The 133,481-nt window shown below is 41.7% G+C and overlaps 5 protein-coding genes across 9 annotated transcripts; 1 reads left to right on the top strand and 4 right to left on the bottom strand.

Annotated features, from left to right (window-relative positions):
• Positions 1-44,553: 44,553 nt before the first annotated feature.
• org (oogenesis-related gene) lies at positions 44,554-46,574 on the bottom strand. The gene is made up of 6 exons (XM_012864774.3): positions 46,438-46,574; positions 46,291-46,362; positions 46,002-46,221; positions 45,059-45,204; positions 44,745-44,849; positions 44,554-44,668 (listed from the first exon to the last, which is right to left on the bottom strand). The coding sequence occupies exons 1-6, from the start codon at positions 46,486-46,488 to the stop codon at positions 44,621-44,623; spliced, it is 642 nt and encodes a 213-aa protein (XP_012720228.2). The 5' UTR covers positions 46,489-46,574; the 3' UTR covers positions 44,554-44,620.
• Positions 46,575-57,471: 10,897 nt separating this feature from the next.
• Positions 57,472-65,017, top strand: peak3 (PEAK family member 3). Of its 2 annotated transcripts, XM_021317636.2 has the most exons (5): positions 57,472-57,758; positions 57,838-57,882; positions 58,131-58,261; positions 62,433-62,983; positions 63,267-65,017. In XM_021317636.2, exons 4-5 carry the CDS (start codon positions 62,450-62,452, stop codon positions 64,221-64,223), a joined length of 1,491 nt encoding a protein of 496 aa, XP_021173311.2. In that variant the 5' UTR covers positions 57,472-57,758; positions 57,838-57,882; positions 58,131-58,261; positions 62,433-62,449; the 3' UTR covers positions 64,224-65,017. The 2 variants fall into 2 exon arrangements, with proteins under 2 accessions (XP_021173311.2, XP_021173310.2); XM_021317635.2 differs by having other exon boundaries at positions 57,472-57,882; positions 63,267-65,016.
• An 816-nt stretch (positions 65,018-65,833) lies between these two features.
• Positions 65,834-71,804, bottom strand: oaz1a (ornithine decarboxylase antizyme 1a). Its single transcript, XM_012864830.3, is given in 6 exon segments — positions 65,834-66,436; positions 66,894-66,979; positions 67,796-67,971; positions 68,053-68,139; positions 68,141-68,207; positions 71,622-71,804. Coding segments are annotated over 6 exon segments (660 nt in total). The 5' UTR covers positions 71,735-71,804; the 3' UTR covers positions 65,834-66,305.
• A 4,707-nt stretch (positions 71,805-76,511) lies between these two features.
• Positions 76,512-80,018, bottom strand: amh (anti-Mullerian hormone). Its single transcript, XM_036141335.1, has 7 exons — positions 79,824-80,018; positions 79,502-79,720; positions 79,239-79,408; positions 77,987-78,098; positions 77,813-77,912; positions 77,288-77,715; positions 76,512-77,201 (listed from the first exon to the last, which is right to left on the bottom strand). The coding sequence occupies exons 1-7, from the start codon at positions 79,870-79,872 to the stop codon at positions 76,801-76,803; spliced, it is 1,479 nt and encodes a 492-aa protein (XP_035997228.1). The 5' UTR covers positions 79,873-80,018; the 3' UTR covers positions 76,512-76,800.
• A 2,925-nt stretch (positions 80,019-82,943) lies between these two features.
• Positions 82,944-126,770, bottom strand: dot1l (DOT1-like histone H3K79 methyltransferase). Of its 4 annotated transcripts, XM_036141333.1 has the most exons (30): positions 126,401-126,770; positions 117,073-117,116; positions 116,849-116,923; positions 116,658-116,721; positions 113,800-114,028; positions 113,616-113,710; positions 111,689-111,751; positions 111,543-111,598; positions 110,845-110,924; positions 109,227-109,295; positions 109,009-109,115; positions 107,462-107,503; positions 107,267-107,361; positions 105,531-105,763; positions 105,303-105,416; positions 104,473-104,564; positions 104,245-104,346; positions 103,091-103,228; positions 102,855-102,980; positions 101,285-101,709; positions 101,109-101,205; positions 99,725-99,871; positions 99,501-99,543; positions 93,751-93,960; positions 93,350-93,654; positions 92,323-92,528; positions 91,030-91,103; positions 90,259-90,930; positions 88,908-89,681; positions 82,944-86,846 (listed from the first exon to the last, which is right to left on the bottom strand). In XM_036141333.1, the coding sequence occupies exons 1-29, from the start codon at positions 126,479-126,481 to the stop codon at positions 89,056-89,058; spliced, it is 4,710 nt and encodes a 1,569-aa protein (XP_035997226.1). In that variant the 5' UTR covers positions 126,482-126,770; the 3' UTR covers positions 82,944-86,846; positions 88,908-89,055. The 4 variants fall into 4 exon arrangements, with proteins under 4 accessions (XP_035997226.1, XP_035997225.1, XP_035997224.1 ...); XM_036141332.1 differs by having other exon boundaries at positions 93,350-93,960; positions 105,531-105,759; positions 107,266-107,361; XM_036141331.1 differs by having other exon boundaries at positions 93,350-93,960.
• Between the last annotated feature and the right edge of the window lie 6,711 nt (positions 126,771-133,481).

Below are 133,481 nucleotides of genomic sequence, written 5' to 3'. Positions count from 1 at the left end.
TGTCAAACAGCTCAAGTTCAGTCAGACTGGATGGAGAGTGTCTGAACAGCAATTTTCAAATATTTCAGCAGATCCCTAATTAGAAAAAGGTCTGAATTTTGTCCTCTGGGGAAAAGCATCCCACAGCATGATGCTGCCACCATCATGTTGACTGTGGGGATGGTGTGCTCAGGATGATGTGCATTGTACATTTTTCACAACACCTAGAAATGTGATGGGGCCGCAAAAAAGCTCAGTTTTGGTCTTTTCTGACCAGGGTGACTTCTTCCATATCCTTGCTACATGACTTACAGATTCCCAATTAAATTTCAGTCTGATGTTTGATAGAGTAAACGGGGCAGGGACACGAACGATGAGGCAGAACGGAAGAAACCAGTGATGAGCGGTGAAAACCAGGGAGCTTATATACGGAGGGATGAGTGTGGAAATGGGTAAGGCAGAAACAAGTGATGCTGATGAAGGCAGAGTAGCTGAGGGGAGGAAAGAAATGACCAGGAGCTGAACAGAGAGAAAAAGGGAAGAAATCTTATCAAATAAATGTGCATATACCATCCAGAATGAACTAATAAACTAAAATGGCAGAAACTAGAGAATATATACAACTGGGAAGAAACAGAGAACCCAAAAATAAATCAGTTACATTAACAAAATAATCCAGTCCAGCTTCACACTTATGTGCTTTGTGTTTGTATATCACAGAAAATTACCAAAACATACATTGCACTTTGTGGATGTAAAGTGACAAAATGGGAAGAGTAGCAGCATCAATACTTTCCAAGGGCAATGAAACAGCCCAGATCCAATATTCTGTTTCATATCATCCATCATCAGGGTTTATGCATAGAGCATACATTTCTATTGGTGTGTTGACTGATGCTGAAATGTTATTCCATTCTCTTGGCGGACTTATAAAAATCCCTTGATTCAGTATCTGAGATCCATATGAAACTAGCATCTACAGCCAACCTCCAGCCTATAACAGCTACCGAACAGCATCTGCTGCACCCTTGTACCACAGTGAGACTGCAGAGAGAGGGGGATGGTGCACCAGGTGGCGTACATACAATAAAGCATTAAGGTCGGAGCTGTATTTTATTTCCTGAATAGTGCAGGATCAAGCTTTTTTTTTTTTTTTTTTAAATCTCAGAAGGACTGAAGCCAAAACATGATGACATTAAGCTTCATGTGCAACATTATCCAACCTCATGCAACATCGTGTAACACAGATTTCTAAATACTGGATTGAAAAGGAGGACTATTTTAAAATATGTCGATAATTTTCCAAATATAAAAACAAAAACCCTGATCCTTGTATAAAAGAAGCTATTCTAAATAAACAAGAAAGGTGTATTTTTAGGACTTTAGTTAATCAAGACACTTTCCATCACCACTCATTCCTAACTGAAATACTCACACTTAATGGGCCCAGATGGTGACAAGCAAGTCAGGTAGATTTGCATTAGTGCCACAGTAAAGCACACGGATTTTTCACGCCGCTAGCTTTTAAAAGAGCGTGGAATGGAGGCAGCGCAGCAGTGTCATATCCTGTTAAAAATGGAAAGCTGTGCCATGTTTCTTTCCGTCGGCAGTCTGCGCCACGGTCCTCGGCAGACACAACGGGTTCTTCCTGAGCCGCATTCCCCTCCTGAGCTGCAGCCTCTCTGCATGCCACACTGTTGCTGTCTTTACTGTAAAGTGAATAATAAAGAGTGTCATGATTCCTGCTGGTGGCTGCACTTTTAAGACCTAACCACCGTTCTGCAGCAGGATGTAATGTGTTGACCTTCAGGAGAGTAATTTCCACGGGAGGCTCAGACGCTTTGATGTGAAGTTGGGAATCTGTTACCATGAACACGGTACACTAATAGTCACTGCATCCTCTATATACCTCATAGCTGCGGTCAGGCCAAATCCTCTCTGAGTTCCTGGAGCTCTTACGGCTGAATATTCTTCATACTTTCTGCCGCACTGATGTGAATATATTATACATAAAACATGAAGCCGCTATACCTGCCGACTCAGAAGAACAACAGACTTTACGCTCATTTGTCAAACTGAAAGGTCTGCTTACCCCCTCATCGTCCTAGGATCCAAACTGTGTCATTCCCAAAGACACATCTAAAGCATTTTGGTGCAGTGAACGCAGCGCTCAGATTGGGTTTTGAAGTACAGTGTCATACAGACATATTTATATCCCTTTTCACTTTTTGTCTCTTTACAATCACAAACTTCAGCGTATTCACTTGGATTATTTTTGCGATTGACCGACACAAAGTTGCACAAAGCTCTTAATTGAAAACGACACATGCGTTTAGCTTTTTATTTACAATAGAAAATCAGAAATTTAATGAGTGCATTTATATTTTCTTCACCTTGAGACAAAACTTTGTTGAATCACTTTTAACTTCAATTACAGCTTTCAGATTTAGAGACAAGATTTTTGCCTATTTTGTTTCTAAACTGGGGGCGTTTAATTATATTTATCTGAGGCATTAAAGGTTATGTGTATGTGGTTTAGTTAGTAATTAAGGTAAGGTCTCCATGTTTTACTTCTGAATTTCACATTAACCCCAGATATAATAAATGGTCTATTCTTACTTTCTAATGGCAGTTTAATAATTTTTTCTTACATTCTATGGAATAAAAAATTTGCATCTGTTCTCGTTTGTATATCTTACATAATAATGAACAACATTAATGGTCACTCTTCTAAATAAATATATAATCTAACATAAACTAACAGCAGTGTATGGTCAGATACATCAGCTCACATATCTACAGAAAAAAATAGCTTCATCCAGCTATTTTAGTACATCTGGGGTTAATATTAAAGCTAATAAGGTTAGCGCGCGTGCACCTTTACATAATTGCTTAGTCAGTAAAGGATTATGTTTTTGGCAAAAAAATAAAAATCCTTCAGGGCCTTTTTCCTTTTCATGCTGCGAAACAGTTGAGGACTAATTTAATCATATTAACAATTAGTCCATCTTTAATTAAATACTTTGTTGAAGCATATTTCGTTTTGAGTTCAACATTCAGACGTTTAGGTAGGAGTCTATCAGCATACCACACGTTGACTTGCCAATATTGTCCCAGCCTTATCTTGTGAATCTATTTCAGATCTATCAGATTTCTTGTCCACAGACCTCTTCAGGCGACCCCACTGAGTTTCTGTCAGTTTTAGTTTTGGACTCTGGCTGCATCATTTCATTTGTCTATGTTTGTGGAGACTTTAGGTCTTCTCTCTTGCAACCTTAATCCTTAGCCCGGGAATAAAGAAAACATTGTTTTCACATTCAGAACACAATAAGCACAGACCCTCCTGCAGCTCCTTCGGTGTTGCTTTTTGCCCCTTGGCAGCCTCCATGACCACTTACCATTTTGTCAACAGTTCTGGAAAAGCAGACCATTTTCATAATTTCCCTGTCGACCTATATTTTTTCACACCAATGATGAAAGTTTTGGGTATGTAACATGTCCTTTTCCTAACTGGCACCTCTGGACACAAGAGAGCCATTTGATCCTTTGTGGCCTGTCTGTAAACTATGGCTTCAGCTGATGGAAATGAATGGGCAAATGTCAGAAAAATCCTATGAGGATGTCTAAACTTTACCTCAGTTTAATCAGATTTACTGTGATTGATGGCAGTAGTGAATTTAAGAAGGTTTGATGCTGAAATAAAATTAAAAGTTCCACATTTGGTCCTCCAGGTTATAGCTTCTTTGTCATATTTATCCGTCTAAGATACTTGTTTGTTTTTCAGTTGAACTTTGCAGGATCATGGAACAGTTTGATTTGATTTTGAAGTAATTTTAATAGCCTCTGTAGTCCAGCTATTATATTAACACCTGTGCACTAAAAAAAAATAAAGATAGCTTTTATTATCATGCATTTGCCCAAAAAATGACCAACGATGGATAAATCTGTGCAAAATATTCTAACTAGTTCCTAGGAGCTAGTTTGCACACTTTGAACAGCTTTAATAACCTTCAGCAAGTTGGGTTTTTTAACAATTGTTTACCCATTTCTCCCATTTCTCAAAAATTCCTGAACTTTTTTTCCCCCAGCTGCTACCTGGCTCGAATATATATATAAAAAAAAAGAAGTCCAAGCAAACAAAAACACAGCCTAAGAAAGTCCCATACGCAGGTGGGTAACAAGCTGGATAAACTTGACTGCAGAAACAAACAAGTAAGATCCGAAAAACTGCCGGCTGACAAGAGGGAAGGCTGGGATATAGACAGAGAAAGACAAACAAGACACATGCAAAGACAAACATTCAGAGGATGAGTGGGGAAAAAAACAAGAGTAAAGGAGCTGGAAACAAACAAGACATTGAAAGCGAGAATCAAAACGGGGCTGCAACTGAATAACCAGGTCTCAATAAACCCGACTCAGATCAGACGCGTCATACCAAAAAGATAAAAAGTCACAGAGACTCTCGAAAGGGAGCAAACATCCACATAAAGCACAAAATTCTCAGTGTAAATCATCAACAGCTCCATCTCAGAGTGACTGTATCACAAAGGAAACGGGAGAGAGGAACAAGTGTTTTACTTCGGATGCCCAGGAGTGTGAACGTGTCACGCTGAGCCCATCTGGCCGCTGCTTGCTGTCGGACCGGGCAGGCAGTCAGCAAAACGCCAGTTGCTGCCATAAAAATGAAGAGCCGTAGATCTTATGTGCAGCCGAGAAAAGGTTGCATAATTCCACGTTGTTTCCTGTTTGCTTCAGACAACCATAGCCAGTGGGGAAGCATTATGGAAACTCAGAAATCTGACTGTCGGCATGCATATGCACACAGTTTACAATCTTGTGCAGAAGGCCTTCATGACATTAGATTAAGCTGAGATAATATTTTACTCCACAGATTCAAAACCATGCAATATGTATGAGCCTGAAGCTTTTAGTCTATGCCACAAGATGTCCTTTAATGTAATTTTCCTTTTTCGCTGGTTGGGAGCCTAATAAACTTTTGAAATTGTCTATAATTAATTCATGATTGGTTGTAACTTTTAGATAGCGTTTGATATAACTTTAAATGCATTCTTGTCTGTTTTTTTTCCTCAGGATTTTATGTCAGTATTCAATAGGCTGCAGCTCCAGCTGGTCAGATACATCTTCTTTTTGTTTTGGCATTGTCTCTTCTCCAAATCGTAAAAAATATGGTTTGAAAAAATATAATAGAGCCCGTATTTCATGGTTGCTATCTATAAAAAGAGACATGCTTTCTTGAATTTCTCTGCCGAATAGTGCTGCCTATTGCTTACTCAAACAGTCCGAGTCTGGACGACCCGGGAAACACACAGAACCAGTACCAAGCAGCTTCAGACAAATAACAAATCAAATGACAAGCCGGACAACCTGGTTTTGAACTTCAGTAGCGAATTGTTTGTGTTTATCGAATCTTTAAAGTTCCAGCAAGCTTCATTTGAATCTGGGGTTTAATCTTTGTCTTTATTCACCTGCTGTGGAGATGAAACCCATTCAGCAAGATAAGCTGTTTAAGAATTGGTGCGAATCCGAGGGAGGCAAACATCAAGACATTCAAAGTCATTACCAGGAGAGAAACCAGCAGCCAGGCTGAAGGTAACCCGCCGGGCAAAATGGTTGTGTCAAGATTTTCCCCATCAGCAGCATCACAGACAGGAATGTGGGACCTCCAGCTGCTTAGATCTAAATTTGTTTCCCAGAGAGGTGGCACAAAGGGATAAATTTCAAACCAGGATAAAGAATCCTAATCAGTCTTACTGTTGCAGGTCTGTGCTGGCCAAGAACATATGATGGACCACGTTTTGCTCTCACAGAGTTCACTCCTTTTTTTTCACTCCCATCATTGCCTTTAAAGTGGCATCAAGTAATGTGAACTCCTATTTAAGTGCAAAACATTGCATTTCAAATTCAGTAGGAGACATAGATTAACATTTTGTTAAAGTTAGACCTTTAATCTATTAACTATACTCTGAACGTTTATCCTGGGTTCCCCTTTCATTTCTATTTAAGTTGTAGTTAGATTTGATTATTGTTTGACCTGATACTATTCGCTTCTTAAATGGATCTTTCAAATGCATTACTAAGATAATTATTTGTTTTAAGGTTAAACGGTTTCAATGTAATAATCAAGTTCCAACTGGTCAACATTTTTCCTCTCAAAATACATCCTTTCTGCAGCCGTTTTGGTAGATAGCATGCACCAAGAGGCCTAATCCTACTTGCTGTTAACACATGAAGTGTGTCAGTACTCAGCACTGACAGTGTGAGTGTTGTCTTTAGGAACGCATGATTTTCTTTATCCAGCCATGAACAACGTTTCATGTGTTACAAATTAATGAAATATATAGAATAAGACAAACAAAACCATGAAACCATTAAGGGGTCTGCTGTATGTTATATAATTTCACAATAAAAGCATGTCTATTTGTTTGCTCTGTACATCCAGCTTGTGAGACATCTGCTCCTCGTCCAATCCCCAGCTCGTCTCTTTTGATCAAATCAAATAAAAATGTTATGAAGCACATCTAAACAACAGCAGTCGCTAGCCACAGTGCTCTTAACAACATGGCAAAGGAAGAAGCCCGAGGAGACAAGGCTAGAGGGAAAAAATGAGCTTTTACAACAGATTTAATTGGAGTGATGGAGATTGTTTAATATTCAAAATGTTTCATAATGTAGGGCAAATGACTGCAAAGGCCTGATCAGCTCTGTATAAAAGCTTCAACCATCAAGGAGCAAGCAATCCCTGACATAACCTAGTTTAAGAGCACATATGGTAAGAGAACTGAGACGGTAGATTTTTTTATTTTTTTTTTGGCATTATAACAAAATCATCAAAATTAAAAAGAAATAAACATTTGAAATATATCAGTCTGTGTGTAATGAATTAATATAATATACATGATCAGAACCTGTAATTCAAAGCAGATTTTACTCGACCAAAGTCTGCATTTGACTAAACATCATTGGATATATTTACCATGAAATTGAAAAGAATGTAAACAGTGTGGTCATAAAAGACAAATACCTTGTGTTGTACCTAACATTTTCAATAGCAAGACATTTTTCTTTTATGTAATAATTTTGCCCTAATTAAAAACAAATGGTAAATAAGTTGAAATATAGTGGAAGGGGGGGCGGGGGGGGGGGGGGGGCAAATGGGCACACTTTGAACACGCCTGGTTTAAAGGAACAATTTTCTGAGCAAAGAAATAGTTTCTCACATTTAATTTGATTAAATTCACCACATTAACCAAAATCAAGGATATATCTCTGTAATGACCCTCAATGATTGAACTGTTAATTAAGGAAATGTGGAGCCATTTAGGATTAGGGTTTCACAAAGTCAAACAATAAGTGGTTCTACAGAAAATTAATTGTCACGCTTTAATTGGAGTGCGATTTAAGTATCATCTACACAACCAGGAAAAGAATAGCCACGTTTCCTTAAATCACAGCCAATGGGAAACATGTAGAGGGAGAACAGTAAGGGCCCAACAACATTGACTTGAGGGACCCTACAAGAGTAGAGGGGCTCTCACCAAAGTGTAGAGCAAAACCTCCAGCTAACAGCCAAAAACCTCCAATGCCGACAAACTTTTCCTTGTGAAAAATCAGTATTCTAATGTAGGTGATGCATGTTCATAACATTTCCATCATATTTTAAATAATGATGGTATAAATTAGGAATTTCCTACACGGCGAGGCGAGGCAGAATGAATAATACGGCGGCGTTTCACTGTTTCTGCGTGTGTTAAAGTGTGTGTGCGTGGGCTGGACGGTCCCACAGCCGTAGGCTTGGACAGCAGCAGGTGACTCACCGTGCCTCAGCTGCAGCAGGAAGAAAATCAAAGGCACACACTGAACGCGCAGGACTGAATTACAGGCGGCTCAGAGGAAAGGAGAGGAGTTTGGAGGAGAGGAAAAAGAAAAGGCTGGAGATATAGGGAATCAGGGAGGGATAATCAAGTGAATAAGTAAGGGAGAGGCCAAAAGAGAAGGATAAGCAGCCCTAGGAGGATTCTGAAGGAAGCATCACAGAAAAAGATAGGAGACACCTCCAGGGAACTCTTGAGACTAAAGACAAACACAGAGAAATGCCTTCAGGTTGTGGGCAGGAGACCATATTTGCCTGAGCAAACAGAGACAACTGTTAGGCTCTGTGTGGATGTGAGCGTTTCTTTTCTTGTAACACTGTTTACATAAACAGGAACTGGGGACTGCAGTAGCCATTGGCCTTGAGCATCTTCAGACTTCTCACACTATGCCACACAGCTTGAATAACAATATATATATATATCTTTCAAAAAAATAAATCACTGCAGCCAAAAGCTGAAAGGTGTGCAGCTTAGCGTATTCCTTAGAGAAGGACTGGTAATTATGTGGAAGACTTTTCTCCCTTTACTGATTTCTGGGCAGAGAGATTTCATCTTAAAGGCCCCCTGTGCAGACCTTGACCTTTAGAAGAGCTGAGGTTTAAGGACTGAGTGTCTGATGGGAGGGGAAATAGTAAAAAACAAGTTTGCAAACAGTAAAAAAAAAAAAAAAATGGATGGACAAAACACTTTCAAAAATAGCTGTACAAATGATCACAAAAAACATTTACCTTAAAAAATGTATTCAGTTCCTCAAAAATAATAATTTCAAGAAAGACAAGAAAGGATCAGAAACATAAAGTATATTTTCAATTGAGTTTGAAATAATCTCGAAGTGACTTGTTGCTGCAACTATGAGCACTGACTTCTTTCTGGTTATCGATATGCCACCCTGAAATTCACTTCAAATGGCCTTTCCCTTATAAGGTTCATAGCTAGTTTAAAGTTGACTGCAGCTACAAGTTAAACTAAAAGCCACTTTTACTGCTGTTAATGTTAAATAGTTGAAAAAGGGTGGCAATGTTGGAAAATTCTAGTTGTTAGAAACCTTTGTTATGTTATAAACTTTAAAAGGGATTCTGGGTAATCTTCAGAATGACAGCTTTAATGCACTAAAACAGAAAACAATAAAAGTTAAATTTTTTTCCCATTTTGTTGGGATGGGGGGCCTGAAAATCTTTTCTCCTTCAAAAGGTGGGTGCAACAGAAAACATTAGAGAGCCACTGCCTTAACATTTCTGTTAGAGAATGATCCATTATAAGGGGAAAGTGGACAATAAATCCATGATATACGTAAAATATAAGGAAGAAACATGCTTCCATGGGATGGTGGTTTAAAACAGACGTTAAACATCCGCATCACTGCCACATTCTGCAAAATAAAAACAAAAAAAAGTACATTTCTAAAACCACAGCTGAGTAAAGATGAAAATGTGAATTATATATAGAGTGGTCAGTGCATTAGATATTGCTGTTGCATTCGCTGTAGAAGAGGAGCTTTGCTTTTGTGCACAAAAAAATCTTAAATGACACATGATGAAAACATGTAACCCATTTTTAGAAAATTATGCCAGGGATTTATTTGCAACCCCGTATGCAGTGCCCCAGACATTTATGAATACCACTAGAAAATTTGAGCAGTTGCAAAATCTGTAAAAGAGAAATTACATGAATTTATTTAGCAACAAGCTTTGGGGATTTTATCGTTTTTTTTCCATTCTTCTCACTGTGGGTTTTGACAACAGAAATATGGTTCCTTGTCCAGCCTTTTTTGTATGAGTTTCAGTTGTGAACATTTTAATTGCTTCTCTGCGAGTCATCCAAAAACATGCCCAATGACTGCTGGCATGGGTAGGATAGGCAGGTATGGAACAGCAGACATTGGATGGATGGATGCTCTGAAAGCAACTGTGAACAAGTTTAGCCAAGCAGCTATTCCACTGCATCCAATCCCTGCTTTATGAAGATTAGCATACATCTATGTAGCTTAAAATGCCTTTCCTATTTTGTTGAGTGGCTAAGAGGAAATGGCCCTTGTGTCACATTCTAAAAACAGCTTGGAGTTCAGATTCAAACTGAAGTATGTGGAGAGCAAAGTCCAGATAAAATCCTCCTGATCTACGTTCTAGTTTAGATGCCAATGCTTTTCGAGATGACAACAAAAGGCCCCATCACAGCCAGACAGGTGGTCTCAGAGAATCTGTTTTGACGGATTCCTTCTGCTCCTTTTGAGCATCGACTTTAGTCGGTGTTAAATCAAAGCCAAGAAATTTGTGATGAAACCGAATAATAAAGTGGAAAGCGGATAAGTTCTGGCAAATACATCTCGTCACTTGCCTGCAGAACTTGCATATTTGTAGGAAAATATTTGTTTCTTAAAATGGGTCATGCAAACGGGGAAATTTATGCAAAGGCAGTAAGAGAAAAAAAATCCATGTAAACATAAATCTAGATGAAGAGCTGTAATAAAGTAGAAACTCTATTTCGGAATTGTTGTTTTAGTTCTTTTATTTTGGGGAAGATGAGTCTTGGACTGAGCTGAATTGTATTCTCAAAATTTTTAATTTAAATGTTCCTATTTCCCAATCTATGGCAGCTGATTTAGTGTGGAGTTGTAAGTCAACAAGTGTTTTATCTACATTTTAAAAGGTCTTGTATCAGGTTGTCGACTATCAATGAATGAGACATCAACAATCAAGTACTTACACTCTTTAAGGTTTGGTTTTGGTCCTCAATATTGTATGGAGAATGATAGTTCTTGTTTAAATAGACACAATCATCACATAACAATGGAAATAGTAGCTGCAGCAATATTTCTTGATTTAAAAAGAGGCATTTGACTCTTTAAAACCTATGTTCTTATAGGTTGCAAGTGCATTTTGCTTTAAAAAATATATATAATATAGGGGTTCCCCAAGGCTCAGTACTGGACCAGCTTCTTTTTAGTTTACATACAAATGATCTGTAATATCTGCGCCCTGGTGTTGTTTCCAGCTGTGTACCGAAGGCATTGCTATATTTATTTCCAAACAACTGCTTTGGTATTTGAAACTCTGTTTCAGCAGAAAGTATCACTATCACCAAAGTGATATTCGACAATGAAAGTTTAAACAAACTGTGTCCATTTGCATTACCTGAAAGCTTAATATGTTATCAACAGGGAGGATTTAATACTAAAGATTTTGTTTTTGAGACAACATTACAAACATGTCTCAAAAGTAAAATAACCTAGCATCATGCTAGATTGTTGTTAAAAAGTTGACATGCATATCAAGTTGTTAAAGGAGCATTTCATAAGTTACAGGATTTTTGTAGATGTCTGCCCCATCTGGCGACAACTTTTAATGACACCAATGTTGTTCACATGCATGGGAGAAGAGTAAAAGCATCTGCCGCTGCGACTGCACAGATCTTTTGTTTAGAGGCGTGATGTCTTCTGAGGTGAGATAGCTATAAATATTGAAATCACCCCGTGTTCTCTTGTTATTGCATCAATTAAGGCGGAGACTCAGCAGAGTAGCCAGGTGAGTGACAGCACGCAGCGCGTCATACCCAAGCACACGCCCAGAGGATTTGGCCCAAATCTCTCTCTCATAAAATGACTATCCAGCCTGTAGAGGCAGTTGCAGTAAATAGAGGACAGCTCATTTTATATGTCCAGCAATTGTAAGGGGATGAATGGGAAAGATAATATATAATACTTAACTTCTAAACTTCCACTATGAACCATGAAGCAGGGTTGTGAAGCCAAACTTGCATACTTTTAGATCATATCTACCAATTCATGCTGAAAATATTTTTCATGCATTTTACTCTAAATTTGCATTTGCAAATTTGCTTAGGTTTTAAAGGTTGCACAGTACTTTGGTCACTTTGCTTGTGTAAATTACTCCATAAATAAAGGTTGATTTATTGATTGACAGAAATGTTGAGGTATATCGTCTCTTCCATTAATTGCACATGGTTTTGTTTCTATTTCGGATCACTCACCAATCACCTTTTCAGGCTCTGACAAAAATTTTGGCGTGCAAAACTAACAAAAAAGACTCACTCTTCATGGCTGAGATCTGACCTCTACCCCAGCAATAAATGCAAATACAGTGAAACAAAAGTCTTTGCACCCTGACAGTTTCTGGGTCAGTGTGAGTGCTGTTGTGGCAAGAAGCCAGCTCTACTTGACAGACGGTCCCTGGCTTTGCGTCGAGGGTCGGTGCCTTCTGAAAGGGATGTGGAATATCTCTGCACACATCGCTGCGTCACATGAATAACCCTCGCGGCTTCCTGCCAACGTCAGGGACTGATGGGATGTTTGAGCACCCAGGGAGAGCAACCAAGAGAAGGATATGACAGATCTCTCATGAAACACACAGACATACAAATATTGTATTTAATTGTCTTCCGCATAGGCACAAAAGTCTGTGCAGATAACATTGTGACTGAGGGCCCAGCGTGACAGATCCAGAGACATGCAGGCACCTTCAATGAAATCTTAAATTATTGATTAGAGCCCGACAAAAATGTAGCAGGTGTGTGTGTGTTGGGGACTACTGCTCCTAGTATATAACTCCAACTCAAGCTGCGCATGAATTCATTAATTAAATCCGGACTACACGGGAGTAAATTTCCCCGCTAGGTTAGCTAATTAAATCCCAGCAATTATTTATAACACAGTCATAACGTTAAATTAATCTTTAATCGTATATATCAAATGGCCCGAATGGTGTGCGCAGATGCAGGTGAAAATAAGGTTAATGGAAAACTTTGGAGTGACAGAACGGCAGCAGTCGCCAAAGTTGGTAATTTGTTAGCATAGCAAAAAGTAAATGTGACAGCACATGAGGGAAGTTAGAACCATGCAGCTAAAGGCCAGGACGCAACCTCTGAGATAATCCATCAAATAAAGGCTTTGAGCCCTGAACGAGCTTTGGGTGAAAATCAGTCACAGAGGCGGGCTTTTGGACGAAGCTCAGGTTGGCAGAAATGAAGTGAGCAGTGGCAACAGTGGAGAGAGGACGAAAATGAAGCAGGAACAGCTTGAGTAAAGTGCGCATTTAAACAGATTTGTTAAAATAAATTGTGTTTGTCACTAGTGGTGTTCCATATATGACTGATTGTTTAGTTCAGATTTTACTATTGTCTAATTACGTTCTGTGTTTTGGTTTCCCTGCGGCTGGAGCTCAGCGATGTTCATAATAACCCCAGTTCCTCCAGCTCGGCTCGGCTCTGCCCGCTTCAAAGCGTTCCAGGAGCATTTTTTTTTTCGGGACCAGCCCGGGTTTCTCCGGCCCTAATCAACAGCAGGGTCAAACCGAGCTGAATCGAGATGAGTTTTGAGTGCGCACACTGCTTTTAGGTGATTGGCCGTAGGGCGAGGAGAAATGAGAAGGTTTTTCTCAGAGGAAGTCCACAGAAACTGAAGAGCAATGACATTAATATTCAGGACCACTACAAACAGAGTGGGTGAAACAGAAATATGCACTGCAAAAACGGAACTAAAAATAAGTAAACTTTTCTTACAGGTATACTATGCAACCGGGGTTGATTTTCCAGCGAGGCTCCCCCCAGAGGGTGAAAGTAAAAGTGCACTGTCATAAAGATGCTCAGCTGTTCTGGTTTCTCTGTCAAGCCAGGCGCGGTTGTTTTGAGCTTAGCAGACAGGCGAACGCAACGAAAAGTGGAAAAAACGGCAGTACAAACAATGACTAACACAGTGAAAGTATGAACATCAGGGTTTCCCGCAGCGTTATCTTGGCGAGGCGGCCGCGGCGGCCGCCTCGCCAACATAAAGAAAATAATAATTAAAAAAAAAATAATAATAATAATAATAATAAAAAACTTGATATTCTTGCATGTTCATTTGACGTTAACACGCGGTTCTTTGTTGTTGCTTTCGCTCGTGCATATAGTGAATGGCAAGGCAAAAACACATGGAGTTCTCGCCGTGAAGCGAGACCGACTCTCGCGATGCACGAGACTTCTGAGCCTGTGGGTGCGGGCCGAGAGCTCTTGCAAGTGCGGTATTTCCCCCACAGACCACCAGGGCGGCCGAGAAAACCTTTGTTCGACCTGATCTGCCAATCGACTAAGATTTTTGCACTTAGAATTGGAACAACTCATCTCCATCATCTTATTTCAAGTGCAGGATGTCTAATTATCTTATTTTAGGGGTCAAAATACTCATTCCAATGGCAGATAATATTATTTACCTGCTCAAATCAAGGACAAAAACACAAATTTTAAGAACATTTGACCTAATCATAGATCCGTTTTTGCAGTGTGATTTTACTATTTACAAACCATGAATCACGTCTGAAGGAACAAGAAAAGAAAAGAAAAACAAAAAAGAGGACATTTCAGCTTTCTATATGCAAACGCACAATATCAGATGTGCAGATTTATCGAGTCTCACGTTCTGCACTCACTGAAAGCTGTTTTGTCTCTGAAGTGTCCATCCAGCCGCCTCATGCGGTAGAAAGCAGCGGCTGTCTGCCTTTCAGACTGAGAACAGTGGGGTGCTTTCACCGAGGTCCCCACTGAAAGCAGCTCGTACTCGGGGAACGTCTGAAAGCTCTCCCCACTAACACAGCAGCTCACAACCGGGGAGTCAGCGCAAAATCAAACCTATAAAAATAATTTCACTCCAGTTAAAAATCTTTTACGATATTAACATGTTTTGAGAACATGGAGAGAGGGATCTTTAATCCATTCAGGTAATACAACCTCTCTACATGATTTAGAGTCCTCCCTTAAGATCTGTTCTTTTTTAGCTCAACCCAGATGTTTTGGGTCTGGGGGGGTGAGACTAGGGAGTAGCTGTTAGCATTGTTTCCTTGCATCAAGAAGTTCCTGAGTTTGAATCCCATCCTGGGATCTTTTATCTGGATTTGAATGTTCTCCCTGTGTGTCTGGGGGTGGGGTGGGGAACCAACAACATAATCGGTTGCTCTAAATGACACTTGGGTGTGAGTGTGTTTGTGCACGGCTGTTTTCCCTGTGTGTCTCTGTGTTCCCCAGAGATGGACTGATGACTTGTCCAGGGTACAGCTAGCCTCATGGAGAGAAACACCAGCATCCCCGTGACCTACGAGGACGACCGGGTATAGATAATGGATAGATGGGACTGAGAGGCTGGTTTTGGGCCTGCTGAACCATTTCTAGCATTAGAAAGAAACTCCAACATCAATGAATATATTCAGAATCTCAAAAGGTTTTAGGCACTCATTAACCTAGGGCTCAAATCACATTGTGTCGGGGCGACAGTGGCACAGGAGCTAGGAGTTTGTCCTGTAACCAGTGAGTTATCGGTTTGAAGCCCTGCTCCAACTGCTTCAGTCAATGTGTCTTTGGGCAAGACATTTAGAATAAACAAAAGTTCCCTTTTTAGTCCAGCATAGGGGAAACTTGTCTCTGGGTTCAACCCATCCCTTGGGGAGCAGTGTGCTGCCAACTCTGACTGGTGCACAGGGGGCAATCTATGGTCAAAGCTGTTGCTCAGAGACCCTGAGTGACAGACTGAGTTTTGAACTGCCAACCTTTGAGGCCTGGCTCTCTAACAACTAGGCCACAACTCCCACACCCGCTTTGCCTGCTGTCGCTGGTCAGAGGGCCTGATGATGCCGACTGTAATGCAGCCTCACTTCTGTCGGTCTGCGCCAGGGCAGCTTATGACTGTCAGCGTGTGAATGTGTGAGTGAGCGGGTGAATGACTGAATCTAGTGTGAAGCGCTTTGGGGTCCTCAAACTTGATCAAGTAACATACAAGTACAGCTCATTTACCATATTAATCCTACAAAATATCATTGGTACTTGGATTCATTTGTTGATCACTGTGGATGCTGTTAACCAAGTGAAATGTAAAATAAATATATATCAGCTTTAAACTAGCTTCTTTTATTATTTCACATGCACATTTGCAGAGAATACATGAAACGATGATGCTCAGTATTAGCTGTGGAAACACAAGCTGCTGCATTGGTTGACATCAAGCTAAAAAGGGACTGGAGTGGGATGGTCCATATATGGCCACCTCCAGGGATTGAATATTAAATACTGGAGTCAGAAGAAGAAGAAGCTCTGAACACAACTTAGGTATTGCTTAAGTTAGTCTGTTGACTTTTTGTTCTCAGAGAAACTGAGATGCTAAGCTCTCTCTAAAAAGGAAATCTAGGAAAAAAGGCTGCTGTTTGAAGCTTGTGCTCCTGCTGACAGACGGGGCTCTCAGAGATTCCAGCTCTCCAGCTACAAAGACAAAGCTCAAGTCAATATCTTCCTTCTCCTCCTGTGCGTCTCTGTGTTGCCTGTGATGGACTGGCAACCTGTCCAGGGTTTGCCAAACCTCTCACACATTGTCCACCTGGAAAAAAGGCATGTTGAGCTTCAATCTTTAGACTTTTATTAAAGCAGAATTTGAAATTTCTTCTCTCCATTCTTGCACTGAAACAACTTGTAGACAAAAATTGCTGCCTTGATTACATCCCATGAGGATTTCTGTAATTATCTCTATTCAATATTTAATCAGTTGTCACAAAGTTGATGACTGGTGTCTACAACCTGTAGAAAACAAAACAGCCTTTGAACAGGAAAAAAATCTTATGATACCTATTCTATCTTCCCTAAAGTGACTTCTAGTCCATTTCAAATTCACTTTAAAATGTTTATTTTTTAAGGCTCTAAATAGTTTGGCATCATGATACTTGTCAGAATATATATACTATTCACAAACAAGTTACTGGTGAACTTTCCAAGACCTGGACTCAAAAGCAGAGCTGACAGAGCCTTCTTGGCAGTAATGTTGCCTGAAATTATCGGCCGTATGAATGAACCATCACACGCTCCCCTGGTGTAAGAGCAAGATTTGAAACATTGTCTTAGCTTTACCTCTGTATGAAGAATTGCATATATGCCAGAACTCCTCCATGATCCATCACTCCTATACGTTCATTATCTTCTTCACTATCTTCGAAGCAGTCCTCACATTTACTTTCTTCACTTTCTCACCTTCTCTGTCACGAAAAGAAATGAGATTATCCAAGCACTGTGGTGAAAACCACTCAGTCAAGCTTATTAATTAATCTTGCGAGATTAATTTTGCAGTGTTTCCCCCAGAGTGTCTGAGTGTTTGCTTTGACTTCCAGAGTTAGTGCAATGACTTTTATATTTAAGACAGGAGAAAACCAAAGTGTTTACTACAAGAGTGGTGAAAAACTAACTTCTCAGTAAGATAGCATTAAAATAGGGAATGTTTATCTTTCTCCTCTGCAGCTGCCTGAAAACCAGCTCTGGCACATTGTCTCATAAACATAATAACATGAAGAAATAACTTAAAACAGTTCACAGTCGTGAAATTATGGAAAGTAAAGTTCAACTTAGTCATGAGGTTTTATCAAAAAACATTTTTCCCTCAGAAACATGGGTACATGATCATCTTGACGTGTTTATAGCCAAATATACAGGAAAAAAAACTACTTGATGCAAAAGTTGCTAAGATCCTTTTAGTTCAGTCAATCTGTTCAAACTGAAAGCAATGTGCTTTAAGATGTTTAGCTTTGCTACTACTGACATATTACAGTGTTAAGATGGTACTAAATGGTTAAATATTTATTTGCCTGGCAAACTTACCAATGGCACACGAGTCATGTTTGTATTGTTCTTCCTGTGTTATTGTGAACATTTTCTACCCTGTATGTTCCTGAAGAGAACGGAAACCTTTCTGATTAATGGCACATTTTTATTCTCTAGCTAAAGGAGCAATAAGTAACAAATTCACTGTAAAATCAACCAAAACCATTCTCATTTAATCCAAACCAGAGTTTTTAAAATGTAATGCACCCAAAACTGAGGTAATGTATGTGAACTAGTAAAAATATATGTTTTTCTAAAAAGGCTGTCCCTTATCAAAAGTCAAGTCACATTTATCTATAAAGCACATTTAAAAGAAACAAAAAAACAGATTATCAAAATGCATAATAATAAAAGGCAAAGGTAGAGATAAAGGTACATTAAAACAATTTGGTCTATAAACAGAACTATTCATAATCGCAATAGACATTATTTTTGTAATCTTAACGGACGGTAAACAGGAAAAGTTTGGTCTAATTTTATGACAGGGAGAATAAAGGTGATGTGTCCTATTTCTTTGACATGTATGCAAATATCTGGTTTGAACTATGAATACTGGTTGATATCCAAAAAAAACATCCCTTTACACTTATGTTATTGCTCATAGAAGACCATATTAAAAACCTGGCAGGGGTCTTGCTCAAAGAAACCTTCCCAGAGACAGAAGGTCTTGTTCAGTGTGTCTGCAGGAAAATAATCTTAGACCTGATCTTGGGTCCCTTTCTGCTTCCACAGCGGCTGGCTTACATCTGTGCCATAAGAGCAGCTAAAAAGGCAAAGTAAACTCCACCCAGGTTCTGGATGAGCTCTCAGTCTGCGAAATGAACCGTGAGTAAACAAGAAAAACGAAGCATTGATTCCTTTTTCAGCCCATTTTTTTCATTTAGTTACCGGCGCACTAAGACGTTTATTTGCACGTGTGTGTGTGTGTGTGTGTGTGTGTGTGGAGCCCGACGGTCCATGCCACGTGTTTAATTTGCGGCCCATTCTTTATGTTAACACAAGAGTCTGTCCCTCAGTTGAATTACGTGCAAATTTGCCAACCGAGCTGATAGAAAATGGTTAAATAAAGGAAAATGTGTGCCTATGGACTGTTCCCCGCTTACAACACCTTCCATAAATATGTATGTGTTTCTGACTGGAGGCTGTGCTTGATTGAGGCTGTGTCTGCGCAGCGGCAGTGTGATATTTTTCAGACAAACAGCGGATATTTGCTCGGCAGACAGAGGTCTTTGCTCCCATCTCGTCAGACGGTAATGACAGAAATGTCTATAGCTGTCACAGAGAGAAACACACTTGCTGTGATTAATCCACCCCTTATCTCCTCTTTTCTGCTAATCCAATCTCAAGTCATCCTTCTGTCGGGTCTTCAGTCTTAACTAATGGACTGCCCGGTCCACAGAGAGACAGAGGGAGGCTCGAGGACTAGAGGAAAATAAAACAATGTCAGGGTCAGCTATTGATGGCTCCCCCGAGGATCTGCGGGTAAGCCAGGGGGAGAAAAAAAAAAGAGAGAGAGAGAGAGACATCAGGAGGGAAGGGCACAGAGCGAGACAAGAGGAGAAAAACTCTCTTCCCCCTGCAGTGCGAAGCTGACCGGCTTTAAAACAGAACGTGACTGAGGAACGGTGTGGAAAATGTGATCACAGTTTCAATTTGAAGCTGTCAGGAGTAAGTAAGAAGTACGTGTCTAAGAGGCATACAGGGCAGGACTGCTGAGCGCTGCAGTGCTGCAGCTCATTTCTACCTTTACTATAAAGAAAATACATAAATATGACAGTGAAAGACCTTCAATGTCCTCATGGCAGCAGACATGAGCAAACTATAAAGTTCTGTGTATAAAAACTGGTTGTGGGGTTACTGTGAGGATTTTTTTTTAAACTAATCCTTGATTTTTCTCCTCAAAACAACCACTACAACTTTTAACTATGGGCAAAACCAATGTCCTTGTCAGACATATCTACTTTCAATGATTATCACACAAATGCCACATTTTGGGCTTTTAACGAAATATTTGAACAGTTTTTATAATACAGTGTTACAACATGAAAATTCAATAAAAAAAAAATAATAAAAAAAAGTGGGGAATCAGGAATCAGGAATTAGAATCAGGAATCAGACATACTTTAATAATCCCAGGGGGAAATTGTTGAAAGTAAGTCTTAATTACTTGTGGAGTTGTCTATTACACTAAAATTAGATGTACAGGTATATAGGCTCAGACATTTACATGCATTACCACAGATATTGCATGAAATGCCCTTTACTAGGTTGGACCTGTGTGTGGACCAACTGGACCACTCTTGTTGGCACAAATAATAGAGTTAATTTAAATGGCTTAACTATCTGGCAACAGATCTAAGCAAAAATAAATTAATTCTGGCTCTATTTAAGTAATTTCACAATTTAATAAAATTTAAGTTGCCCGTGCAAAATGTGTCAGCCACCCACAGCCACCACTGTACCAGCACGGTTCCACCTGGAGCACAATGAATGAAGCTTGAAGCTTCAAGCACAACAGAAAACCATTTTTTCTTTTATTATTTATTCTGTTTTGGAATTACCTGGTTCTGTGAATTGGCCACTTCCTTTCTGGGCAAAAGGTGTGGCCAAGGGCTTTTAAAATCACGCTGCCAGCTCAGAAAGACCAACCATGTATAAGGGGTATTGGGGCCACTATTTTGGTGTTTAGTTGATAGTTAGGTGTGAATGCTCAGTCAAACCACTATATTACTCTTATGTGTCTTTTTGTTAGGTCAGTATTGTGAGTTTTCTATACTTTTGTCTGCTCAGGTAATGTTGCTTTAAGTTGCCTTTTTTAGTTTGACTTATGTTTAGTCTGACCTTTGTTAAAAGTGCTTCAACGATCCCTCGTATGAAATGCTGAGCCAGCATTTTCAAATTTCTATGCCACATGACTGCTCAAGTAATTTCTTTTTTACCTTTAGTGTATTTTTTTTTCATGATGTAGTGGGACTAACACTTTTTATAAAATTAGCCCATTCACACAGTTTCAGTGATAACCATAATTAGGAGAATGAGCTCCTGAGTGATGTGGGTGCTGGGATGGCATGAGACGAAGCTGCGTCAGGGCGAGAATTATGGGGCTTGCTTTGGAGGGCTTGAAACTCTTTCATAACTTTCCTTTCCAGGTTTCTTTTGATTTGTTCCCTTTTTTTAAATCGTTGAGATTCTACCATCCAATCATCGAAGAAGGGTTTAAATGCACAATTTTAAAAAGCCTTAATTAAATATGGCATTCATGCCAATTATAACATATGTATGTACGTAAACCTTTGACCAAAACATAAGACCATCAGCATCAAACCAATGAAGATAAGGTCCAAACTAGGTCAAAAGAAACATTCTCTCTTTGCATCTCTTCGCTGTCTCTTTAAATAAGTCAAAATTGACATGAATCAACGTTCAAAGCTGCAAATAAGCACTGAGCTGGCACAAGGCTGGAGGCAACAGTGGCTTATAAAGACTTGTCTGACGTCTGAGGGGCATCTAATCACCCTCATTCAGATAAACATCATTATAAGTAAGTGTCGCCACTATCCCACCGTGTGGATCAGTGCAGTCAGGTTGGCACGAGCGGTGGAACAAACAAGGTTGGTACCAATGAAAAAAATTGAGAGGTCAAGCAGTTTTAATGTCCTCAGTTTCCATGTCCTTTTATTTTCCATTCAAAAAAGTCCAAAAAGTGCAAGTGCAGTCAAAAAAAGTGCAAGTGCAATCCATATATACATGGAGGTTAAGCAGTTTAGTGTTTTTTTACCTAGTAGCAGCAGGTGGCATTCAGGACACTCCAACAATCCAACTCATGACTGAATGAACAAGATGGCTTTTTAAAGGGGCCCCGCCCAACTAGGTAAAAACCACTTAAAACAACTAGGGGTGTACAAACATTAGTTACTTTAAAACTAATGTAAAATTCCTCCAATAAAAACCCACCAATAATTATGTAGAAATAAACCCACTAATTAAATAGACAAAATCCTAAATTAAACACAATTGCAATAAATAATTCTCCAGCAGTTCTAAAACCAATAAACCACTCCCCCCTGCCTTCTTTGTTCTTGGTCTGGCCCGGAAGGTTTCAAATAGGTGTCTGGTCTCTGGGGAATCTTTTTGCCAGACACCTGGACACAAGAAGAAGGTTAGAAAAAAAAAAATACATTATACCACTCTAAAACCCTTTAAAACATACCACATACACTACACACTGACACTTAAAAGATATCACCAAAATTACATTCATCATTCTTATTTCTACAGGCTGGAGCCTGGGAATGTGCAAATTAGTAAAACTTTAAAGTGCAGTGTGCCATCCAAAGTGCTATGTGCATGTTCAAGTGTTTCAGGTAAGAGCTCTCTTTTTACTTCACAGTAACGAACCGGGTCTTCGTTACATTTCCCCCTCCCTCTCCTTGAGGCGGAGCCTCAGTCCTCAGCCATCCTCGAAAGACTGTCCGCCACCACGTTAGTCTTGCCTGGCCGATACTGGACTGAAAACTCATAGGGTTGTAGAGAGAGGTACCAGCCAGAGATTCGGTTGTTGGAATCCCTCATCCGATGTAGCCACTGGAGCGCACGATGGTCTGTCTCCAGCGTGAAGTGACGTCCCAGCAGGTAGTATCTGAGCGAATCTACAGCCCACTTGACTGCCAGACACTCCTTCTCCACTGTAGAATACCTCGTCTCACGGTCCAACAGCCTCCGACTGAGAAACACAACAGGTCTCCTTTCACCCTCCTTCTCCTGGATCAGGACTGCGCCGAGTCCCACCGCAGAAGCATCCGTCTGAAGGATGAAAGGCTGACTGAAGTCTGGGCTGTGGAGAACAGGCTCTTTACATATGGCCTCCTTCAAATCCTTGAAAGCCTTCTCACACTCCTCAGTCCAGCACACTTTGTTGGAAGCTGCCTTTTTAGTCAGACTTGTGAGAACAGCACATCGGTCAGAAAATTTAGGCACAAATTTTCTGTACCACCCCACCAGACCTAAGAAGCTTCTCACCTTCCTTTTCGTAGTGGGGATTGGGAAGGCTCGAATAGCGTCCATCTTATCAACTTGTGGCTTTATCTTGCCATAGCCGATGGTGAAACCCAGGTACTGCACCTCCTGATGTGCCACTGCACATTTCCGGGGGTTGATAGTCAGCCCAGCAGCCTTAATCCTTTGCAGCACCTCCTGGAGATGGTGTAGATGCTCCTCCCACGAGTGGCTGTAAATAACAACATCATCCAGGTAGGCAGCTGAAAAGTTAGTGACGTCTCTCAGAATGTAGTCCATCAGGCGTTGAAAGGTTGCTGGGGCCCCCTGCAGACCAAATGGCATTACTCTAAACTGGTACATACCAAATGGCGTCCGGAAGGCTGTCAATTCCTTTGCTTCATGGGCCAGTGCAAGCTGCCAATAACCCTTGCTGAGGTCCAATGTCGTGATGAACGTGGCTCCTCCTACTCGCTCCAGCAAGTCATCTATGCGAGGCATTGGGTATGGATCAAAACTGGAAACACTGTTCAGGTATCTAAAGTCAATGCAAAATCGCAAAGAACCATCCTTCTTGGGCACCAACACAATTGGGCTGCACCATTCGCTACTTGAGTGTTCAATGATTCCAAGTTCAAGCATCAACAAAATCTCTTTCTTTAATACTGGGACCAACCGCTCTGGGATCCTGTAGCTCTTTTGCCGGACTGGGGCCTCCTTTTTCAGACGGATTTTATGCTGGACCAAAGAGGTAAAACCTGGGGTTTCCTGGAACAGAGTTGGGTCAATAAGAGGCAAGATGGCTTCCTGCTTAGAGGGAGAGAGATGGGAGAGGTCAATTGTAGCAGGCTCCTCCACACAAGTGGGAAAATATTTTTCTGGCACCTCTTCGTCCTTCACAGCTCGGACCAGCAGCTGCTGTTGAGGCTCATGGAACTCTTTTAAAAGATTCACATGGAAAACCTGGTGCTTCTTCACTCTCTCAGGCATGTAAAGCTCATATGCAACTTTACCCACTCGTTTGGCTACTTCATAGGGTCCATGCCATTTAGCCAACAACTTGTTATCACTAGTCGGTAACAACAATAGTACCTTTTGGCCCGGTGTGAAGACTCGGTCTCTGGCCTTCCGATCAAACCAGGTTTTCTGTTGCTGCTGCGATTCCTTCAGGTGCTCCTGCGCCAAAGCCGCCATTGCCTCCAGTCTCTCTCTCATTGTGATGACATATGAGACTATGTTGTCGTCGTCACTCTCCGTCTGCTCCCAATAGTCTTTCAACAGGTCCAGCGGTCCTCTCACTTGCCGTCCATATAGTAGTTCGAATGGAGAGAAGCCCGTCGAAGCTTGAGGGACCTCTCGGTAGGCAAACAGTACATAAGGAAGCCACTGGTCCCAGTCAGTGCCTGTAGTTGAAACAAACTTGCGCAGCATGTTTTTCAACGTCTGGTTATAGCGTTCTACCAGCCCGTCCGTTTGGGGGTGGTAAGGTGTGGTCCTGATCCCCTTCACCCCCAACAGCTGGTAGACCTGCTTAAGCATTTTGGACATGAAATTAGTACCGCAGTCTGTCAAGATTTCTTTGGCTACCCCCACTCTGGAAAAGAGCTGCAATAAACAATTAGCTACTTGTTTAGCTTTAATTGAACGCAGTGGGAAAGCTTCAGGATATCTGGTAGCATAATCACACATGACTAATATATATCTGTTCCCTGCTTTGCTTCTCTCAAGTGGACCCACTATGTCCATGCCTATTCTCTCGAATGGCGTACCAATTATTGGGAGAGGTTGCAAATGGGCTGGCTGAACTCCTTTATTTGAGGTCAACTGGCATGTTTTACATGATTTACAAAATTTTGAAACCTGCGTGTACATTCCCGGCCACACAAAACGACTGCCAATTCTGCGCAGGGTTTTCTGAAAAGCCATGTGACCTGCCCATGGGATAGAATGACCCAGTTCCATAACCTGCTGTCTAAATTGACAAGGCAAAGCCAAAGCTTCAATTTTATCATGGATTTGGTATAAAATACCATTCTTAATTATGTAGCTCATTTCATCAAGACAGTGTGGTTCACCCTTTTTAATTCCTTCCTGCTCCGTCACCTTTTTAAACCACGGTGCAAGAGACTGGTCTTGTTTTTGCAGTGCACCAATGTCTTTGGGAATATCAAAAACAAGTGGACCAAGGGGTTTTTGTAGACTGGACTCGTTCTTCAGAGAACCCATGAATTTCTCCTTTCTTCTCTGACCCTTTGTCTTCCTAGCCTTTCCTGCTTGGACATCAAACTCTTCCCCCCAAAATGGAAGCTCCTCCAACATTCCCCTAGCACTCTGTGCTCTAGTGAGGACCTGCACAGATAAAGATTGAGGGTCTACAGGACAAACAGTATCTGCAGGCTGAGTACTGTATGAATCTGTCATTAATTCTAGAAGGGTAGGAACATCATTACCGAGGATCACATCAAAAGGTAAGTTTTTAGCTAGGGCTACATTCAGCAGGTAAGTCTGACCACCCACTGTCAGATAAACATCAGCTGTTGGGTAAATATGCTCATCCCCATGTATGCAAACAAGTGGTGTTTTTTCCCCAGACCACTTCTCTTTCGGGACCAAACTAGACCGGACTACAGACTGGAAACAACCGGAGTCACAAAGTGCCTCTGTTTTTCGGCCATTTACTAGCACTGGTGTGGTGCGTCCTCTCCTGTCTTGTGACAGTACCGCAACTGGCCTCGGTACTGAGAACATGACAGAGGATTTTGACTTAAGTGCTGGACAAAACTGCTGTGTATGGCCTAAACTATCACAGTTATAGCACCTAACATCCTGCCTCTGTGTCTTATTTAAGTGTCTTTTAGCTGGTTGTGTCTGATACGGAGAAGGCTTACTATTACCCCCTAGACCAGGACCACCACCTTGATCACCCCCAAAGGACTTACTTGGCTGCCTGTTGAAGCGGGACTCCCGGCCGAAGTAAGCAGTTCTGGTTCCCTTCCGTGCCGAAACAAACACATCTGCAAGACGGGCTGCTTCTTCTGCTGAGGAAGGATCGTGCTCACGAATCCAGACTTCCAGCTCCGGGTTGACCATACGGAGAAACTGCTCCAGGATAATTTTCTCACAAATTTGCTTCTTCGTAGATTTCTCTGGCTGAACCCAGCGAAAAAAACAAGTCTCTGAGGCGCACATAAAGTTCTCGTGGCGTCTCATCAGGTTCATGCTTCAGAGCTCGGAAACGTCTTCGGTAAGTCTCATCATTGATCTCATACTTTTCCAGAATTGCTTCTTTCACCTTATCGTAATCGTCTGAATCACGAATGTCCATCAAGATGAAAGCGCTGCGTGCTTTGCCGGTCAGGAGGGGAACTAACCGGACCGCCCACTCTTCTGCTGGCCACCGACAAACTTGGGCCATGCGCTCGAATGTGGTGAGGAAATGTTCAATATCGTCCTCAGGTGACAAGGGGTGTAGCCTGGGCTCCATCTGTGGTTTGTAGCCACTGCTGTAGGCTCTGCTTGGCCCTTCCATGTCACCGTCATTTTCACCATCTGCCTCACTGTCATTTTCACATGATGGCAGCACTCTTCTTTGCCTGGGCTCATCAATCTCGTCAGGCCCAGTCTGAATCAATTGTACCTGCTGCTGGATGTCTTTAAACTGCTGCTGGACCATTTTCCATCGCTGCTCTTGGATCACCCCAACTTTCTCCATTTTCTTGTCACGAGCTTCTTGCTGACTCAGCATCAACTTCACAAGCTGTGTCAGCTCCTCCATCTTGTCTTTAGGAGAGCTGTTCGACGCTGCCCCCTGATGTTGAGGTGAAGCTACGGTTCCTTCATCTGGCTCTTCTCGCTTTCCTCTCGTCATCATCTTCTTTGTAGGTACTCACTGAGGCAGGATACTCCTGACACCAAATGTCGCCACTATCCCACCGTGTGGATCAGTGCAGTCAGGTTGGCACGAGCGGTGGAACAAACAAGGTTGATACCAATGAAAAAAATTGAGAGGTCAAGCAGTTTTAATGTCCTCAGTTTCCATGTCCTTTTATTTTCCATTCAAAAAAAGTCCAAAAAGTGCAAGTGCAGTCAAAAAAAGTGCAAGTGCAATCCATATATACATGGAGGTTAAGCAGTTTAGTGTTTTTTTTACCTAGTAGCAGCAGGTGGCATTCAGGACACTCCAACAATCCAACTCATGACTGAATGAACAAGATGGCTTTTTAAAGGGGCCCCGCCCAACTAGGTAAAAACCACTTAAAACAACTAGGGGTGTACAAACATTAGTTACTTTAAAACTAATGTAAAATTCCTCCAATAAAAACCCACCAATAATTATGTAGAAATAAACCCACTAATTAAATAGACAAAATCCTAAATTAAACACAATTGCAATAAATAATTCTCCAGCAGTTCTAAAACCAATAAACCACTCCCCCCTGCCTTCTTTGTTCTTGGTCTGGCCCGGAAGGTTTCAAATAGGTGTCTGGTCTCTGGGGAATCTTTTTGCCAGACACCTGGACACAAGAAGAAGAAGGTTAGAAAAAAAAAAAAAAATACATTACACCACTCTAAAACCCTTTAAAAACATACCACATACACTACACACTGACACTTAAAAGATATCACCAAAATTACATTCATCATTCTTATTTCTACAGGCTGAAGCCTGGGGATGTGCAAATTAGTAAAACTTTAAAGTGCAGTGTGCCATCCAAAGTGCTATGTGCATGTTCAAGTGTTTCAGGTAAGAGCTCTCTTTTTACTTCACAGTAACGAACCGGGTCTTCGTTACAGTAAGTCAACCAAATATTGTCCTTGAACACATCCAACTCTGTATTTTTCCGCCTCTGGCCTTCCCCAAACTCAAACGTGTTTTTCATTTTCTGTTTAACGCCAAACATTTAAACGCAAAATCTCCCCTGCAGCAGCCGAAAAAGGGTTCCGGACGCCAACATGAACTTTTTACGGGCTTTTATCAAAGTCGTGAAAGTTTTTTTCAGATGATTAGCCAGCATAAGTGTGAGGTGTGTGTATGCGCTCTCCATATCAAACGAGAGAGTTCAGACAATTGCCTCCCACATCATATGCAGATTGAAGTGGCGCAGAGGATAGTGGGTGGATTAAAAAGCTCTGGGGTTGTGTTTCTCTCTTGCTGTGGCTTTCCAGCTGGTTTTACCCGCTCAGACGCGAGGGATCTAAAATCACCGCCGACGACACAAGCGAATGAAGCATGGCGGATATAACACAAACCAATTAGATGTGGACAAAAGCAGACGTTTTCCATGCTTGGGGCTTCTGCTGAGGTGGGGAAAATGGCTGCTATCAGTAAGTGCACGTTTCAGAAATTGGATTTTAAAGATTAGGCTGAGAGAAAAGAGAGATCATGTTCCCCCTTTAGGCTCTGCACATTGTACTGCATCAGCTGATACACAGTGCATGGCAGATAAAGTCACACCGCTTGAATCCTTTTCACATTGGGTCACATTAGAACCACAGAGGTTTCAATGTGATCGATCAACACAAAGCAACGGGACTGTGACGAGAAGGGAGATGAAACGTGACGATCCATTCTACAAAGAAATTCAAAAGTATCGCACAATTTTTAGAGCGCTAGCAATCGGCAGCAGGGTAAAAATATTTTTTGACAGGCGGATATTTGTTGCTGACCGCTTGCCCCGCTTTGCTGTAAGCTCGTTAGCTCCCAGGCCCCCGAGAGCCGATTAAGACGGGTGGCCGGTCGAGTTAAGCTGAGCTCTGCGATGCGCACAGCTCACATAAAAACCCCTGCAAATGTCAGAAACGCTGAGAGAGAGAGAGAGAGAGAGGGAGAATTCACAGAGGGTTGTGGGCTGTAGCGTGGCAGGTGGTGGGAGAGGAAATAGACTGGAAGCCCACTACTACAAATCAAAAGCCCTGCAATCGTGCGAGCTATGGAAACAAACTCAACTCAGTTTTATGACTCCACCATGAGCTGGCTCCTTTAAAACGTTTCAGACAGGTCGCCGACGAGGAACACAAAGGTCTTCCTTTTGTTCCCAGCCGTTCTGTCGCTGCCATGTTCTCACCTTCTGCTTATTTTTAAACCTGTCAAACGGCCTTCCGTCGCCTCAGCGCCGCCAGGTATCAGAGGAGAGCCTCTGGCCTGGCCGGTCTATCAGGGACGCGCACGCCGCCTCTGGCCGCTGTCTTTTTATGGTTTCGTTATTATGTGAGGAGAATCAAGCGAAGCAGCCCGTCCACATTCGCCAGGTCCTCTCGCCGCAACAAAAGCCACGCTGACACCGCTCTCCATCTGTTCCCGTCCCTCTGCAAGCCAGCCTTTTCTAAGCACACGCTCGGCTTTAACAAGTGTCAGCTCACTGCGGGAGCTTTAGAATTTGTTTTCTGTGTCACGGCTCGCTGCTGTTCCCGTGTCCACTAAAGGAAAAAAAAAAACATATATTTGAGTTCAATTGAGAAACGCAGCAGCAGTCCCAGCACCCTTTCACAAGGCTCCATCAGAGCCCAATCAGGCTGTTGCTCTTTATGCTTCATAACGGTTCGATCAATCATACATCAGAAAAACCTTTTAAAAGATTGAAGGCACAAACTCGATGCTGCCCATAACCAGTGTACAGACATCCACGGTGAGGAGAAATAAAAAAAACTATCTCCCGACCGCAGGGCTCCCAGAGATATATGTTGCAAAAAAAAATAAAGATAAAAAAAATACTGCAGCCGCATCATGATTTATTCTAATATTTATGTCTGCAGCCAGCAGATGCTTTGGGTTGCATTAACCTTGAGATCACAGTGATAATTTACTTTGTGTAAATTATCCAAATCACATGTTCCATCACAAATCACATAATCAACAGCATTTAGAGCCTAAAGGAGAAAAGGTGGATTTAAGTCAATAAACAAACAATGTATGAGCACATGAATGTTCAACAGGCCTTCATTTGCATTAAAATAAAAAACAAGGATTAAATATCCTAAACTCTGCATGGTCTTCTGCTTAATAATTGATGAGTGAAAACTGATAGGATGTTCCCTGACAAGTTGCCCTTAGTCAGGCTGCAGCCGGCAACACAAAAAAAAAACAGATAAAGGCCCGAGCAGCGCCTTGTTTAAATTCTGACAAAAAGATGAAAGGTTTCACTACTGCTGGTGTCAGCGAAGTGCCCTTGTAAGAAATGGGATGCTCAGTGTTTATACCGCATTCTGCTGCCACAGCCATTTGTATATTTATCTAACTCGAAACGTGCGGGGCAACACAAAGCTGCGGGAAGATAAATAATGACGAACAGAACAAGAGCAGAGCCTGAACCACAGAGACAACTGCATCCTGGATGGGGCCTAATTTTTTATGACACGTAACTCAGAAAAATCAATTATAATCAGCAGTGCTTTGCAAAAAAGTCCATACCTCTCAAACCTTTAGCAATTTGTTACAATACAAAACCACAAAAAAAACATGTGCTTTCTTCTACTTTTATGTCATAAACCAAATCAGAGTAGCTCCATATTTGTGAAGATAATACATTATTTTCAAACATGTCACAATCATAGATCTTACAAGTGATGTTTGCGTTTGTATTCAACACCCCAAGTCATTACCGGGGGGGTCTCTGACTGCTTTACACATTTAGAGACTTTGCTTTTCCCGTTCTTCTTTGCAAATAAGGTCAAGCTCAGTAAGACTGAATGAAGAATGTGTTAGCTCCAGGTTTCAGGTCTTATCAGGAACTCTGGTTGTAGGTTTGGACTTTGATGCCTGTTCAAAAACGTAGCACAACCCTCCAGTGAGCTGCATCTAAAGTGTTATTTTATTCAGTTACTATTCCCTTTTAATCATACTTGTATTAACATAGATTTAAAAATGACAAAAGCATTAAAAGCATATTTATATTAAGGTGAGCTTTGACTCTTGTCAGGTCAGTACAGGTAGCCCTTCGTATGACACGGTGCTGATGAAGTAGATCCCTGTTCTAGACCAACGCTCAAGAGAACAGTACATCCATCAAAATCACTGCTGTCAGGAGCCGACCCGTACGACGTAGAGAGCATAAAAACGTCAGATGACGCGGACAAACTGCCTCTAGTATCTTATTACGACATAGTTAATTACTAAGTGAACACGAAGACTGCCTGCACAATGAAGGAGCTTCGCAGCCTGAAATACAAGGACGCACACAATCAGTGTTTTAACGGCTTCGTAAAGGACGTCTGAACTCTTCAAGGTTCCAGTGACTGGCTGTAATTAGAGTAACATGTAGATACAGGCTACATTAGCTAGTGGTAAATTAAATATCACTGATATTTATCTCACTATATTATACTCATTGTGTATGCATGAACTCAGGATGTTGCTGTGAGGCGACTGATGCCAGTAACACATTATCAACACTGACGACAACGACATTTATGATAGCATTCTGTACCAAATCATGAACAGAATAGTTACTGGAATAAAGGTGATCAGAGCAGATTCTTGATCCTTGTGGTCGATGCATCCATGCCAGAGTCGCCGACGTTCAGCACTCAACGCCTCCCTTTGTGGTCCTTTGTATTTACTGATTTTTGGGATGTAGCGAAAACTTTTTTTGTCGAACTGCCTGTACGGTTGTGTTATTGTTTCACCGTGTCCCATCTACGGTGAAGCACCCTCGGTGGACCCAGTTCGTTTTACCCAGTCAGGCGACCCCCACTTACTTATTACCTTGAACGTAGGACGCATAAAACAGACAAGTATGCTTTTAGTTATATTTTATCTACGTAAAGACAGAGAAACAGTTACAGTCACACCAGCGCTGATGGGCCCCTGATCGGCAGGAGGCCTCGAGTGCTCATCACACAAACATTATGTAGGGATCTCGGGACACACCCATACAAGGGCGGTACACATCCAAACTGTGACATCAGCAGGGAAGCTGTGTCACCTCCAGGGTGGTATCTGATAGATATGTGCCAATCTTTTGGGTCAGTGCCATCTAAGTGTGCCATGCAGTTCTGGGATAAACAGCTCGTTCCACTTGACCTTGTTGATATCCTAACAGTTGAAACATCCTTTCACCAGAATGAAATAACTATTGCAAGCTTAGTGAAAAAAAATATATTCCTCAGTAGTCAAACTTACTCAGCCTCTTCTAAAGCGCTTCTGCCCACCAACAAGGCAGTTAGATTGCCCGATTATGTGACGTCACATGAGAACTATGTATCGTAGCTCTGGCTGTATGTTGGATCACTGTCCTGCAAGAAGGGGGAACAGTCTCATGTCTTTTCAGGAGTGCGAGAGGTTTACTCCCAGGATTGACCTGTATTTATCTCCAGCCATTTCTTATGGCTTTTATTGCCACATTTTCACGAAGACCAGATTCCTGACGTGAACGACTGATAACTGTCCGGTCAACAGCTTCCCCACATGAGTAGCAAATCTCAGCAGGTCCTCCAAAGCAGCTACGGGCCTCTTAGGGACTTTTCTGAATAATATTCTAGGTGCATGGCTTCGTCTTTGGAGATTTAACAGTTGCGCCATATTCTATCTTTGCCTTTAACATTGCCCTGTGAAAGTCTGTATTTCTCCTCCCTGACTTGTCTGGTGTGTTCATAGTTCTCCATGACATATTTTGTTTACCAATGTTCCCCAACAAACCACCGAAGCCTTCACAGAATAGACTGATTAATGCCGAGATGAAATTACTCACAGCTGGACTCTGAAGGATGATTAGGTGCACTGGATATTATCTAGTGGGATCAAAATTGATGGTAATGAATACATGCGGACGCCATCATTCTCAGATTACATTTGTAAAAAAAAAAAAAAAAAAAATGTATTAAAAAAAGGGTATGGATCTGCAATGTACTGTCTGTGCCTTCACATGTCAGCTTATTTATTTATTCTCTCACCGGGAGAAAAAAAAAATCCTTTGAGGAGGATATATTGGCTCCCCTCAATAGAAAGTCTGTATCATCATCCCAGCTCCACCATCCTTTCATTTATCTGTCCTACTTCTGCAGTCAGCATCACCGCGTACTCTCCTCCTGCAACAGGAACAATTTTTCCACAGCATCAAAAACAGTGTAAAAAAAAAAATGGGTTAATTGGGGAGCTTGTAGTTGAGGCGTATTTTTCAGGGGGCTGCAACAGATCTACAGTGAAAACTAGAAAGTGGGGCACAGACTGTTGAGATCCTGAAACACCCTGGCGTGTTTGCACAGTAAAAAAATAAATAAAATAAAAACAAGTAGGACGTGTAGCCGCAAGAATGAAGGGAGAATATTAAAATCTAAACATCAGATCAAAGAAGCAGCTCGGCCCTTGAATTTATTACACATGAAGCAGGATGTCACAGTTGAGCTGAGTCTGAACATTACAGATCATTCACAGGACGTGCAGACATTTTGGACACCTAAACCAGAATTTTCTTCCTGAATACTGCAAGGGAGGGAAAAGCTTTACATAAAAGTCAGATGTATTTTGTTGACAAAAACAAATTCTCAGTCATTCTTTTTAGCTACTTTAATTCTCACATTATCATATTTTATTGCGTATTTCATTGCAGAAGCAACCAGCTAGCCTTGAACAAATCTTTCCAGTTTTTCTAAGTAAGACGTTTCTTTCTCGGTTCCCTGTTCTTGCCTAACAGGAGCGGACAGCTGGTGTTGCCTTCTACTGCTTCCAGGTTTATTCTGCATGTGGCCTTTCTATTTTCTTGAAGCAGCCTTCCCATTCTTATCTAACCTATGACATCAACAAGACATTTTCCTCCACACAAATGTTGTTCACTGGATGGTTTTCTCCTTAAACTGGAGAGATGGCTGAGCAAGAAAATCTAGGCAGATACTTAGACCAACCCACGTCACACACTGCAAAAATAGAACTAAAAATAAGTAATATTTTCTTAAACTGAGTGTATCTGTCCTTGGTTTAAGCAGGTAAATAAGATGATCTGCCAACAGAATAAGATTTATGCACTTAAAATAGGAACAACTCATTTCCATCATCTTATTTCGAGTGCAGGATGTCTATTTATCTTATTTTAGGGGTCAAAATACTCATTCCATTGGCAGATAATATTATTTACCTGCTCATATCTGGGACAAAAACACACATTTTAAGAACATTTTACTTATTTTTAGATCCCTTTTTGCAGTGCACCAACATCCAGGTGACCTTTAAAGTCACTTAAATCTCCTTTCTTTGCCTCTTTTTCATGCTCAGTTAAAAACTTCCTTCAACTCGTGTTGATGCCTACATGCAGTGTTGCTGCCACGCTTTTTGAACCTCTCAGCCACCGTAGATTTGCCGTTATTTAACAAACAATTGAAGAGGTGCACCAAATAAAGTGGCCATGGACTACGGATCAGAATACTTTAGTGTGGGCTTTCAGATCTGTTTGATTGTTTAGTAGATACTCTTCAAAAGTGATATCTGCATTCCAAAAATATCTAAGTATGAATAAAACGGCACACATGAACAGATGTGTTGATAACAGTTGAATACCACTTTATATATAAGACGATATGAATCATATCACAGAAAGAGTTTCTGTGTTACATGTGCTGCAGGGCTTTTGTTGTTTTTAATAAACAACTGTTTGGACAAAGATCCAGATGTGAATTTATCAGAGGTTCCAGAAAGTTGGAAATAAAATGGACAGAATGAAGTGGTCCAATTGCTGTCTGCTATGACCAGAGAGCAACGCTAACAGAGTCTTTTTGGGTACTTCAATAATTGAGTTTATGTTCATCTTAACCACAGTTCCTTAGAGTTTCCAGCCGTGCCTTTCTAAACTATTCTGACCAGTCGCGACTGAGCTATTAAGCCTGGCGATGATCCCGGGCTCACCTCAACCCACTGCACAAACACCTGAGAGGAAAAGAAGATGCTCTGCTGTCAATCATGTGATTAAAACCATCTTCATTCAACTAGATCACTATCTTCGGTGAGTTTCAGAGACTGCATTGGCAGCGATCAGAAGTGCTGCTATGGTGCTCACGTTCACACATGCCTTTTCTGTTCGTAGGCTTTGCATCCTCTTTAAATCACATCCAGGCTTCACATTATTCTGTTGGACTGCGCTCATTTGCTCAGGCCTGCTGCTTTATACCGTGACATCGTTTTATTAATTTTCTGTAAACTTTCAGCAGAGTTAGGCTCAGAATGGTTTATGCATTTAACCAGCTTTGTCGAGGAAAATGGCAAAAATATGAATGCTATCAAGTGACATTTAAAAGTCTCTCACGGCGGATGAGCAAGCGCTAAACCATTACGCAGATGACCCGAGCTGCCCTCCATCCTCAGCCCACCCATTACTCCATCATTAGTGAACCGCAGCAAAACTTGATGTTTTTTCTTCAGTTTTAGAAAATAAAGATCAGTGAGGCATGTTCACAACCAAAACCGTTTCTCAACAATGAGCATGCTCTTAATGGCACATTGAAACTGTAGGATATTTACATAAAGGGGAAAATATCCTATTTTAGAGACAGTAATCTGACAAACATTGAAGATCTACATCATAAATAGATTCTCCGTTGTTTCAAAAGCAGATAACTGCTTAATTTTGAAACAGACTTTTCTGACATGAAAGAGGAAATGCATTATCACACATAGAGAATATGTCATATGGAGCCATAAAATACAACGGCTAATTGCTTTGAATAGAACATAATCTGTTTATTCATATGACAAAAATGGCTCTTCTAACAGAACTATGTTAAATAGCTGTGTGGCCGCTTATTGGCGGCTAATTCATTGATTGAATGAGGACTTTGACTTTTTCCAAAGGTTCTGCAATGCAAGAGAAGTGTGCAAGATTTCTGAAGGTAAACTGGTCAAGAGGATGGTATTTCTCTGCATGACAAAAAACACTTTGACTTTAGTTACACTTGATTTCCCAGGATAAAAAAAAATGGAAAATTGGGATTTAAGGCTGAAGCCTGAGGATGCAGCAGCTAGCTTTAGCATTGACTCAGCAACCAGACCGAGCAAAGGAAATGTGTTGAACCTGACAGTGTCGGTGTTTTATTGAAAAAAAGCTGCCATGCATCCTGCCTGTTTCTTCTTCCTGCACAGGCGGTGCATTGTGTGCACGGCCTGCCCTGACCCGTTTTGCCTGTGTGGATTCTCTGCTCACACTGCCCTTCGCTGGATAACTCATCGGTTTCTGACTCTGGTTACGACCTGGACTGTTTCTGACTAGGTCTCTGCCCGGGACTTCGTGTCTGTCTGCTCACCTCTGCTTGCCTGTTCCCAGTATGACCCCCAGACCGTCTCACAGATCTCTGCCTTCAGCCTATCCAGCTCATCTTCTCCTGCTGTGTGCAGCCTGCTCTTTGCACAGCGTGCCTTCTGCTGCCTTTAAGATGATTTGTTTGTTTATTTAATAAACATTTTTTTAAAATGCAACACAGTGTCTGGCTTGAATGTTGGGTTCTCTGAAGCCAAGCATTACACCTACAGCATTTAGCTGCAGCAGCAGATGTATTTTCTCAGTGTCTGACCCAAACCAATGACAGTATTTTAACTTCACTTCCAAATACCAAATGTATAGCTTACAGAAACATTTTAGGGTTAAACATTTAGTAAAAACATCCTTGTCATCTAGGTCGAGTTGTGTCAAAGACAGTGTCTTCAGTATATGTTTAGTTACTCTGCTCTAGTGTAGTTAAATCCCCCAAAACAACACAGACTGATTATGTACATGGAAGCATCTTCTGTTCACTGCTCCTGTTTACACAACCAATGCAGCCACAGTATGGCTCAATTAGGTGAAATAATCTGGGGACTCGGTTGTTCAGAGAGGTGGGAGTGCTGGCACATAACCGTGCCCATTAGGATAACAATGCTAGTCAGAAATAACACAGAATTATGTCTAACTCAAGTCTACAATCTTTTTTTTTTTATTATTACAAATTGCTTATTGTCATAATTAATTTGCCACTGGAATGCTGTGAAGGGATCGGTCTCAGAGTTTCTGCACCTAGACAACATCTCTCATAACTTGTGCCTCTTACCTGATCAAACTACTGTTTATATCTTCCCCTTCTTAAAGGAGCACAGCACAAGTTCCAGTATTTTTGCAGACCTCTGCCCCCTCTGGCGACAACCTAGCATGACACAAGCGTTATGCACGTGCATGGTTATAAAACTTTTAAGTTAGCCCGTGTTCTCTTGCTAATGCATCAGGTATGGCAGAGACTCAACAAAGTAGCCAGGTGAACGATAGCGTGCAGGGCATCACACCCATGAGCACCCTCAGAGGATTCAGCCCGAATCCCTCCCATGAACTGACTATAGATAACTCATTTTACATGTCAGATAATTTTTATGGCAATGGAATGGAAAGAAAATGCATAATATTTAACTTCAAAACGTACACTATGCACCTTTAACTCACATTTGGTCTAGAGACCATGCGATCACAACAGTCTTCTCAAATTATCATTGTGTTTTGTATTGATACCCCTGTTTCTATTCCTCAGCAACTTTAAGCCCTTGTTCTCAGCTGCATTGTGCCTCTTTCTGCTGTTTCATGCTTTTTTACACAATTTTCAGTTTCGAACATAAACATGACTGAAAGTATCATCGGCAACAAGCCGACACAGAAGTGAAAAAGTAAAAGAAAGTTTCAAATGGATCCCCCCCGCCGCCGCCACCACCTGCTAAAGCTGCTGGGGAGTGAAAACGGAGAAAGCAGGCGAACTCACAGGAGCACAACCTCTGCCGACATGGAAGATAACCAACAGAGGAAGGTGCCAAAGCATATTTATTCAAGAGCCGTCCTCACAGTGAGGTCTGAGGAGCCGACACCGACAACGTTGAGCTCTGACTTCCTTAGTCTGTTGAACACCTGTTTCACTTTTTTTTTTTTTTAAAACGTCTGAAATAATTCATGGGATTATAATTTTTTGCAGTTCATTTTAGCATCTTCATGTGTGTGGAGAAACACACGACACGCGTGAACGGAAAAGCAAGTGTTATGAAACTTTATGATATAAAGCCTGTCAAGACCGACCCCATAATGACACAAACATCAAGTCCCATTACATTTGCACCACTTGGCAGATGTTCTTAAGCAAAGAAGCTTATCGTGCTGCTCAGTATTCATGATGAAGACGCCGACGGAGAACGTGAGTCATCTGGGTTGATTCATCTGCCTTTAGTGAAAGAGCTACTTCAAGGGTTGTGAGTTGGGCGAATACGCTGTGAAAAACAGCACAGAATGCCTTTAAACGTTCAAAAATGTGTGTTTTTTTCCCCCCCAACTTAGCTGAAGCATAAAGCCGAGCATATTTTTCATGCTTTGGCTCTTTTCAACAACATCCAGTTGTTTGTTTCATATTTCCTGCGGCAGTGAGCTGGAGGCGAATAGATTTTTTTTCCAGAGTATTCACTGAATCATAAGTAAACCTTTGACAAAATGATGAGTGAAACTGGAAATTACTGCTGTTATCCTCTTAGCATTTCATGAAAAAAACATGCTTCGGTGTTGTAAAAAATCTCCATCAAATAAGGAGTTGGATCACTTTTAAAGCATGAAGTAACACAAAGTTAAGTCAGCGAGGATTAATGCAAACGTGTTTCAGTAGGCCTTGGATCAGAGCACAATTCACTGCAGTGTCTCGCTCGTTGCAGCTACAAATTTCATGCATTTAATTGTGATTCAATGGGATAAAACAACACAGTAGAATCTAATTGTGACATGCAGGGGGGAAAAAAATCACAAAGGCCTGAAATATAACAATGCAAAAATGTGTGGGATGCTTGAGACCAAACCTTGTACAACAACCTTTTGCTGCACTTTAGAGCTGCATACAGCTTGCATATTAAATCATTTGTCTATTCTTCTCTGCCAAACAGCTCATGTTTAGTTAAATGGGATACAGAGAAGAAGAAAAAACACAATGCGCTCCTAGTAATACAAGAGAAATTAGACTAGATTAAGAAATGTTTGTCATGATAATGAAAACTAGCAAAATTTATTGTTTGTTACACAGCTTCAAAATGTTTTAAAGCACTTTATTTATATCCTTGTTATTTTTGATTTATTTATTATGACTCGGTCATTTTACTACCTTATTTATTTGAAATCAATGCACACTCACCCATCACCAATTTACTGGGATTGCCTGCTTCTATAAAGCGGTCGAATTTGGCAAAATGACTGACATGAAATTGAGGAAAAGAAAAAGGAAAAATGAACAGCAGCACACCTGTCCATCTCTGGGAGGAGGAGGAGTATTGAAAGGTAAATTGGTCCCCAGATGACGGCACAAATACACAGAGTTTAAAGCGTATTGCCACAAATGAATGCACCGTTTCCTCTGCATGTTTTGGTCCTTTTAGGCACCTGCCTAAAACGTGAGCACTCCGTACAGCAATGGATATGCCATCATACAAGCGAACTTAGATGACCATTTAGGCTACAGAAATTATCATGCAATTCAGAAAATACTTCCTCACCTCTTTTTAAATATATTCTTTGTAAATTTCTCCAGTTTTTATTCATGATTATCCAGAATATTTCTATTTATTTATCAGTCATAAAATTACGTTAGAGACGTACATTTAACTCGACGGGCCGCTCAAACTAATTAATTTCCCCCTATGGGGATGATAAAGTTTGTCTTATCTGCATTTTAATAATTGTATGATTGTTTTTGTGCTCATTTCCTCCACTGTTTAAGTGGTGGATCAGCCAATCAGCTCCCTCTGTTTCTACCATCTTCTCTGCTTAAGACACTCTATAGGCTCGCTAAAAGTCCTTTCTACTCCTAACATTTTAACACTTTAGGAGCTCTCATAAGGCCTAAGAAGCTGTGTGAATAACTTTTATCTTTCCAAAGTAAAATTCTAAGAAATATCTTTGAATTCGGGAAATTCGAAGTGTTTCCCTAAAATGGCGTCACTAAGAGCTACTTTCAGTTTTAGGAAACCTTTTGAATACAGAAACTGGACTTTGACCAGGTCATTCTGGTACATGGATATATGTGATCTGTCCTATTGCTGTACACCACCTGGATTTCATTTAGGGGTCTCAGAGTAAAACAGACTGAATACAGGTAGTCTCCATATTGTCCGATTTCTTTCCTTTTTCTTCCACTTCGCAGCACATGTGCTACTTTGTTTCCTATCAGATATCTAAACTGCACTGAAATTTGTTTTTTCCATGCAAGTAATGTTTATTCATATACCACTTTTCACAGCTAGAAACCCACAAAATGTTTCACAGTAACAATAAAACACAACGAAATGATTAAAATAAACATATGCATAGAAAATGTAATCTATAAAGGAATAAAAACAGATTGAAGCAAATAAAACTCTACCAATACAGCTTTAATGTAATGGTTGTCTGAATAAGAGCAGCTCTACCTGCTTTATACATAAGATAATCGCAGAACTAGAAAGGCGAATATGACAAAATGTGAAATAGTTAAAAAAAATGTAGAAAGGCTTTCTGGAAGACTGTATATTTTATGTATTAGGATCCATACAGTAAACTAGATTGTAGTCCTGAAACAAGAGAAGGTGGCTGCCCTGTAAAGACAAAGTGTTGGCAGTCCTTCAGCTGGTGTGAACAAATTGAATACAGGAGAGCCAAAGGTCACTGAGATCAAAATAGGATTCCCTCATCACATCACCAAAGCCTCTCCTTGGCAATAAAGACTTAAAAGCTGTCAGAACAAGCTCCTGGGTTTCCTGTTTTCCTTTCCCTCAACTGGTCCTGAAACGCCTCTGGACAGGAGCTCAGTACGGCGTCTATAAAACGTAAAGGGCTTTGCATGCTGACATGATCACACACTTCTGTGGAGGCGCTGCACAGTTTGCTAGCTGCTGTGGAGGTGCAGCTGACCTCACTGAAAGAAAAGGACAGTCACTGCTCTCAGAAAGGCCTTTGTTAGACTGACCAAGGACATTCATGCAGACACAACATTCTCAAACCTCTTCTGGACTTTGAGACGCGGACTGTCAGATTTGATGGGATTTAAAGCAGAACTCTACTCCATGTCATATAATCTTCAACAGAGAGTAAACTTGATTTCAGTTTGCTCCAAAAAACCTGACTTGATTCTGAAGGACATTGTCCTGAGGTTGCAGCTGCTCATCCATAGTTATTCTTTAACCTCCTGTATCAGCAATTAACATCCTCATAATTTACACAAAAGCTGTACTCTGTGTCGGCTCTGAAAACTTTCTGAGAGCCGTCACTGTTTGATACGTCAGAGTGTGTGACTGGAGGGCGGCCTCTGTCTGCTTCGCTTTCCATGCCTCCTTTCCTGCTCCACTTCTCGGAAGGTGATGGATGCTCTTGAAACCCGCGGGGACAGCCAGTCATTAGGCCGCAGGTAAAGTGAATCACTCTGCGTGACTGCGCTGAGGGGCTGCCGAGGGATGGTGGGCAGTGTTACGGTTAGAAAGCAGGAGGCCACAGGAGGCACTTTGAGCTGTATCGTTGGTGGGCATTGCAGGGTGACATTGTCATGCAGCACATGCGGCAGTCTGCGGGTCACGCTGTCGGCCCGGAGAGCAGCCGGCGACTGCCGCCATCCATTTGAGGTAACAATACGCAGATGTCAAAGTCCTGGTGGAGCGCTCTGCCTCTGGGTGCGTGTTTGTTTGTTGTCAGGAAGCTTTTATAACCATCTGCGCTACATCAACACTTGTGCTGCTCACATGGATCAGGTAAGAGGTCCAAAATATAACCTTGCGACATCATAAGGAAGAGTTTTTGGGGTTCGTTCCATACTTTATAAAAGTATGTTTACCCCTTTGAGTGTTTAGCTCTATTACAGCCACTATGTTTAATGCATTATATATTTATATATATATATATATATATATATAGGACTTCATGTGTTAGTCCTAACCAATAATTAGGAAGCAGAGGAAGCAATGTTACAATTAAAAATCTGAAAGGTTCACGTTACTCTGACACCCCTAAATAAAATCCTGTGCGACCAATTTCTTTCAGAAGTCCCCTGATCAATAAGTACAACCCACCTGTGCGTAACCTCGGTCACAAGTGCAAACAACGGCCAGGTTCAATGAGCAGAACATTATTCAGCCAGGAGTCTCACAGGAACTCTGGAGGAGCTGCAGCGATCTAAAATTCAGGTGGGACAAACAGATGAAGCATTACGTTGTGGTGTTAAAGTCTGGTGTCCATGGGAGACTCACAAGAAAAAAAAAACGCATCGCTGAAAGTAAACCGGTCCCGTTTGCAATTTGCCACAAGCCATGTGTCGGATGAAGAAGGTGATCCGGTCAGGTGAGACAAGAACTTAACTGAACACGGCATCTTCAGTGCAAAACATGCTGTGACGAAGCAGCGGAGACGGGTAAGCTGGTCAGAGTTAAGGGGAAGATAAACGGAGCTAAACAGGGCAATCCTGGGCAAAGACCTGCAAAAAGGCGGCAAAAACCTTGAGAAGGGTAAGACATTGAGCAAGACAACAACACTCCACCCACAGCCAGAGCTACAATAAATGAAAGAATTATGATCCAATCCAGTTAAGGCTAAGCTTGAACTATTGTTGTTACAATTGTATTGTTGAAACCTAACAGGAGGGAGGGAGGCAGCATCAGAACATTCAGTCTCTACACCTGCAAAACTAGAGAGAGTCTCCAAAACACTTGAAGCTGTAAGAGCAGTGATGGTTCCACAGAGGACCGAACACAAATTCACACTCCTTTTAACAATGTGTCCTTCGCCTTCTACTTCACAGTCATGCTCTACTTTGTGCTGGTCAATTAGAGAAAAACCCCAACAAAGCACCTCGAGGTTTGTGGTTAGAACATGACAGAACACGGAAAGGTCCGGGGTATAAATATTTTTGCAAGCCGCTGTAGACGTCACCCTGAATCTGAACTGTTCGTCTTAACAAATCCTCGCGCGCCGCCTCTCTGAAAAAGCCTTTTTTTTTTTTTTTCTGCAAACATTAAAAAAATATATTGTTGGTCCTCACGTCTCGCTTTCAAAGTAAAAGAAAAAAAAAAGCTTCAAGGTTTAAAAGATGGTCTCCAGCTGACTACAAACACAGAAGATGGAGGTGAACGCTCTCCACCGCTGCCTCTGCTGAGCCGGCTACCCTTCAAACGTTTAGACAGCCGTGAGGACCCCCAGAGACCATCAGTTCCTCCTTTGTATCCTGTTCTCACTGCAGCTGCTCGGTCTACAACACACACACACCAGGCATTTATTTCAAACCAATGTCCTCTTAGTGTGCCCGCCTTATTCACCCGAGCATCTGGAGGAGAAAAAAAGGTCTCTCTAAGGGGGACAGAAAACAGGAAGCCACAAACTACGGTTTAAACGAGCTCAAAGGCTTCCAGGAATTAATTGAAAGCAGCCAGATCTTGATGTTTATCAAATTATTGCTTTCTTTTGCCATGTTTCATTCGTAGACGCATGGTTTTAGACACATTAACGTGGATCCCTGCAGAAGAACTGCAGAGAAGTCAAATTAAACGAAACTGAAACGGGTGATTGGTTGCTGAGGATGTCAGTGTTGTCTTTTGTTTCTCGCATCAGATACTGCAACAGATGTGGCGTCAAATGAAAACCTGTGGTCTCTTTTCACCAAATAGGCTCATCAGTTACTAGTAAGACATTAGCATGTCTGCACAAACATCTAGTCATTTTGAATGAAATCATTTCTGCAGTCACAACCCAGTGTCAGCTACATTAGCTTCCCTCAAAGATCTGTAAAAATGCTTCAAAATATGAATGCAGGGGCAAAATCTCACTAAAAATCTTTAACTCATGTCCCATTTATGTTCATTTTGAGTTTGTAGAAACTTTGGTTCATGACTTTTTCTTGGAGCAGGACGTCATTTCATAAGTGACAGAGGACCCCCCCCCCCCCCCATTTGTTTTAGCCTCTGGCCTCTAATAGGCACCAAGGAGCCACAAGGATTCCCACAATCCTTTGTGTGACATGACGTATAAGCACAGCCCACCTCATGGACATTAACGAAAATGTCTACAGAGAAATTAGTGCACTTTGTAGTTCATTTTCAGAAGGCTGCAGGCCCAGATTTGACTAGACTCATCCATGGTTCCTCTTGCGTAAGCTGTCCGTAAAAATCGGCACAGCAGTCCGAAGCTTCTTTCCTTCCTGCTATAGAGTTCTGTTGATCACATGAAAAGTCAAGAAATAGGAGCTATAAGAATGTTTAGGGGTGCAGCCCTGGTGACCACAAGGTAATTTTAATGTGCACAGTGGGAACTTGCAGGTCCTTGTCAAGGTGAGGGGCATTGTGAGCACCCAGTGCTAAAGGAAGTATGATAGGAAACAGGCTCCTTTTCTGATAGGCTTTGGCGCAAGAGTCCTTACCAGTTGACAATTTTGGATGAAGCCCAGTTTTCCATAATCAATGGTGTCTACATTACATTTATGCCAGGGAGAAAAAAAAAAAAAAAAAAAAAGTTTCTGATGGAAACAATTCAGTTTATGCTTTTGTATGACTAGAAACTGCTTTGCATGTTGGGGATGAAGCTTGTTCCAGTGTAACAGAAGTCTACACAAGGATTAACTTTGTTTAAACCTTAAATGTTTTTCCCCCTATGGAATATCTTCCTGTTTAGCACTTTGAATTGTCTTGTTACTTAAGTGTTATAAACTCCTATAAAAAGCAACTTGTGGCCACTGGAGTGGCTGAGGGTTTGTGATGATGTGGACCTTTTCTACCCAAAAGCCTTTACATGTCATCATGAACTTGGAAGTATTAAAAACTGGTTGCCTGTTGCAACTGAAAATTGCCCTTTGTGGATCATTAAACTAGCCAAGTGGTTTTAAAAATTTAAGTATTTGGTCATCTCTTTATCCACAGAGAGGTTAAGATGAAGCAGAACAACTTAGTTTAGTCGTCCTCATTTAAACTTAGAAAACCTTGTGCAACTTTTAGTAAGTTTCTCTGGAGAATGCAAAATGGGATAACATCTAGTTAATACATGTTAGAGTAATTTCATTTTTAGAAATACAACTCTGAGCATCCAGTGACGTTGAGAAAGCCTCATCTGTAATCCAGCTACCTTACAAAGAATGCAGGGCAATACTGCCATCTACTGACGAGATGTTAGAGCAAAATAAAGTTTTATTGCATTAATATATAAACATACAAAAATCACAGCATACATTAAATGTTAAACAGCAGCTTTAGATCCTTCATCTGGCATGATGACAGCAACATCCTGTAGACAAAGCAGCCAAATAAGTGAAACTCCTTCAATAACTCAGCAACTCAATAAGGCATGTAGATCATCTAACCGTGTCCACGTCTCTGATAACGATGCCCTTTCCTGGAACCTCAAGATCACTTTCTGTATCATTCTTTGACGCATATTCTTCGCTGTCCGTCTCTTCAGTGCTGACCTGAAGAGAGAAACGGCAATGGTTCACTCCAAGACAGTTTTAGGACAGACTGTAAAATTAAGGCTAGCTTGGGAGCAATGGACCTGCCATCTGTGTACGTTTGGGGAAAGAAAACAGCCCAGGCACTCAAGTTTATACAGAGTTTTAAATCTTACAGTCTAAGTGCCAAAAGGCCTAATACTTCAAGAATTAAAATGTATAAGTCAAACCTCATAGTCAGGATCCTCCTCTGAGCCTTCATCTGGAAGTTCCTTAGAAAGCACCTCCACCCAAGATGGCTGATCCTCTTCATCAAGCTCATCCTGTTTCCTCTTGCTGCCCTTTCCGCATGGTTTGGTGGGAGAAATGCTGATTTCTGCTCATGGAAGTTACAATAAGCTGAACCAATTAAGTAGTTTTATAACATTACAGGTAGTTGCCTCTCCCTCTGTTGCCCATTTTTATATAAAGTTTCCCTTCTAAAGATAGAAGAAAAGCCCAAGACATAACATTGTAGATTTAAAAAATCTCCACTAAGGTGCACCATGCAAACTGAAGCAGCACTTTAGTTATGCAAAGAAACCCTAGATTCTGGACACCAGAACAATTTATTAACACTTTACTAATTGGGTAGTCAAAACCCCTTTTCCCCCAGTAGGGGGACCCTAGACTAAGTGTTAGTGTGCGCCATTATTGGGCAAGAAAGACAGAAGGCAAAAGCAAACAACTTCAATAAGCAGATTCAGTTTTTTGAAGCAAATTATATGCCTCGCCAACCTGGGAAAAATATGAAGTCCCTTCATCTGCAACAAGCTTTATATTGTATAAAGTTAAATGAAAGAGTGGGTGGTTTTCCTTCTACGAGTCTTTGTGGCCAAGCATTGCACGATGTGGGCTGAAGCCTCAGCTCCAGAAAGTATCCAATTTAATGCAGAAAAAGGCTGCATTGAAGTGGCGTATTGTAACCACTAGATGGCAGCAAAGCCAGGAGGTCTAAATAGAGACCCATATTTATTCTACACTTCTGCGTATTGGTTGCTATAAAAAAAAAAAAAAAAAAAAAAAACTACAATTACGCAAGAGCATCCACCCAGAACTTAAGAATTTAAAGCATTATTTTTAACATACCATCAGGGGGAAACAAATAGAAAGTAAACAAAAAGGCTACGTTACCTGGGGACACGGCAGACCCAATGTTGCTGCACACCGGGTAGCCCAGGGCGGCCTGCGCCCAGCGGGGCAGGATGCGCAGCAGCAGCCGGGTGGCCCAATACAGGCGCTTACGGCCCGTGAGGCTTTGGCGTGCCGGGCTGGAAGCCACGGGACCGGAGAGGGGTTCCTCCGGAGGCGGAGTGTGTCCCAGCACCCACCAAAATCCGCGGTAGGCCCTGACCTGCAAGCGTGCGCAAGTTTAGTCCACCCTTTAGCAGTTTAGTCCGGGGAGGTTATCAAGCAAACTTACCACGATGCTGAAAGGCCAGAAGAGACCGCGCACAAGGGAGCGGAGCACGCCGTCTCTCCTCACTACCCTGCCCTACAGGTGGAGGAGACACGGTGAGAAGCTCAGGACCAATGGACTGAAAGACACACGGCCAGGATTCATCCTCACCTCAGGGCTCTCAGGCTGCTCCACAGCTTCTCTGGGGGGTTCACAAGACATGGTACTGCTGCGGGACCAGACCTGGACCTTACGGGTCTGCAGTGAGGAGGAGACACTCCGGTATGCCACTGAGGGGTTCGGGACCTAAAATATACTCCACAACTACAACCCTGCGGCCAATGAGCAGAGAGGAGCGCACCTGGTGTAATCAACACAAACCAATCAACATGTTCTGCTAATTAACTCCCACCAGAAGGCCGCCATGTTGGTCAAATGTGTGGATTCTGGGGGAAAGTGAGCAAAGTCTGCTCTACAGTAGGCACTAGGCGACCTAATGCCTCTAAAGTACACAATCTCAGTTTTTTGTTGTTATAGCTTTACTTTAATCATAATTGATAAGTCAAACATTCGTGTTTGCCTTTTTTTCTCATTTAAAGGAAAAATAAATAGTCTACAATATTTATTCCCACAATGGTTAGCAGAGGTGTGGATGCCTGTTGTTATAGACAACGGTCTATAAACAGATTCACAAAAAGGAGCACCAAGGCCCATCTCACATTTGCCACAAAAAAAAGATAATGATCCAAAAAGCTTTTAGAAAACATTATTTTTGAAATGTGTACATATTGTCACATCTGGTTTAAAACTAAAAGAATTATACAGAGAGTTAAGCATAGTGGTGGTGGTAGAGCAATGGCCTGGGATTGCCCTGGTTTCTGCAACCCTGAATTATGCTTTCAACCAGAACGTCCTGAAAGAGAATGTGAATAAAGAAAAGTGGGACGCCATAATCAATATAATTAATTTGAGCGAGTTAATAATTATCTGTAGAATACAAATTACGCTCAGTATAGGGGCATATATATATATATATATATTTATATATATATATAGGGTATATACAAAAACACGCCTTCAGAATATATGGGATTTCATTAACAACTACACAGTTGTGCTTGAAAGAGGTGAAATATATTTCCGAAAGGCTTCATGGGCACATTGTTATGAAAAAAAAATGGAAGGTCATGTAATGAGGAATGAAGGTTGATAACAGTATGGGAAAAAATGCTGCACGTAGAAAAAAGTAACACCAGAGAGCAGATGTATAATTAAGATTTTAATTGTTTCAAGATCGTGTGATAATCTGATGAATATTAGAACTAGTGGGGATCTAGGTTAAAGAAATAAATGGCCCAAAATCTTGATAAAAGAAAGGTGGACACCACTGAGAGAGCCTGAAGCTCACCCTTGTTTCTGGTTGTCAGACTGAAGTGTTTGGATGAGCGTCTCCCTCAGGGCATCGGGAACCTCCAGGTGGATCTTCCTGTCAGCAGCAGCTCATCTTCTGATCCTCCCTCTGTCTCAACGACTCGTAGGAGGGATCAGTTCTCAGTCCATGACAACAGATCTGAGGTGATGTGGATTTTTAATGTCCAAAGTGCATATACACACAAAGATGATGGGAGTGCTGCATGTCTAATACGCTCTGAATCAAAAAAAAAAAAAAAAAGTCCAGGATCATTGATCAGTTGCTAGATGCTAGGTGTGGGTCTTAGAAAGATTAGGTTGCTGGTATGAATAACAACAAGGGAGAACAAATCATAATGCCAGAATCTGTTTCTGGGAACATTTCACCCGTCTGTTTCTGCCTTCTTATCAGGGAAGGCTTCCTCTTCCAAAGCTTTCTCTCCATCTTGTTTTTTTCTTCTTCTCTGGTCTGTCTGGATTCTCATTCTGCTTCTCTGACTTTTTCTTTTCAGAGCCAAATCCTTCTCTTCTATTCTTCTGAAATCTATTCTGGGAAACACAGCTGAGGAATAATGGACAAAACGTCCCTGCCACCAATAGGAGACCGTTTTTGTAGCTAAGGTAGTGGATTCATGTTGAATTTTTCATTTATTCACTGTCTTTATACATACAGTATATAAAGACAGTGAATGTATATATATATATATATATATATATATATATATATATATATATATATATATATATATATATATATATATATATATATATATATATATATATATGACTCGGTATGTTTAGTAGAAACCATAAAACCAAAAGCTTTAACACTTGTTAATTATTGGTTTACTAATCTCAAGACATATGGTTCCGGTGGCATTTGCCAATATTATCATATCATCTGAAATGCAGCCCTAGTCATCATGAGGCTATTTGTTCACTATCAAAGTGTAACAAACCAGATGTTGACGAACAAAGAATGACGTATGATTTTTTTTTTCTATTTGTACATTTAAAAAAAACATGTTACTTTTTCCTTTCATTTCACAACGATGTCCTCGTTTATGAAGATTCATGTTGGTCTATTACACCAGAGTTAACAATCATGTGTTAACTGCTGCCGTGAGTGTGACAAAACGCAAAGGCTTGGGTTGAGGAGCAAGACGAGCAACATTAACCAGGAGGCCAGAGTCTGATTTGGTGCCGTCTGCTTACTTTCAGGTAACTCAGATTGTCACATGATTGCTCCGCTGATCTCATAATCAAATAATAAAACCGATTATTTCTTTAACACATCACAGGCTGTCTCATGTGCATGTCCTGTTCTACAGACCTAAAAGCGTGTAACTGTTAGGGAAGTTCACAAACATAAAAAAGGAAACAAAGTAGATCTATAGATTAGGGCAAGGATTTTGCAACTTCTGTTCATGTGGTTAATTTCACAATAAAGAACCCCATACACACACACACACACACACACACACACACAAACACACGTACACACATCCCAACCCCACCTAAAGTGTCTTTAAAGTAAACATCTTATTAGTAAGGTAGACTATTTTATTCCTCTACACATGGAAACAATATTTTAACAAGCCCTTCATTATTCTGTGTGCCGTTTGTAAAACAGTTAATATGTTTCTGTTTTAAAGTCGCGCCAACTCTACGGACATGTCACATTTTGTAGGCTCTGTTTAGGGTAATCCCTCGATGGTCATGAAAACTCAGTCTTAATCATAAGCAATGAACTTTGCTGTTGTTCGACATCAGACTACTGTTCAGTGGTGCTGCCTCAGACCCTGAGAGGCAGGCAGATGCTGCTGCTCCTGCTCCTGTTGCTGCTTTGCATCTGAAGAGCTTTGAGAGACAAGTCCTTAGCCACGCTTCCATCCAAGAGCCGCTCCCTAATTGGTAACCGTTTCCGGACTGTTTTTCTGTCATGTTTCTCTCTCATTTCATGCGCTCAGGGGAAAAAAGATGGCACCAGAGGAGTATAAAAGCCTCCTGTCGCCCGTCCTCTAGCCAAACTAAAACCAGGCCTGTGTGCAGCGGCAGCGGAAGGCTTTCACAAAATGGATAAGCAACCAGTGACAAGGACGTTCAGTTTTGGTGCTGTCGGTGGTGGGAACACAGCTCCGGATGATTTCTCCACAGCCAGGAGGCACAGCAGTGCAGGCATGCGGGCTCTGCTGTGGGCCACCGGCGGCGCAAAGTCCTTCGGATGCTCTACAGACTCGCAAACAAGCCGCGAGAACATCTTTCCAAACGTCCTGACTCCCGATAGCATCCCGCAGTTTACTATACCAAGTCTGTCGGTCCGGACCAGCTTACGATCCCTGGACAAGGAGACAGAGGACAATGAGGCAGAGTCAGAGGGAGGCTTGAGGAAGAGCGGGGCTAACATCTCCTCATCCTCCTCCTTCTCCGGTTTGCTGCTATCGGGCCGCAAAGCTGAACGGTGTCTTTCAGACCCTTTAGCCAAGAGGAGATCCAGACTTCAGCAAGACGTGTCGTCTCCTCGCTCCAGCAAAAACAGCCTCCACTGCCTGGACCCGACGAGTAAGGCCGCCCTCTCCCTGCCGCATCTCACCAAAGTCACCACGCCGTACGGCTTCGTCACCTTGAGCCAGAGCCCTCAGATGGCGAGTGAGGAGGCACTGCTCTGCCAGGCTGGGCTGCACCGCCTAAACGGCGACCACAAGGCTTCGAGCTCGGTTTGTGCCTCAGGATCTGACCCAGAGGTCGTCAGAGGCAACTGCTTCCACCTGTCAGGAGCCAAGAAGAAGCCGTCCAAAGACCTGCCGGACTCACAGGGTGGCGAGAGGTCGCCCAGAGGAGAGCCGCCAGTTTCCTTCAGTGCCTCGGGTTCAGCTTCCTCCACACAGAAGCACCCGGATAAACTGAAGCGACGCTTCTGTCACATTATAAAGAAACATTTCATGTAACACACTGAGGAATGCCATTTGGGACTTTTACTAATGTCTAGAAAGCCGTGAAAACTGGTTAAAAAGCATACATTTAATTATATAGAATATGTATTGATCCTTGTAGAGGTAAGTAAACATGTACAATATTGTCTGAATAATTGAGTTTTACCGACTATCTGGTCAGACATTTACATATTTACCAGATGCTCAACGCTAGGCTGCTCTGATTCTTATGAAACAACTTTTGATGTGTGTTCAGTAAGAACAGCAACTGGGTCCAAATTTCAATCTAAATGGCCAGTGGAGGTGAAATTGTTTAATTTAGCGCCAATCCCCCACGCTTTGCCCTTTATTTAGGTTCAATGCCCCAGTGGCAGTAACATGGCCTCAACATGCTTTAGAGTTAACATGTGAGCTCTTAGGTTATAACGGGCTTGAAAGCGTTACTTTTACTCTTACAAGCTGGCTTCCTGTTTTTATGGTATTTACGTACGTGGATGCAAATGTGTGTTGCAGCAGGACAATGGTTGAAAAAAAAAAACACACAGTAAACTGGTTTTGAAACGGGTATATCAAGCGGACATTAAGCAGAAATTGCTCTCCACAAAGCTCTGACTCTGGGGAAAGCTGTTATTGACTAGACTTGAGATTCTGCTGAGAAGAAAGATTTAATATCCAGCCGATAATATGCCAAGACCTTTTAGTTTCTCTGCACCTTGCTAGGGGTAATTTGACCAAACATTAGCAGGTAATGTAAATCCATATTTGAGCATGTATGAACAATTTTGACCCTGGCTGGATGAGAGTAAATCCACTGTAAAATTAAACTAGGGGCATCCAATACTTGCTTTGTAAAATCATTGAAAATGTATGTTGCGTATAATTGTAAAATATTGGTTCAAATGCACCATTAAAAGAAGAAAACCAGTGCAGTATTCATTAGCAGGCTGGGATGTGTGTGTGAACCTCTGGAGTTGCAGTTCAGTGTTCTGGTTTTAGATGGCCAGCCTTCAGGCTACCTGCCATAAAGGAGTCTCCACAGGAAGCCTGAACGATGTGTTCAGAGAAACCAGACCTGCTCCTTTAACACACGAAGAGGTTCACTGAAGAGGGTCATTATGTTGCTCACCCGATGCATCCATCTGTCACCCACACACGGAAATATAGAGGCTGAATAGCATTGTGACGCAGACCGCTCGGCCCAAAGCTCAAGCTGAGTGCTTCGACATAGGAGCAGACGAATTTAAATTTGTAATCCCGCTACTATGTGGTTTGTTTATTTGCATGACGTAAAAGGTTTCCGCTGAATGCTTCGAGGCAATTAAGGGTTTTAGCTTTAATTAAATTCAGTCTCTGAAGCATTTACAAAAGCAGGAGTAGGCAGTGATGAATAAATGGAGGAACAATAATGGCTCCGTAATTTCGAGAGCCGCCTTGTAATCAGCTGCAGAAAATTCAGAGGACCAATTCAACGTGTAACAAAAGCCACACTAGATAAACAACAATGAAACGGCGGAGTTTAGTCCTACATTATTCCTGGCTGATTTACATTCAAAATTGTCTTCATTCAACCAAGAAATGTGTTTCTTGATTGAAATTGCTGGGAAATACGATTTCTAAAAGAAGAACAAGAATGGAAGAACAATGTTGAAAATGTTGTGGTTTGTATTTACATTTTCTTAAACAATAGCCATGCCAAATAGACATTATACCTGTCTAAATAATCAGCTAAAGTAATAGCATTATTGGGAGGGGGGGGGTTCTGGACAACTTATCCTTGGTGATGAGTTTCAAATCTTTGAGGTTGGATGGTCTCTTACCATCACCCTAATCTGTAGCACCCTGCACAGATTCTCTAACACATTCAAGTCAGTACTCCAACTGGGCTGCCCTAAAAATGTTAACATGATTCCATTAAAAATAAGCATGTTGGTAAAATACAAAAATGTACTTAAAATTAAATCTGCCACACGCATAAAAAAAATTTAGGCTTTACCTGTATGTATATTTTTTTCCTTTTTCAAAGCTTTATCAAATTTATTTAGTTAAATCTGTAGTTGGAATGAATTCCAGATAGGAAAGCCCTGGATTAATGTTTCTGGTTATAAAGAGTATGTTTTGTTTAATTATTGCGTAAGTGTGGGGCTAAAAAAAAAAAAAAAGTTCTCAAACATTAAAAAAAGTTTGTTTTAATGGTCTGGTTAGAGATTGCACTTCACGAGGTTCCAGGTTAATCTGACATATTTTATTTGGGTTTTTATCAGAGAAAAAGAAACAAAGAAGAAACAAAATGCTACAATAAGTCACAATATGTCCTTACAGTCCAGAAAACAGAAGGCAGTGTGGATGTCTGACTGGGGCAGGCGGGACAAGGAAATCCAAGAATGTAAAAATGATAAATGTACCTGAATAACAATCAAGTTCAGAGGACTCCAAAGCGCTTTACACGACATTCACCTATTATATATGAAATCTACTTGCTCAAGGCTTTCAGATAATCTGGTACTGACCGAATGTGGAGGCCCAGCATATAAAGGCAGATTCTTCAACCTGAGCAGTGAATCTCTGCAGCTCCTCCAAATTTACCAGAGTCCCTCTTGGCTGCTTCTCTGCGTATTTAGAGGTTTTTTTTTTTTTTTTTTTTTTTTTTTTGACTGACTAGTAAGAAATATTGTACATTATACATTTAAAAATGCAAGATATTTTATCATAAATGTTGTTACATTGAAGTTTACATATTTCATGTAATCAAAATAAAAGTGCTGTTGAAACAGAAATCTTCAAGGCATTTTTTTATTTTTGATTAGTCAAGAGCAGATAGTGTGTCTTTTTTATTTCCATCTCTACCAGTAATTTTCTCATACCCTAATTGATTCTCCATCCTGATCTTGTCTAGATTTAGGGACCTTATTATATTGACACCTCATAATTGCATTTATATAGACAAAATTATATGAAACTCTTTACTTTATCAGAAATCATTATGTTAATCTTTGCATCTCATATTTAATAGTATTGATCTTAACGTCTGTGTCCTTAAAGCATCACAGCTAAAAATGGCCCACAAAGGAAATTCCAATCATCACTGCCTTTATGGCAGTACTACCTCTTTTTGAAGCATGCGTGTGCGTTCTTTTGCGTACCTTTAGATAATAACGTGTAAAACATGAAATTTGTGTTCTTGACTTCCTGAGGTCCCATTTCCTCTGAGCTGAGAGTCAGGATATCAGGAGGATATCAGGATATTGGATATCAGGAGCATCTGAAGCCTTTCCCGCTCTCTCTGGTGTGAAGCTCAGCTTTGGCTCTGCTGCACTGGTCGGCTGATCTGCTTCAGTTCTTGTCAGGAGGAGAGTCAGCTCTCGTTCTGCTGAGCAGAGCGAATCAAGTACACGTCAGTCTGACAGTGATCCAGCCGAACTACTCGCTTTAAAAAGTGCAACATAATTAAGCAAGCATTTCTTTATGTTTTTTTTTTCTATGTAGTTAACATGCAGAACCCTGACCCGGTCTGCTCTGAAAGGTTTCAGGTTTAAAAACAAGTCAAACTGCTTTTTTTGGTAGCGCCGACCTGAAGGTAAAAGTCTAAAAGGTTTGTGTGCAGGATGTGTGAGGTTAGCAGAAAGGCTGGCTGCCCCTTCTTGACTCCAGACAAGTCCAGAATGGAGGGAAGGTCAGCCCTGAGGATCCTCTCTGCAGACCTGATTGTTTATTGCAGGTCTGGACGGCCTGTCCTGTTTTGGGGATGAGCCAAACCACACAGTGATGGACGAACACAGGACTGCGAAGGTTATAAAGAAGAACCGCCACTTCTGTGGAAGGTTGCACTTCTTGAGCTGCCGCAGGAAGTAGTCTCTTCTGGCCCTTCTCCTGAACAGTGTGTGTGAGAGTGGGTGGTTCCCAGGAACCAGAAGTGATCCACCGGAAACACGGTGGGGAAAGTCCTCCAAAGGGGTTGTGAGCACACCGGCAGACCAGCCGATCCACTTCCTGTCTGTATGCAGATTCATTGCTGTCCTGGATCAGACGGCAGTGGTGTTATTGGCAAACTGCAGGAGTTTTACAGACGGGGCAGCAGATGTGCTGTCATCTGTGTACAAAGGGAAGAAGGGGGGGGGGATCTTGGATCCTGGTATGGTGGAGGAGGGTGGTTGGCGCAGGAGGAGCTTTTGAGAGTGTGATGCGGAGTAGCTGGTGGGAGGTGTGAATGGCTGCTTTTCAAACCTGCAGTAGCAGCTATAGAGGTCATCTGCCAAACAGGGATTTTGCTTGTATGAGTTTATTCTGGTGGGCATCCAAGGGCTGATTATGACGATGGACAGAAAGCAGGGGGATTTCACTTCAAAAGAAAGATTTAGCTATTTTAACTAAAAGGACTGTTTTTTTTTCTCTTTCTTTGTTCTCAATCATAGTATTTCTGTAATTTGCACCTGCCCTGTCGTCTCGGGTTAAGATCCAACAAGTATTGCCCACAAACTGAACACAATCATTAAATGAAAGTACTTTCAATGTAGTACTGCCCAGATCGCTTCTGGTTTTATGTGGTTTGCTGGGAGCCATGCTGGTCGTTTAAGTGCTGCAGTAACGCTTCTCTTTTCATTTAATGCCTGTCACTGAAGGAGCCTTTGGTTGGATTCATATTGTTGCTCATGGTGACACAAACGGTGTCTAGGACTGATAACTAAAACATTAACCCCTTTAACTTTTAACTTTGCAAACAAAGAAGGCACCATCAGCCCCAATCAGTCCCAAGGCAGCTGTGGCTACAATGTAGCTCGCCACTGTCAGGGTGTGAATGTGTGAATGAATATGTGAATGACTGAACTGTAGTGTGAATCGCTTTGGGGTCCTCAGGAATTGATAAAGTGCCATACAAGCACAGGCCACCTATCAAAGCATTAGCTATGCAGATAATAGGCATATTTACATATCATATTAGCTTAGAATCTGTTGCTGTTTTAATAGAAAGGGAAGAAGAGAAGTAACCTGACCAACATGTCCAGTGGAAAAGGGAATAGGTCGTACTCTCACAGATTTCTGGTCAGCAGGAACAATGCAGTGCAATGCCTGTTCAGCAGGTGACTTGTATTGTAAAATCAAATAACTACCTATTCCAGGTTGGATTTGTAACTAGTGGTCGAGAAAAGGACTGTGCTGGTACTGGGAATTCAGCGCTTTTTCTTTAATTAAACCCACTCTTCATCAACATTACATGGTCCGGTTGAATGGCTGCTGTTTCAACACACACAGTCCACATTTTGTCATGTTACAACCACAAACTTCAGAGAACTTGGTTGGATTTTATGTGACTGTGTAAGAAAATGAATGTCCCTTATAAACCGATTTAGAAATAAAAATCAGGAAAGTGTGGAATGCATCCATTTTCAGCTCTGCACCTGTCTTTTGCAGCCTCCAACAGGGTTTCTGCCTGTATGCAGCTCCATTAATTTTCTCACCAGCTCTGATCAGCTTCCCAGTACCTGCCGAAGAGTCACCACAATGGATGTGTGTGTGTGGGCAAAAAATTAAAAAACACAACTTTTTATAGCTTTGTTTTTAACACCGGTTGCCACCTTTCCATGAAGGACTGATTTGTGGAGGGCATGACTGTCCTGTCGACATATCCTCCCATATGTGGATATGTGGATCTCTGCAGCTGCTCCAGAGAAAACATGGCCCCTTCTCTAATCAGATGGTTAATTAGCTCCCAACGAAACTCCCTGCTTTAAACTTCTATACCTCCTACCCAACTTGTCCGCTGTGTTTTGGTCTTTATGGTTATGCTTGCTCTCTAATGTTCTCTAAAAACCAAAACCTCTGAAGCCTCCACAGAGCAGGGGCCAACACAGACCCACAGGATAAACAACCATGGGCACATGTTGTTGGGCTGGGGAAGGAAGGCAGAGCATCTGCAGATAACACAGGCGTGCATGGTGAGAGCATGCACACGCCATGCAGAAAGACAAGCAGGGATTCAAACCCAGGACCTCCTTGCTGCAATGCAACAGTGATACCAACTGTCCAGGTTTAAAATCAGTAGAAAAAACTCATATAAGTAGTGTTGCACCGATACCGATACCAGTATGAGACGGGGCCCCGATCCAGCACTAAAATGGTGGTATCGGTATCGGTGAGTAAAATAGGACACAGATACCATTTTGATGTTTGTATGTCACTTGAACGCAGCCTTCTCTCTCCTGACTAGTATTATACATGTTATATAAATTCATGAAAGTTCCACTATTTTGGCATTTGAGAGCCAAAACTCAGGGTTTAAAAGAGATTATTCAATTATTAATGTAATTTTACTGTCTTACTGTTGCATTACTAATATACATGTTATAATTTCCCAAATGTTGCACTACTTTGGCCTTTGAGAGCCAAAAGTTTATTCAACTATTGTCACCCATTCCAGGTAGGCAATAAAAAGTTCTACTACCCTAAGTAGTATGCAGTTCTTCATATATACACACACACACATCAACTTCAAACAGATCGGTATCGGCCAATACTGCACAGCCAGGTATCGGGTATCGGTATCGGGGGCCAAAAAATGGCATCGGCGCAACACTAATAAGAAGCATTTAAAGTTAATGAAAAAAATAAATAAAACAAAGGGGAAAGATGAAATTATACCCAACATATCCTGTAATACTGGCTTTTGTAGAATTACACGAGTTTGTTCCTTTTTTAAAGTCGCTTGGTTATATTTTTCTTTATGTGCCTAAATGTTTTATTCTTCCTTAAAGTAAAAAGCTCCTGAAGAAGCGTTTAGACCTCAGAATGCTTAAAGCGAAGCATCCAAAAGCCCTCCACACTGAGTTCGCTCTGGATGAGAAGAACCGAGCTGCACCTGGGAGAAACAGAAGGAAATGAGCACGACGTAAAGGCGCTCTGTTGTAACTGCTCTTCCTCATTCTGTCGGAGTTGAGGTTTGCTCAGAGAGCAGCTTTGCCCTCAGAACAGACACAACTCTTCCGGTGCCAACCTCAAGCTCTGACAGAAACCGGCCGGGGTAAAACATCCGCCGTGCAGCACCTCTAAAAAGGAAGCCATTCAGATGAGCTGGTGGGAGGCAGAACCGAGGCAGACAGGAAGTGTTTAAAAGAGACAGTGGTGGCCACCTGAGCTTCATGTTGCATGTAGGAAGAGGTAGGAGTTGTGTCAGCTGCGAAGGGAAAGCTTTAAGGTGTTGAAAGTGTGAGTTCCTGATGGCGTGTGTTTCTGGTAGCAGAGAGAAGGATCAGCCACCAACACTGCCTGTCAAACAGCACAGGTAAGGCAAACCAATGCTTCACACTCTAATTTCCTACAGTTCCCCTGCTAAAAATGTAAAAATTATTATTCTAATATTTTTGCAGGTCATCCTTCATTGCATATTTAAGTATTCTGCAGTGCATGTGATCAAATGAAGAGTAAAAAAAATTTAATGTTTTGCAAAACCAAACTATTGCTGGAAAGGCTGGTTCTGCACTGAACGTATATGCATGCTTTTTGGAGAAACTGTTCTCTGCGTTCTTTTAGGCGGTCCAGCGTGGAGTCCGACTCTGTTTTCAGCTCCGCTGGACTCCAGCATCACAGCTTTGGACCCAGCGATGTCTTCTCTGAACCCACCGACTGTCATGCAGCCCAGTGTCCCATCCATCAGCGCTACGGTAGGTCTGCAGAGGGAGCTAATTAAAGCCTCGGCCTAGAACTGGCCATTTTGCATAGGATTTAAATGTAGCGCTAGTGTTTAAAAGTGATATTAGCTGGGAGCCGATGATGATGATTAGGGGAACAAAGCAGAGGAGTGGTTCACTCCTGTCTTCAGTTCGTCTTTTAGTTCGTGAGAACTGAAGAGAGGAAGTAGCCCTCTGAGACTTTTACTTTCAGCAAAATCCAAGTGATCTTCAGAGTGCAGTGACTCGCAGGAAACTAGAGTAAACCAGCTGTTAGGATGTGAGAAATCCATCCCCAAATAACTTAAAGTGATGGGAAATATCTAGATAGGGACATTGTCTGCAATAAGAAAAATACTGCAGTAAATTCAAACAGGGGATATTAGGGCTTATTGATGAATCTAATTAAGATCAAAAGCTTAATAATTCACATAAAAAGTCTGGTCAGCAGTACAAATAATACATATTTGCTACTGAACAGCACCTCTTGTGCTGTGTTTCCTAAAATAAAAATGTCCTTTTCTGAAACAAGTCCATGTTTGTTAAACAGCTGGTTGCCCTCCACGTTTAAGGGCACTCCTAGAAAAGGTGCATAAAAAACTCCAAAATAAAATCATATTAAATACGACCATCCAAAAAAATCTCAATTTGGTCACATTTATTCAGTGAAGGGAAAAAAAAGAAAGTCCAGGGGGAAAAAATAGCTTTTTAACAGAACACACTTATTTCTGTGATTGGCACAATATTAAATAAAAATAAAAGACTTTAAATCATACTTTACTTTTATAAGTGGACTTTAAATAAGCCCTAAGGGGTTTTAGAAGTAATTTTCATCTGAAAGTACACAACAAAATAAATCAAGAATAGCTCCACATTTGTGAGGTCTAAAAGCAACATTTTGGCACCTGTGTAAAGGTCAGACGCATCTCACAGCAGGGTGTAAGATACTAGCAGGGAAGGAATACATGGAACGCCACAACCAAGTGGCTGGTATGGTTTACAGAAACATCTGTTCATAATACCACCTGGTGACCACCAGGTCAAAATGGGAGTCACCTCCCAAGGTGGAGGAGAATGACAGAGGTAAGATCCAAAATGGTAATGGCCAACCAGCCAGACATTATGATCATTGATAAGTAGCAGAGGACAGCTGTTGTGATCAATGTGGCCATCCCAAAAGATGGAAACATCAGGAAAAATGAGCACAAGAAACTTGAGAAATACCAAGGGCTAAGGGAAGAACTAGAAAGAGCCTGGAAGGTGATGCAAAATGTGATTTGGAGCATGACTCATAAAAATACTTTTTTCCTTACTTTGTAGGAATGTTATCCAGTTTTGATGTATTTTAACATATACAAATCAATATATAGCAAAATGTTGTTGATCAGTATATTACTATCAAATATGTGACAAAACTGTTCATATATTCAAATGTATTTCCTAATGTATTGCAGAATAAATTCTAGTAGATTGTGATCTTCTTTTGTAAGGTATGTTTTATAAGGGTAAAATTAATAGAAAATTATCTGAATTGTGTCCTTTCCTCTCCAACTAAAGCCATTTTACTGAAAAGGATGTCTATAAAAAAATCAATGTAAACATATATGCAAAAAGAATTATCAATGAAGAACATATGCAACTGAAACCTGTTGAAAACAAATAGAACCAGTCAAATTAATCCCAAAAGCGTGGTCCAGCTTACTATTATATTACTTATTATTACACTGAATCAAACTGGTCTGCAGCCTTCTTGTTCAGGGTGATTATTGTTAAAATGTGTTCTACAAAACAGCAGCTGTAACCATAAAATAAGTAAAACATTGATGAAATAGCAGGCATGTTATGTAAAGGTGCTGGAAGTGATTGTGTCCCTTTATAGTTCGTTTTAGAGAAAAAACAAAGTGCACTGTGCAGTTCATTGTTCACGTTTAGCTTGGTGCATTTTACAACACTCGTGGTTGTCTTGTTGCGGTCAGGCATGAATCTTAGTCAGGAACGGTGCTACAGGGATGCGCTTTACATCGACGAAAAGGTGAGTTTGTCTAGTTTCGGGTAATACCAGATATGACAGGTTTGAGCAAGAAGATGGGGGTCTTTGTAGCATTTTTCCCCTGGGTCTACCCTGTCTAAAGGAGCTTTAAATGTCTTCACATCTGCTTAGAAAGCTCTAAAGCCAAAAGCATTTGTGCAAAACTAATTTGGCTACTTGTTTTAGAAACATTAAAGCCTCCTCTTGTGAATGGTTTAGGGAAAAAAAACTATTTTGACCTACTTTAATAGACAGTGGAAAAAGAAAACAAAACTCTCTGCCAGGTCCTGTACCAGAAGGGGTTTATAATGTATGTATTATTTCCTGTTCCTCCTGTTCCATGAGGTACAAATATGAAATGACACACGGGCCTATATGCATTTTATTCTTCAAAATGGGAAAGACAAAAGAGCATGCAATTTAAGTATGTAAGAAAACTCATGACCTGAGTAGAAGGAAATAGAAACTCACCAAAACGACGCCATGTCTACAGTCAGGACAATAACGATGAAACAGTGACCGAAACTCTTTCACTGTGAGAGAAGTACAGCAAACAGGGGCATGTGGAGGTCACCGGGTCCATATATCATCCATTACACGCTATCTAGAGGCCAGCTGGCTGTTTTGGAGCCCTGATGATGGGGCGAATGTGTGCCACGGTCAGATTAGAGCAAGATTTTCAGCAAAAAATAAAATAAATGAATAAAACTACAGGTGTGTTTAGCCTAAAACACAAAATCCGTGATGCTGCTGGACTAAATTTACCAGGGGGGCCAGGGCAATATTTAATTGTTCAATACATTACGTGAGCAACTGAGCCACTTGCTCTAAAACTGCAGGATGCTGACCCCTGATCTAGCAGATCAAAGCTGTGATCTTCTCTCAACACGACTGGAGCTGAAAGTGCAACACTTTCGTTTTCAAATCATTGTTAAAGTAAAACTGTGATAAAAAAGGGAAGGTGGTCCACGGGACCAATAAGTTAAATAAGTTACAGTTTCTTCACCAGCACATGTCATCATAGGAAATTCAGTTATCTTAATGTCTACAGTGCAGGAGCCATAACATTCCACACGGGCACTGGCCTCTGCTGGCCCCCCGTCTAGAACCGCCCATGCAGAGGAGGAATTTGTGGGAACTCATTAGTTCCCATTAGATGTCAATCTGCTCCACACATGCAGAAATAAAATAAAATAAATCATACCATGCGTGTCCACAAAATTGTGTGAAAAAGTATTGAACACATGACGAAAGGAAAAGGAGCAAAAAGAGAGCTCTGACACCACACCTGCTAAAATCCATCCATCCATCCATTTTCTGATCCACTTAATCCCTCATGGGGTCATGAGGGGTGCTGGTGCCTATCTCCAGCATTCGGGGTGCACCCTGGACAGGTCACCAGTCTGTCGCAGGGACTCCTGCCAGACTATTGCATATTAAAATCAGCAGGTTCAGGTCCACCTTATGGCCTATTAAGACGTGTCTCATTACCAAGGTGTCACACAGGATGCATCTCACGGTGGGTGAAACCAGGGAACTCTCTGAAGATCTTTCCAGCCGTGTTGCTGTAAAGCATACTGACCCCACTGGTTGCAGAAGAACATCTAATGTACTGAAGGTTTCAGTGAGCGCTGTTGTAATGTTAATATTGTTGTTTTTTTCTTCTCATTATGGAAGCTCTTTATCTGGTAATATCATGACTTTACTCACATATCATCACCGCTTCATTCTCGCAATGTTATGGCTTTCAACATACTTTATTGACGCCGCGTGTTTCTGTGGTGAAATTCCTTTCAGGACATACTGCATCTTAGAGTACACCAAACAAACAACAGACAATAAACGTGTGCACAGCTTTTTTTGATCTCCTTATTAAAAATGTTCTTAGTCTAGCCCGATCAATGCACTTTTGACTCAGGAATTATATTTTTGTGTTCTCTTTTTTTTGAAAAAGGATCGAAATACCAAAATGTTGGTATGGTGACAACACTAATTACGTCATAAGGTGCTCCATGCAAGATTTCTGATAATATTTATTTGGTGCTGTGACTCTTGAGCATTTGAGACTCTTCAGCCGATGTGTTTCCTCTTCTGTGCTTGCTCAGATCTAAAATTCCTTCTCGTTGTGTTCCCCAGATCCCTTCAAACACCAGATGAGATTTTTCTCCGATGGTACACCACCCCCTGTTCCAAAGAAGAGGCTGACCCGGGCCCTCTCCCTTCCCGGCATCGATCCCCCAGCTCCCTCTTCCCCCTCTCCACTCTCTCCTCTGCAAAGACGTCCTCAGAATTTTGACAACCCCGTGTACATGATGGCACCGATATCCGACACTTTCATCTATGAGGAGACCGAGGACTTTAAGCCAGCCAGAAGCCCCGCTCCCTTGCCGCCCCTCTCCCAGCTGTCCTTCGACGCCCCGGATGAGCGCCTGGCCTCCGTCTTTGGTAACTTTGAGGACCAGCGTCTTGTCTCTGAGAGGATTCAGCATGGTCAGCTGCTCTGCCTTCGCAGCATGGCTCAGAGAGTCGAGGACCGCGGCCTCTTCCAGGTGAAGGACAGGGATCCCGGCTCATATGGGCCTCAGGATTTCCTGCTTTGTGACGGCGGCAGGCCAAAGATGATCGGAGAGAAGACCTACTACAGCCTGCAAAGCCCAAGGTTTCCTGGGAGGGTGCTTGGTTTGAGGGTAATATCACACGTTGTTTTTTTTTTATTGCACATTTGTGCCTTTTATGATTTGCTAACTTTTCCACTGCACAAAACTACAGTAACTGGGCCTGAACTGTGAAGCACGTTGCACTCAAAGCGAGCCTGATCTTTATCGACATTTGCAAATCTACCACTCACCGTGGTCGCCACAGCTGCAGACAACAGAACTCTTTTGTGTAGCATTCATCGCAGCATTGCAAAAAAACATTTGGACGCATTTAGTGCATATATTTTTTCCACCCCCTGTTATCTCTGTGCAGGTATGCAAAGGGACAAAGGGCGCTCCCTCGGCTCCTAACAAAGAACAGGTGCATGCCAACGTCCTGGACGTCATCGCTTATTTCCAGCCCAGAATAAGCCAGGAAAGCGACCCCCCCTCCTCTGCGGAGCCAGACTGCAGGGCACCCAACCCCCCGGACGGACGCGTCACCGTCGACTCCCTCCTTCAGAAAGGTCACTGCGTGAGCGTCGAGCGTGACCTGCCCCACGCCACCCTGGACGACTTTGTCCGGGACAGCGGCTCGGCGCAGGGCGGCGGGCGTCAGGATTACGACAGACAGGCGTGCGTTCTGCTGCTGCAGGTCTTCGTGGGCTCGCACCACCTGTACAGCACCGGCGCCGCAGCAGCCGAGCTCAGACCCAGGGAGATCCTTCTGGTCTGGCCCGGCAAGGAGAGGTGCAAAGGAGAGGATGCGCCGGGAGGCCACGCTCAGAGAGGCTGGCTCCAGGAGTTGTGGAGGAGATATGGCTCTCCCTGTGTGTTGGTAGCACCGCAGTCTGCTGCTTCTTTGGCCCCTCCGTCGCTGGCTTCCATTCAGTGCCAAATGGGAGCCCTAATTCAGTTCTGCCTGCGGCCAAAGGAACCCCCCACAGATCCATCTCCGTCTGTTTTCCGAAGGGGGCTTCTTCACGTGTCCTCTCTGCTTCAGAGTGAGAACGGCCCCCAGATGACGGACATAATAGCCATGCTCCAGGTGCTCCTCTGGGGGCCCCGGTTCTCGGTCCTCAACCACAGAGGCCCCGCGTCGGTCACGGCTGTGCAGAACTGGCTGGCCGTGAAGCGAGCCCTGCTGCTGGTGAAGCTGGCAGAGGTGGGACTGATCCAGGATCAGCCTGGTCTGGACTGGGAGGACCGCATGTGTCTGAAGTATCTGCCGTTTACCGATTCGGAGACTGTAGCGGGTGCGGCCGCGCAGCTCTGCAACATCCTGAGCTGAGATCATCATCAAGATAACGGAGGGAAGAAAATACGACAAGAAGGACCCCTGTAGATCCCTCCTTAGCTTCCTGTGTTCGCATTGTGCTGAACGGCTCTGACAGAACTCTGAACTTATTAAAAATGATGAAAACTTTCTCCACTAACTTTTTAACCGGAAGTGGGATCCTCGTTTACATACACACACACATTTCATCTCATACGCAATTCCACAGAAAAGCTGCAATGTTTTACTTCCTCAAATGTGCTGGAGATAATTGTGCAACAGTCACTAGCTTGCCAGTAGTTGATGGAGGCTACAGCTCCCAGGCAGGCTTGTTGCACAGGAAAGCAGAAATGATGGTTGATCATAGGCTGATGGCCATCTTACTCATCATGGTATCAGATTAAATGAGATTAAAACCTTCTGAGTGGGGGAGTATAGCGGTCTGGGACTGCTGCGGCCTCCCGGGGTCAGGTCTACCTGCACCTCGTCGTTATTGGGTGGCAGGCCTTCTGCTGTTCTCCCCAAACTCAGAAACGTGCGCCTCCAGGTGATAAACTCACATTAGCACAAACAATTGTTTCCACACATATGCTCACCCATCCATGCAAGATAGTTGAAGGTCACACAACTGTGTTTACCCTCACATTACCGGGGCCTGGCTACTTTAATGCTGGAGAATCTGGATCTAATTAGTTCCTGCCGTCAGGATACGGCTTTGAGATACGCTTTGTAGATGGAAAGCGCCCTGGCACATGGGGGCAACCATCCGCTCCATACGGTACGCCTGAAATGCCACAACGGAACGTAGAATAACAATAATAAAAACCTTCAGGACCAGGGAGCATCAAGGTGCAAGCCTACCTTAAAATCAGAGGTGGGAAATCCCGGTTCAGAAAGTAAAAGGCCGGTCCAGTGATGAGTTCTGACTATTTTTATTTTCCATCTCTACAGCAGAGACAGGGACTAAAATCACCTGGTTAAGAACAGGGTGAAGGAAAACCAAGCAGGGTTTTTAACTTTCATGAAGCCGGATTATCCACCTCTGCTTAAACTAGATCAACCAAACGAAACCTGTCGGATAGTTAGTCCACAATGCCTAAAAGCCAGGTCTCTGGCAGGAGGAGGGGGTTAAATTAACTCTACCGCTTTTGAAATGAGGGTTAAACACCCAGCTAGGACTTTGCTGATGGCTACATAAGGTGTTTGATTAAGTTTTACGATGCTAAAGGACTTTGTAGTACGTAAATACAAACGCCTGCATGTATATTTTGACCGTCTGGATTACAGACCATTAAAACTTGTATTTTTTAAAATGATTGTATAATCATGTCACGCTCACAAAAATAACCTTTCAAACAAATCATTAAGCTCAAGTCCATAAGGGTAAACGTATGATCCGCCCTGTAAAGTGCAAATAAATAAGGCCAGGTTGAAATATTATAGCTTTTTGTGCCACTTTCACTCCCAAATTCGTTTCATATACAATACAACGTCTAAACCGTCTTCCTTCGTCCAATTTTCCATTACAAAAGTGCAGTATTCATTTTAAACTTCCCCCGCTGCATTGTCTCAAAACCTTGATTCTTTAAAGCTTTCCCGCCATGAATGAGAAGACCACACGGTTGTAAGGTGAGCACTTTTATTTAGTTACAACATGCAGATCTCTACTGAGTGGATCAAAACAAATTAAAACCATGCACACGTTAAAAAAAAATTATCAACAGGAAAAAAAAAAAATCAACCGATAATTACTATGAAAACATCTACTTTACATGAGTACGATTTCAATTAATCTTAAATATACTGTGGTCAGGATTCAGGGGGCGGGATGAACAAGAACATGGTGGATATAATGGCGGGGAGGATGTAACGCCCGGGTATCATGCAGGCTTCTGCTTTACATTCCTGCTCTATTAAACATCTTAACTCTCGTGCAACTCTTAATGAAACACAGCACGCAGTACGGAAGGGGGAAAACAGCCTTAAAACAGGAAACCTCAGTCACACCCAACGACTAGAATATATTCATTTTCAGAACTGATGTGTCGGCATTGATTGAAGTAAGGAACAAAACATTTGTAACTGCTCAGCGTCATTTTATTCGTCATCGGAGGAGTCTCGCTCGATGCTGTAAGCCATGAAGAAAGCGTCAGGTCGGGGGGGGACGAGAGGATGACCCGGTCGAACAATCTCAAAGCCCAGGAAACTGAACGTACGCAGCAAGGATGCTGAGGAGAGACGGCACGGGAAGAAACGCTCGTTAGCAGACGTCACAGCGCTGATTATGACAACATACCGTTACTCTGTGAATTTGGCGTACGGTACAAGTTACGTTTAGATATACATTTAATTCATCTAGAACATTTCCTGACCTCCTTTACTGAGCAGCTAATTTGCTCAGTGTGGAGAAGCACTGAAGGATGTGGATTTACTGGACCTGTTCTATATTTACTCAAGAAAAACTAAGCAGGCTTTTATTCAAACAGAAAACATTTCATTAGAAACAATAAGTTACATCTACGAAATAAATGTGTTTAAAATGTAAAGGAAACATGTTCTAGTCTCACAGTCCAGTATAAAATTATGAATTTTTTTTTTTTAGAGTGGTTCTAGCACTGCAGGATAAATTGGTTTCTTATTAAACTAGTTGTTGGTTAAACCAACAGCACGCGCACATGAGCTCACCTCTGTCGTCACGGTTCTTGTGAAAGCAGATGAAAACGTGGTCAGCTTGCAGCTGTTCTTCTGCAAATTCCAGCAAAAGTGCAAAACTGTAGAAGGAAAAAAAAAAAAAAAATCAGAGGAAACAGAAATAATTCAGGACCAGGATGAACCTCGAGGTGTCACAGTGTTCCTTACGTGGGGTTATCAGACAAACATCAAGCCAGTCTGGTGTAGGTCTGGACAATAATTCAATAATAATATATATCGATCGATAGATGTATATCAATGATAGGAAAAAAGGAATCATTAAAAAGTTCAATAGAATAACAGTTTTCCCTACTTTTGCATTCCAGCCTATCATGTAGGTTAATATTAATCAAAACATCCTCCCAACCAATCACAACGTAGACCCAGGAACGCTCCGTCACTAAGCTCCGCCCCCTTCAGAGAGTTAAGAGAGCACACGTTCTTTTTTTCTTTTCTTTTTTTTAAACTTGTAGTTTTGGTAAAAAGTTGGTTGAATAAAAGGTTGAATTTGAATTCAGTGTTTTTGTTTTCTGTGTCTAAAAATATGTCACTAAGCAACAGCATAAAACGCCCAGGGCTGCACTTAAAAGGCATGTTTTGAATTTGTTGATAATTATCAATATTAATCGATATGATTTCTATTTTATCGATATGCTTTTCTCCCATATCGTCCAGCCCTAGTCGAGTGAATTATTTCTTTGCTCATAAACGATTTCAGATATTAGCATGTTAACAGAAAACTGTCAGATTTTGATCCCAGACTAAAACAACAAAAGCTATCAGTTTAAACTTAAATTATGGCTGTTTTCTTAAATAAATGTTCTGAAAAAAGTCTCGTCTCACTGAACCATTTCCTTTAAAGCTGCAAAGAAATAAGGATTTTTTTTCCTCCTCACCTGTCTTTGCTGCCCTCGGGCAAGGCTCCAGAGGGGATTTCAACATAAAGGTTCCCCCCTTTCAGCGCAGCCCTCCAGACACAATGTTTGCCTTCGGTCCGGCGCGGCTCAAAGAGCAAGAAACGCACTCTGCTGTTCGCAGGGGGAGGCTCTTCAAGAACCAACAAATGAGCATCCTACGGAGAAACAAAAGGTCAGACGCCACAGAAAACAAGCCTGCCAGGGAACGACAAACACAAAAAGCCGTCTTTACGCACAGAGTAGAATAGCTTAGCTGAAAGATTGCGATCCCGCTGGTCATTCCCTCGCCCACCTGGGATCTTCAGGGGTGGGAGAGGGGCATCAGGAGCACCACAGAGGCCCCGGACACGGGTTACTGCAACAGCGGGAGCACCTCCTGGGACTGGAGATGCTGGAAAAGGAGACGGACGCACACAGAGACGGAGCCATTTTAGACCGAGTGCTCACACCAGACGCTCTGCTACCAAAACCAAACCTGCAATAATCAACAGGATTGGTGTTGGTTGCACAGCGGGGACATTTATGACTACCAGTCAAACATTTGCTCAGCATAAGTTAATAAAACACCAACCAAAACGTGGTTGGGGGGGGGGGGGCAGAGGTCAATCAGTAACTGTCCTGTTCTTGCAGACATTTCTATATGTTGACTCATGAAATCTGATACAAGCGCATCAGCATAGCAGACAGGAAGCTGGTTTATGTTAGAACGCCACATCTCTGCCGAGTAAAACTAAAAAAAAGCCCCGTTAAGCGTGTCAGCTAAACTGCAAAGTCTAAACTTATTTGTTATAGCCCAGAGTGACCTTTATCCCCCATCGACACTGTTGTCATGCTCAGCCAGCTGCAAGCCCACAATCAGGGCTGCTGCACAATTTTAGAATTCAACACCAGACTTTTGAATTTTTGGAGGTTTTTTTTTTTTGTTAAACTTTACATTTCAGTATTGTTTTAATGCTTTTTAGCTTGGGACCCATTTGTGTCTGAACTAATAACACAATGTGCGTTGTGGGCAGTCAAAGATGAAGGATGCAATCTAAATCTAAATCTTTAACCCTTGTTTTTTTTATTGATTTTTTTTATCCTTAAGGAAATAAAAAGAAAAAGTCAGGAAACTAACATTTTCCCACATTTGATTTTCTGTTTTTCCCACTTATCCAGACATGGAAACCTATCAAGGCAAACACCAACGCCACCAAGCCAACAGTATTTTTGCCATTTTTTCCTCCCCTACGTTCACCTTATTCCACTTTATGCAGTGGAGGAGGCCCTGCTAATCTAATCGTTGGCCTACTTTATCCCCCCCCCCCCGACTAAAACAGGTCACTCCAGTTTTTCAACGCAAGAAAGAAAAAAAAATAGAGGAAAAAAAGAAACGTTCTCTTCTTTAAATTCAGAACTCCAGGTAATTTAAAAGATTAGTGCTTGTGTGTCGCCACATGCTTCTCTCACTGTTTGTGACGATTAGGTTGTGTCTCTGCTAGGAACAGCTAGCAGTACCAGAAAGACGCTCTCTGGCGCAAATGTCACTGCTGCGCTCCATCTGGAGCTTATAAGGTACAGAAACCAGCTTAAAATGTAATTATGTCTTTTTAAAAAATATTAGACAAAGCCGTTTTACAGAAAGGGATCGTTCCAACAAGCAGTGAGACGTCACCGTTGGCTCTAATAAATAGTTATGATCTGGTCTGGAAAGAAATATTCTCGATGCTTTTCTCATATCTCCCTCTGCACGGCCCTTTGACTTGGACAAGACGGGTTTACTGAACTAAAAAGAAATGTATTGTGCTTTTGTAGCCGAGACTCAAGCACAACAGCAAACATCCATTCCCGACACATTTAGGTTGTTCCCCCCATTAAACAACTGATCGCTTTGTTTTTACAATAACCTTGTCCATAAATGATTTATTTATCGTTTATCTGCAAGACACAAAACTCAAGAGATGTAAAACTGAACAAAATACATTTATTTGAGAAGAAAAACAGTAAATATAAATCTTTGACACTTCCTTTTTCATTGAGATATTTTTTATCCTTAAGGAAATAAAAAGAAAAAGTCAGGAAACTAACATTTTCCCACATTTCATTTTCTGTTTTCCCCACTTATCCAGACATGGAAACCTATCAAGGCAAAAAAAAATAATAATAATAATAAAATGAAATGGAATTTGGGGAAAAAATTAAGCCAAATCTACCTATTTATAGCTTGTAAATAGAAAATCGCTCAAGAACAACAACAAAAAAAGCGTTGATCTGTGCAGGCTAAACGACACAACAGCAATTCTTCACTCAAACATGTGAACATAAGACCGTACCGAACCCCAACCTCGCTCCAGGCCAACGGACCAGCAGCTATTAAACCATTCTTTAGGGCCCATAAAAGGAGGCAGGATTGTAAAATTACAGCTGTAATTTCATCATCTGAGACATAACCCTTCATAAATCCTTGTTCATTTAATATCACTTGACAGCGACCAACACCTCTGTAGAGACCTGTTAACGCAGTCTACAGGATTCTGCAGCAGGAACGGACACAGGGAAAGAAAACTGGCCCAAGTTAACAGGACAACAACGACAGTCCTGTGACACAGGCGCAAACGTACGCCGTGTATCATTAGGCGCCTCACAGGCCCCCACGCCACCCCCTTTCGCAATGCAGTGGAAATTTCCTTCCAGAGCTTTACAGGACGTCAGAACTGGAAAGACTGCATGAATAAAAGCCTGTCAGAACACGACCCGAGTAACAACGCCTGAATGCAGAACGAGAAAGATTTAGCCAAAACCACGAATCCTGCTGCCAGACTTAAAAAAAAACACCAGAAGCTCATTAATGTTTTCACTTAACGTGATCCACAGCCAGGTGGATATCGATCCCTCAGACTGAGCAGGAGGGGACGGGTTGCTAAAAATGATCATTATTAACTCCATCGCCTGATTTACCAGATGCAAATCCAATCTGATTGAACAAATGTGATTTAAAAGAAATGGGCAAACACTTGTTAGCGTGTGAGTCAAGGTTTGGGAGGAGGGGGGAGGCACGGATTATCACGACGTTGGTTGGCATAAAACTAACATTACAAAACGTATTAAAAGAAGCAAAATCGTCGCTGTATTTTCGGAATAACGACGCGCGACGCCGTGTGGAAAAAAACACGCAATCAAACGATGTTTTTCTGCGCCAACAACCTAGAATAAAACACACCATTTTCATGACAGCGACAAAAAAAACAACAACACCGATGACATAACCCAATTAAACGTTAGCTAAAGTTGGCAAAAAAAACGAATTATACCCGCATCAAAGATACAACTAAAGTATATTAACGTCATATTAGCGTTAAACGTTTATATCTGACTTATTTTAAATCAAATCACAGCTAATTTTGCTCCAAACAGCCACCATAGTTAGCATACTTAGCATCGAGCTAACACATCTCAGTTGCGTTTCACATATTAGCCTATCGGTTAGCATTAGCTTGCTAATAGGAGCGTGACTGTCAACAACGTTACGTGACTTCTGTCTAATTGCTGGCTACCAATGTACAGTATGTGCTCAAAAATTGTAACGGGAGCGCGTTCGAGTACACATAGTTATTTTACACACTTATAATGAATAAAAAAAAATGCCCGACAACTTTTTATGAAGGCAAACGAGCGTGTCAAATCGTGTTATTGTGAACAACATATATGTCTTGTACCAATGGTTCCAGTAAATAGACAGCGCACCTTGCTTAGGCCGCAGCTTAAAGACTTAGCATTTAGCTTGTTTTGTTTTTTTTTATGTATATAACAGCTGACACTGACATACCTCTCAGGTTTATTACTGGACTGCTCAATGACAGGCATCTCGGTTAAGTTTCTTTCTTTTTCTCTTACAAAACAATGACTATTCAAAATCGTCTGTAGGTTGGATTTAACCATCCGGCCAGCGTCCGCCACAGGCTGCTCGCTCCGTCCTCCTCCTCGTCGGCTTGTGCCAGAGTCAAGGCTGCGAGCTGCGCTCATCAACCAGGGGCGTGTCCCGCTCCTCGTGACGTACGCGGACCAAACAAACAAATCAATAACGCTTTTCAGACTTTTTGCTTGTTTATTGTGTATTTGTTTTGTAGCGTCTGAATATATGTGTGTGATTTAATAGCATCAAGAATGTCGACGTAATCATAATGACATTTTGGTGAGGCACCAGCTCAGAAAGCACATAGATTACGGTACACAACACTCACACAACGAAGTATATTTTCACTTTTATTTCCTTTTTTAATTGCACCAACACTTCCTGAGCAGATTAAAGCGACCAAATTGTCCGCAGCTATTATTTATAGTAAATAAAATTCAGCTTTTACACTGTTGAACCATTGGATTTGATTAAGGATTGGGTCATTTTGGATTTAGATGAATTAATAAAACTGCCACTAGTTCTCAAGGTTGCATTTAAAGGTTGCACGTAATGGATTGGTCCACTGTGTCACTATGTCCACACAGTAAAATATGGATAATCTGTGGGGGGAAATAAAACCGCTCTGGGTCCTCCCAGGGGGCCTACTGCCATTTGAAGCAATATACAGCTCCCGGTCAGAAACAACCAATCAGAGCTTGACATTCGTCCTGCCTCTGATTGGTTGCTAGCAGTTTCAATTACATCTGCTCATGTTGGCATGACACTTAAACAAATAAAACTAAACCACATACACTGCACCGGTAATATATGTGCAATGCGCATCCAAACTTCCAAAGCTCAGGTTGAAGGCAAGTAGGCAAAATAATGTCGCAGAAAATGACAAATCCTTCAGGGCGGGGGAAAAGAAAGAGGAAGAAGATTTTAAAAAGCCAATATAACGGCATGTTATATATATTACATAGTCTTGGTAATGTAATGTTTTGAAAGAGATTTGTGTGGCTGTTAACAGAAAATTAGCTTTAACAAAAGGCAAATATCTGATAGTTGAAACCTGCAACAGCTTAGCTGCACGTAATATTGCATAATGCGGGTCTGGATATGGTGGAATATGGTGATGGGCGAATGTTAGGTCTGTTTTCTTCTTTTGTTGTCATCATGTACCTGATTATTTCTCCTGTTTCACTGAAGTTGTCATACCACAGACATCTGGTGAGCAGGGGCCCTTTACTTCAACTATACCTTTGTTTGAATAACTTGAATGAATGGCTTTTACAAGCCCACTTTGTAGCACATTACAAATGTATTCTGTTTAGCATGGTTTTGAATCACTACCCAGAGACTGTTTTGAAAGCAGGGTTGGGTCCACGCATTCATTAATCTTGGCAAGTTTTTTGGAAGAAATCGCAACCGACATCCCATTCAAATAGCTGAGAATACACTAGAAATTATTTTTACTGATCCCCTTTCTACAAAAATAAGACTACCTTGGGTTTTTTTTTTTTTCATCATAATATTGTGACTTTAGTTTGTGGTTGAAAAGGTAAAAATAGAAAATTGCACACATGGTGAAAACACAGAGGTGGCAGGATCGTGCTCTGGGGATTCTCCTCTCAGTCAGGTAAAGGGAAACTGGTGAGAGTTGATGGGAAGATGGATGAGGCAAAATACAGAGACATTTTACAGGCTGCCAAAGGGTTTAGACCGAGGCTCACCTTCCTGCAGGCGTAAGAGCCTAATACAGCTAGAGCTGCAAAGAAATGGTCCAGATTAAATCATATCCATGTGCAAGACTGGCCTAGTCAAAGCCCAGACCTGAATCCAGCTGAGAGTTTGTGGCGAGACTGAGAACTGCAGTTGCTTGTTTGCTTATTACGTAAAACCCCCAATGAAAAACATGCAAGTTTATGGCCATAACATGATAAAATAAAGTGGTATGAATATTTTTTGCAAGGCGCTGTATGCGACTGCTGCTGCTAGCAGGCTCTCTCCAACTGCTGGTGAGAATTAGTGAGCCCTATCAATGTCCTTTTCCTTTTTTTTCCCCTGCGCTGTCATCTGTTCCTGTCAATCAAGAAGCTCGGGAACATGGTCGCAGTGTGACACTGCTGCCGTACTGGACCCAAGACAGAAAACACAACTTTCCTGCAACCTCACATCTTTGTGAGGAGCAACTCAGGTACGTTTATTTTCTTTTTGCGTGATAGATAACAAACCCGTGAGCATCTGCAGCACATTTCAAGAGCTCCATGTGTCTGTAGGCGCTGATTTAGACCGTTCATGTTAAACTACGGGGCGCAGGGTTTATCAAAAGAAAACATAAAGTCGAACTTTGTTATTCAGATTCTTCAGCTCCACTTCAGATCCAGATTTCCTCCCAATCCTCAGAGTTCAGGAGCCAGGCTCGGAGCAAACACAGAAAACATCAGGAGTAAGACTGAAGTCCACCATAGACAACCATCTGGGACGCCGCTGCAAATCCTTTTGACACGTTTCCATCTTTCCACAGTGTCTTATGAGCGCATTCTGTCCATAGAAAATTTGAATGATGTTCCAAATCCTTGGAAAGGGTTCACCATGAACCGCTGTTTAGTGGTGGCCCTGGTCGTGCTGCTGGTGAGCTCAGGAGTAGAGGAAGTTCATGGTGAGTGCTCTGCCACAATAACAGGTACTGTATTGGATTACTTTAAACACTACGGACGGTAGCTTTTGTCTTATCTTTAACTCTTGGTGCCCGGTTCATGTCAGCAGACTTGAAGGTGTTTTTTTGTTTGTCTGTTTTAGAAGCTCTGGATTATTTTGTGGAGGAGACGGGTATAAGTTCCTTCGTTGGCTGGGTCCAGACAGGTTCTCTACCTCAGGTAGGATCTGTTTTTTTTCCAATACTTTAATGTAAAGTTCATCAGGAAATATGTTGAAAGGTGCATTAAAGTTGCTAAAGTATTCTTGTAGTAACTTGGAGTTTTCACATAGTTATAAAAATCTACTCCAGACTGCTCCTTTTTATCTAACTCCACTCGTCCAAACAACATTATTCAGGTTTAATCCATCAACAGATGCATTTTATGCAAAGCCGGCACCTGTAAGTGAATTATTTTCATCCTGCTGATGGTTTACACCTCAGCCGTAAATTACTTTCAGCTTACATGTTACGGTCCCAATGGGTGTGAAAAGTTTTCACACCCGTTGAGCTTGTTGACATTTTGTTATGTTATAGCCTCCCATTTCACTTTGCTTTGTTGTTGTTTTTTTGTTTAGTTTTTTTTTTTTTTTTTGCAACAGACCAACACAAATTTGTGTATAGTTGTAAAATCAAATTAATTTGATGCATCTTATTGCACAATTCTTCACAAAGCATGCCTGCATCTGGACTCTCTCTTTCATTCCTGGTTAAATTCCAGTGCAGCTGATCATTTTTAAATAATGGGGAATGTACTTGTACTGGCCAACATGAGCCACAATTATGTTATACAGTATAACAGTCATATGCAAAAAAAGTAGAATTATTTTTCTTTAAAGTTCATTTATTTCAGTAACTCAGTTCACTAAGTGAAACACATTATTTAGACTAATTACACACAGACTGATGTTTTAAGCCTTTATTTTTGTTAATTATGAGCAATTTCTGCTTACAGCTTAAAACATTGACATTTAAGATTAGAATGTTACACAGACTAACAAACCACACCCAAAACTCTCCTAGCTAGTTAATAAACCTCACCTGTGTGTAACATGGTGTTCAGACCCGTGTCCAAAACACAATATACAGCTAAAAGACTTGAGACTGATGTGGAGAGTCACCTTCCAGCAGCACTAAACGCATATTTCTGCATTAGCACGTTCTAAACCTAGATTTTTTGAAAATCAGAGGCAAATAATAATAATAATAATAATAATAATAATGTTTGTAGACACTTCAAATTTGATTGAGCTTGTGTTAAGAAGAATTGCTAAAAAGGTATGGATAAAAATTACAGCCTTGAGATTTGCAAAGCTACCAACACACAAAAGACTTGCAGCTTTTCAAATCATTATCCTTCCCCTCCATAATTATACACTATTTTGCTTTGTTATTAAAAAACAATATATATATTTTATTAGTTTCTATTAATTTTTATAAAATGGGAAAAAGCTCACAGGGTATAATCACTTTTTGTAACTTTATCACAAGTGTGTTATAGGATAAAACAGCAAAGTTACACCCATTTCAAGATGCTAACTTACATCATAACTCAATAGCTGATTCTTTGACAAAGCAAAAAGGCGTGTCTGTTCATAAAAACTATAAACGCTCTTGAAGTTCATAACAGAAAATGATGGTGCTGCTGTCTCAGAAAAGGTTTTGAAGACAGTGGGGTGCGGGGTCCACTGGCCACCCCTATAAACCTGGGCACTAATCAAACTTTAATGCATATTAAAAAAGGCTGGAAGGCAACTTCATAGTGAGTCATTAGTGAATGCCGTTCGCACCCCCATATATCTGACAGTATAGTAAAACTGAAATTCTGCTATAGCTTGTAATTCAGTGTTCTTGAGGCACGCCTGTCTGGAGATCATTTTCATTTAGTATATTTTATTATATATATATTAATATTTTATATGCAGCTGTGAAACTGTCTTGCAGTTAAGACCGTATGTTTTTTGCTGTTTTCCTGCCCTCAGTTTTCGATATGGGACAGCGTCACGAGTTGGTGGGGAGCCGAAGAACTCGGGGTGATACGGAGAAGGAAAAAGCCGATCGGCAGGAAAGTGATCCTGAAACCGAAAGCTAAAGAGTGAAAAAAAAAAGGAATAAGAAGCTAATTAGAAGATTTCTTTCATCGGATTCCTGAATAAATCACAACAAAAGTAGACTGGCTTTGCTTGTGTCTATTTTATTATATTGTGAGTGCAGGAAATGTGACATGGAGAATAAGTATTTATCACCGATGCTTTCGATTGAGACAAAAATAACTAATCTAACATGCATCAGGTTATGTGAAAGTAAAATCTATAGAAATCTACTGAAACAATGTGCATTCACTGTTAATCTAGAAGAAGTTAACCCTCTCCCCTCCTCTGGAGAACGGAGCTCAGCCGCTCTGAAACTCGTTCAGCGGCAGCCGCACTCCTTGGCCACCATGTCCGGCTTGACGGTGAGGAAGGTGCTCTTTTCGTCGCAGTCTATCACCTCCATGGGGTCGTAGGCCACGGGCACGCAGCAGGGCGCCCGCTCGTTCACGTTGCCCGCCTCTATGTAGGAGTTGACCAGGACGGCGTGGTTGTTGCCGTTGGTCAAGGGGAAGGCGCACGAGCCGCGGCAGTTGCCGATGTCGCCCTCCTTGGGGACCAGGAAGAAACTCTCGAACAGGACGGTGAGGCTCCCCAGCCCGCAGATGGGTTCGCTGGTTGAGGGGCCAGACCTGGTGGCCCTCAGCCTTCTCTGTATGTTGTACGTACGGGTGACCGTCTGCAGGGCCTTCAGGAGCAGGAAGCCGTTGTACTGGCTCTCGCCTGTGTGAAGCAGAAAGGAGGATACCGGTTTGTTTCGGCATGCTTCGACAACACGGTTCCCCGGCTCGCGCTTCTCTTCCACGCACCTTCTGCAGCCGGGCCCTGCCCCTGAAAACCGCTGAGCTCTCTGAGCCTCCCCAGCTTCTCTGAGGCGCTTCGGGGCACCGCTTCCTGCCTTATCAGCTCCCTGATCTGCTGCTCGTTCTTCTCCAGCCTCTGCCCCATCTCCTCCAGCAGAGCCGGGGAGAGGGCCAGCTGTCCGGGACGCGCCGGGAAGCTGGAGCTCCAGCCGGGGAAGGAAAAGACGGTGGGGGCCGAGGAGTTGATGCTTCCCGCCAGCAGGGTCTCGCTGGTGGACGGGTCAAGAGCCAGGGGAGGGAGGGACTGCAGGGAGTCGAGTCGCAAAGGAGGGGTGTCACTGCGGTGCTGCGGCAGGACGGCGTCCAGGAATCGCCTCAGCTCACAGAGGAAGGAGCGGGAGGGCGTCTGCAAGGAGGCCACTGATGAACCTGACCTGTTTATGTGTTTGGGTCAGAGAGATCACTGAGAACTGATCACTCAGAACATCATCATTAAAAAAAAAATAATAATAATGTGAAACTCAAACCAACCTGCCATTGGTTCCTGTTTCTACAGAGAAAAGCAGAAGTGGAGTCATGCGGACGTCGCTTCCTGATTTCCCACCAATGAGGACGTCTTTCAGGTTTTGCTCTGCATGACAGGAAACACGCAGAGGTCGGACACGACACGCGACACAGAGAGTAAAGAGGAATAACAGATCTTACTCGTGTTTGGGGATTTTGCCTGGACAGAAATCTCCCATCTCTGATCAGCGTTTCCTTCTGATGGTTTTCCTGTCAGCAGTATGTACAGCGTTCCCTCTGAAGCGCAGGCAGACTGGGAAACAAAACTCGTGGTCACGACACAGCGAAACCCGCAACTTTGAGGCAGACAGGGGCAATGAATTCAGCAAACAACGGCATAAATCACTGCCGGCCTGAGGAATAACCAAGCAAAGCTGCTGCTCTGCTCGCTTTCAAGGCTCGTGAATAACAACCTAAACAGAATTTGTTTTCTTAATTAAACCGACAAGCATACACGCTGTGCTGAGGAAAATATTAATCTAATAGTAATTAGAGAATTTAATGTTGCCCTCGAATCGGTTTTCTGATGCGTCTCTGCAGGAGGAACATTTCTGCAAACTAGTTAACATAAAAAGTCACTTTTTCGGTTTGCTTATAAGGAAAAGCAGTTTAAATGGTTTACAAAGACGGCATTGAAACGCTGCACACCGGACACGACTGGCCTGACTTTAAACTAGCACTGCAGACAAAAACATCCGGCCTCTGTTTTTTAATGCTGTCGTTTTATTATATATCACGATGGTCTAGAATAGATCACAGGTGTCAAACTCAAGGCCCGCGGGCCGAATCCGGCCCATCAAGAAAAATTACCCGACCCTCAAGAGCCAAAAAAAAAGGCATATCATGTCATAAAGTAGAGGTATATATCCTTTTAAAGTGTATAAAGTGGCTAAAACTGTGCCTCCTGTAAGTCTAACTCACTCAATATCAACTATTTTTTGCAGATAAACTATATAAATGGTGCCTAAGGGTGTTACTTTTATGTTACTGTGCATTTTTTATACTACTATGTGAACTAGAATGAAATTATGAAATGAAAATTATCGTCTCTACGCATGCAACCGGCCCTTTTAATGACTTCATGACGCCAAAGTGGCCCCATATAGAAATGAGTTTGACACCCTTGGTCTAGATAAATGTACCGTGTACCTAAGTCACTGTAACTGTTGGCTTCCCGGTGAACCGTGGGTTAATTGAACAGCTTATACAAAATTAAAACTGGAGTTGTTCGAGGTGCCGTTGTGGGTGATCTGTTCAACAGGAGGAGAAGCCTCATCAAATTATGCTTCATGCCCCAAATCCTCTGGGATCTGCCTCTGTATTGATGCTATTCATGATGTGCAAACTAGTATAGCATCTTTTTACAACAGAATAAGTTAGTTTTTTTCTGTACCTGTGTGTTTGGCTGAAGAGACAGACTGGAGAAAGTGACGTCCAGCTCTTCATCTGTGAGGGCCTTTTCGAACGCCAAGACCAGCACTGGTTTTAGCTTGAATAATGGGGACTGAGGGAGGTCAAAGGTTACCATGACAGCCTCCTGATCATCTTTTTCTGATACGAGCACTAAGAGAGAAAAGACATCATGCTTGAAGAATATAATAAAAAAAAAAAAAGAAGCTAGAAATGGTTAAAATCCCAGATTGTAAGCAGCAATACCTGCAGTAGGATGCAAAACCTCCACGCCTGCTCTGTTGTTCCTCCGGATTCCTGCACTGAGCTCTGTCAGGGCGGACTGGGATGAATTATCAGACTCCGTGCAGAGTCCAAACAAAGCCGTGCTGCTGTTCACGAGTTGACCATCTTCCCCCGTGGCATCGTGCAGCGCCACAGCCAAGTCGTCCACAAAGCAGGGCGCGTTCTGCAGCACCGTGGCGGCTGAATTACAGGGGCGCATCAATCAGAGGAGCCGCACAGCAGCCACACATAAATGCAAATAATAATCAGAACAACAACGCAAGCTCTACCATTACAGTCTAACCTGTGCCTGCAGGTCCAAGGCTGCTCCAGAACAGGACCAACGTCAACATCTTCCACCGTAGCTAGGAACACCTGTGTGGTCAAACGTCTCTCTGTCGCTTGTTTGGTTCTGGTCAAGCTCCGGCGGATGGGAGTCAACTCCTCCCACCTTTCCTTCTACACTAACAGAGGGGCTTTGCACCAACATGATAATTACAGAAAAAAAAAAAAAAAAAGATCTGTCCTTGATGATCTGAAATGTTTACTGCGCTGAAAGGGAAAGGACAGGTTGGCTGGCTTGTTGAACCTCCTTAACTTTGACAAATCAGAGTGAAAACAAGCATAAAGGGAGGATTTAATCTGAAACACAGACTTAATGGAACATTAGGAGTTGTTTTCGCATTTATTACCGCCGAGTGAGCACTACAGCTTCAAAAGCTAGTCTACCGTCCTCAGTGTTTATCAGACAACAGTACATTTTAAACACAACAAAGCTTAGATGAATTTTATAGAGTTTGTGACTCGATCAAACAACAGTAATAAAAAATTAAGATTCAATAATAGTGGATGAAAGTTTTCACTTGGTAGTTTTAAGAGTTGTGATTACAATATTCACTTTTATTAACAAGGAATTTGCTTTTCCTGTAGAAGATCCAGGGGGGAAAAAAAGTGAATTAAAAACAATTATGCATCATTTGGATAAATGTGCTGTAAAAGCTGACCGTGACACTGCCATTCAGGTTATGGGGGTCTCTTAAACTGCAGCAGACAGAGGAAACAGATTCCTCATAAAGATGTTACTCCCTTCAGGTTCTCACAGGTGCAGCCTTGTTGTGCAGACAGTCAAGGTCTCGGAGCGGTTCACCACTTCTGAATCCCAGGAGATAAAGCCACGGCTCATTCATCGCATCGCAGCTCTTTCACCACCGAGTGGTGGGAGAGAATGCTTCATTTTCTCAGAGCAACGTTTAATGTATCTGCGTGGGACTTTATCTGACGGTGGAGAATTGTTATGAAGTGGAAGCAAAATGATACATGGGTTATGTACGAGTTATTTGCTTTTTTTCCATAAACTGAAAAGTGTGGTGTGCATCTTTATTCAGCCCCAGTGAGTGAAATTTGCACAACCACCTTTCATCTAGAGACTAAAGGTTTTGCCCATTCCCCTTTGCAAAATAGATCAAACTCTGTGTTTGAACCGAACGTCGGTTTTCAATCTTTGTCACAGAGTCAGAATTTGATCCAGGCGTGGACATTAACTCAGACTGCATGTTTCAGGCCATTGTCCCACTGCAAGACCGTCCTCAAGTCTTTGGCAGGTTTTCATCCATCTTGCCATCACCTCTAAGCAGCTTCTCTCTCCCTGCTGGAGAATACCATCCCCACAGCACAGTGCTGCCATTAGGTTCATGGTGGGTTCAGGGTGAATTCCTCCACATGTAGCGTTTTGCATGAGAGCCGTCCATTTTCTACATTCCCTACAAGGCTTTTGACAAACATGGCTTCTTGTGATTTCCTTTTGCCACCAGATTTATTCTGGTGACAGCATCCTGAGCTATTGCTATAGTCAGGACATCAGGGTCTATTTTTCTCACTGCTGAGTTCTCCTACTGTTCCCCAATTTTGCATTGTTTGTTGTTATCTGCAACTTTTAACGTTTTGTTCTCTGTCTTTTTTTCTCTTTACAGTAGGTACACCTGGTCTGGCTGTGACATCATCTAGGGGGGCAGAATCGCAGATTATCCGCTATTACCATAAGCATAGAAAGGATTCCTAGATCAATGTGTGCTTTTTTGTATATCTGCTGTCTCTGTGGCAGATGACCGTTCATACTAAGCCTGGTTCTCCTGGAGATTTTCCTCCCTGTTAAAGGGGAGTTTTTCTCTCCACTGTTGCTTCATGCTTGCTCAGTATGAGGGATTGCTGCAAAGCCGTGGACAATGTAGACGACTCTCCCTGTAGCTCTATGCTTCTCCAGGAGTGAATGCTGCTTATTAAAACTTGATGCAATCTGGGTTTCCTTGGATAGGAAATGTTTTGACCAATCTGTATGATTTGATTGAATTTGACTTTGTAAAGTGCCTTGAGATGACGTGTTGTGAATTGGGCACTGTATAAATAAATCTGAATTGCACCTACAGTAGCTGTCCTATCAGCAGATTTTCCACCCAAGCTAGGGATCTCTGGTAGTCTCAGGATCTCTGCAGCTCCTCCTGCCTGTCAGTGTAGTTGGATGAGCTTGTTCTGGTAGCTTTGCAGTTGTGCAATATTGTTTCATCTGTAAATGATAAATGGGACAACGCTCCGGAATGTCCCAAAGCTTGAGACATTTGTTTCCTTCAAACTTTTCCACGACTTTGTCCCCGACCTGTCTGTTCTGTGATTTGACCAAACAGATTTACTAATCAGGGGACATCTGAGGGCAACTGGTCACAGTTATTTAGGGTTAAGGGAGGCTGGATACAAAAGCACCTCACGCTTTTTGGAATTTTGTTTTGAAAACCTTAATTTAATATAGTTGCATCTTGGATTTGACATTTTCCCACATTTGGGTGTTGAAGCTGGGAAACCTGTGTGTGAAACCAGCCAAAACCATCAAACTTAAATTGACAGTTATAATTGACTAGTTTACATTATAAGGTTAAATAATTTATTAATACTTAATGTTCTTTGTGCAGGTCTTGGATTTAAATAATGGTGTTAAATAGCCTCAAAGCTAGCAGAAACCCTACTTAGGTACTTAAATTACCAGTCAAATGTTTGAAACTTATCATTCAACGGTTTGCCTTTAATACTACCTCTGCAAACTCCTAGACGGTTAGAAAACCATCTCAGGTGACTTAACCTCATGAAACACATTGAGAGAAAGCCAAGTGACCAAAGCAGTAATCAAAACAAAGAAAAGGCTATAATATACAAGATGTTTTGAGTTTTTTCAGTTTTGTCTCCGATACATAATTCTATCCACTACTTTTCTGTCATAGTTTTCATGTCTCCACTGTGTATCTGCAATATAGGTCATAAAAAGAAGGAAAGGGCATTGAATGACAAAGATGAGTCCAAACTTAAGCCGATACTAAAACATGAACGAGTCTCTCCCAACAAATATCATACCCAAGATTAAATACACTGAACACCAAAATATGTCAATCATAGGAAACATTTTTTTATTCATAAACATAAAAGGCAGGAAGAAAAAAAAACACTAATTCCATTTGTTTAACATCATAGGATAGAAGCACCAACATCAAACAGTAACAATTGTTTCAGGAAAACCCCAGGGCCTTTTGGAAAGTAGGTTTGCCATTATTGCACCTCGAACTCGCCCCTGGCTTCACCGATCACAGGTCACCGCGCGCGCGCGCGCACACACACACGCGCCGCTTAGGCTGTAGCCGTCCACCGCTGCCGGTCCCGACAGTCAAAGGGACCCGGACAGAGGACTCTGAACCCTCCTTCGCGGTGACACACCTCCAGACAGAGGCATTTGTGAGATGAGGAAGATGTCGGAGCACATTTCATGGCTTTCCTGAGATCACGGCGACTGGTGGAGCTAGAGGGGGGCGACGCATGCGCCGGCGGGAGTCAGTCTGAGGATGTGTCGCAGACAGAATTTTTGCTTTAAAACATGCTCACTGAGTTATCTTAAGTCCTGAGCTCGGTATCTAGAGGGACTCCGCCATGCCACTTTTTTTTTTTTTTTTTATAAAACACGAGTTGATAGAAAACTGTTGGAAGGTTCCTGAGTTAAGACCTTTGGCAGGATTTAAAGTAAATGGCCTTGAGCGCAAAAACTCGCAGATCTTCCAGACGTACCGGGAGTATTGCTAAAAGGCTTTAATTTCAAATGACAACCCCCTAAAGCAAAACAAAAAACATTTAGTAACTACAAAATTGATTGAAAGCGATAACGAGCACATCTAACCTTTTATAGCACAAGCGTTTCTTAGTGGCGCATGCGTCAAATCGCCTCCGAGAGAAAAGCTCCACGAGTCGGACCGGAGCGTCAGAAAAGCCACCGAGTGAGCTCGGACTGAACATGTCTGACCCATGAGACCCTGCAGCGCAGCGGGAGAAGGGTTAGCATCTATCAAAAGCTGCAGCTCCTTCTCCGTTAAGGGAGGGAGAGCGCCGTGCTGTCCGTCTGATTAGTAGTAATAAAACCTGACAGGAATCTGCTTACACCATAAAAAGCATTACATGGAACCGCAGTTGTATCAAACACCAAGAATAGGGAGGGGGGAAAAAAAAAAATAAAATAAAATCCAAAAACAGCATCAACAATAATTACAAAATACCTCTCAGTGCTGGTAACAAATGGACTAGTATCTAACTACGTCTGAAAACGACTTTCCTCTCTTGGTTTAAAACACTCACAGGTGAGGAGAACGCTTGTTAAACACGGGGAAGGTGGACAGGTAAGGAGGCTGGACTATAAAGCTTTCAATATTACTCTCATCCTCCCTTTAGATATGCACTGGTAGGAGCGGTTACACAACACGATCACTTGACAAAAGCGTCAGGAAGATATCGCGAGACGAGTGTGTGGAGGGTAGAGAGAGAGAGAGAGAGAGAGGGAGACGCCGACGCGGCGTTTTATGCACCAAGTTAAGACCTAGTTGTAAAAACCGAACCGACGTTGCATTGAAAACATGAAGCACCATTTAAAAAAAAAAAAATGTTTCATCTTTTGCTGAATCTGGGTTCAAAACAAAAAGAGAAACAAAGAAGAGTTGAAAACACCTGATGAAAAGTGGTAACAGTTCTAGTGCTACAGCACCGGTGTGTGTGTGTTCAGGTATGAAAACACACGACTGGGAGTATCTATAGCTTCGTTAACGTCACACAGATTCAGGCGGTGCTGTGCTGCCGTGTTAAGGTCCCGAGGTGGTAATGCTTTGCTCAGCTTGGTTCAAGCCTCCTGTTTAAAAAAAAACAGGCTGAAAATAAGGGTCAGAATAGGAGCACCAAACATCCCTCATCACTATTTATTTATTTATATATGTATATATATATATATATATTTAACTATATACATATATATTTATTTACTTATATAGATGTATTGTAAATAGATACATACTTTATAAAAAACTTTGATGGTTGACAACAACAAAAAAGAAATATAAAAACAGTGTGTCTTATTCACTGAGAGATAAGAAGCTCACTTCTGAGAGAAAAACGCAGTCTATGTGTGGAAAAAACGTCCTTACTAGGAGAAACATCAACACCTATTTACTCAAAAAAAAAAAACCCGAGGCAGCTACTAGAGCGGCGTCATCTACTGCTGTACACTAGGCTAAAATCTGAGACGACAGCATTTTAAATACGAGAAAAGAAACGTCAGAAAAAAAAAAAAATCGGCCCGACGAATGTTCCTGTGTAGAGCACCAAGTATTCAAATTGTTTTGTTTGTTTTTTTTTCTTTTCTGATTTCAATTTACAATAAATAAGATCAGGCACAGTCCAAACGTAGCACCATTGTTTTCAGACTGTGAGTCAAGTACACACAACACACACACACACTATTGCATTCTACTTTGTCAACGCAATTCAAAGTGAAAAACAAACACCGAGGGAAAGAGGAGAGACGGTCAGCATAAATAATAATCTTCTAAATTATCCACAACTGTACAGTCGGAGAATGAATCACATTCACAGTACATACATTGTTTACAAACAAAAACAGAACAAAACAAAAAAAATGACATTGTTAACGAGCAAACATAAAGGTGTGAAGGGAGTCCAGTAGTTTCTTGTGTTTCCTGTGAATTTTAGTTTGCTTTGCCCAGTGTGTGAGGCCTCTGTTTGCCTTGGGTATGTGTGCGTGGCTGGATTCACTACGTGCAGCAACTAGAAATAGGGCAGAATTGAGCTTACGACCGGTTTAAAACCTCGGCTGCAGAAATTATTCCAAGTAGTAGTGTGACTTATCAAACTGACTTAGGAACAGAAATGTTAATAAATAGAGAAACTAGTTGAATTGTCTAGTTCTCACCTGCTTTGAAGCTACTCCCTAAACCTCAACTAAACTCTACAGCTTTAGCCCGCCGCTAGAGAGCAGCTACGTCAACACACAGCACCATTTCAGACGGGGGAATTTCATCTCATTTCATCTCATTTCATCTCAGCTAATGAAATTCAAACTTGGCTAATAATGAGAACCAATTTTCTTAAAAAAAAGGAATTGACTAAAATTGGAAGATCGTTTTAACGTTTCCAGGTGTTTTCCATGTTTGTCAAACATTAGCTGTATGATTAGGAGAACTGAACTGTAAAAAATGTCAATAATACCTCATTTCAATGGTCTAATTCATTCCAACTGAAGTGTAATTCATAATCAACGCATGAGGAAGTCAAAATGATCTTTTTTTTTGGTTTTCAAAACAACCATAACGGGGAGTCGATCAACCTGCTGAGACATCTGCATCATCCTGACACACAGTGCATCCTCGTGTTGTTTCGCGCTCTTTTAAAAAGATGCAACACGAGCTCAACGTCAGAGGGAGGAAAACAGGGAAGGGTGAACATGCATGCTGCGAGGCAGAGCTGCGTGATATATCTGAGCCCCGTTCAGTAAACTGCCTCTGTGTTGTGCATGTCTGAGTATAAACACACACATATGAAGTGAAGCTTTGGAAGGAAAGCGGCACCAGATCCGGCTCACATGATGTGTGCTTCAGGATGTAATTTGATGTTTTTTTTATCCCTTCCTTGTTCCCATAACAAGCAAATGATCCACAATCATATCTGAGATGAAACTGATAAAATGATTTCTCTCTCTCTCAGGGCTGACTTCCAGATCTTTTACATTTTTCATACTGACAACAAAACATTGACCTTGAAACTACAGGTTCTGCTGCGGGAGACCACAGGGGTCCTTAGTGTGAGCGCATGTCCCAGATTTTCCCCGTGAGAAGCCGGTCTTGGAGGCGGTTGGGTAGTGCAGACGGTCTCGAAGCACCAGTGACTGAGGAGTGTGCCTTGGTCCACATCTGGACATTTGCATAGTTTATTTGGTGTTGAGGTAGTTCTCATCAGTTACCTGAAACAGTGACAAGACAGGAAACCGGTCAGTCAGTCGCTCAGTCCACAAAACCCCCACCAGGGAAACCAGCAAACGCTTTGGAAAAGTTTTTGCACCCTTTCACCTCCCCTCCCATTTTGTCACGTTACAAACACACTTTAATACAGACTTTTGCAGTTTTTTGGTGAAAAAATGGTCTTGATAAATGCATCTTTTTCCCCCCACACTTTAAAGGCATACTATGCAACATTTTTCAGTTAATTAATATGTTCCATACCGTTTTGGATGATTAAATGATTAATTTCAGGTCGAACAAAGGTTTTCTCGGCCGCCCTGGTGGTCTGTGGGGGAAATATCGTACTTGTGATGGCGTACCGCGATCGAGCTATTTTTAGAAACGTAACGTCACGATGACGTCACATCACGTGGTACGCAGTAGGGCAAGCTTGAATAGTCCGCCGCTGTTTCGCTGTAAAAGAGACGTGCGTTAGCCTAGGTTTTCCTCGTTAAAACGACTGCTTTTTCCAAGTCTAAGACCATGGTTTTTAAACATTGTTGCTATGGAACGTGCAACAGCGACTCGAGTTACGCTGATCGGCCACATATGAAGGATGTTTTCTTCAAGACTGCCAAGGAGAAATGTGTACGCTTGGTACACCGGTGCGGTCGGCCTACACAACAGTTCAACCCGGAAAAAGTTACCAAATTCACCTACATATGTAGCAAGCATTTTATCAGAGGAAAGGGCCCAACCGAAGAACATCCTGACCCAATTCCAGCGACATCAAGTAGTGAACAGGTAAGAGTATTTTGGTGGCCAACATGTTAATAAAGTAGCGCCTGCTACCATGACAGCATATAGGCTATCATGGTAGCAGGCGCTAACATGATAGCCTGCTACCAGGATAGCTTACTCAAAAACATTTCAAATAAGACAAACATTAAACATATACCGATCCCTGGACGGTGATTACAAACAAAAAAAACGGCCGACGACACCATGACCGCCGCGCAGGAAAAAAAAACAACAAAGCTTACCGTTCGATCAACTCGGCCCGTTTTCAGGTTTTTTTTTAAGCCCTCGACACTCAAGCCATCGTTTGAGTTGAAGGTTGGTGTGTTCTTCGACAGTACGACCAGTAATACGTGCACCTGGAACATCGTCTGGCGAAAGTTTAACGGCTGTAAAGTCGGTCATATCGCTGTTTCTGTTGCGCGTCTAATAGCTGGTTGCTACGGGCGTTCTCTACCTGTATGTCCTACCTAAGCGGCAAAAGGGGCGTTGCTCTTGAGTCGGTGACGTCACGTGCGCGGTACGCTATTGCAGGAGCCCTCGGCCCGCACCCACAGGCTCAGAAGTCTGGTGCATCGCGAGAGTCGGTCTTGCTTTATGGCGAGAACTGCTACACGCCCCCAGTGAAAGGAATGCTAGTAGCTAGATTTGTGCAGTTATCATGGCGGAACCAGCAAGAAAACAGCGAAAGCCCATGTCGGAGCAGGCAAGAAAGAGGAAAATGGCTCTGGACAGAGAGAGGAGTCGTACACGGGTGAACATCGGGCAAGCTTTTTCTGAATGGCGAGAGCTAAAAGAAAAAGAAGGCTGCAAGGCTGACGCGGACCTCGCGTTTCTGCTGTTGCGATTGTAAGTAACATTAGAATGGTTTCTCTCTCTCTCTCTGTGTGCATGTTCATACTTTCACTGTGTTAGTCATTTTTTGTACTGCCGTTTTTTCCACTTTTCGTTGCGTTCGCCTGTCTGCTAAGCTCAAAACAACCAAAGCGCCTGGCTTGACGGAGAAACCAGAACAGCTGAGCATCTTTACGACAGTGCACTTTTACTTTCGCCCTCTGGGAGGAGCCTCTCTGGAAAATCAACCCCGGTTGCATAGTATACCTTTAAATATGAGTGACTTTGTTTTGGCCCATCACATAAAATATAAGATACATCGATTTCTGTTGACGTAAACTGAGAAAATGTGGAAAACATCAAGGGTTATAAATACTTTTGTCATGTAAAACTCTGCCACTAGTAAAAAAAACAACAACATGAACCTAAGGCTTTTGTTTTGTTAGTCTTACCTTGTTCATTCAGAACAACAGCTTGTAGGAAAACAGGGAAAACAGGTATCCTGTCTCTCTCTCCCTATCTGTCTCTATCCACCCTCTGACTGCCCTCCGCCCTTCCCCTCTTCATCCCCTCCTCCCCACTGCCCCTCGGCCCAAACTGCTATCTAGGTCGGGAGCTGGGGATGTGGGAGGTGACGTGGGGACCGTGCATGCCCTGAGTCCTCCACACGGCCCCGCCGCCACCTGAGCCGCCGGTCAGCGGGGTCAGGGGCAGCCGGGGAGAGTAGTGCACTGCGAATGGACGGGACGAGGACGAGGAGGAGGAGGACAGAGAGGAAGAGGGAAGGGAGGGAGAAGCGGCGGCGGTGGTAGAGATGGAGGCTGAAGCGGTAGAGGAGGCGGTGATTGAGAGTGAGAGCGACAACTGTATCCTCTGGTGATGGAGAGACGTCTGGGGCGGACGTGAGGCGTCAGAGTGCGTGGAGGAGGAGGACGGGACGCTGTGAAGGGGAGGCGGAGGGGGCAGGGAGAGAGCGGGAGGCGAGGGGCTGTGCAGGACTGACTGCGTGCGACCTGTGTGCTGGGCCTGGGACAGCGAGGGGGAGGGAGCTGAAGACACATTGGTCAGGCGCGTGGAGGCAGGCGGAGGAGTGGGGTGCTGCTGGGTTTGGGAGGAGGCAGAGGAAGAGGAGGAGAGACCGAGCAGAGAGCTGAGGCCTCCAGAGGCGGACAGCGCCACCCCAAACTGATGGGAGGACGCTGAGGGAACCACATGATGAAAAATACCTGCAAATCATACAGCAGAGACGGGCGAGCGGGGGGGGAGGGAGGGAGGGCGGAGGAGGAGGAGGACAGAGCAGATGACAGCAGCGGAGAGAGCGAGGAGAGGGGGACAAAGAAAGAAGCAAGGACTGAGCCGGGTTGTGCACAAGCGCCGAGCAAGTCTGAGACAAGCACACAAAAAGCAAACAGAGTCAGTCCACCGCCTGCTGCAGAAAATTTACCCACTAACGCTCTGATTTTAGTGAAATGACTCTGACACACAGCACAGACACCCCAGGACAACGTCAAAGGATTAGATTAGACCTTTTATAGATATCTGTCAATAGTTTTTACGTTTCACTTTTAGTCACAGAGCTCATAACATTGTCCAGGGGTGTTTCTAACAGCATCATTCAAGCAGCCCGTCCATTCCAGGAGCAAAGCAGCGTCCAGAAAGCAGACAAGAACAGGAGCAAGCCGGCGTTTCCCGCTCACTTTTCTCCTTCCCTTGCTCTCATTCTTGAATAAGACCGCCCCAGAGTAAGTAACTAAAGACCTGACACGTTTGACGCTAAACTACTGCACGATCAGCGACGCTCACCTCCTGCTGCTCCCCCTGCCAACCCGGCACTGGAGAAGCTGCCCAGGGCAGAGTGTCCGTTCATCAGCCTGGAGGTCCCGTTCACAGTGGAGACGCCCGTCTGGGCCCCGAACAGGGACTGGAGGACCGAGGTGCCGCCGAGTGGGAACTGGGAGCCCAGGTACGGCCCCATGGACGACCCGGTGGTGGAGGAAACGGCCACGGGGCTGCCTCCCACCTTGCCGTTCATGATGCCCGCTCCGCTGCTGGCGGCGGCAGCGATGAAGAGGTTCTGGCTGGCCAGGCTGGTCTTCAGCTCCCAGTCGCGGGGAGCCTTCTGCTTCTGGAGCACCTGCCGCTGGTCGCACCCGGTCCCTCCCTGGACGCCGCAGCCATTGCTGGCGCCCCATGTGGTCGAGTCCTGACTGAGGAAAGGGTTGGGGGTCATGTAGCCGGAGGAATCCCCGTCGCCCCCTTTCCTCCCGTTCTGCTGCTTGTAGTCTGAATCCGAGTCGGTGCTGCGGCTCGACCCCCCCGTGCTGAATGGCGACCCGCCCTGTCTCATGTCAGAGTTGGGCTGCTTGGGGTCCGATATGGGCGAAAAGGTCGATTTCCACTTGCTGTTTGAACAAAAGGATGACGAGGAAGCGTCGCTGCCTGTGCTGTTACCGCTGCTGCTACAAGATTTCCTTCCTAGATGGAAACAGAGACAGATTACCCTCAAACAAAAAAAAAAAAAGAAGCTGACATGATTAAAACGTTTCGGCAAAATGAGCCGTTTTCATTCCTCACCTCGTTCCCCATCACCCAGTCTGCCGTGTCCGTCCCTGCTGTCCAACGATATGGTGGCGATTTTTCTTTCAATGCTAGTGAGACAGAATAAACAAAGCAAAACGTGAGCCGTGTGGTGCATCATAAAACCCCATTACTAAGCGGTGGTCCTGTTTCTATTGAATTTGCATGTTATCTAAGCCATTACAAGGCCTTTGTTTGCCAATGGTATACAGCTTGTTACTCCACATTACTCCAGACTTTTTGAATTGAGAAAGCTTCCTGGAGAGAAAGCGAAACGTCTTCAACTACGGAAAACAAGTCCAGTTTTTTACCTTTTTTTGAAATGCATCATAAAACAAAAAGATTAACAGCTCTGGTGAAATGTTTAACTCATCAAGGGTGTAAATTCTGGGTTTTAATTATCTATTTAAACTGTTATGCTTCCTGGGTGCAATAATTATACGACAAACACCTTATATTCATTTCAAACAGAATAACTGGGTGGAAATGTTTAATTTGAGGGGCATTTTCTCTAATCCACACATATATACGTTATTTATAGGCTCAAATATATTTACATACTCCCTCTGCAAGTGTCCCTTAGAGAGTTGCACCTCTCTAAGGGACACTTAGAGAGGTGCTGTCTGGCAATGTGGCAATAAGATGCCACAAAGAACTCATCAGATTTGACTTTCACAAGTGGACAAGATAAAAGGAAGAGAATGAAAAAACAATTATTGAAAAAAACATGTACTTCGTTTAATTGAAAATATGCAGTTCCTATATTGTCCACGAGGGGCGTTGTGTTTTAATTAGCAGATTAAGCTTTAGGTGTGGAAAAATTTAAATAATTTCTTAATTTTTATCTGTTTGATGTATTTTGTCATGCAGGACATTGTTTTTAAGTTCCAAAAAATGTGAATAAATGTTTTTCAACATTTTTTAATCACTGTGATCAGTTCTTATGCATAATGCACTTAAGTAAATGTTTAACTGAGTAAAAGTTTTGTTGAAATTGCACTTTTCTTAAAAACGCTGAGGTTATTCATAATATATAGTGTAAAAGTTATATTAATTTAATATAAAAATCAACAACAAGTCCACATTTATTAGTTCTATTTAATCTTGCAATGAGTTTACTCATGTGGCCCTCTTGAGATCAGATTAAGCTGTATGCGGCCCCTCAACCAAAATGAGTTTGACACCCCTGCTCTAAAACATTCTAAAACTAAACCCATTTTCAGTAAAAACTGGACACATTATGGAAAAGAGAAAATCTGTATTAGTGTAATTTCTGAAGCACTGCTTTACCGAGAGCTGGAGCTGTCAGGAGGATATCCTGAGTCCTCGTCATCAGAGCTTGGGGTGGTCGAGTAGCGACCGGTACCATTGAGCTCCAGGGGGCGCTCTCTCTTTAAGATGGGGGGCTGGTCCAGGTCAAGCCCGTGGGGGCTGCAGCTTGATTGTTCTGGAGAAGAGATGGCGGAGATTTCCAGAGGCTGGTTGATGTTGTTCACCTGTTTAGGTAAAAAAAAAAAGAAAGAAAAAAGAAAGTGACGCTTCAGTTCAAAACGCTCACACAGACAACCATTAATGAACTATTAAAGCGAAGATCAATCCAGCTCTGACACTTAATGCTCCAGGCGGCTTTAAGGACTCTGAACAATTAATCGCATTTTCAATATAATCACGATTTAAAAAAAAAAAAAAAGCAATTTCCAAATCGCAGTTGTCTGCAATTTTTGGCTATGTAACAATTAGGGAATCAGAAGTGTCCTTTAGGTGTCGGTAAAATGTTTAAAGTGTGTTTGCCTTCAAATGGAAGTGAAGAGGGTTGCAGCAGTGAGATAATCTAACTTTACTTGTTTTAGAGTTTATATAATCATACATAGCATTAAGTTCTGGTCAATCAGTTTAATACATAGACTTGCTTGTTGGTTGCACTTTATGTTTAACAAGGATCGATGTCCAAATCACTTGAATAATATTCTGATTAATAGAAATATTAAAAGTTCTTGTTTTAAATAGTCCTTGTTTACAAATATCTTTATTTAGAGAACATTTTTGTTGCTTGTGGTTAATGCAGAGAAAAGTCAAAATTGCAATTTTGGTTGAAATATATTGTAGGCAGAAAGCAATAATTTCTGCTCCGAGTTTAGATGCTGCGGGTCTTTTAGCACCTAATCCGCACGGCGAAAAAACAGATTGATTTGTTGTTTGTATATGTTTAAAAAGACATGATAAATTAAACAGGGGGGGAGGAAATCGCATTAAATCTTAATATTAAGATAAAAAATTGCAATTAGATTATTTTCCAAAATGGTTCAGCCCTGCTCACCATGGAGTTAATGTTCAGCGGCGATCCTGACGAGTGGCTGTTGGAGCCGACCCCGGTGAAGGAGCGCCTCTTCGGGGAGCTGCTGGACGCAGCTGCCCCGGTGGAGCTGCGTTTCCTCCTCCCACGCCTACGCCCCTCCTGGGAGCTGAAGCTGTGGGAGGATGACGTGTGTGTGGGCGTGTGTGCATGCTGCGTGCTGGGAGACTGGTGGTGGTGGTGGTTTCCGTGGTTACTGTGGTATCCCTGCTTGGCTGAGCCAGCGTAATGATGGAAGCGTGATGCCCCAGTCACGCAGTTTCCGCTGCCTGATGAAGAGGAAGACGAAGATGAAGAGGGGGAAGGATAGAAGAAAATCTTCCTCCGGAGTTCGCTTCCTTGCAGCTCTGTGTCTGATTCCCCACCTGGGCGGTCCGCTCCGTCTTCGGGGGCAATCCTGGGAGGTGCGTCGGCGTATTGGAGCACGCCTCCGGTGCTGAGCGAGGGGCTCTGGATGGGACCGCCTCGACCCATTGGCCCAGTCAAAGGACTATTGTTGTGTGGAAGAGGTGATAAAGAAGCACCGTTGTGGTCCTCATGGTGGGGACCTCCATTCATTGAGCTACATGAGTATCCTGAAGAGATGCAACAGTTTAGGGTAAGGACAGGAAATGAGCACAAACAAAGATCACATCTAAAAGACTATTTTAATCTAAATATGATAAGCCACAGCAGATTCAAGATGATAAATATAAAATCTGCTGGGTTTGGCCAAAATTGGGCAATTTTTAATCAGCCACTGGTCACAAAGTTTTTTTCAAAGCAACACCAGGTGGCACTAACAACAGTCTTCTTAAGTAAAGAAGACTTAAGGTTACAAATTTTGTTACAAAACGCATAATTAATGAATAACTTATTTTAAATTGCTAAGACATGGCTGTTAATTTCAATTAGAGTTGTGTAACTCGTGGTTAACACCTTCCTACAGTACGCAGCATACTCTATAGTCACCAATGATGGGTTTTAACAACTGAAACTCCTGTTTTCAACTCTAAACTCTGGAGCACCTGGCAATTCATGACCTATACTGATTTTTTTTAATTCAGATTGTTGACCTATTTTTATTTATTCTAAGACCTAGATGGATTTTCTTTTTTTTACAGCGGCTTATTTGATGAAGGGAAAGAATCTGAATCCAATCCAAAATACATGAAAGAAATAAAAATTATGCAAATTTATAGATGAAACAAAAGCATTGTTCCTTAACTTTTATATATATATTTTTTTAAATAAAACTCAAAAACCATGAAATAAAGTACACGCCATAGGTTGAAATACTGAAAATGGAGGTTCTTAATTTTGATCCAACAAATCATGATCAAGAAAAAACTAAGTTTAGAAAATTGGGTCTTATTTAAGACATGTTAGTTTAAACATGAAATCCTGCAGAAAGGAAACTTAGACCTGTCGGCCATTCATTTAGGTTGCTAGTTAGACTTCGGCGGGTACCAGTCGCTCCAACACCATCTATGCTATGGTCATTTTGGACCTGACATTTTGGGTACAAAGAGAAGCCATGTGGCACAGGATGTCAATTAACAACAGTCATGGTGACGTTTTATTGGACTGACGAAATGACCCAGAGAGTCCAGGAAATAACAGGATTACAACAAAGCTGCTCTGATTCATCTTTTGGAGCCGCCACCATGTGCCATAGAAGTTGCTGGCACCCTCCTGTACATCTCAAGGAAATCGTCAGACCCTTCAGTTAAAGGTTAGCCTTGCTAAGCGGGCAAATCACTAAGAGATGCTTAAGATATTTTAAAATCGCAATTCTCTTATCATACTGACTTTTCTTTTAATATTAGTGAAACTGTGGCTGCTCTTTCATAGTGTGACATTGCCTTTACTCCTGATTTAAATACTTAGTGACTATTCACGACATGAAGGCTAGAAAGATATATTTTGAAAGCCTGTAATTATAGTTGTAATTCAATTTAATTCAATTTTGTTTATATTGCGCCAATTCAATACACATGTATCAAGGCACTTTACTAAGTTAAATTCAATCAAATCCTACAGACAGATTGGTCAAAAAGTTTCCTAACGAAACCCCGTTGATTGCATCAAGTCTTGACTTCACTCCTCCTGGAAGAGCGTGGAGCCACAGTGGACAGTCGTCTGCATTGTTGATGGCTTTGCAGCAATTCCTCATACTGGGCACATATGTAGCGACGGTGGAGAGGAGAACTCCCCTTTAACAGGAAGGAAAACCTCCAGCACCAGTGTCAGTGTGAACGGTCATCTGCCACGACCGACTGGAGGTTAGAGAAGAGCAGAGACACAAAAAAAAAAGCACAGAAGCACACATTGATCCAGTAATCTGCTCTACATTAGATGGTAATAGTGGATGATCTGTCTTCCCTGGATGATGTCACAGTTAACAGAACACCAGACCAGGTGTACCTTCTATGAAGAGAAAAAAAGAGAGAGAACAAAATAAAGTTAAAAATTGAAATTACAAAAAAATTGGAGAACAGTAGAACTCAGCAGAGTGAGAGAAATACATCTTAATGTCTTCCAGCAGCCTAAGCCTATAGCAGCATAACTACAGAGATAGCTCAGGGTAACCTAAGCCACTCTAACTATAAGCTTTGACAAAAAGTTTTAAGCCTAGTCCTAAAAGTAGACAGGGTGTCTGCCTCACGGACCAAAACTGGGAGTTGGTTCCACAGGAGAGGAGCCTGATAGCTAAAGGATCTGCCTCCCATTCTACTTTTAGAGACTCTAGGAACCAGCAGCAGACCTGCAGTCTGAGAGCGAAGTGCTCTGTTAGGAACATACGGGGTAATCAGAGCTCTGATATATGGTGGAGCTTGATTATTAAGGGCTTTATACGTTAGAAGGAGAATTTTAAATTCTATTCTTGATTTAACAGGAAGCCAGTGAAGAAATGCTAAAATTGGAGAAATATGATCCCTCTTGTTGATTTTCATCAGAACTCTTGCCGCAGCATTTTGGATCAGCTGAAGACTTTGAACTGCATTTTGTGGAATTCCTGATAGTAAATAATTACAATAGTCCAGCCTTGAAGTAACAAATGCATGGACTAGTTTTTCAGCATCACCCCTGGACAGAATGTTTCTAATTTTGGCGATATTCCGGAGGTGAAAAAAGAAAAACCTGGAAACTTGTTTAATATGGGATTTAAATGACATGTCCTGGTCAAATAACACCAAGATTTTTTACTTTGTTACCAGAGGCCAACTCAATGGCATCCAGAGTAAGTGACTGTTTTTTAAGGACTCTGGTCCAAAGATTACAACTTCTGTCTTGTCAGAATTTAAAAGCAGGAAATTTATAGTCATCCAGGCTTTTATGTCAGGAAGACATGCCTGTAGTTTAAGTAATTGACTGGATTAATCCGAATTTATGGATAAATATAGCTGAGTGTCATCAGCATAACAGTGGAAATTAATCCAATGCTGTCTGATAATTTTGCCAATCTGAAGCATATATATATATATATATATATATATATATATATATATATATATATATATATATATATATATATATATATATATATATATATATATAAATAAAGAGAATTGGCCCCAGGACTGAACCCCGTGGTACGCCACAAGTGATCCTAGAGTTTAAAGAGTTATTAACATGAACAAACTAAAATCTGTCACACAGATAACATTTAAACAAGCCTAATGCTTTTCTCTTAATGCCTACAGTATGTTCAAGTCTTCAACTGTATCGAATTCAGCACTGAGATCTAACAGACTGAAGTACAGACAAGTCCATTATCTGAGGTCATGAGAATATCATTAGTGACCTTCACCAGAGCTGTTTCAGTGCTATGATGAGCTCTCAAGCCTGACTGAAACTCCTCAAGTAGGTCATTACTTAGTAAATGTTCACATAGTTGATTAGCAACTACATTCCCAAGAAGTTTAGATAAGAAAAGAAGATTAGATATAGGTCTGTAACTTATTTAGCAATCTTGATCAAGAGAGGGTTACAGCTACTTTAAAAGCCTGTGGTACATAGCCATTTACTAAGGATAGATTAATCATAATCAGAATTCTCTCCAATTTCCTAACATTGTGCTTTAAAGATCGCAGCTCTAAATTAAAGCAGGGAGCCAGCTTCCTGTGGTTAATCACCTTCATTTTCAAGAGGACTACGGTGTCTAATGTAAAACGCAATGAGGAATTAACACTACCAACAAAAGCATCAATTTGTGAATGGAAGAAATAACCCTGCCCTCTGTGTCGGGTATATCTGTGTTCCTGAGGAAATTAAAAAGGGGGCAGACTCTTTAAAGTTGGAATTCAATTCAACAACATTTAATTGTTTTATTTTTTGGTTCAAGGTGAGCCGTATTGATATTTATGATTTGTTCCTTTTAGATCTGTTTTTAATCTCTTTAGTTTTGGCCGTGGGAAAGACACCGTCTCAACAGGATAATGGGTGGGTAACAGTACAGAAGCTGCAGAGAGGTGTGTTATGGAGTCCGACATAGTTTTAGCAAACGTACACACGGAAGCAACATTAACTTTAGTGACCTCCGATTGGCGTAACCAAGTGTCACTAACGCCAGCGTGAATAACAATCTTACTGCATTTACACGTATCCTTAGCCAGCAGTTTCAGGTAGGCTTTAATGTCTCCCGTTCTGGCCTCTGGTAAACACTTGACTATGGTCTGTGGTCTCTCTAATGCCACGTTTCTGACTATAGGTCCAGTTCCACCAGCCTATATTGGATCCGCGCAATTACGAGTGTTTCAGGAGCAGCTTTTTTCAGGGCCAGCCCGGGTTCCCCCAGGCCTGCTGAGCAGCAAGGTCAAACAGAGTGGACTTGAGAGGAGATTTGAGTGAACCCGCTGCTTTTCTGTGATTGGCCGAAGGGGCGAGGAGAAATTAGAAGGTTTTCTCAGAGGAAGTCCAAAAAACTGAAGCGCAATGACATTATTAACATTAATAATTTTAGTATTTACAAACCATGAACCACGCCTGAAGGAAAAAACAAAGACACTTTAGCTTTCTAAACCCAGACGCGTCGCATTAGATCTGTGGATCTATAGGGCCGTTCTCTCATTTTACACTGAAAGCTGTTAAGTTTTGTCTCTCAAGTGTCCATCCATCCATCTCACTGCGGTTAAAAATCTTTTTTATTAACGTGTTCTCCTCATCCCCGTTATGACTGAGATAAAATATTTGATATAAAAGGTGACATATTTAACTCTGTGACTGAAAACAGAGAAGAAGGAGTGGTCTGCCCTCGGCGCCGGTGGCCACTCTAGAGGAGCTCAAGCTCGCACTGCAAAAACAGATCTAAAAATAAGTAAAACATTCTTAAAATGTGTGTTTTTGCTCTAGATTTGAGCAGGTTAATAATATTATCTGCCAATGGAATGAGTATTTTGACCCCTAAAACAAGATAATTAGACAAACTGCACTTGAAATAAGATGATGGAGATGAGTTGTTCCTAGTTTAAGTGCAAACATCTTATTCCATTGGCAGATAATCTTATTTACCTGCTCAAATCAAGGACAGATACACTCATTTTAAGAAAATTGTACTTATTTTTAGTTCCGTTTTTGCAGTGTGGCTGAGAGGACCGAAGCTTGCCGGCTAAACGGCTCGTCTCCACCTCTCCGCTTCCGTCTTTCTCTCAAACATAGTTTCAAAGCAGTCAGCAGAGACGCTGCCTTATTTTATTATTAGATGTGTGATCCAGATATTTATCTCGGTGGATTACTCCCTAAAAATATCCAAGACAATCTTTCATATAAAATTATACAGACATTTTTATTTTTTACACTATTTATGTTTCATTTACAATGATGTATTCTCTATTGTTTGCCATTTCTCACAGATTTCTTTAAAGTGTCAATGTTGCAAACAGGGCGTGAGGTGGAGGGGAAGGGGGCTAAAGCCACCCACAGGAGCCGTTTCCCTTTTTCGGCCATTTCTAGGCCGGTCGAAACTCAAAACGGGTGAAGATAAACCGAGTAGGTAGGAGGACGATATGCCTAACCCAATGCTAATCTCAGCAAAATGGATGTCACAAAGTTCGAGCTTTACAAAATCTGGATACAGGAAATCAGTGGATCTCTATATATGAATAATTTCAAGCAAACATTAAATCATCCTTACCATTGATCTGACCTGATTGAGACACAGGGCTGGGAGTATTTCTCTGAAATTATAAAAGCAGAAAATTATGGTAAAATTAAAAATAAGAATTAAAATAACTATAACCAGCAGCATTTTGACAACCACACATCCAATTATAGTTGCTGACAAGTGAACGATATTTCACAAGTTAAAGTAGGGCGGATATGTCCAGGTAATGTAGGAACTGTCATTAGTAAACTCACAAGTCTCTCAGCACGACTGGGCAGCACCACGCTGGCCAGTGGGATGCTGACGGGTAATTTACTTGGATGGACAGTACTGAGAGGGATGCTGATTGGTAGGCTCGTGATGCTGTCACCCTGAACAGACTGGCTCCTCTCCTTACCACTCTGCAGAACAACAGACAAGATTCATTTAGCTTTCTTCACTAAAGCTTATGGCATTTTTTCCCCCCAACAACTGATCTTTATTTCTCTTCTAAACAGATATAAAGACTGGCTTTAAAACTCGAGAAGCATTGATATCAAGATGTTTTCTGGAGTGTTAGCAACCCTAAACTCAGATCAAAGATCCATTTAGTCACAAGATGGCAGCATTTACAAGAAAGACAACAGTCAAATACGTTTAAGAGCATTTGTTTTAGTTTGGATGATAAACTATAGGTTGGATAAAGAAATATTTGCTGCGATATCTGATCATTGCACAGAAAACGTAATTAATAAGGTTGACATTTGTTTTGAAGCCAAGTCTAGAGGCCATGGCGCTGGCTTGATGAAAGAGATTACTTTGAGTAACTAGAGCTGAACGATTTTGGAAAATAATCTAATTGCGATTTTTTTTGTTAATATTGCGATTTAATGCATTTTTTTTCCAGTTTAATTTATCATGTCTTTTTAAATATATACAAACAACAAATCAATTTGTTTCCTCGCTGTGCAGATTAGTTGCCAAAAGACCTACAGCATCTAAACTCAGAGCAGAAATGATTACGTTCTGCCTACAATATATTTCAATCAAAATTGCAATTTTGACTTTTCTCTGCGTTAACCACAAGCAACAAAAACGGCCTCTAGATAAAGATGTTTGTAAACAAAGACTATTTAAAACAAGAACTTTTAATGTTTCTATTAATCAGAATATTGTTCAAGAGAACAGCTTTTAATTTAATTGGACATCAATCATTGTTGAACATAAAGTGCAACCAACAAACAAGTCTATGTATTAAACTGATTGACCTGTACTTAATGCTATGTATGATTATATAAACTCTAAAACAAGTAATACAATTAGATTATCTCACTGCTGCAACTGTCTTCCCTTCCATGTGGAGGCAAACCCACTTTAAACATTTTACCAACACCCAATGGACGGGTCTAATTCCCTGATTGTTACATAGCCAAAAATTGCAGACTCTGCAATTTGGAAATTGCGTTTTTTTAAATCTCGATTATATTGAAAATGCGATTCATTGTTCAGCCCTATGAGTAACATAGTTTAACTCAATTAGATCTTATATAATTCTGATACATAACCCAACAAAGAGTGAAACACTCAAAAACAGTAAAGCATAAAAAAAATCTTAAACATAAATATTCAGCTATATAAAGAGAAAGAATAACAAATTACCCTGTCAGAGATCTTCCCGTTACACTGAGCATCCGATGCGTTGGGAGAAGGACAGTTTTGTTTGGCTCCATGAGGGGAATTAACACCTCCCAGTTCCCTAAAAACACAAAGACAAGTACATTTAGAAGGTGCCCGACATCTTTCTTTCTTCATACAAGGTTTTAGGAGAAACCCACCTGTGCGTCATTAAGCCCGATCCTCTTAGGTGAGCAGAGGAGTCTTGGTTGAGGTGCCTCCTTAAGGCAATCTTGGCAGGTGAGAAGCGAGTGTAGTCAGGAAGGGAGGAGCTCTGCTGCCTCTGCCGCGCCTCAGGGGTGGAGGCAACCACCTCGTGGTCTGGAGAGATGGGAATGTAGCGAGAAAGCTCTACTTTCGTGTTAGCACGGTCGAAACACGGCGAGCTAGTCCCGTTCACAGAAAGCTCAGGGCTAATGCCGTTTAGTGCAGGGGCGGACGACATGGCGAGCTTCGAAGTGTCCATCTCTGTGGAACTGCGCGACTCCAGGCTCTTCCTATAGGGGGAGCTATCACGAGGGCTGTAGTTTTTCAGCTGAAGCAGTTCCTGTTGTCTTTGACTCTTTTCCAGCTCCACAATGCTGATCTGTGAACAGACAGCAGGGGGAACCATTGCTAAAGGAAAACAGGCACTCAACAGCTTATACACGCAGGAATCCCAGATCAGGTAAAAAAAAAAAAAAAACACATCAGGTTTTTTTTTTTAGGGACAACTGCAAAAATGCAAAGATTGAAACAAAAGCTGAAGAATGACAGACTAATAAGGCATATACACTGCAAAAACAAAACTAAAAATTGAGTCAAATCTTCTTGAAATTAGTGTATTTGTCCTTAACTTAAGCAATTAAATAAGAGGATTTGCCAGTTTTACACTTAAAATAGGAACAATTCATCTCCATCATCTTATTTAGAGTGCAGTATATCTAATTATCTTATTTTAGGGGTGAAAATACTCATTCCATTGGCAGATAATCTTATGTATGTGCTCAAATCAAGGACAAATGCACTAATTTCAAGAAAGTTTTACTTATTTTTAGTTCTGTTTTTGCAGCGTACTATCATTCAATCAAAAACTACTGAAAAGAAATGGAGCATATGCAAACATTTTTATTCTAACCGTGCCTTCAAATGTTTGAATTGACTTGTGCGTCTAACTCTTTGAGATTAAGTGAGGAAACTAAGGAGCAGCAGAGGTTCAGGTGGTAACGTTGCAATCCTATTCTGCAAAATATGCTTTCTCTGTCTAAGCAGAAAAGCTCTGAAACACAGCAGCCGCCCACCTGGGATTTACTGTAAATTCAAGTGTTTTTAGGAAACCCAATCAACAAAAGTGCGCTTATGTTCGGGTATAGGTGGTTTGTTTTTCCTTCTTTTTTTACAAGTTGTGAAATGTTTAGAATGTAATTGGCTTTCTTTATTATTTTTGTTATTGAAAACTTTTTATTTTAGCTTCTTGAATATAGATAATATCTTACAAGGGCACGCCGCATGTATGACTTTCAACATCTTTGTTAAAGCTGCATTTAACCAAAAGCTATAGCTTAAAAGTGCAAATGTTCAATGCATTTTTCTGAACTAAAAAGACAGAATGAGATGAAAGGCTTAAACAGAAACGAAGGAAAGAAAAGGTGTCCTTGGACGTCGATGTCTGGAGGGACGGGGTGGCGCAGTGAAGGAGGGAGTGAGTCTATCAGGTGGAAATGAATCCAGAACATCAGAGGGGATTCGTACCTGCAACTCCAAGCAGTGTTTCTGTTTCTCAGAGATCTGTCTGCGCAGCACCTGCTTCTCCTTTAACAAACTCTCTAAGCACAAAGAGCCCCAGTCTAGTTTCAGCTCCTCACATCGAGACTTCAGCTGAAAAACAAAAAGCACAGTTTGTGTTACTTCAATTACCAGGAAGCAGGGAGGAGAGCAGCAACCTAAAAGGACTGAAAGCAAAACGAAAACAGCCTCTGAGATCTCACCAGAAGCAGACTGTGGTCTCTCAGCAAAACCATGTCTCTTTCAAGCTGCTTAGTCTGCTCTTTCAGCTGACGGTTGTGGGCCGATATCTCCTTCTGAGCCTGAAGGAGGTCCTCCACAGTCAGAGCCTTGACTCCCAGCTGGACACAAACAGATACCAAAATTATTCATTGAGATTTGCATTAGGTTCAAGCACCAGTCTTCCTCCTAAAGTAGCTGGGTATTCACAGGACGGAGTCTAATCGTACAAAGTATTCAGCCCATTAGTCCAAACACCAACAAATATGACTTCTCTTTTAGCTCAGGATGTCTTCCTCACTATGAATTAAAATAAGTAAAGATATTTCATACTGAAGCTCGAAATAAAAGTGTCAGACTACTGTATCTCACAGGAGAAAATGAATAACAGGGTTTCAATGGGATTTCTTATTACATTGTATCTGCTAAAGAACTGTAAGAGATAAAAACAGCAAACTGTACCACGTTTATAGATGTGTTATTAATCTAGTTTATAGATGTGTTATTAATTAATCTGCTAACACTTTATAACTCATTCAAAAGTGTTTATTGTGCATTAAGGGTGAGCAAGAGACAAATCTGACTGGTTTGTGCTTAAAAAGCAGTAACGTAGTCTGACATGTTTAATTTAAGCAACTCTATAAGCAATGTATAGTTAAACAGATTAGGCTCACTATTTGGCAAGACACCCAATCAGCCTTGTCTCTTGCCTGCCCTCAATGCATAACAAACACTTATGAATGAGTAATAAAGTGTTAGCAGGTTAATTAATAACACATCTATAAACTATTAGCATCTATATATGAGGATCCTTACCGTTTGCTGTTTTTATCGCTTACAATTCTTTAGCAAATACAATGTAATAAGAAATCCCATTAAAACCCTGTTATTCATTTTCTCCTGTGAGATACATTAGTCTGAGACTTTTATTTCAAGCTTCAATATGAAATATCTTTACTTATTTTAAGTGATTACAGATTAATCATAACATATATATAAGGGGAGCCTTATTGTAAAGTGGTACCCAGCAAATAATCTTAACAGCTGTCTGTTGGATAATCAGAAAGTGTGGAAAACAAAACAATGCTTGATTATTACTGTGGGCATCAAAATTACGTAATTTCTAATATTTTCATACCTCGTCCAGTTTGGTTTGGAAGAGTCCTTTAATCTTGTCCTTGTGGGACTGACAGACCAAGTGGAGCTGCTCTGCCTGTCCTGACAGATCCTTGTGTTTTTCCTGGAGACAGAAACAAGACTGAGGTCAGATTAAACACCGACATTGACGCTGACGCCGAGTAGGGGGGGGAGATCAATGCCGACAGAGATGAAAGCGAGCATGGTAGTCACAAACATGTCCAATCACCTTCTCCTGCTCTAAAAGCTGCTGCAGGTTGGAGCGGTACTGAGGAGTCTTCATGTGAGCCATAAACTGGAGGTACTGGACTTTGATGTTATCTGGAAAATGGGAGCAAGGATAGAGATAAAAGAGTTTATTATGTTACATGAGGATATTCCCTCATGTTGGACAGCTAATCATTGTTGTTTTTAATGTAGTGGATATGAAAGGATCCATGATCCTATAATGATTCACACAGTTGATCTAAAGGACAGGTGTCAAACTCAAGGCCCGTGGGCCAAATCCGGCCCGTCAAGGTAAATTATCCGGCCCTCGAGAGCCAGAAAAAAAAGGCATATATCCTTTTAAAGTGTATAAAGTGGCTAAAACTGTGCCTCCTGTAAGTGTATCTCACCCCAATATCAACTTATTTTGCAGATAAACTGTATAAACTGGGCCTAAGGGTGCCACTTTTATGTTACTGAGCATTTTGTATACTACTATGTGAACTGGAGTGAAATTATGCAATGAAAAATATCGTCTCTACACATGCAACCGGCCCTTTTAATAACTTCATGATGCCAAAGTGGCCCCATATAGAAATTAGTTTGACACCCCTGATCTAAAGGAAGAAACGTGAACAGTAAAAAAAAGGTCAACTTCCAAGCGGACAAACTTAGAAGATGTGAATAAAATTACTGTGTGTGCTTTACACTTTAATCGAAGAGGTACAAGTTCTCATATCAAACCTTTTGAAGACCAGCTGATGCAGAGGAATCATTAGGCTGTGACCGTATAAACCTAGACAGCATATTTAATTCAAACACACCATGACGCGTCAGTCATCACGAGCTTACCAAGTAGTTGTTGGAGACCTGGAGGAGTTGGGCTCAGAAGCAGCTGACTGGTATTATAGTGCTGGGCCTTGGGAGGTAGCTGGTAAAAGGGAGCCTGAGGTGGCCGGTATGCATCTGCACACAAGAACGTTTGCATGAAGCCTGACGTTTTACTCTTATTACAGGGTTCATCATTCTTATTGCTAAAGCCATATTCATCCTGGGTTATAGATGTGTGAGCCAGCTGACCCTGAGGTGGTGCCGCTGACAGGGTCTTCGCATGCAGCAGATCTAACGCGCTCTGGTTTTTCTTGTTCTTCTCAGCAGCAGGGGTGGCCTTCTTGGGTCGACCGCGTTTCTTGTTGTTTAGCTTGCGGCCTTTGGCCAACAGCCGGGTTCTTCTGGGCTTGGGAGTGGGCTTCACCACGGTCACCAAGCTGGGGCGCTCCTCCTCGCCACAGGAGTCCTGCTGCTGCTGCTGCACACAGACAAAAGATTCATGTTAGTTCATGCTGGACTGATTCAAGGTTTACACACCAACGTGTTTAGAGCTATCCCGACTGCTGAGTTGAGATATCGCCCGTCTAACCTGACGCCGCCAGATAGATTTGCTCCGCATATCCATCTGGAAACCTTCCATTGAAGTAATTTTGGGAAGGTGCGAAAATACTGGTTAGCTGATTGGCCTATGTTGGTGATAGACGGGCCAAATAAACCAATCAGATCAACGAAGCATATGACGTACTAACAGCGACGACGAAAACACCACAAGCTCTTGCCCAAACCAGTCGGGAGAAGAGCAAAAACATCTTTTCCTCTGAGAAAAGCCTCCAGAGCAGTGTTTTGCTCTTCTTTCAGTGAAGAAATACTCTGTAATTCTGATAAAACTTGCTCGATAGCCACGCTAACGCTAGTTTCATCGGCTGAAGCCGCCATGTTCTTTAGACTGAACTGACGCGCTTCTCGTTGCGTCACACCTCAACCCGCCTCAAAGCCAACGCTGATTGGACGTTCGTTTGGTGAACGGCTCCAAATTTTCTTTAACGGAAAGTAGCCAGACTGAGCTGCGAGTGAAACCTTGAAAGCTCACAAGATCAGGATGGTCTCACGAGGCTATCGCCCGTCTGCCTTGTTGCACAATCCATATGAATTAAGATATCGCCCTTTGCTGCTATAACAGCTGCAGCTCTCTCCACAAAGAGTAGGAGAGCATTAATGGGAATGCTTGTATCTCACTTGTGAAGTCAGAAACTGACGTTAGCCAGGAAGAACTTGCCCTCAGCCTCGGATTTAATTCATCCCAAAGGTGTTTTAACCTTTTTTCCGGCAACCGCCACACCCAGACTTGTCCACTAGACTGACAGAAGCATGACCTGTCCCTGCAGAAAAGAAATCTCCATCCCTCTAGAGCTTTTTGGTCTTCAGTTCCAGTCCTCAAGACCTACTATCCTGCATGCAAGATGATGTCTCTGCTCCAGCGCACCTGAATCAAATGATTGCATCTTCTTCGTCGCCCATCTGTTTAAGACACCTACAACATGCAGGAAAGTGGGTCCCAAGGACCGGTAGAGTCCAGTGACTGTGTTCTTCGCGCCCCTGCATCCAAAGCTTTACGTTGCATTTAAGAAGCAAGGCTTGAATGCAGCTGCTCACTCATACAAACCCGTTCCTTTAAGCTGTCTGCATGGTAATGTGAAGGGCACATGAAGGTTAGAGGTCTGTAGCTGCTGACTCTGCAGAAATGTGGCAGCCTCTGCATCCCCCACTCTGTGATCCAAGTGGTATACCACTTTGAACTTGAAAAGCAATAATTGGGGAATATTTGCAGTTCATGACTGAACCTATTGCCCAGGAGGCATCCCATCTTTCAACTAAAGTTTGCTCAGTCTGCCTGACTTGGTGCTGGTGATTTTATAACCCTATAAGTGAAAACATTTGGAGCGTATAGTGTAACTCCAGAGCATGAAATGGGTCAATGACTTGCCTTGTTTTGCTCCTTGGTTTTTGTAGGGGTGGTGTTAGTGCTTTTGCTGTCCTTTGTGTCCTTTTGTTGACGTCGTCTAGCTGCCTCTTGCTCCTCCTAACGTAAAAAACAAAAAAACAAAGTCATTCCAGTTTCAAAACAGAAATACAGCAAATGCAGAGACAAAATCAATAGACTTAAAAGGAGTGAAACTTACCCTGAGTTTAGGATTTTTTAGACTGGCAAAGTAGTTTTCAAGCTGAAAACACAGGGCAAATACAGATATTAGATAAATATGTTGCCATTACTTATATATTCCATGCAATTTAGATTTTTCTATTAGTCTTTAAAGAAAGGTAACATTGGAGTCGCAACGTGAAGCCAAGTCATAGTCTCAATGGGATTTATGAGCCAGTAAAAATAAAAGGCCACTTACACCAGCTTTTTCCCAGCCCTTATTAGGCTTCAACAAGTTGCTGAAATGGCAAATAGAGGGTTTTCTAATCAGCATTAATCTGTGAAAACCGTTGTGTCCTTAAAATGTTTTCATTCCCAGGTAGGGATGGGTACCGAAAACCCGGTATCAAAAGGGCCCCGGGGCCACGTCGGACGGTCCTCACGGACCAATAAGCTTCAGCCTCATCGGTCCTCTTAACGGTATTTTTAAGGTCACGTTCTATTTTATTCAGGGAAAATTCAACCCAAACATTGTTTTGCCAATGTTCTCCACCTTAAGAAACACGCAGAGGGGACTGATGGGAGGGGCTGACATTCTGCTCTCATGTGTTCGCCTCGCTTACATTCATCATCACTGACTGTTGCCAACTATTTAGCAACTTTTCAGACCCCTGCTAGAGACTTTCAAAGGCGACAATTTTTATAGGACAATTTTTTCTGTTGTTTAGACACTTTGGCAACAAGTAAAAGCACCGATGGCTCTGAGTTTACTGTCTCGTTAGCAAACGGCGAGTGCCTCTGGGAGTCCCACGCATGAGCAAGGCGACCACTAGATTACAAAGCGGGATGTAAATATATTATAAACATAATCTTTAATGGTAATTCTTGTTTTCTCTAACTCTGCTGCACATAAATAGATCCCTCCCTCAAACTGATTCACTCGGCCTCTCCTTTATTCTCCTCATCCACTGTGGATGCCTCTGCTATCTTTTGGTTAAAACTGATGTATAGATGTAGTTTGGATTCAGGTAAATTATTTAATACTTGAAATTATTTTATAAAGTTCATTATTTTGCATATTCAGAGTGTTTTTAATTTTGTTTTTTCAATGTAGATATTTCTCTCTCCTACAACATACATTTTATTCAATATATAGCATTTTAGCCTACTGTTTATATATAGTTATTTATATAATGGTTTATTGCTTTATTTCTATTAAAAAAATTATTTTATTTTGTTTGCTTTTGTTCCAAATGTTTAAAAAAATAATCCAGTCAGTGATCCCTATTTGTTTTTTGTTTTTTTACCCTTTTTTGTTTTATAGAAAAGTATCGAAAACTGTATCGATAAGGTAGCGGATCGAAAACATATATCGTTAAAAGTAGTAGTATCGATAAATCCTTAACGATACCCATCCCTATTTCCAGGACCAGTAACTGAATAAATTATTATAACTCGTTCTTATGACCTGCTCTGTGCTGGGTTAAGTCTATTCTTTGGCTCTAGTTTATAATTTACTGCCTCAGTAGGCACTGGTACAATATCTCTCTTTCTGCACTGCAATCAAAAATAACATCAGCTACTCACTATAGTGCGGTCTATGGTATGAAAGTAGTAGGAAACCGGCTTTCCAGTCCACGATACCGAGCCCCTCAATGGAGAGAGTTCCACCACACGCATTATTGTGCCAATATCTGCACGACAGAAAAAACAAACGTCACCCAAAAGAGGAAAAAAAAATTATGAATAAATCACAGAACAAGTCAGGTTGTAATAATATAGTAATAGTAATGCAGAAATCTTACCACTTAAGTTCCGACTGTTGATTCGAAAATTTAAAGGTGCAAAGGGTTTGGAGGACACAATTTTGCCTCCTGGAAACAGAAACAAAAATCGAAACTATAATAAATACACGTGTTTAATTCAATACATAATCCTTATTGGAGACAACGACAATCCTTTATTGGGGACAAAATAAGAATTAGAGGTCAATAAATAAAATTTCAGACAGTATTTTAAAAACGCCTCGACTCAATGGGGTTTAAATGAAATAAAATATGCAGGTAAACAAAAATGATTCAACGTTAGCGGTGGTTCAAATCCTAATTTGTGCAGCCAACAGCTGGCCCATTGCTTGTCTTATTATTACTAAAACGCATCTTGTATTTGTCATGCAACACAAGGGCTGTTACATGTTGTCGCTGTCAGACAGAAACCTGCATCGCTAAACTTTGTGTTCTTCATGAGACAGAAAAAGAGCAACATCTAGTTAATGAAGATAAATTTGTTCTTATCAAATTCACATGTTCTTACTGGATATTTATTGATGGAAATAAAGAATGTGGATTCTCACAGGAAAAATCAAGAAGACCCGAGGTTTCTGCCTGAAGGCGACGGCATCCTTCGTGTTTAGCGCACTCTCGGCTTTAGGCTTTTTTTTCAGAGCTGGTTTTATTGGTACAGCGAATGGATAATTTTCCAGTTTCTTCACATTGCTTGTGTAAAAAACACTTTTAGTCAAGTAGACAAATTGTTTTGGTGCTCTGAACGGGTTAAACGGAGTAATAGTTTTGCAAAAAATAAGTCGAATGTATAAACAATTAAATCAACCCTATTGCATATTGACAACAATTTTCACCTTTTACAAATTATTCGAGAGCGTCTCTCATGGTTTACGGCTGCGCACTTTAGATTTTCTTTTACATGTCCAAATGTAATGAGTATGATTTATATAGTGAAATCACAAATACAACATGGGAGATATAACATATCATATCCATGCAACAATATTACGTTGTTTGTTGCCACAGAAAATCAATTTCTTTATGCTTAGTTCTAGCGTCTAAACAGCACAAACATACTAAGAAAGTCAATTCAGTCCAGTTAAGTGTTACTGATACATAAATCTGCATGTCTTCTATATAAATGCAGAGGTCAGCCCAGATATTTTCACCAAAAGCTCTCGTTGGAGCAGAATTACATACGGTACGGGCTTAGAAACCATCTTTTTTTTTTTTTTTTTGGTAAAATAAATTAACTTACCCTTCTTCAAATGGCTCTAATCTGCTGTCAAAATGCTTTCATCGCAAGAATCAAAACCTTGGAGATCTCACTGCCTCTGCAACAGCTTCCTCTAGAGAGACTTTGTCTTTCTCTTGTTCGCCAGCATGTTTAACAAACGCTTCTCAAACTTATCAAACGCAAAATAAAAGCCGTCTTAATGGCTACCCTGTATTAATTCTCTGAGAACGGATAAGTTGGATAGTTTGATGACTCGATCGCAAATGCGGAGGCTGTCGATATAGCGGTTTCGTTTGCTACTTTCGGTATAAATGCGCCGATATTGAAAAAACAATGTTGAAAACTGTTGATTTTGGAAGCGTTGGCTCATCATTGTCCTCAGAGGATAAAATGGCTCCTTACCTTCCTTCATGTTAGCAAAGCGCTCCTTCAGTTGGTGATCTACTTCTGGACCAAAGGCAAAGTTATTCACAAAAATAATACTGGAAAGTAGACAGAAAAGTACATATTTTAGTTCACACAAACAAACACAAAGAACAATTCATTATTCACACAGGAGAAAACAACAACAATGCATTATTTTTGCACACAATAACACTCCGTGGAAAACAAGTTTCCCCAGATTTATGAGCATAGCCACTGGTAAATCTAATATTCTGACACACTGGTAATTAGACCTAATTAACAACATAAAAAGAGAAGAAAAATCAATAAGGTTACATAGTATTACCAAGACACTGCAATGATAATTCAAATAAAACATGCTAGGATAACTTTTCATGCTCCTATGCAACCATCCACATGTATGTAAATACAACCTATTAATGCGATTTAATTAGATAAATTGCAGATAAATATAACAAACAGTATCTACACAATGATGATTTCTCACAGTGATCTCAAGTGCCTAACCTTTTGCCACAACTGTACTTTTCCTCACCATGAATGAACGAGTTTTAACATGCAAAGAAGTCTATTATACTAACTCTGCTGAATTAATGATCCAACATTACCTTATATTTACTAATGATTAAAGAAATCTTTAGTAAATATAAAAAGCGTGTCCGGGACCGTCAAAGCCTGCCTGTTTGGAGTTTTACCTTGTGTTGGCTATCCTTTCTTTCCATTCTTCGGATAGAAAATCACCCCTTTCCAGCTAAAAAACACAAAAATGACTTAACACATGAAAAAACTAAACAAATCTAAATCTGTGAGATAAAACGTCTTGGATGAAAGATGAACTTACTGTGTACTCTCCATGTTTCTTTCCATACCATCTCATCCACTTTTTAAACTCTTTATCCATGGTCTGAGAAAACAACAGCAACATGTCACTCTTAATCTCCAAGTTATTAGAAACAACAGATTTATAAATTACAGACAGAAAACAAGATTCCGTTACTGATATGCAGTAAAATTAATTTGGTCAAGTTGCTTTCAAAAAGATGTCCCATCAGTCTGAAACCTTTACATCTATTTATTCAGAACAATGTGGTAAAAGTTTTTAAGAGCCCTTAACTCACAAGGTTTTGGGTCTCTACACCTAGAGAAAGGCCACAGTCACAGGGAAAACTGCTGACTGAGACCGTTTTCCAGCAGACTGCCATTGAAACCGGGTCACTGCTACAGAAACCGGCTGCTCACAGACGGGACTTGTCCACCCAAGAGGTTTCAGCGCTTAACCAAAGCTGCGGTTAGGACAAGTTTTTACCCGATTCTTCAAAAAGAGCCGACTCAGAGACTCGTCTTCGAGTCGCTAAAATTCTCTCGTTCAGCAAATGAGCGTTTGTGGAGAATTGTAGAAGACAGAAATAATTTAAAATCCCAATTATTTTTATAATTATTGCCGGAAACAGCGTCATCCTAACATTGCCATCGTATTTATTAACATTTATTAATGCTTTTAAGCAACAGGTGATGTTTGTGAAAGCTTCAGGATACCAATCAGCTAATTTCTCATCTGCACAGCAGCGCTGGGAAACAGGCGTTTAAAACACATGGTTTATTACCACCAAAGACAGATAGTGTTTAACAACCTGTTTTAGATTCAGCTAAAAGTACCAGCTGTGAGGGCAGCTCTATGCGGCGCGTTGACCTACTTATGATCCATGACAATACATCAAAATAAGCAGCAGGACAATTAGAGACTGTGAGCTTGTGTTATTCTGACACTTTTCCAATCATTCATTCATTCATGTTTAAATACGGTGTGTTTACTTTTTGACCGTAAATTAGAAGAATCAAAAACACAACTAACTACGGGGTTTTAAACATGACATTATTCTGATTAGTTGCTGGTTCCTATAAATCTGCACCTAGAGTGCTTGACAAAAGCGGACCTTTCTCTGGCTCAGAAGTGTCTTACTTGGGTTCTGAGTACCATAGTCTTGTTTAAGGATGAAAGCAAATTTAGATTTGTATTTGGAAATCACAGTCCCTGAGTCTGGGGGGAGCGTACAGACAGTTTCCACAGTCGGCGACCATATGGAGAAGCCACATGATCCGGTGTGGGTCCACTACACTGCAAAAATAGAACTAAAAATAAGAAAATATTTCTTGAAATGAGAGTATTTTTCTTTGATTAGAGCAGGTAAATAAGGTTATTTGCCAATAGAATAAGATTTTTAAGCTTAAAACAGGAACAATTCATCTCCATCATCTTATTTCAAGTGCAGTATATCTAATTATCTTATTTTAGGGTTAAAAATACTCATTCCATTGGCAGATAATCTTATTTACCTGCTCAGATCAAGGAGAAATACATTAATTTCAAGAAATTTTTACTTATTTTTAGTTCTCTTTTTGCAGTGTAGCTTCAGGTTAGCACAGCTGTCTACCAGAAAACCCAGGAGCGCTACTCCATGCCGTTCAGCACCGGTGCAGGAAGTCAAGCAAAAGGAGCCCAGACCAAGTACTGTGCATCAACTGCACTCTGCATACTTTTCATTCTCTATTGAAAATCTGTTTTTTAATTGGTCTGCTGCAATATTGTAATTCCCCAAAGCAAGTGAAATTTGAGTTTTCATCAAAATTTATCACTTTGTAAGTAAAGAAGCTACATAACAGGAGTTTCACTTATTGAATTAGTAATAAAAATTAACTTTTCAACACAATAATGACCATTTTAGTCCCAATCCTGCTGCTTTTATGAACTGAGTGCCAAACACAGTTACCTCTGCATAGGTAGCTGGAATGTCTGCTTTCTCTACACCGTAGTAGTGTTTACAGTTGGTTGCCGCTGCAACCTGCAGCACCACCTGCCCCACTCCTGGAAACGAGACAATTCAATGTGCAAGTTAAAGCCCTACCGATGTCAAGTCGGCGCACGTGAATCACCGTCAAAGGCGGAGAACCTACCGCTGCCGAGGTCAACGAACGTGTCTTCTTCCATCATTTCCATCTCGTCGATGATCTGAGCCACCAGGTCAAACGAGGTCTCGCCGTAAACCTCGGGGGAGAAGGGCTCGTAGTTGTTGAGCTTCTCGGGGTCGGTCACTGAGTGGTTGTACACCTGCTGCAGGATGTGTCTCAGCAGCCCGTTGGATGGACGTTTGTTTAGCTTCATGGGCTGGGTGGTCCCCTTCCACTGCAATGAGATTATTCAGCAATCACTGCATCCCATTTCCCACTGATCAGCTTAAAAATATATATTCTATTGCCTTAACCCTTATATTATGTTACGGGTCAATTTGACCCATTTCAGTTTTTGTGTTGTTCAAAGTGCTGGTTATACTTTTTTTTTCTTAATGAAATTTGGTGACTTTTCCTCATCTGGGGTCATGAACTTGTGTGCAAAATCTGGTCACTTTGATGTGTAGTGGAGTGTCTGTGCAGAGTATGTATACAAAGATGATGTTGCGGGTCATTTTGACCCGGACACTTTAATGTGGGTAAGTAGCCGTTCAGATCCAAAACAAAAACATCTCTTTGATGTACTTTTTTTATTTTGATTGTCTCTGAGACCCAGACCCAGGTGTTTGAAGGGAGGGAACTTTCCCACACTAGTCCTTGTCACTCCTCTCATGTCATCTTCACGACACACTCACCAAAAATGAGCTCCCAAAGGATTACAGCTGAGGAGGCATTATCACAAATTTTGAATTGGGATAGTGATGTAGAAGAAGAGGTTTCAGAGACAGAGGATCTTTCAGAATCAGAAGACAATGTTATTGATAATTTGGATGTTGATCCAAATTATCAATTTTCCTACGATGAGGAGGATTCAGAGGACGAGTCTGCCATTGTCCCCCCAACAGATGAAAACACAGGAATGCAGCAATCATCTTCCAGAGAGGTGACATGGACATCTAAAGACGGTAATATAAAATGGTCAACATCACCACACCAGAGTCGAGGCAGACTGTCTTCAGCTAATGTGATAAAAATGACTCCTGGTCCTACAAGACTACCCGTTGGCCTTTGGTGATTTTTTACAACATTGTGGACGTGTCTGCATACAATGCTTATGTCCTGTGGACTGAAATCAACCAGCAATGGAATGCTGGCAAATTGTACCGACGTCGGCTTTTCCTGAAAGAACTCGGCAAAGCACTTGTGACTCCCAGAATGCAGACTCGAGCCAGGCCAGCTCGATCCCAAGCAGCAGCAGCTATAATTGAAAAGGTCAAGCTCAGGTCATCCAACCAACATCAAGTGGAGACAGGTGAAAAGAAGAGGAAAAGATGCCAGGTCTGTCCCTCCCGAGAGGACAGTAAAACAAGTACTTCTTGTGTGAAATGTATGAATTACATCTGCAGAAAGCACACAGTAACATTGTGCCCATCATGTGGAGAACTTTGAAATTGTTGAACGTTCAAAATCTTAGTACATTGCGGATATTAAAGGTAAAGTTTAAAAGAAAAGTTGTGTGTAAAAAGTTAAGAACTTAAACAAAATAGTTCTAAAATAAAGTGTTGGAATTAAAATGTATTGTTTGTCACTTGACTAAATGTTTAAGTAATCTAAAATAAATTGGTTATTGGTTTAACCTGTTTTCCTGACTGTTTTGCATGCACTTACACAGTGCGGGTCAAAATGACCCGCAACATAATCAATGTAATTTTTTTTCAACATAATATAAGGGTTAAAAACATTACATTTAGGATTCAGTCATGCTCTATCAATGTAAAGCACCAGTTAATTCAGTTTAAGGTGTTTCATAGACTCCACTATTGGAAAACAAAATTGCACAGAATATTCCCCTCATCCTCAAAATGTGATAGATGTAAATCCGCTGATGGTTCCTTGACTCGTCTGTTCTGGTCATGCCCCAAGCTCTTCCAATACTGGTGCGACATTTTCAAATGGTTTTCTGAAGTGTATAAGAGCACCTCGATTGCAGATCCCCAGATTGCATTGTTTGGATATTCTCCTTCACTCAGGACCCGCAGCAGTTTCTACGCAAACGACTGTGGTGTATGGAATGGTAATAGCTAAGAAAGTAATATTACGACTGTGGAAAACTGATATGGTTTCTCAGTTTAAAATGTGGATAAGTGATTTCACTGAGACTCTTTATTTGGAAAGACTGTGGTATGATGTTAAGGGCTCTGCTAATAAGTTCTGTAATATCTGGCAGCTGGTTTTGGACCATATTTCTCAGTCTAAGACTGAGAAATATGCTCAGTTTCTTAAGTATGCCACCCGTGCCTTCATAGATAGGTTGTACTATCCTAAAGTGTAAATGGTATTCAGTGCAGTGTAACCGTTACTTAGATAATTTTCCTGGCCTGATTTTTTGTATTTTTTTAATTATTATTATTTTTATTTTAGATTTTCTCTTTTTCTCAGTTATTACATGCTTTTATTTCTATTGTTATATTGGTAAGAGTATATTTTTTTAGGCCGTAATTTGGTAAATATATGTATGTTTTATACTCTTGTGTACGATTTTTGTATGTTGCGTTTTGAAAAGTTAATAAACATATATATATAAAAAAAAAAAACATTACATATGTCAAAACTAAAGAGAAAAAAACAGATTAGGATGATGTACGGACAAAAAAAAAAGACCGCAAAGAGTCTTAGCTTTGATTTTTTTTTTTTAACCTTGATGCTTGAGTAAATATTAACAGGGGAATTTATCAGATAACAATCACGTACGGCTGAGATTGAAAGAAGGAGTCACACACAGACGCGATATTCCCCACCTGCCTGTGACTAATACTTTCACTCCACCTACAGGACGGTGAGAAAGTTCCCATGTGTGGACTCACCAGCTGGTGGATGCTGTCAATGGCCCTGTTGTACTTGTCACAAAGTCTCTGCATACTCTCAAAGCTGGAAGACCGACAACATGCACAACGTTACAACGTTACAACGTTCAGCTCAGCCTCTACTCTCTGTTTAACCGTTTTTTGTTTTTTTTTTACAGAACATGAATCTTGTGACGCAAACCAAGGCTCACCTCTTGGTGTCATAATCGATGAGAACATAATTTTCCATTGCCAGTTTGAGGTCAGGGATTTCCTCACACACCCACCTAAAGAACAAACAACAACAAAAAAAAAATAAAACACACGCACACAAAATTATCAAAAATTTGATTGTGACACTTGACATGATCAGGAAAACGTGGGCGTAACCGGTGTGTGTGTGTGTGTGTGTGTGGGGGGGGGTGATGTCACTTACCGGATGGTCTCGATGATTTCGTGAGCAGCATCGTGGTGTTTATCCTGAAAAAAGAGAGAGAGAGAGACGATGACGAGGCATAATGAAACCTCTCAACATGACGCGTCACTCAACTCGAGACATTAAATCTAATTGGATCACAAATTGCCAACGTGGAAACGAGCTGAAAAATCATTTAAAGTTTAAGAAACAACAGTCACAACAACAACAACAAAAAAAATGAAGGTATTAATTATACCAAACATGGGAAGCTGATTATAGTATTTTGCAACTGGAGCGAAATGCCCACAACAACTATTATGTCTGATTCATCCTCCCATTTACAGAAACTCCAAACAGAAAACACGGCCGCCTCAGACGGGACCAGAACGCTACTCTGGGGCTCTGTTGACTTCTCAGAAACTTTTTGGGTTTACCCAAATCGAGGTTCTGAGTTATAAATGCAGCGTGACGTAAAAGAAAACAAAAGAAAAACTTAAAAGTTCCATAAACAATGTCTCGTAGAAAACCAAAAGCTGTAGCTTTCCCAGCCGGCACATGTGTGCATCAGCACAACAAAACTAGCTCAAAGCTGGATGCAGTATTTGGTAAACCTTTATACTTAATCTACCACACGTTTCATGACTTGTTTTTTTCAGCTGAACGATCTTCATTTGGCCACATGGCTGACAGCAGATCTTGGTGACAAAAGCCCAGGAGGAGAGACAGAACCCCAACGCTGATTGAACTCTAAAGGCTGGCTTCCTGGTTTTAATACAGAGTTATAACATTTTAGGTAACCAGTAGTGTTGCTCCGATCCAGCACTAAAATGATGGTATCGGTGAGTACCAACAAATAGGGCACAGATACACTGCAAAAAGGGAACTAAAAGCAGGTAAAATCCTCTTGAAATTTGTTTATTTTTCATTGATTTGAGCTGGTAAGTCAAACTACTTGCCAATGGAATAAGATTTTTGCATTTAAAATGAGAACAATTCATCTCCATCATCTGAATTCAAGTGCAGGATGTATAATTATCTTATTTTAGGGGTAGAAATTCTCATTCCATTGGCAAATAGTCTTATTTAGCTGCTCAAATCAAGGGAAAAAAATATACACATTTTAAGAAGATTTTACTTACTTTTAGCTCCCTTTTTGCAGTGTACTATGTTGATGTTTGTATGTCATTTGAACGCAGCCTTCTCTCTCCTGACTAGTATTATGCATGTTATATAAGTTCATGAAAGTTGCACTATTTTGGCATTTGAGAGCCAAAACTCAGGGTTTAAAAGAGATTATTCAATAATGAATGTAATTTTACTGTCTTACTGTTGCACTACTGTTATACATGTTATAATTTCACGAATGTTGCACTATTTTGGCCTTTGAGAGCAAAAAGTTTATTCAACTATTGTGACCCATTCCAGGTAGGCAATAAAAAGTTCTCCTACCCTAAGTATTATGCAGTTCTTCATATAAACACACACACATCAATTTCAATAGATGTGGGGGTTCAGAAGAAAAGAGAAGTTGGGTGAAACCAGACGAACCAGATCAGTGGTCCAGACAGAGCATGTTTACATGGGCTCGGCGCTAACGCCGCATCTGGTTCTCCAGCGCAGGCAGAGATGCTTTCATGCTCTGTGAGTGAGATAACTATTCTTATAACTACTGCGGCCGTGGGTGGAAGATATGTTTAGAGAAAATGTTCTTCAGTGTGCAGAAATTTATTATTAAGACCAAACCTGGCCAGTACACTTGACCGGAACACGCTCTTTTAATGCAGATATTGGTGCGAGCGTTTATGTTCTATGAATAGAGCGGGAGCAGCTCCATCTCTTCCTCCCTGCAGACCTGAACATTCGGACCAGCGAGAAGGAAGGAGAGAGAGAGGAAACCCGTTCTCTTTGAAAACAGGAGGAAAGCGTCGCGTGGGTCGACTCCGTATTTCAATACGCCGCATGAATCAGCTGCTTCCAATTGAGCCCATGACAACTAGTCCCGATACAAACAGGCCGGGAACATCTGAAATTCCTGACATTCTGGGCTTGGAGTTCATCCGTAAGACCCGGCAGCGTATGTGCGTGCGTGCAGGCGATGTGGAGGCAGAGCGTGTGAGAGTCTAAGCAACCCGAAAACCTCATTCGGTGCACTCTGATAACCAGACTAAGGCGTGGGCGGAGAAAGAGGAACCTCAAAGAGACGCCACTCAGGCATTCGGAGAAACTCGGCAGCTTTCAGTCAGCCTTGACTGTCTCACCATAGTTACTATAAATGTGCACCGACACCACTGAAAACACCACAACTCTTTGCAGCTTCGCTTTCCCTTCATAGTAAATGATTGACTTGCTCCGGCTACTGACATCCAGGCACCCAATAAAAAAATAAATACACACATAAATAAATAAAACACAGCCTACTTTGGTGTGCGCTGCTTGCACAAAATACAACACTTGTAGTATTTGAGAGACAGCTTACCCTTTGTACATAAAACACTTTGTACGGGCATAATAAACGCTGCCTTTTATAACTCAAACCCTTTTGTTTTAGTGTCCTTGTGCACACCAGTGGTCTCCTTCAGCAGACAGCGGTGGGAGGTGCAGCTCTTACCAGAGCGGCTCTTTGGGCTCAGCTCCTGAAGACGAGGAGACTATTTTGACACGGTTCCTGATTTAGGATCTTTTATAGTCCTACATTTATCGATGGAATAAATCATCAAAGTCAGCAAACCCTGGATAAACCCTGACATGAAAGCTTTGCTCAAGGAAGAGGGCTTTCAGGTAGCCCTGGGCGATTAATCGATTTAATTGATTAATTGAAATAAAAAAAAAATTTATTAAGATTTAAGTTTTGGAAAATTGGGATTTTATTTTTGCCAATGCACTCAAAATTAGCTTCCATGAAGAAAATCGCAGGCAATGCTCCATATATGTTTAGGAAAATATATTGTCAAAATATTGTACAGAGGAAAGCTTTTTTTAACCCTAATACGAGGCACTTTAATTGAGTCATTTAATTAATTTTTCTTTAGCCAATTTAAAGTTAAACAAGAGAAGTGAAGCCTGTTCTTAGCTCATTGTGTAATACCACTAGCAGCAAACACTGTTACATTTTCATTGATTACAGTGGCATGTTTCACAGCTTGTATTAAGTTGCATTTTGAATTCAGGTCAACTCCCAGGCTAAACGCTTGATAATTTATTTTTGTGAAACTAAAAAAAAAAAAAGGGGGGGGGGGTGGATCAACTAATCAGATTTGGTATAATAAAATTGGAGATTATTATTTATTTTTAAGCCATATCGCCCATCCCTACTTTCAGGTTGGGAAAGGAACAGGAAGTGAGAGCTACACAGAAAGAACTGAGGAAGAACTACAGGAAGAAAATGGAGGATCAGCTGCTGAACAACAAATTCATTGATGTTTAGAAAAGCCTGAAAACAATTTCAGGCCAGAGACAGAACGCCCAGGCTGCTGGTGACATGAGTCGGGTGAATAAGCCGAGTCAGCCCTTTCTGAAGTTTAACCAGCCAGCCCTCCAGGTGAGGAACACTCTGCCAAGGTGAGGAAGGCATCAGCTCCAGGCTCCTGAAGACGGTGCTGCGTGGATCAGCTGCCTGGCATCATGGGGCGCGTCTTCAACGTCATTCTGAAGCAGAGGAGAGTACCACGGCTGTGGAAGACCTCCTGTGTGGTAGCGGAGACCACACACCCCACAGGTCAGGAGAGTACCACCACCTGTCCCAGTGGACACTGGATTACCTCGCTGGCTGACCGCATTAATGGACGAGAACAGGTTCTACTTCACAGACGGTTTTATTGATGGTATAATTCACCTGGACAGTCACAGCTAAATCATCTTGATCGATGAAAATCCCAACATCACAAATTCCTCTAACGGAGAGCATAGGTTAAATATTAAGTGATAATAATTACGCTATGGAGCTGCCACACCTTTATATATAGGTGACTCCATTAAGACGTGCACACTTACTGTTTCCCAGGTGTAGCTTGTGGCCAAAACATCTATTGATCAATTCATCTATTGAACTTAGCAGCTTTAACTATCGTTGTGCCAGTAGTAATACGGACAAGGGCCTCTTTCTTGACAGCTTAAACCTCGTCCCACCATCTCCCTGGTGTCAGCTGGAGAGAATGGCGTCTCGAGCAATCTGGTGCGCAGTCTCCATTCGTCATTGATGTAATGTACAGTCAGACTAATGTACGGGACCATCGTGTGACTGAACCAGTGTTGTAGTACTCGGGTCCGAGACTCGAACACGAGTCCGAGTCACTAGCTAAATTTAGAGACTCGTGACTTGACTTGGACTTGAGCACTGATGACTCGAACTTGGACTCGGACTCCTACATTCAGATCATTCTGACTCGGAAATTGAGAAAAAGACTCGACTTTTTTTATATCATTAGGCTATAATTTTAATATGTCAGTAGAATATTATTTGGTGTATTATTTTAATATCTAAATTATTACTGCAATGTGGTGGAGTGAGAATTTTTTCCCCCAGTTTAAAAACATGTAGGCTATGCTTACTTTAGTGCAGAACTTGGACTCGACTCGAATGAGTAGTGGACTTGACTCGGACTCGACTCGGATTTTTTTTAATGACTTGGACTTGACTCGGACTTGAACACTGGAGACACGAACCTGGACTCGGACTCGAGGCATAGTGACTTGACTACAACACTGGGCTGAACCAAAGATCAAATGTGGCGGCAATGTTGTTAACAGATGCCCCTCTTCCTCCTCGGGCAGCTCTACCGCTGCCGGCACTTAAACATTTGAAATTTCCTCCATTTCCTCAACCTCACCGTCTTTTGTTTCAGACTGGATGGGGGGGGGAGTCACGTGACTACGGACTGTAAACGTAGCGCAGCGGCTTAAAGGGACAGGAGCATCGTCTACCTTTGCCTATAGAAACCACTTTTCCTTCAGCGTAATTTTGAAATGTGCTGGCAAGAACCCTGCAGTTTTCATTTCCTTAAAGTTTAAAGTGATCCCACACTCACAATCTGTGTCGTGTTCTTGATGCTTCTTTTCGCCCCTCGCAGTGTCCCTCCACAGCGGGAGACCGAGGCAGATAATTTGCCTCTAGAAATTTAGTAATGGAGTTACATGATTTGTTTCTGCCCTAATTTGAATTTCTGCATTGTGCGCCACAATTGCACTACTTCAGTGGTGCAGCAAGGCAGCTTAACTAAAAAGCAGAGGGTGTGACTCGAATTTGATACAGACAGGAGTCGGATTAATGTGGAAAATAATAACAGACTTCAGACTGGACCTGGATTTGTGTCCTAAAGACTTGTGGCTTGACTTGGACTCCTGGTGTGAGACTTGAGTCTTAGTATCTAGCATCTCTACACCAAACATATAACGGACACCGCGGGCCTGAATGCAGGGTGCTTAAATAATTAAGTTAACGCGGTTCTTTGTGAAAGGCACATTGCAATCAGTGATACTGCGAGAACGATAACTTTGCGATACATTGTGCAGCCCTGATATCATACATTGGCCATCTTAAACCTAAAAATCCAACTTTAATCAAATAGTGGGGTCTTCTTCTCACAGTTTGTGCCCTTCTCTCTCTTAAAAAGGGCTAAGCAACATCTCAGTGTAATGCTTGGACACCTCTAGCGTATGCTCACAAAGAGCTCCAGCTTTCAGCTCAACGTTTACAGCATCCTCTATGACAACGGTTTCAAAAAGACACAAAGAACGAAACGCTCTATTTTTGCTGCACCTAGACAATCTAAAATTAGCAGTATTAGCAGTGTCGGAGCTGTTCTGAAGGAGGAACAGAGCTCCGGTTTCATCCAGAGTGCATGCGGCCAGGCTGAGCCCAGTTGCCTGTGCTGACCCACTGACCCACTTTCTGCCTCCCGTTCCAGCACTTTGCCAAGGAGAGCAGGACCAGATGGAAAATACAAGAAGGAATGCGGCAAAAATGTTCAAGGATAAACTACAACGTTCATAAAAAGCAGCAAACCGGCCGAGCCGAGGGGCCACCCGGAGGCTGGGAGGGGGGCTTTTAGCTAGGTGCTGAGGCCTGGCACTGCAGCTACAGCTAAGAGCTAATAGCCTGGAGTTTCCAGCTTCCCGCTCAACACTCCCCGCCTCTACTACGCTAACTTCCGCCAGACACTAAAAACCTGCACGTGCACACGTAAAAAAACGCAGAGTTACAGATGACATCTACATACTTGCATGTTGCTACAAATGCATCTCACAGCATTTGACATTAACAATTACAGAATCAGGCTGGGTGGGAGCCGCGCAGCTAAAGAGCCGCACGCACCGAGGGCTTCTCTCGACAAACAGCTTTGCAGTGTGGATTTAAAGTCTTCCAGTTCAGAAGCAATAAGACGTATGCAAAGCCATGAAAATGACTGCGTGCAAAGGGAAGGAGAGGCGGTGAGGGGGAGGTCACCTGGTAAAACGAAGCCTGCACACAGCAACACCGGCAGCGGGCTGCTGCTAAAAATAAACACTGTTTGACAAGCCGGAGAGAGACAAAAAGAACAGAAGACCCTCCCCTCTCCCTCCCAGCTGTGGCGCCGGCAGATGCGTGCGCGGCTCCGCCTGTGCATGCAAACTCTTCAGTCAGTGTCTTGTCACATCAGGGGTGACGCACGCTGGGCATAAAGGGGCCACACACTAGGGCTGGGCGATAAATCGCTTTAATCAATTAATTCGAATTTACAATTCTTTAAGATTTCATTTTTGGAAAATCTGGATTTTATTTTGCCAATACACTCATTGGTTTTCCATGAAGAGAACAGCATGTGATGCTGAATATATGTTTAGGCAAATGTATTGTCAAAATATTGTTAAGTAGAAACTTTTTTTTTTACCATAATACAAAGTACTTCATTTAGTTTTGTTTTTTTTTACTTTGTTTTAAGTTCTCAAGTGCAGTGAAACCTGTTCGTAGCTCAATGTGTAATACCACTAGCAGCAAATGTTTTGTTATATTTTCATTGTTTATAATGGCTCGGCTGCCATCTTGTTTTACAAGCATGTTTCACAGCTTGTTTTTAGTTGCACTTTGAATTCAGGTCAACTCCCTGACGAAATGCTTGACATAAAAAGCAAGATTTTAAAATGATTTCTTTAATTTCTTTTTATTAAACAAAAAGTAGGGGGAAAAAAAAAATCGATTAATCGGATTTGGTATGATAAAATCAGAGATTTATTTTTTAATCCATATCGCCCAGCCCTACCACACACTGCAGCGGCAAAAGGGCCAGGCTAGCAGCCGACTACTACGCCGGCTGCCCACCCCAACAACCGAAACGTACAGTAGATTTGTGTAAACTAAGCCGATGAGCTCTTTCTTCATGAACATCCAGCGACATGCCTACAACGCCGAGGAACTCAACTGACCTCGAAGGAGTGCTTTCACGCTTTAAATGCAGAAGTAGAGTTGGTGAAAAGCAGCATGAAATATTAGCCAACCACCAATGCACTGATGTGTTGAACAGCACTAACACATTGGTGTCTTTTTTTTTTTTTTTAAGATGTTGGTGGAGCACCTCCTAGTGCCTCCACCCAAAACCAGATGGAAGAGGAGCTGCAGCTCATCAGAGGTGGTCCGACTTCACACGTTTAGCGGTTAAAAACGAAGGCGTCAAACTGGACGGACCAGATCTACCACTTAACACAAAAGTAGGTTTATCTGGATTCGGTTCCAACCGTGCATCTTTGTCCTCCAACGATCTGAGCGCGTGGTGCCGTCTACGAGTGAGCGCGTCCTAAATGATGCGGGTGTGGAACGTGTCGTTACAGGAGAGGCCCCTTTAGTGAACCAGCAACAAATGTAGTTCGACAAAAACCCGATGAGTGCATCGGACGGGAACAAAACACTGCAGCGCCGGTGTTGGGAGCCCCTCCGTTTGCGTTCTAATAATATAGCGGAGGCCAGACCATATGGACACGCGAGGAGGAGAGAGGAAGTGTTTTCCTCCAAAACCAGCAGGCGATCCCCCGCATGAATGGGCTCCAGATTTCAAGACTCCACACACACACACACACATCAGCTATTTCCAACCAAAAACTCAAAATAAACAGCTTTTCCCCCCCTCCTATCAGAAATGTCATCGGATTCCTGACATGCTTGGAGTGGAGTTCGCCCATAAGGGACGGCACCAAGCGAAGCCGGTGGAGGCAGCGACTGCCAGTGACTCTTGTGATAAAAGAAATCTACATCGGTGCACGTTTTCACAGCGAAACAAACGGACCGAGCGACGAAACTGAAAGAACCAGATAGACGAGTCGACGAAGGTGTGGGTGCATAGACAAGACAAGACGAACTACAAAGAGACCCAACTCTGGGATTCAGAGAAATTCAGCGCCGTCTCACCATAGTTACTATAAACGTGAACTCAAGCCACTAAAAAAAGAAAGAAAAAAAAAAAAAGAAAACACCACAGCTGTTGCCAGCTTTCTTTTTCCGCTCCTGTTGAAAAAAAGCAAACTGCTATCAGCTACTGACATGCAGACAGCTACATGGAAGCCCAGCTGAGATAAAGGCCATTTTTTTTTTTTTTTTTTTTTTTGGCTATCAAAACTAGTGCTGCATGAGAGCAGCCAGATAGGACGTCTGTTCGCTGATCTTAAATTACAAAACAAGTGAGCAGCTCCTTACATGTAGGGATGCTACTAGATGGCACCAAAAAGGGAGATAAAAAATAAAAATGAGATTATATATGTACACCTACAGACTCATCCGAACTGCACTCGTTCATTTAAGGTTTTGGTGTCAAATGGGGGATGGGTGCTATAACCAAAATGTCACAGAAGACAGAAACTATTGCAGAAGTCAAGGTCTAAGATGCGATTTCTCTAGTCTGCACACGGCGTACAAGATCTATGCTGGTTAAGGAAGGTGGAAAAGAGAAATTAAGAGAAATGCTGCGAGTTAAAATATATGTGCGGAAAGAGGGGGGGGATGGGGACAGTAGATACGACTGAAATGATCTTGGAGAGGAATAAAAGCCTGATTCTGCCATTTTAAACAACCGACGGTGCTGAACCCAAATGCCACCGGTGATTCGACCCAAATAACACCGTTACAACACATGAATTATAATTTTCATCTACTACGGCACATGGTATAAAATACATTTTTATTTTCATAAAATGTCACGGCAAACAGCTGTAGGGGAAAATAATCCGTCTGAATCTGTCAGACTAGTGTGAGCCAAGTCTCCGGACGAGCCGTATCGGCTGTTCCCCAGAGTTAGCCCGGGGGCTAACACACACACACACACGGCTAACAAAGACAACCTCACCAGACCAAACGTGAATCTGCCCCCAAAGTGGCAACACTTACGTATACTGGTAGCGGCCATGGATAACCAGCGGGTTCCGCTCCCACCGGGGATTTGAGCTTGAGCTCCAGCTTTTCTCCCATTCTCCACTCCGATAGAGAGCTAACTAGCTCCTCACTGCTCTGTTAGCCAGCAGCTCGATTAGCGAGCGACTCACAACGGGAACATTTTGTAAAGGGGGAGGGAAAAAAAAAGAAAAAAAGAAAAAGAACCCGTCGAAAAACCTGAAAAATAAAAAACGACTACGCCACTGGCTACGGGAAAAATACACACGCAATACCGTCAAGTGTGTACAAGAAGCCGGGCTTGTTTTTATATTATTAATAAAAACGCCTTTTATGTATTCACTGGCAGGAACATCTCGTCCGTGTCGCCGCCATCTTGCCCGGCATGAATAAATATGGCAGGAGGCCAGGCCACTGGCACGAGAGGATGACTGTGACGACATCGCGTGGGCTAAAACCAACGAGCGCCATACAACTGTTTCCAAACTTCGTGAGGGACGTGACATCACGACTATTTTCCAAATAGACGCCCGGATACTTTATTTACGAGTGGAATTTTCATTCACTTAAGCTGATAACATATATTAGAAATGGATTATTAAAATGATAATGCTAAATTAAACTAGAAACCAGGCGGAAATTTCAACATCTAGTGAAAATGTCTTTTACTCAATATCTTCCTGGCTATTTTAGCATTTTGAAAGTTTTGTGGCATAGATGCTATAGGTATGAAGGATAAAAACATATATTTGAGGAGACTGTCTGTACCAGAAAAGGAAAACAAAACATCAACTAACAACCCAGTATAGGAATACATTTAGTCCACCCTAAAAATGGACCAAAACAGAAAACAATAAAATACAAAACACATATAAAATAATAAAATTGTTGTGTGTTTTTATTATATATATATATATATATATATATATATATATATATATATATATATATATATATATATATATATAAACACAATTTTTTATTTTTATTTTATTATTCCAGTTTAGTCTATTTATACCACCAGTTTACAAATGCCATCTCAAGTCTAATGTATCGTATATCTATGTATACATCAAGTTCATACTACTGCATCCAATCACATAAACAGATTCTGTAACATGCAATCATACTCTGTCCGATTTTCAAAACAATACGGACAAATTCAGTGGATCATTTGTCAGTTGGTACAAGGAAGTTCAGCTAGTTGCTTTAGTTGTCGGCTTAGTCGCCGTTCCAGTTCCTGAACAAGCTTTTGATTCAAGGACTGAGACGTTTTCAGAAAACGTAACAAAACAGGAAATATCATATTTTTTGGAAACATAATTTTCTCTTCGCAACGAAGTGGAATTCTGATTGAAAAAGAATGTGTACAATACTTCAGATTAAGATTTTTGTTTTAAAAAATGTATTTTTTTTAAATGACATAACATCACTCATTTTCAGGGTTTCAGTGTGTGTTACAAAAGGTTTAGAGTGGAGATCGTGTTGGTCACAAATATTATAAAACCATTGGTATCAATGGTTTTATACTATTAGAATACAGTATGAACGTTGGTGTTCACTGAAGTGAAAGCTAAAGCTGCCGATAGCGCAGATGTGACTGAGTTGATTGGCGTAAGTAAATGCTCTGATTTATACTGTGATACTAGTAATAGCAATGTGCCTCTTAGCCTCTACAGATTTAAGTACAAACTACATTATAAATAGATTCATTGATTGGTTCTTACCTTGATGCTGTGTCCTCGTTTCTGTTTATGAAAGGGAAATTAATTTCTTAGAGTTCCTGTAGATGGGTTAAATAATGACTGGTCTTCGATCACGCCGGGCTGCTGCTTTATGGCGAGGCATTTCAGTAGGTCAGGCTCAGTCCGGCATTAATTAATTTAGATTTATTTGTTCCCAAGTACCACAGAACATGTGATGTCTATTAATATCTGCTCATCACGCCATTGTAGGGCTATAATTAAGCTCAAAATGGACCATCAATATACTATCAGGATGGACGCTTGGCATATATAACCTTAAGGAACACTTGAGAAACAACAACCCAGGTAATATGTGGAGAGGCATCAGGACCATCACAGAACATAAGGACAATGACCAGAGGCTCAGCAATGACCTAGCTTTTCTGACCTCTTAAACAGCTTCTTTGCATGCTTCGACTCTCCAAGCAGCAGAAGGCCTGAACATCTTCCTCAGCCGGAGGTGTAGCATCAGCCTCTTGTCCTGCATCTGCACCACCTGACCTCTACCTTAAGGACAATCAATACCAACAGGGCTGCAGGTCCAGACATGGTATCGGGCCAGACACTAACATCATGCACTGACCAGCTAGCAGGGGTCTTTCTAGACATCTTCATGCTCTCCCAGCAACTCTCCATGGTCCCTGTCTGCCTGAAATCATCCACCATTATGCCAGTACCCAAAAAAACAACCATCACCTGCCTCAATGATTACTGTCCTGTTGCTCTGACCACTGTTAACATGAAGTGCTTTAAGAGGATCCTCATGAGGTAAATCAAGGACCCCATCCCTGCTGGCTTGGACAGCCTGGAGTTTGGCTACAGGTAGAATTGTTCTACAGAGGGTGCCGTCTTGCTGGCACTTCACATGGCTCTGACTCATCTGCAGGACCCGTTAGGATGCTATTTGTGGACTTCAGCTCAGACTTCAACACCATGCTACCAGACATGCTAGCCCTGAAGCTGCACAACCTGGGATTATCTGCACCACTCTGCTTCTGGATCAGTGACTTCCTCACCAACAGGCCCCGGGTATTGGTGAGGATAGGGAAACTCATATCTGCCCCACTGCTCCTCAACAGCGGAACACCGCAGGGTTGTATCCTCAGCCCTGCTCTCTTCACCCTCCTCACACACAACTGCTATGCAATCCATCCCCACAAACATGGTTGTGAAGTTTGCAGACGACACCACTGCGGTGGGTGTCAATCTGACAGAGTAGTGCTTGAGGAACAACCTCATCCTGAACACCAGGAAGACCAAGGAGGTCACAGTGGACTACAAGAGGTCCAGGAGCATGCTCCTCTGCGTACATGGGGAGGTGGTGGAACATGTGGACGGTATAAAGTTCCTGGGCATTCACATTTCCTCTGACCTATGCATATTGACAGACTCTGGCTAAGCACTGAGTGGCAGCTGTTCACATGCACCTACATGCACGCTTAAGCGTGTACACGCACGGTCCGACCCAGGTATGTAAACAAGAGACTGCAGTAAAACACAGAGAGCTGCGGTGTGACATCATACCAAAGTCCATCTGAAATATTACCTTTAGTTCTTCATTCTTTTTTAGTTCTTTCAATGTAAAATATTGAAATTTTGCTTGTTGCTCCTTTAACTTTAAATGTAGCCTTTCTTTTCATTGTGTGTTCTTGCATTTTTAAGGATCTTTTATGGGAATGCATATTATTTGTTTTTCCATGGATGTCTTTGATTTGTGTCTGTGTATTATATGTGGAAAGTATTGTCGTTATGGTTACAACATGACAATAGAGACTTGATTCTATTAATTTAAAGAATACCAAATAAGGGATTTCTCTTGAAATCCCTTCCAATTCTCTTTTAAATACACAGTATTTCTACCAGAGTAGACCTCATTGGAAAAGCCTCATTCTACGAATGCTGTTTATTTGGGTGGATGATTGTTCTTTTAAAGTGAAAGCTGGGCGTGAAGCAAAACGAGTAGGAGCCTGACTTTTGTTGTCAAAATAGGCCACATCTCAAATTATCGGTGAGAAAAAAAACATGTCCAGAATGCATCTTTAAATTTCTTTGACCATGGTGAACAAGTTGCTGTAGAGAACCCATCAAAGTTTATCTGGTCTCTAGGCCTTCAGTCTGTATAAGGACACAGAGGTACAGGTGTGTTTTATGCTGTAAACTATTCTGGATAAATATATAGGGCGATTGTGGCTTGATGGGTTGAGTAGTCGTCTGGCAATCAGAAGGTTGTGGGTTTGATTCCAGCTTCCCCTTGCCACATGTCGATGTGCCCCTGGGCAAGGCACTTAACCCCAAATTGCCTACTGAGCTGCGTCTCGGTGTATGGGGAGTGCTGGCCTAGTGGTTAGAGCAGTGCACTTGCACTCAGAGAAGGATGCAAGTACCCGGTTCAATCCCCAGCGCCTGCACTCTGGGTCCATGAGCAAGACCCTTAACCCCAGAATGCAACCCAGGCACTGCACATGGCAGCCCACTGCTCCCCAGGGGTGATGGGTTAAAAGCAGAGAACAAATTTTGTTGTAATGTATGTTTCAATGACAATAAAGATGATATTACTATTACTATAAACACCCCTCCCCCTTGTGGACACTTGTGATAATTTCAAATATCTTGCTCTGATTGGCTGTTTTTTGAGTTGGCTCCTTTTTAAGGCTCCCATACTTTAGTCTGAACACAGTGGGACTGCACTTATCTCTCTGAATGTAAAGCTCTTATAACGTCGTCTTTAACTGAAGGGTGCAATTGCTCAGCACAACTTTTACCTCTATTATATGTATATATATATAATGTTTAAATATATTTATATTTTAACATTAAAACAAATTATACCAAATAGTTAATATTATGACCACCTGGCAATTAATTAGGCACCTCTATTGCTGGCAAAACAGCCCTGACCTCTTCAGACAGCCACCCTGAAGGCGTGCTGTGGTATCTGGCACCAGGACGTGAGCTACAAATGTATTAGGAGCTGGTAGTTACAAAGTTGACCCTCCATGGATTGGGCTTGTTCATCCAGCACATCCCACTGATGCCACGTTGGAGTGAGATCTGGGGTATTTGGAGGCCAAGTCAATGTCACATGGTGTGCATTTCAAACAATTATTAGTGATCTGAAGCAGAACTACCTGTGATCTACTGCATTTTCTGACACATTTTTCTCAGAACCAGCCTTAACTTCTTAAGCAATTTGTCTGTTGGACTGAACCGCAGTCCCTCCATCAAATCTAAATCAAGATTAAAAACACTTTTGTTTAGGATTGCCTTCCACTGTTCTAGTTAAACTGTTTTACTGAAACATCATTAGTTCAACTTTGTAGTCCAACTTTTTTTTAAATATTTGGTTTTAGTTTCTTTTTCCCACGTTTTATTTTGTTTCTACATTTTATTCCAACTTGCTTTTATTCTGTTTTATTTCCCTATATTTTAATCATGTAAAGCACTTTGCATTGGCTCTGTACTGAAATGTGCTATACAAATAAATTTGCCTTTCCTGCTTAGATCAATGAGCCTTTGCATAGATACTGACCATCACAGACAGGGAACACCCCAAAAGAGCTGCAGATTAGTTCATACTCTAACCCACTCATTTAGCCATCACTGTTCGGCCTTTGTCAGACTCACTCAAATCCTTATGCTTGACTATTTTTCCAGCTTCCGATAGATCCGATTTGGGGAAACATTTACCTGCTGCCTAACATAATCCACCCACCAACAGATGCCATGATGGGATGATCGGTATTTGCTTCACGCATCAGTGTTGAAAGTTGCCTCTGTGTAGTTGGCATCTTTGAAGCGGCACTTCCTCCTCACCAGATGTCCTTTGAAAAACAGGGGTTTAGCTTAAAATGACTTTGTTGTTAAAAGGTTAAATAAAAGTCAAATAAATCTGTAAGCAGCCATTAATTATGCAGTGTGGACCGCATTACATGTTACACACAATGTGTACCTTTTCTTACAATCTTTCCAGGTGCCAAATACTGAAAGCACTCATGCACATATTAGTAATCATATATCATAATCATCATCAGCAACACTGTTTATTCATGAAGCACATGGAACATTAAATTCATCCTATGACATACATCCATAGGTGCATTTCCACTGCAGGAACTAGGAGTATATAAGAGGGTACAAGTCTACCCTGAAAACAACCCTGGTAGAAAGGAACGATAGGTGGAGCTCTACAGTGGGAGGATGCTAAGCACTTCTTTCTGATTGAATTTTCCCAGTAGTTTACTCCAGTCGTCTCCCAGTTGATACTCCTCTGTACTTTATATGTTATGTTAACATTAAACATGGCCTCTCATACTGAATGCCACGGGGTTTTACATCGTTTTCTAAATACACATACACTGAAAAGATTTCATTAAAAGGAAGCAAAGACTTCCACCATTAGAGGAAGATGGGAATTGAGTAATGCTTGCAGAGCCTTATAAAAAGATTTGAATCAGTAAAGCTGGATTTTATTTATTTAGTTTGTGTTTATATTGAGAGATACAAATTAAAACCATCATTCTCTAATTTAAAGTTTGAATGGCGCAGACACTCTGCTGCTGCGGCCTGGATGCGTGGTTACTGCTCCTATGAGACATCTTACAGGCTTTAATTATTATAGATCTGTGGCTTATCAAAAACTTTATCTCGTTTTAAGTCAGTTTCTGAGCATAAAAGTTGCAAAATGTTTTATAAATGACTTCTTTATATAGATGATTTCAATCATGATCTGAGCTGTTTTTTTTTCTTGAAACTGGCACAGCTCATTTTAAATGAGCCAACACATTTCCATATGGTTTAGAGTGGCAAGTGTGAAAAAAATACGAGAGTAATGCTGTTTTAGGCTGATTTTTGATCATATTCTGGATCCAACTGTTGCAGTAGACAAAGACCTGGGTTCCCAAATCCCAGTAGCACTCATACAAGAGGAGCCACCCAGAAAAGTAGAAACATAGAACCACTGACAGAAAAAAAATGTTCTTAGGAGTGTTGGTAAAAAAAAAAAAAAGGAACCCAAAGTTTAAACATGTCTTATGTGTATAAAATCATTTTCTGTCATGCTTACACAAAGAAGGTTACTTAGACAGGATTAAATAAAAAGGGAAAAGGCCTTTGTTTGAGATCTCTCAACTGTGGAAATAGTTTACACCAACATTTGGCCTCATTTTATTTGACACTTTTCATGATGACAGTAAATTCAGAGTCAGCGCTTTAAAAATCAATCAGTTCGGTAGTGTGTACACAGTTGAGCTTTGGTAAAAACAAACACAGGCACATTGAGTTGGTCAATGTCCAAGATCAAAGGTTACAGCAGGGACCGATGGACATATTCACCA

This window comes from Fundulus heteroclitus, chromosome 9 (genome assembly GCF_011125445.2).
Source record: "Fundulus heteroclitus isolate FHET01 chromosome 9, MU-UCD_Fhet_4.1, whole genome shotgun sequence".
Lineage (NCBI taxonomy): Eukaryota > Metazoa > Chordata > Actinopteri > Cyprinodontiformes > Fundulidae > Fundulus > Fundulus heteroclitus.
Note: the sequence above shows the minus strand (reverse complement) of the source record. Positions and strands in the feature narration are given on the sequence as shown.

Bases quoted from the DNA above. Each gene is read 5' to 3' on its own strand.
- peak3 (XM_021317635.2), top strand. From the start codon at position 57,818: ATGGCGTGTGTTTCTGGTAGCAGAGAGAAGGATCAGCCACCAACACTG. The intron at 57,883-58,130 runs GTAAGGCAAACC...GCGTTCTTTTAG, and splicing joins CTGCCTGTCAAACAGCACAG to GCGGTCCAGCGTGGAGTCCG. The intron at 58,262-62,432 runs GTAGGTCTGCAG...TGTGTTCCCCAG, and splicing joins TCCCATCCATCAGCGCTACG to ATCCCTTCAAACACCAGATG.
- org (XM_012864774.3), bottom strand. From the start codon at position 46,488: ATGTCTTGTGAACCCCCCAGAGAAGCTGTGGAGCAGCCTGAGAGCCCT. The intron at 46,363-46,437 runs GTGAGGATGAAT...CTCCACCTGTAG, and splicing joins AGCAGCCTGAGAGCCCTGAG to GGCAGGGTAGTGAGGAGAGA. The intron at 44,669-44,744 runs GTTAGATGATCT...CTTTGTCTACAG, and splicing joins TTATCAGAGACGTGGACACG to GATGTTGCTGTCATCATGCC.
- amh (XM_036141335.1), bottom strand. From the start codon at position 79,872: ATGTTGACGTTGGTCCTGTTCTGGAGCAGCCTTGGACCTGCAGGCACA. The intron at 78,099-79,238 runs GTACAGAAAAAA...TTTGTTTCCCAG, and splicing joins CTCTTCAGCCAAACACACAG to TCTGCCTGCGCTTCAGAGGG. The intron at 77,913-77,986 runs GTAAGATCTGTT...CCTGTCATGCAG, and splicing joins GGCAAAATCCCCAAACACGA to AGCAAAACCTGAAAGACGTC.
- dot1l (XM_036141331.1), bottom strand. From the start codon at position 126,481: ATGGGAGAAAAGCTGGAGCTCAAGCTCAAATCCCCGGTGGGAGCGGAA. The intron at 111,752-113,615 runs GTAACTGTGTTT...TTGTTTTCTCAG, and splicing joins TTCCAGCTACCTATGCAGAG to ACCATGGATAAAGAGTTTAA. The intron at 111,599-111,688 runs GTAAGTTCATCT...TGTGTTTTTTAG, and splicing joins AGAAACATGGAGAGTACACA to CTGGAAAGGGGTGATTTTCT.